Genomic DNA, 144,179 nt, shown 5'->3' on the forward strand with positions numbered 1-144,179 from the left:
GTTGGTTGATGGGGAGTTGGAATATGTTTTTGAAAAGATTTTGGATTCCCGTTTTTCGAGGCGGAAGCTTCAGTACCTGGTCAAATGGAAGGGTTATGGCCAGGAGGATAATTCTTGGGTTTTTGCCTCTGATGTCCATGCTGCTGATTTGGCCCGTGCCTTTCATCTGGCTCATTCTGATCGTCCTGGGGGCCCTGGTGAGGGTTCGGTGACCCCTCCTCAAGGGGGGGGGGGTACTGTTGTGAATTCTGCTCTTGGGCTCCCTCCAGTGGTTGTAGGTGGGAATGCAGTTGTCTCTGAGTCGCAGTCCTGGCCAGATGTATCTGCTGATTGCAATGCTGACTGGGATATTTAGGTGTTCAGGATTCATTAGCCCTTGCCAGTTGTCAATGTTCCTTGTGAAGTGTTGGATCACTTTCTGGCTTCTCCTGCTTGCTGCCAAATTCAGCAAAGATAAGTGTTTGGTTTTTGTATCTGTGGCACACTGCTGTGTGCTTGTTTTTGTTTGTATTCCTGCTCTGATTGTAGGATTCACTGGAGTTGCAGATATACGCTCCTACATCTTTAGCTAGATGTAGGAAGTTTTTGTATATTCTGCTGTGGATATTTTTGAAGGGTTTTAATACTGACCACACAGAACTCTGTCCTATCCTGTCGTATCTAGCTAGAGTGGCCTCCTGTGCTAAATCCTGTTTTTCTGCCTGTGTATGTTTTTTCCTCTCTGACTCACCACCAATATTTGTGGGCGGCTGTCTATCCTTTGGGGATCTGCTCTGAGGCAAATAGTATTCCTATTTCCATTTTTAGGGGTATTTAGTCCTCCGGCTGTGACGAGGTGTCTAGGTGTGTTAGATACACTCCACGGCTACTTCTAGTTGTGGTGTTAAGTTCAGGATTGCGGTCAGTATAGTGACCACCTTCTCCAGTGAAAGTTCTCATGCTGCTCCAAGGTCACCGGATCATAACATAGTAGGCCTTAAACACAAAAGTTGGCTCAATGCAGTTTAAAAAAGGTTACAGGGGTACACGGGCAGCATTGGTGTGGTCAGCGGAGGACGATTGCAAGGAAGGACCGCAGACAGACTTAGTAGGCCTAAAATAAAAAAAGTAGGCTTGATGCAGGTTTAAATAGGTTACCGGGGTATACAGGCAACATTGGTGTGGTCAGCGGAGGACAATTGAAAGGAGGGACGGCAGACAGACTTACTAAGCCTAAAATAAAAAAGTAGGCTTGATGAAGGTTTAAATAGGTTCCAGGGGTACACAGGCAGCATTGGTGTGGTCAGCGGAGGACAATTGGAAGGAGGGACCGCAGACAGACTTACTAGGCCTAAAATAAAAAAAGAATGCTCGATGCAGGTTTAAATAGGTTCCAGGGGTACACAGGCAGCATTGGTGTGGTCAGCGGAGGACAATTGGAAGGAGTGTCTGACACAGTTAGTAGTCCAAAATAATAAATTGATGTTAATGTCTGGCAAAAAAAAATTAACAAACAGGTGGCATACCTAGGTACAGGGGTGGGCTCCTCTGCTGACTTGCAGACAGTGGTATTTGGCGCAAAGTATTAACTGGTGTAAATGTAGGACAGGGCCACCGTATATTTTTAGTAGCATCATACATGTCAGCAAATTGGTATTGGCAGTGCCATTGAAGGATTAAACCGCATAGACTAAACAGTGGTGGAGCAGTGAGAGATAATTTTGCAAGTGGTAGAGCACTGTTTGAGCTGGGGGGGAACACTCTCTCGTGGCCGGTGGTACTGGCCCAGGGCCCCTCATGTTACAACGGTGTGTCTGACGTTGGGTGCGCATCACCACCGCCAGAGACACTTCATTGTACTATGAGGGACCCTGTGCCAGTGCCGTTGCCCAAAAGTGGGCACACCCTCCTCTTCAGCCAAACGGTACTCGCACGGGTGCTTGCGCCAAGTGGTGACCACGGCCCCTTGGGGGGAATCAGCCCATTTAGGGAGGTGAAAAAATGGCGTATGCTGGACATACAGCAGCTGCAAATGGAGAAATTGGAACAGTCAGTAAGACCAGTCCAAAAGCAAGACCTTTTTACTGGAAAGCTAGGTGTCAGCCAGGAAAGGTGGGGCAAAATAATTAGAAATCCATGATTGGTTCATTTTAATGAAGGTTAGATCATCAACATTTTGGGTAGCCAGACGACTGCCATCCAACTGCCTGCCCGTGTATGTGTATCCTCCCACAAGTACATAACAGCACGCCTCTGTTCGTACAGCCTCTGAAGCATGTGCAGTGTGGAGTTCCTCCTTGTTGCAACGTCAATTATTAGGCGGTGCTGGGGAAGATTCAAAGATCGCTGATGGTTCTGCATATGGCTGGAGTGTACCGGCGAACGGCGGATGTGTGGTAGCAAAGTCTTCGCACCTTCAGGAGCAGGGCGGGTAACACCGGATAACTTTTCAGGAAGCACTGCACCACCAGGTTCAAGGTGTGAGCCAGACAAGGAATGTGTTTCAGTTGTGAAAGGGCTATGGCAGCCATAAAATTCCTTCCGTTATCACTGACTACCTTGCCTGCCTCAAGATGTACACTGCCCAGCCATGACTTAGTTTCTTGCTGTATAATGTGTACATATGAATATGCTATGTGTATATATCTATTCTAACCTGTCAGTGTGATTTTACTGTACACCGTGCTGAATTACTGGCTTTTCAAAAGACACTGGTGCGTAAAAATCAGACAGCAATACAAATGTCATACGGATGTTGCGATAAAAAAAATCGCATGACACTTGCATGACACTTGCATGACACTCGCATGACAATCGCATGATTTACCTCCATTTTTCGGTCTGTAAATCAGACCGTTTTTTTTTCTCTCAAGTGGAAATGAGCCCTTAAGGTGAGCATACGTTGATTTTTTTTTTTTACATTTCTTATAGGAGACAAGAGCATCAGGGATTTGGTGTTAGGTGAGTATAATGTGTTTTTATTTTTGTTTGAATATGTATTTAACTCATTTACATGTTTGTTTTTTACTTTGCGCACCGGTGCCAGCTGACAAGAGATTACTTCTCCCATCAGCAGCTCTTGCTATTTCTGTTATCAGTGACAGCAGACATAAGGTACCTTCACACTCAGCGACGCTGCAGCGATACCGACAACGATGTCAATCGCTGCAGCGTTGCTGTTTGGTCGCTGGAGAGCTGTCACACAGACAGCTCTCCAGCGACCAACGATCCTGAAGTCCCGGGTAACCAGGGTAAACATCGGGTTACTAAGCGCAGGGCCGTGCTTAGTAACCCGATGTTTACCCTAGTTACCGTTGTAAATGTAAAAAAACAAACACTACATACTTACATTCCCGGTGTCTGGTCAGGTCCCTCGTCTTCAGCTTCCAGCACTGACTGAGCGCCGGCCGGAAAGTACAGCGGTGACGTCACCGCTGTACTTTACGGCCGGCCGGCACTCACCAGTCAGTGCACTGCGGGAAGCTGAAGGCGAGGGACATGACCAGACACCGGGAATGTAAGTATGTAGTGTTTGTTTTTTTACATTTACAACAGTAACCAGGGTAAACATCGGGTTACTAAGCGCGGCCCTGCGCTTAGTAACCCGATGTTTACCCTGGTTACCAGTAACGATATCGCTGAATCAGCGTCACACACGCCGATTCAGCGATGTCTGCGGGAGATCCAGCGACAAAATAAAGTGGTGGACTTTCCCCAGCGACCAACGATCTCCCAGCAGGGGCCTGATCGTTGGTCGCTGTCATACATAACGATTTAGTTAATAATATCGTTGCTACGTCACAAAACGCAACGATATCGTTAACAATATCGTTATGTGTGACGGTACCCATAGCCTGATGGGAGGAATAGGGAGGGGTCACCACTGCGGGTCACATCATGTCTGCGGGTTCATGCTGACATCTGACATTACATTGGATAGAAATTAATGGATGCTGTGTTGCGATTGGCTGCTGTGAGCAGAGAAGATTTTCTTAACTCAGATTTCAAAGAATATGATGGTGTCCATTGCATCCAATCATAGCATATATTTAATTTTACTTCAGCAGTATCAGAAATGAAAGCTGTGCTGTGATTCATTGTTATGGACAGTAAAGACAGATTTTTTTTAGTCACAGTTCATTATAGTGTAGTGGTTTCCACAGCAAGCAATCAGAGCACAGCTTTCATTTTACCTCAGCAGTATAAGAACTGAAAGCTGTACTGCGATTGGTTGCTATGGGGAGCAAAAGAAGATTTTTTTGGACAAAGTTCGTAAGAGTGTGGTGGTGAGCTTACGATTTAATGATTGTGGTCAAGTAATCTACATAGTAACATAGTAACATAGTTAGTAAGGCCGAAAAAAGACATTTGTCCATCCAGTTCAGCCTATATTCCATTATAATAAATACCCAGATCTAAGTCCTTCTACAGAACCTAATAATTGTATGATACAATATTGTTCTGCTCCAGGAAGACATCCAGGCCTCTCTTGAACCCCTCGACTGAGTTCGCCATCACCACCTCCTCAGGCAAGCAATTCCAGATTCTCACTGCCCTAACAGTAAAGAATCCTCTTCTATGTTGGTGGAAAAACCTTCTCTCCTCCAGACGCAAAGAATGCCCCCTTGTGCCCGTCACCTTCCTTGGTATAAACAGATCCTCAGCGAGATATTTGTATTGTCCCCTTATATACTTATACATGGTTATTAGATCACCCCTCAGTCGTCTTTTTTCTAGACTAAATAATCCTAATTTCGCTAATCTATCTGGGTATTGTAGTTCTCCCATCCCCTTTATTAATTTTGTTGCCCTCCTTTGTACTCTCTCTAGTTCCATTATATCCTTCCTGAGCACCGGTGCCCAAAACTGGACACAGTACTCCATGTGCGGTCTAACTAGGGATTTGTACAGAGGCAGTATAATGCTCTCATCATGTGTATCCAGACCTCTTTTAATGCACCCCATGATCCTGTTTGCCTTGGCAGCTGCTGCCTGGCACTGGCTGCTCCAGGTAAGTTTATCATTAACTAGGATCCCCAAGTCCTTCTCCCTGTCAGATTTACCCAGTGGTTTCCCGTTCAGTGTGTAATGGTGATATTGATTCCCTCTTCCCATGTGTATAACCTTACATTTATCATTGTTAAACCTCATCTGCCACCTTTCAGCCCAAGTTTCCAACTTATCCAGATCCATCTGTAGCAGAATACTATCTTCTCTTGTATTAACTGCTTTACATAGTTTTGTATCATCTGCAAATATCGATATTTTACTGTGTAAACCTTCTACCAGATCATTAATGAATATGTTGAAGAGAACAGGTCCCAATACTGACCCCTGCGGTACCCCACTGGTCACAGCGACCCAGTTAGAGACTATACCATTTATAACCACCCTCTGCTTTCTATCACTAAGCCAGTTACTAACCCATTTGCACACATTTTCCCCCAGACCAAGCATTCTCATTTTGTGTACCAACCTCTTGTGCGGCACGGTATCAAACGCTTTGGAAAAATCGAGATATACCACGTCCAATGACTCACCGTGGTCCAGCCTATAGCTTACCTCTTCATAAAAACTGATTAGATTGGTTTGACAGGAGCGATTTCTCATAAACCCATGCTGATATGGAGTTAAACAGTTATTCTCATTGAGATAATCCAGAATAACATCCCTCAGAAACCCTTCAAATATTTTACCAACAATAGAGGTTAGACTTACTGGCCTATAATTTCCAGGGTCACTTTTAGAGCCCTTTTTGAATATTGGCACCACATTTGCTATGCGCCAGTCCTGCGGAACAGACCCTGTCGCTATAGAGTCACTAAAAATAAGAAATAATGGTTTATCTATTACATTACTTAGTTCTCTTAGTACTCGTGGGTGTATGCCATCCGGACCCGGAGATTTATCTATTTTAATCTTATTTAGCCGGTTTCGCACCTCTTCTTGGGTTAGATTGGTGACCCTTAATATAGGGTTTTCATTGTTTCTTGGGATTTCACCTAGCATTTCATTTTCCACCGTGAATACCGTGGAGAAGAAGGTGTTTAATATGTTAGCTTTTTCCTCGTCATCTACAACCATTCTTTCCTCACTATTTTTTAAGGGGCCTACATTTTCAGTTTTTATTCTTTTACTATTGATATAGTTGAAGAACAGTTTGGGATTAGTTTTACTCTCCTTAGCAATGTGCTTCTCTGTTTCCTTTTTGGCAGCTTTTTTGTTTCTATTAACATGATCAAAATGGCTATAAGTGGATGTCGTAATTCACCTGACAACTTTTGCTATATTTGCTGCTAGTTTGCAGTGAAGAAACAAAAAAGGCACATTTGGACTTTGTTAGAAAAGTTTATGTGCACTTTGGTGTAAAACTAAGTGATCAGGACAAGTCATGGGCTCCAAGTGCAGCATGTTTTTTTTAAAGGGAAGCAAGAGAGCTTTCATCTTGGCTTGCCAATGATCTGGAATGAATTGCAAAATTACAGTGATGACTAGTGTTGAGCATTCCAATATTGCATGTATCGGGTATCGGCTGATATTTGCTGTATCGGAATTCCGATACCGAGTTCCGATAATTTTGTGATATCGGAAATCGGAATCGGAAGTTCCCAGTCATCTTCGGCGTGTGCAGTGCTTATGGTTCCCAGGGTCTGGAGGAGAGGAAACTCTCCTTCAGGCCCTGGGATCCATATTCATGTAAAAAATAAAGAATAAAAATAAAAAAACATGGATATACTCACCCATCTGGCGAACATGGCTGTCACCGCTGCAAGCGTCTCCCTCCGTTCCTGAGAATGCAGAGTGAAGGACCTTCGATGACGTCGCGGTCAGGTGACCGGTCACGTGAGCGGTCAGGTGACCGGTCACCTGATCGCGACGTCATTGAAGGTTCTTCACTCACAGCATTCTTAAGGACGGAGGCAGACGCTCGCAGCAGTGACAGCCAGGGTTCTTGGGGGGGGGGGGGGGTGAGTATATCCATATGTTTTATTTTTATTCTTTATTTTTTACATGAATATAGATCCCAGGGCCTGAAGGAGAGTTTCCTCTCCTTCAGACCCTGGGAACCATCCAGGATACATTCCGATATTTGTGTCCCATTGACTTGCATTGGTATCGTGTATCGGTATCGGCGAGATCCGATATTTTGCCGGTATCGGCCGATACCATCCGATACCGATACTTTCAAATATTGGAAGGTATCGCTCAACACTAGTGATGACTGCTACTTTTGTACATGCCAAAAGGAGGAATTTGACCTTAAAAAGAAGAAGGAAATTATATACACAGCTCCCGTCAGCAATTCACCCTGTGCCTCACAGTTCAGGAATACCTTTCCATTCACCTCTCGAGAAAGTTGAAGATCCACCAGATTCTGATGAATTTGAAGTTACATTTTTTACATTCCCATTTGGACTAGTTTCCTAAAAACTTCAGTGCTGTTAGTGAATAGCAAGGTGAAAGATTTCATAAGGATGTCCAGTAGAAGAAATATCAATACCAAGGTAGATGGAACAAGAACACGATGGGGGAACTGCTGGATGCTTTGAAGAGAAGATTCACAGGCCTTCTGCAAGAAAAAATTTATCAAGAGAAGCTTTAAAGATAAAAGGAAAAGGTGCAAGAATTAATTTCCAATGAAGATGCAGAATGAATGTTCAATAATTTTTTATATATAATAATGTGAACATTTTTGATTAAATAAACATTTTTCTTGTTCAGCTCGCTTGAATGTAATTTATCGTGCTTTTTATGCAAAATCCATCAGGGATGGTTAAAAATAGTTGTTTTTTTTAAATCAAGGCATAAAAAAAAAAAAAGAATCAGTCATTGGATTTAAAACAACTTTCATAAAGTTAAAGTTTGCATACTTGGGTTGTTAAAAATCATCATTTACTCATCTCTAAGACATGCCTTTGCTTTATTTTGTGTATATTGATAACTTGTCTGTTTCCCTTAATAATTTTATTTTTAGTGGAAATTATTTAATTTTTGCAATTTTGTGCACTCACATGCAACCTCGTGTGTGTTAATTACTTCTCTGCTGGAGTTCTATTGTTCTGAAAGACTAATAGAGCCCTGTACTTTATTTATAATTTGTTTTGACAGGAAATTAAGTCTTATTCATTTTACAAGGAAATTATCATGTTGACATGATGGCCCCACAGAGATTGCTGACACTGCGGACAGCAAGGTTAATGATAAGATAAATCTCATGGCAATTGTTTTAACTCTTGAACTTGGACTAAATGTGCATATTTATATCCACTCTTCCAATCTTGTTATATTGGTACATAATACTTCATTGCACTTGTAATGAGATACACACTTCAGGATCCCACTCACTTGCCTAGAATAATTAATCTTTTGTGCATTGTTTATAAACAGCTTAGGATTATAGGAGTTTGCATCATAACTTTATTTTATATTTATATATATACACTGCTCAAAAAAATAAAGGGAACACTTAAACAACAGAATATAACTCCAAGTAAATCAAATTTCTGTGAAATCAAACTGTCTACTTAGGAAGCAACACTGTTTGACAATCAATTTCACATGCTCATGTGCAAATGGAATGGACAACAGATGGAAATTATTGGCAATTATCAAGACAGACTCAATTATTGGAGTGGTTCTGCAGGTGGGGACCACAGACCACATCTCAGTACCAATGCTTCCTGGCTGATGTTTTGGTCACTTTTGAATGTTGGTTGTGCTTTCACACTCAAGGTAGCATGAGACGGACTCTACAACCCACACAAGTGGCTCAGGTAGTGCAGCTCATCCAAGATGGCACATCAATGCGAGCTGTGGCAAGAAGGTTTCCTGTGTCTGTCAGCATAGTGTCCAGAGGCTGGAGGCGCTACCAGGAGACAGGCCAGTACACCAGGAGACGTGGAGGGGGTCATAGGAGGGCAACAACCCAGCAGCAAAATTCCAAACTTTGTTAAAAAAAATAAAAAAAAATTGTTCCAATTCTGATACCCGTAGCGTCTCCATTTTTCATGATCTTGGGTTGGGTGAGGGCTTATTTTTTGTGTGCCAAGCTGATGTCTTTAATGATACCATTTTGATCGAATATATTTGCAAGTATTCAGTACTCGGCAAGTAATGCAGTACTCGTGGTACTCGGAATATAGCGAGTATTTCACTACTCGCCACGCAATATTTGGATCTCCTGCCCAGTCAATGGGTGTGACAAAAAATCACACAGCACTCGCACCATGCGAGTGCTGTCTGATTTTTACATACCTGTGCCCTTTGAAAAGCCAGCAATACATATGAGGCTACAGCAAAATCACTCTGACAGGTTAGAATAGAATAGAAATATATACATTGCTGCGAGTGGCAGCTTCAGTGATTAGCGGTGCGGTCACTGATGCTGCGCTGCCTCACGCCTGAAATGGGATGATGTCTGGAGCATGGGAAAATGCCTGTTAGGCAGCACAGCATCAGTGATGTCAGCACTAGTCACTGATGCTGCGCCTGCAGCTTTTCATTCATTCATCAGTGGTATACAGCTGGGGCGGTCGCATTAGCACCGCTCCTGGTTGTAAAATATATATCCTCCTGATATGGATTACGGCATGGGACTGAACACCGGACAGGTATGGGTATATTAGAGAAAACACCAAGAAAAAAACAGGCAGAGATGCTTACCTGTCTAGGCCTCAAATCAAATGCAATATCTTGGTGCAGCGGGCCCAAGTAAAGATGGCGACTACACAGGTGCGGTAATACCAAATGAGACAGCAAGCCTGCAATCAGGGATTGGCCATTTGAAACACCAGTGCAAACAGATAATCTGCATGTGGTGGTGAACAGAGAGAATGCAAAGCATCTGGATCACAGTCTATTAGTAATCACCCTGTGGGGGGCTGCCCAGTGCTAACTGTGCTGCATCCTGTGCGAACAGAGGCCACAATTTAAAAAGCCATCTGGGCCCAACTGCACCTCAAAAAGTGAAACTAAATAAAGTGTGCAAGGACATATCAAAATATGTAAGGTGTTAGTTAATATTATGGCCACAATACGTAAGCTGGCAACCCACGTCAAGGGTTCTCATACTTGCCAGTCCTACTCTAACAGCAAAAACCACAAAGGAGGAAAAAAGAGGAAAAATCTCCACTATTCTAGAGAAAACACCAAAAAAAACATGCAAAGGTGCTTTCCTGTCTAGGCCTCAAATCAAATGCACTATCATGGTGCAGCGTGCCCTAGTAAAGATGGCGACTATACAGGTGCGGTAATATCAAATGAGACAGCCAGCCTACAATCAGTGATTGGCCGTTTGGCACACCAGTGCAAACAGATAATCTGTATGCAGCAGTGTTCACACAGAGAATGCAAAGCATCTGGATCTGGAGCCTATTAATAATTGCCCTGTGGTGGGCTGCCCAGTGCTAACTGTACTGCATCCTGTGCGAACAGAGGCCACAATTTACAAAGCTATCTGGGCCCAACTGCACCTCAAAAAGTAAAAATAAATTAAGTGCACAAGAACATCTCAAAATATGTAAAAATGGTCAAACTGTGTTTAGTGTTTTATTTCATTAAAATACTTTTTTCTGGCTGTGTCTTTTTTTAACCCATTAACAACTATAAGATTAGTAATGGATAGGTGTCTTATTGACACCTCCCCATCACTAAGTTGGCTTGATGTCACCTTAAAATACCAATTTGACATTAACCCCCTATTACTCCACTACAGAGCAGTGGGAAGAGAGAGGCTAAGTGCCGGAATTGGCACATCTTACAGATGCACCATTTCTGGTGCGGCTGTGAGCTGGTGTTTGTAGCCAGGGGGCAATAACCATGGTCCCTTCCTAGGCTATGAATATCAGCTCGCAGCTGTCTGCATAGCCTTTTATTGCTATTAATTATAGGGGGACCCCAAGTCATTTTTTTGGGTCCCCTATTTTAATAGCCAGTGTTACCTCAGCTCCTGTTCTTGGTGCTCCGCCTGCTGCCGCCGGTTCCGGGTCGGTAGCTGTCCCCGCTGCGTCCTCCTCGCTCCGGGGCTTGGTGCTGACATCCCGGCGTGCGTCCTCCCTGCACTCGGTTGCGTGCTCCTGTGGGTTGCGCAGGAGCAGTAGGTTCTTACCACGCGCTCCCTTTGCTCTTTTCCTCCTGCGTGACCTGACCCGGCAGAACATCCTGGCCAATCGGTGACTGGCATCAGGTATCTCAGGCCCTCCTCCCTTAGTGAAGGGATTATTGTGTTTTCCCTGCCATAGTTAAACTGCCTTCTTGCCTTGTGCTTCACCAATCTTGTTTGTTGTTTAACCCCTTGTTTTCCTTCCTCTCTTCCAGTACCTGCTCCCGTGTTCCTCGGTTCCAGTGTTCTCCTTTCCTCAGTCCAGTTCTCATCTCCTCATCAGTCTCTACCTTCAGTTTCTGGCTTCCGTTTTCCTTGTCCTCAGCTCCTTTACTTCTCCTCCAGGTTTCCTCCGTCTCCACCTTCCTGTTTTCCTTGCCTGGCTCACCTCCATTCCTTCCCTCTTAGTTCTTCTCCCCAGTTCTCCCTGTTGTTTTTCTTTGAGCGGATCCCTGGTCCCTGGCCCCCGTGATACTAGAGAACCCTGTGCTTGCCTCCTAACAGTCCCAGTATAGGGGTTGGTTCCACTCTGGAGTGCTCGCTCGGGGGAGGTTTGGTTCCATGGTACTTTGTACCCGTCGCCTTCGGTGTAACAGAATGATCAGGCCATTGAACCTGATGGGGCCTGAAAGAGTTGGTTTTCTTGCGAGAAAACCAGACTCGTATCATGTATTTTATGAAGACAATGGATTCCCGGTTGTCTGCATTACAAACTGCAGATCCCGGGAATGCTGCTCAGTTGGCCAGTCTCCAGCAAGAGCTGGTTCAGCAGCATGATACTCAGGCACACATCCTGTCTTATATAGCTTCCATCAATGATCGCTTGCTTTCCTTGCAGTTGGCTTCTTCACAAGGTTCTTCCCGGCTCTCAGATTCTACCACAGCGCCTTCGCTTCATTTGGGTAAACTGCCTCGCTATAGCTGCGACCCCAAACTGTGTCGGGGTGTTCTCAACAAGTGTCGCTTACACTTCAAGTTGTTGCCCCAGCAGTACCCTACCGACCGGGCTAAGGTCGCCTTTATCGTTTCTCATTTAGAGGGTGAGGCTCTTTCCTGGGTGAATCCTCTCTGGGAATGAGACAACCCTATTGTGACCAGTATAGCCACCTTTTTGGACACTTTCAGAAGGGTTTTGATGAGCCTGGAAGGCTCGCTTCCACTTCTGAGGCTCTTTTTAACCTTCATCAGGGTACCTTCTCTGTGGGGCAATATGCCATATTCTTTCGTACCCTGTCCTCAGAACTAGGGTGAAACAACGAGGCGTTGGTATATGCTTTTTGGCGTGGATTTTCGGGAAAGATTAAAGATGAGCTTGCAGGATGAGATACTCCTACTACCTTGGAGGAGCTCATTTCACTTGCTACACGCATTGATTTGCGCTTCCAAGAGCGCTCTCAAGAGGCTGCCAGGGAGAGGAGGACTATTCGCCATACCTCTTCTTGTGTTCATAGTTTTCTCACTCCTCGGTCTTCGGTTCCTTCCGGCAGTGCAGCACCTGAACCCATGCAGGTAGATCAGGTCAATATGGTGGATCTACGCAGAAGAGAGAGGCTGGCACAAGGTCTCTGCTTATACTGCAGTGGCGCAACTCATTTCCTGCGCTCATGTCCAGAGAGGCCGGGAAATACGTCTACCTAGGTCAGGTAAGAGAGGCCTCCCTAGGTGTGTGTGAACCCTCTCCACGGTGGCGCAGTGGTTAGCACTACAGCCTTGCAGCGCTGGGGTCCTGGGTTCTAATCCCACCCAGGACAACATCTGCAAAGAGTTTGTATGTTCTCTCCGTGTTTGCGTGGGTTTCCTCCGGGCACTCCGGTTTCCTCCCACATTCCAAAGACATACTGATAGGAATTCTAGATTGTGAGCCCAATCGGGGACAGTGATGATAATGTGTGCAAACTGTAAAGCGCTGCGGAATATGTTAGCGCTATATAAAAATAAAGATTATTATTATATTATTATTACTCTTTCTGCTTTGATAATTCAGGGTCAGAGACATGGCTCAGAACTAGCATATTTGGATACAGGTGTGGCAGTTAACTTTATTCGGCTCAAGGAGGTGAAGAAATATCAGATTCCAGTGGTCGCCCTGAGATGTCCTCGAATGATTGCTTCCGTAGATGGCAAGCCTCTGCAGGAGTCCATCTCTATGGTTACCGAGGAGGTAACTCTGCAAGTTGGAGCTCTACACCACGAGAGGATTGCTTTCTACGTTCTGCCCAACTTGTCTCATCCCCTTCTGCTCGGTCTTCCTTGGCTTCGGACTCACGAACCTGTCTAGGATGGGCATTCTTGTGAGATTCTTCGGTGGGGACATCCGTGCCAAGAGAGGGCTTGGCTTCAGTCCATCCGGTTACTGTTTCTCAATCTTCCTCTTGTCCTGTGGGCTTGCCTCCTGCCTATTGGTCTTTTTCTGACGTTTTCGACAAGAATGAAGCTGAGACTCTTCCGTCTCATCGGCCCTATGACTGCCATGTCGAATTATGTCCCGGGACCACGCCGCCCAGAGGCCGGATGTATCCTTTATCCCCTGCAGAGACGTCCGCCATGTCCGAGTACATCCAAGAGAACTTTGCAAGGGGTTTTATAAGAAAATCCTCCTTGCCTGCTGGTGCCGTTTTTTCTTTGTAAAAAAGAAAGATGGTTCTCTACGTCCCTGCATTGACTACCGAGGTCTGAATGAAATCACGGTAAAGAATAAGTACCCTCTGCCGTTAATTCCGAAGCTCTTTAATCGCTTGAGAGGGGCTCGGATTATCTTGAAGTTGGATCTACGTGGAGCCTACAATCTCGTACGTATTTGCTCAGGTGATGAGTGGAAGACTGCCTTTAACACTCGGGATGGACATTATGAGTATTTTGTCATGCCCTTTGGTTTTTGTAATGCTCCCGCAGTTTTTCAAGAATTTGTCAATGACAGTTTTCGGGATCTGCTTTACTCCTGCGTTGTGGTCTACCTTGACGATATTCTCATCTTCTCACTGGATTTGTCTTCCCACAGAAGAGCGTTCGTCTTGTCCTGCTGTGTCTCCGGGAGAATCGTCTTTATGCGAAGATGGAGAAGTGTCTCTTCGAGCGGTCATCTTTGCCCTAATAAGCCGTTCGTCCTGGAAGTGGGCGCCCCTTCCTCCGGAGCTGGTGCAGTGTTATCCCAGAGGTCCTCTTCCTGTCGAATGGTTTCCTGCGGATTCTTTTCTAAGGCCTTCTCTCCTGAGGAGTGCAATTATTCTATTGGGGATCGAGAGTTGCTAGCCATCGAGATGGCCCTTGAGGAGTGGCGCCATTTGCTGGAGGGAGCTGTTCATCCATTTATCATTTTCACTGACCATAAGAATCTGGCCTATATCCAGTCAGCCCAGAGGCTCAATCCTTGACAGGCCAGGTGGTCGTTGTTCTTCGCTCATTTCGATTTTGAATTACATTTTCGTCCTGGTCAGATGAATGTCAAAGCAGATGCCTTATCTCGGTCTCTTCAACCTCAAGACTTGGAGGAGGACTTCTCTCACATCATTGATCCGGTCAAGGTCATCTCTGTGGCTCCCATGAGGTTGATTACTCCACCGCCAAGGCAAGACCTTTGTTCCTGACACTAAAAGGATTCAAATGTTGCCGTTGGGCCACTCCTCCAAAATCTCTGGTCATGTCAGGGTTAAAAAGACTTTGGAACTCATCTCCCGATTTTAATGGTGGCCCTCTCTCCACCAAGATGTGGTTGACTTCTCTGCTTCTTGCTCCTCTTGCGCCAAGGTCAAAGTTCCCAGATGATTACCTTCTGAACTCTTGCTTCCATTACCTGTTCCCTCTACTCCTTGGCAGCACATTGTCTTGGATTTCATTATGGATCTGCCCTGTTCTTCCGGTTTCACTACCATCCTTTTAGTAGTAGATCACTTCTCCAAGATGGCACACTTTGATCCGTTACAGCGACTAACTTCTGCTCATGAATTGGCAAAAGTGTTTGTCCAGCATGTTTTCCAACTTCATGGATTCCGTTCACACATGGTGTCAGATTGAGGTGTGCAGTTTACTTCTCGATTCTGGAAGGCTCTGTGTGGACTTCTGGAGGTCAAGTTGAATTTCTCTTCCGTGTATCACCCTCAAACCAACGGTCAAGTGGAACATGTCAATTAGGTGTTGGCGTCCTATCTTCGCCATTTCTCTAATGCAAATCGCGATAATTGGTCAAGTCTTCTTCCATGGGCTGAGTTTGCCTACAATAAACATCCTAGCGAGTCTTCAAGCAAATCTCCATACTTTGTGGTCTTTGGCATGCATCCCAGGATTCGTTGCCCGTCTCAGCCACCACTGGGGTTCCAGCAGCAGACTCCGTGACCGTGGAATTCTCCAAGATCTGGCTGGAGACTAAGAAAGCCCTGGAGAGGACGGGTGAACGCATGTAGAGTGGAGGAGGTCAACTGTAATGAGTGGCGCAGACAGACTTAGTAGGCCGAAAATAAAAAAGTAGGCTAAATGCAGTTCAAAATTGGTAACAGGAGTACACAGGAAGCATTGCTTTGTTCAGTGGAGGACAACTGTAAGGAGAGGCTGACACAATTACTAGGCCCAAATAAGTAAGTAGGCTAAATGCAGTTCAAAATTGGTAACAGGAGTACACAGACGGCATTGCTTTTTTCAGTGCAGGACAACTGTAATAAGTGGCTCATACAGACTTAGAAGGCCTAAAATAAAAAAGTAGGCTAAATGCAGTTCAAAATTGGTGACAGGAGTACACAGGCGACATTGCTTTGTTCAGTTAAGGACAACTGTAATAAGTGGCTGAGACAGACTTAGTAGGCCTAAAATAAAAAGTAGGCTAAATGCAGTTCAAAATTGGTAAAAGGAGTACACAGGCAGCATTGCTTTGTTCAGTGGAGGACAACTGTTATAAGTGGCTCAGACAGACTTAGTAGGCATAAATAAAAAAGTAGGCTAAATGCAGTTCAAAATTGGTTACAGGAGTACACAGGCGGCATTGCTTTGTTCAGTGGAGGACAACTGTAATAAGTGGCTCAGACAGACTTAGTAGGCCTAAGATAAAAAAAGTAGGCTAAATGCAGTTCAAAATTTGTAACAGGAGTACACAGGTGGCATTGCTTTTTTCAGTGGAGGACAACTGTAAGGAGAGGCTGACACAGTTACTAGACCCAAATAAGTAAGTAGGCTAAAAGCAGTTAAAAAATGGTAACAGGATTACACAGGCAGCATTGCTTTGTTCAGTGGAGGACAACTGTAAGGAGAGGCTGACACAGTTACTAGACCCAAATAAGTAAGTAGGCTAAATGCATGTTAGGACTGGCAGAACGCACCAAGAAAGATGTAATAGATGCGTTCGCAGTCCGGGGTCCACCGTGCAGGTGAAAACCTGCTGCTAGTAAATGGGAGCGTAATATGGCGGTGGAAGCGAACCCGGTAAAGCCACAGGTCCGCAATACCGCACAAAAGAGTGCAAGCAAGGAGTCAGCGAACACAACCCCACGACTCAGGATTGAAGTTCGATTAGACCACTTGCTGACACAACACCGCAACTGGGTGTGTTAGGTAACTATTATAATTAGAGCACCGAAGTGCGAACTGTGCCGTGCTGGCAGACACCACTAAGCACCCAGACGTGGGTCAGGAAGCGCACTACTGGCGCGTGGCGCCGCACTGGCGGACACAGCAATAGACGCTGATACGTGTGTGACACGTTGAGTGGTTAGTCGGGCGCTAGATAGCAGCCATACTCCATACGCGAACAGTCATTCAATAGGGTAGGGGTATTTAATGAACGACTTGCACTCACAACAAACACACGTATACAATTGTACACTAGCGCATGGCCGTGCGGTCATGCGAAGCTTATATAGCTGTAGTACTTTCAGGACCTTACAATAAAGGACCAATGGGCAGCTGCCACAGAAGTTAGCCCTTTCAGAACCTGCCAGGAGGACCAATGGGAACCACTGCAGCATCTGAGCATGTGACCCTTGATCTCCAACGGGAGATCTCACCCTGGGCATGCTTAGAAGGGAAAAAGGAGGACTTAGTCCCAAAAGCGTCCACTCGCTGCTGCCCAGCACTGGCTTTAATGGCAAAAGCTGGAGAAGCAACAGCAAGCCTAAGCACAGAGTGAGGCTGAGCCAGACGCAAGGACCGACGTCTCCGCTGAGCAGGTTTACCTGCGGCAGGAGAAGAATGGGAGACCGCAACAGAAGCGGCCCGAGATTCCCCCTGTGCAGAAGCGGGAACTTGACCCCTAACATTATCCCCCCTCCTAGGGCCCCCCTCCTTGGGCCTCGCTACGTTCGAAGGCAGCAATGAGCTGCGGAACCCGAATGTGCTCAGCAGGCTCCCAGGATCTATCCTCAGGACCGTAACCCCTCCAGTCCACCAAATAAAATTTTTTGCCACGAACCACCTTGTACCCTAAGATAGCGTTCACCTCGTAATCGTCCGTAGACGAACCCGACGTCCCAGTAGATGACTCAGAAAACCGGGACATGTACACGGGCTTAAGGAGGGACACATGAAAGGTGTCGGTGATACCTAGGCGTGGAGGAAGGGCTAGACTGTAAACCACAGGATTAACCTGTTCGAGGACCTAAAAAGGACCTAAGTAGCGAGGTTCAAACTTGGTAGACTCAACTCGCAGCCTGATGTTACGGGCGGAGAGCCACACTAAGTCGCCAGGAGCAAAGGTTGGAGCGGGGCGCCGATGTGCGTCGGCAGAGGACCTCATTCTCTCCTTGGAAGCCCGAATGGCATCCTGAGTGCGATCCCAAATGTCCCGTGCCTCCACAGCCCAGTCTGCCACCCTGGAATCGGCGGAAGACACGGGCATGGGCACAGGTACCCGCGGATGCTGACCATAGTTAAGGAGGAATGGGGTCTGTCCAGTGGAGTCAGCTACAGCATTGTTAAGAGCAAACTCCGCCCACGGTAGCAAAGATGCCCAGTCATCTTGCCTAGCAGAGACAAAATGTCGCAGATATGTGACCAAGGTCTGGTTGGCTCTTTTCACCAACCCATTCGTCTCGGGATGATATGCCGAAGAGAGATTTAACTCAATACTGAGAAGATGACAAAGCTCTCTCCAGAACCGAGACGCAAACTGGGGACCCCGGTCACTGACAATTTTGTCTGGCATACCGTGAAGGCGGAAGATGTGTTTAATAAACAACGCTGCCAAGGCCCGTGCAGAAGGTAGCCGAGGAAGCGGCACCAAATGCACCATTTTAGAAAAATGGTCGGTGATTACCCAAATGATGGTACAGCCACGAGACTTGGGCAAACCCACCACAAAGTCCATCCCGACCATCTCCCAGGGCCTGTCTGCCACCGGCAGAGGGTATAACAAACCAGCTGGCCGTTGACGGAGAGACTTATTTTTGGCACAAGAGACACATGCCCGAACGTAGTCTCCGACATCACGAACCATATGTGGCCACCAGTACATTCTCGCCAGCAACTCAGATGTCCTCTTTGCCCCAAAGTGTTCACCCACTCTGGACGAATGAGCCCAAGAGAGTTCCCAAATTGATGGGAACAAAAGTCTTGCCCGGAGGCACAGACTCAAGCGAAACCGGAGCTACGGTTCTCAGACTCTCCGAAGGGACAATAAGCCGAGGCTCCTCCTCCTCCTCCTCAGTTGACACAAGGGAGCGAGAGAGAGCGTCAGCACGAATGTTCTTCTCCCCGGCGAGATAATGTAGAGTGAAGTGGAACCGGGAGAAAAACAAGGACCATCTGGCCTGACGAGAATTCAGCCGCTGGGCTGTACGCAAATAGACCAAATTTTTGTGGTCCGTGAAGACTTGGAACGGAAACCGAGCACCCTCCAAAAGATGTCTCCACTCCGAAAAGGCCAACTTCATTGCTAGCAACTCCTTATCCCCGATGGAGTAATTTCTCTCCGCTGGTGTGAAGGTCTTTGAGAAGAAGAAGCATGGATGCTTCCGACCTTGAGCATCCTTTTGATATAGAACTGCTCCAGCACCAACGGATGAGGCATCCACCTCCATAAGGAATGGCTTATCCACATCGGGATGATGTAAGATGGGAGCACTAGCAAAATGGGACTTTATAGAAGTGAAGGCCTTGGAGACCTCTTCCGACCACAATTTGGGATTCGCTCCCTTCTTGGTGAGGGATACCAAGGGAGCTACCAAATTGGAGAAGTGGGGGATGAACTGGCGATAGTAATTTATGAACCCTATAAAGCGCTGCACCGCTTTAAGAGAATGGGGCTCTTGCCAGTCCATCACAGCCTGTAGTTTGGCAGGATCCATAGCCAATCCCTGGGCCGAGATGATATAGCCCAGGAAAGGTAAAGACTCCTGCTCAAACACACACTTCTCCAACTTTGCATAAAGAGAATTTGCCCGTAAGAGTTCGAAGACTCTGCCAACATCTCTCCGGTGGGAGTCAATATCTGGAGAGAAGATGAGAATATCATCCAGATAGACTACAACCGAGGTGGAAAGCATATCCCGGAAGATATCATTGACAAAGTACTGAAAAACGGCTGGGGCATTAAAGAGCCCGAAGGGCATCACCAGGTACTCATAGTGCCCATCCCTGGTATTGAAAGCCGTTTTCCATTCGTCCCCCTCACGGATGCGAATCAGGTTGTAGGCACCCCGCAGATCTAGTTTGGTGAATATCTTAGCTCCCCTTAGCCTGTCAAAGAGCTCAGATATCAGGGGCAACGGGTACTTATTTTTAATGGTGATAGCATTGAGACCCCTGTAATCGATGCAAGGACGTAATTCCCCATTCTTCTTCTGTACGAAGAAGAATCCCGCCCCTGCAGGAGACACTGACTTCCTAATGAACCCTCTTGCCAAATTCTCCTGGATGTATTGAGACATAGCCTCCGTCTCAGGGAGAGAGAGGGGATATACCCTTCCCCGAGGAGGTTCAGCTCCAGGCAAGAGGTCAATAGGACAGTCATAGGGGCGATGAGGCGGTAGAGTCTCTGCTGCCTTTTTAGAGAATACATCTGCATAGCACCAATAGCACCTTGGAAGAGATGAAAGGTCTGCGGGTACCTCGGTAGTAGAGACCTGTACACACTCACTCACACACCTGCCCATACAAGACTTACTCCAACCCAATATTCTCCCTGAGGACCACTCAATATGTGGGGAGTGGTAACGGAGCCAGGGTATTCCCAGTAAAATCTCATCCATTCCCTCGGGAAGGACTAGAAGGGAAATAATCTCCTGGTGGGAAGGGGACATGGACAACGAGAATGGAACAGTCTGGTGTGTGATTTGTTGTTGAAGTGTCGACCCATTCACAACTCTAACAATTACAGGTTTGGCGAGCATAACAAGTGGTACAGTGTGGCGCAAAGCAAAAGCAGAGGACATGAAATTTCCCTCTGCTCCTGAGTCCACACAAAGCTCGACTGTTAGAGTGGATGAGTCAAACAGGATTGTCCCTTTAAAGGACAGTTTGGAGGAAAAAGCCGCTGTGTCTAGTGAACCTCCCCCTAAGGTTACTAGACGCGATCGTTTTCCCGACCGCCGTGGACATTTATTAGTGTAATGTCCTCGTTGGTGACAATTTTTACAAACCATGGGTACTCGAGCGGCCTGAGACTTAGGTCCCGCTTGAGAAACCTCCATGGCCTCATGGGAGTCAGACGCCAAAACGGAAGATTCAAGAGGTCTGGCGAAGGTGGGAGCCAGTCTAAACCTCTGCCTACACTGGGTCTGCTCTAACCTTCGTTCGTGAAAATGGAGGTCGATGCGGGTAGATAGAGAAATAAGCTCCTCCAGTGTGGCGGGTATCTCCCTGGTGGCTAAGGGGTCCTTCACGTGGTCTGCCAGTCCCCTCCAGAACACCGGAATTAGAACTTTATCCGACCACTCTAACTCCGAGGCTAGAGTCCGGAACTGGATGGCAAACTGGCTGACCACGGACGAGCCCTGAGTAATTGTCAATAACTGGAGCGCGGTATCGTGTGTAATACGGGGTCCCAAAAGACCTGCTTCAGAGCATCCAGAAAGAGTGGAGCACTCTGTAGCACACGGTCATCACGCTCCCAAAGTGGCGTTGCCCACTCCAACGCCCTGCCCGACAAGAGAGATAAAATAAATCCCACTTTTGCCCGTTCCGTAGGGAAACGCGCCGCCAGGAGCTCGAGATGTATGGAGCACTGGCTTACGAATCCGCGACATTGTTTACTGTCACCAGCAAACTTGTCAGAAAGCGGGAGACGGGATAAAGTCGGGGCAGAGGTGGCAGCGGACAAACTGGCTGCGGCTACACTTGCAGCCTGAACAGCGACAGCAGTGACATCCACAGCTGAGGGTGAACGCTCTAGAGCAGCCAACCTTCCCTCCAGCTGCTGGATGTACCGCTGTAAACGCTGATCGTCTGCCATTTACTAGCCAGACCCTGGCGCTAGTGTTCTGTTAGGACTGGCGGAACGCACCAAGAAAGATGTAATAGATGCGTTCGCAGTCCGGGGTCCACCATGCAGGTGAAAACCTGCTGCTAGTAAATGGCAGCGTAATATGGCGGTGAAAGCGAACCCGGTAAAGCCACAGGTCCGCAATACCGCACTAAAGAGTGCAAGCAAGGAGTCAGCGAACACAACCCCAAGACTCAGGATTGAAGTCCGATTAGACCACTTGCTGACACAACACCGCAACTGGGTGTGTTAGGTAACTATTATAATTAGAGCACCGAAGTGCGAACTGTGCCGTGCTGGCAGACACCACTAAGCACCCAGACGTGGGTCAGGAAGCGCACTACTGGCGTGTGGCGCCACACTGGCGGACACAGCAATAGACGCTGATACGTGTGTGACACGTTGACTGGTTAGTCGGGCGCTAGATAGCAGCCATACTCCATACGCGAACAGTCATACAATAGGGTAGGGGTATTTAATGAACGACTTGCACTCACAACAAACACACGTATACAATTGTACACTAGCGCATGGCCGTGCAGTCATGCGAAGCTTATATAGCTGTAGTACTTTCAGGACCTTCCAATAAAGGACCAATGGGCAGCTGCCACAGAAGTTAGCCCTTTCAGGACCTGCCAGGAAGACCAATGGGAACCACTGCAGCATCTGAGCATGTGACCCTTGATCTCCAACGGGAGATCTCACCCTGGGCATGCTCAGAAGGGAAAAAAGAGGACTTAGTCCCAAAAGCGTCCGCTCGCTGCTGCCCAGCACTGGCTTTAATGGCAAAAGCTGGAGAAGCAACAGCAAGCCTAAGCACAGAGTGAGACTGAGCCAGACGCAAGGACCGACGTCTCCACTGAGCAGGTTTACCTGCGGCAGGAGAAGAATGGGAGACCGCAGCAGAAGCGGCCCGAGATTCCCCCTGTGCAGAAGCGGGAACTCGACCCCTAACAATGCAGTTCAAAATTGGTAACAGGAGAACACAGGCGACATCGCTTTGTTCAGTGGAGGACAACTGTAACAAGTGGCTCAGACAGACTTAGCAGGCCTAAAATAAAAAAGTAGGTTAAATGCAGTTCAAAATTGGTAGCAGGAGTACACAGGCGGCATTGCTTTGTTCAGCGGAAGACAACTGTAATGAGAGGCTGTGTCAGTGAATAGGCCCAAAAAATTAAGTAGTCTAAAAGCAGTTCAAAATTAGTAACAGGACTAAACAGGCGGTATTGCTTTATTCAGTGGAGGACAACTGTAATGAGTGGCAGACACAGTTAGTAGGCCAAAATAATAAAGTGGGCTAAATGTCTGCCAAAAAATTGTTCATAAATAAACTGGTGGCATAGGTAGGTACAGGGGGTGGCTCCTCTGCTGAGTAGCAGACAGTGGTAGTTGTCACAAAGTATTAACTGGTCAAAATGGAGGTCAGGGCCCCTGAATATTTTTACTATCATCTATCATTTCAACAAATTTGTATTGGCAGTGCCATTGAAGGATTTAACAGCACAGACTACACAGTGGTGGAGCAGGGAGAGGTAAGTTTTGCAAGTGGTAGAGCACTGTTCGAGCTGGGGGGAACACTCTTTCATGGGCGTCGGTATTGGCACAGGGCCCCTCATATTACGACGGTGTGTCTGATGTTGGTTGTGCACCACCACCATCAGAGACACTTCATTGTACCATGAGGGACCCTGTGCCAGTGCCGTTGCCCAAGAGTGTGCACACCCACCTGTCCAGGCAAATGGCACTCGCACGGGTGCTTGCGCCAAGTGGTGACCATGGCCCTGTGGAGGGAGTCAGCCCAATAGGGAGGTATAAAAATGGCCTATGGTGGACATTCAACAGCTGCAAATGGAGGAATTGAAGTAGTCAGTGAGAGGAGGACAAAAGCAAGACATTTTTCAGGCAAGGTACGTGTCAGCAGGGGAAGGTGGGGCAAAATAATTTGAAGTCCATGATTGGTTCATGTTAATGAAGGTTAGATCATCAACATTTCTGGTAGCCAGACGTGTCCTTTTTTCAGTCAGTATTGAACCAGCAGCACTAAAGACTCTTTCTGATAGCACACTAGCACCTGGGCAAGCGAGCTCCTGTAATGCATATTCTGCCAATTCAGGCCAGGTGTCTATTTTAGATGCTCAGTAATCAAAGGGGAATGACTGAGGGAGAACATCGATAAGGGAGGAAAAATAGTGCGTAACCATACTGGACAAATGCTGTCTCCTGTCACTTTGAATCGATGCAGTAGTACCTGTCGTGTCTGCGGTCATTGCAAAATCACTCCACAACCTGGTCATAAAACCCCTCTGTCCAATGCCACTTAGGATTTGTGCACCTCTAACACCTCTGCCATGTTGCCCCCTACAGCTCGTGTGAGAACCATCACTGCCGCTGTGTGCTGGGAATGCCTGAACCAAACGGTCTACAAGAATTGCTTGTTTTGTAGCCAATATTTGCTCAAGGTTCTCATGTGGCATGATATTTTGTCATTTTCCTTTATATCGTGGATCCAGGAGGCAGGCCAACCAGTAATCATCATTGATCATCATTTTGATAATGCGGGGGTCCCTTTTTAGGATATGCAAGGCATACTCAGCCATGTTGGCCAATGTTCCAGGTGTCAATTCACTGCTTGTGCTGGGTTTAGGAGCACTTTCTTGCAAATCACCATCACTTGTGGCCTGCAAAAACCCTGTATCTGACCTTGCAACGCCACCAGTTTCTATTGCCCCGAGAAGCATCCTCCTCCCATAAATACTCATACCCATCATCCTCCTCCTCCTCCTCTTCATCCACCACCTCGTCCAGGAGAGTTCCCTGAGCAGACAATGGCTGACTGTCTACAAGTCTTCCCTCCTCCTCGGCTGCAGACGCCTGCTCCTTAATGTGCATCAAACTTTGCAACAGTAGACGCATTAGTGGGATGCTCATGCTTATGATGGCGTCTTCTGCACTTACCAGCCGTGTGCATTCCTCAAAACACTGAAGGACTTGACAGAGGTCTTGTAGCTTCGACCACTGCACAACAGACAACTCCATGTCTGCCATCCAACTGCCTACCCATGGATGTGTATCCTCCCACAAATAAATGACAGCACGCCTCTGTTCGAACAGCCTCTGAAGCATGCGCAGTGTGGAGTTCCACCTTGTTGCAATGTCAATTATTAGGCGGTGCTGGGGAAGATTCAGCGATTGCTGATGATTCAGCATACGGCTGGAGTGTACGGGCGACCGGCGGATGTGCGAGCAAAGTCTTCGCACCTTCAGGAGCAGGGCTGGTAACTCTGGATAATTTTTCAGGAAGCACTGCACCACCAGGTTCAAGGTGTGAGCCAGGCAAGGTATGGGTTTCAGTTCTGAAAGGGCTATGGCAGCCATAAAATTCCTTCCGTTATCATTGACTACCTTGCCTGCCTCAAGATGTACACTGCCCAGTCATGACTGAGCTTCTTGCAGCAAGTACTCGGCCAGTACTTCCGCGGTGTGTCTGTTGTCGCCCAAACACTTCATTTGTAGCACAGCCTGCTGACCCTTACCACTAGCTGTTCAATAATGCGACACCTCGTGTGTAACACTGGCAGCTGCGGATGTAGTGGTCGTGCGACTGCGCTCTGTGGACGATCTTTCACTTCTGGTGGAGGAGAATGAGGAGGAGTGGTGCCAACTGTTTTCTAGACCGTGGGCTAGGCAGAACTGTCCCACTATCGCTGTCCCCTGAGGACCCTGCATCCACCACATTAACCCAGTGCGCCGTGATGGACTTGTACCATCCCTGGCCATGCCTACTGGTCCATGCATCTGTTGTGAGGTGCACCTTTCTACTGACTGATTGCCTCAGTGCATGGACAATGCGGTCTTTGACATGCTGGTGGAGGGCTGGGATGGCTTTTCTCGCAAAGAAGTCTCGACTGGGTAGGTCATAGCATGGTACTGCGTAGGCCATTAGGGCTTTGAAAGCTTCACTTTCAACCAACCGGTAGGGCATCATCTCTAACGGGATTAATCTAGCAATGTGGGTGTTCAAACATTGTGTACGCAGATGAGAGGCTGAGTACTTTCTTTTCCTAATGAGAGTCTCTTGTAGGGTGAGCTGGACTGGAGAGGTGCATATGGTGGAAATAGCGGCGGTGGTGGTGGTGGTGGACATGGCGGATTGAGAGAGGGTTGGTGATGGTATTCTCGATGTTGGCCTACATACAGTGTATCCTACAAATAACCTTGTGATTCCCTGACTGCTTTGGCCTTGCGACAATACCTCCACATTTGCTGCTGGTGGTGTCCTAACCGGTGGGCTTACAGTGAGGGACTACCTTCATTCTGAGCAGGTGGACCAATGGTATGGGACGTTTGGTAGTTAGTCCAGGCTTTCAAGTGCATGCTGGTTAAATGTCTAAGCATGCACGCTGTGTTTAAATTTTGAAGATTCTTCCCTATGCTAAAGGTCTTTGAGCATTTCTTACAGATAACTTTTGACTGATCATTTGGATCTTGGTTAAATAATTGCCACATTGCACTCTTCCTACTATGGAATACCTTTTCAGGCATTGCACGCTGTGCTACTTTCACCGGATGGCCACGCTGTCCTAAAACTGTTTTTGGTTTTGACAAACAGTTTTGCCCAGATACGGGCCTGCCAGATGAAAGCTGTTGCAATGTAGATGGCTTCTGTGGATCATTCTCCTCCGCTTCGGAGCTATTGGCATCGGCACCCTTTTCCCCCAATGGCTGCCAATCTGGGCCAACAACTGGGTCATCTATCACCTCCTCTTCAATGTCATGTGCACCTTCCTCTGTGTCACCGTGTAAGGTGCTATAGCATTCGGGACGGGCACCATAGTCTCATCAGGGTCAGATATTGGCTCAGTACACTGTGAGGGCAATGTAGTGATCTGAGTCAATGGAACAGCATTATAACCTAGCTGTGGCTGTGCATCAGTGCACTCCATGTCCGATTCATCTTGTAATGGGCAGTTAACCATTTCCCGTTCTAACCCAGGCACGGTATGTGTAAAGAGCTCCATGGAGTAACCTGTAGTGTCGCCTGACGCATCCTTCACTTTTGGTTTGGGTAAAGGACAGAAGGAAACATCTTGTTCCTGACCGGGAGCATCCACTGATGACTCGCTGCTTTTATATTTGGAACTTTCTGAAGAGGAGGCAAAAGAGTTAGAGGTTGAGTCAGCAATGAAAGCCAAAACTTTTTCCTGCTGCTCCGGCTTTAAAAGCCGTTTTCCTACTCCCAGAAAAGGGAGCCTTCGAGGCCTTGTGTAGCCAGACGATGATGCTGGCTCAACACCTCCAGCCTTAGGTGCTATTGTGCTTTTGCCACTACCACCAGATGCACCACCACCACCATCAGTACCAGCTGGCAACCACCACCCACGGCCTCTTCAACGAGACTTCCTCATTTTTTGAAAAATCTAACCAAAATAACAACCATTATATGGTACTGTAAAACAAGGTAAAAGGTGTAGATAAACTTGTTGAGAATTTGAATCTCCCTTTTTTTTGGGAGACTGACCCAAAACTCAGGCCCAGTGTATAAAACAACGCAATCTAAGTGGCAGAAAGTGGCTGGCTGACATACACCAAACTAACAGGACTGCAGTAGATCCACTTTGTGAGAAATTGAAGCTCGCTCCGATTTTTGGGGGGAGACTGACCCAAAACGCAGGCCCAATGTATAAAACAATGCAATCTAATTGGCAGAAAGTGGCTGGCTGACATACACCAAACTAACAACACTGCAGTAAATCCACTTTTTGAAAATTTCAAACTCCCTTTTTTGGGGGGAAACTGACCCAAAACTCAGGCCCAGTGTATAAAACAAAGCAATGTAAGTGCTAGAAAGTGGCTGGCTGACATACACCAAACTAATAGGACTGAAGTAGATCCAGTTTGTGAGAAATTGAAGCTCGCTCCGTTTTTTGGGGGGAGACTGACCCAAAGCGCAGGCCCAGTGTATAAAACAATGCAATCTAAGTGGCAGAAAGTGGCTGGCTGACATACACCAAACTAACAGGACTGCAGTAGATCCACTTTGTGAGAAATTTAAACTTCGTTTTTTGGGGGGAGACTGACCCAAAACTCAGGCCCAGTGTATAAAACAACGCAATCTAAGTGGCAGAAAGTGGCTGGCTGACATACACCAAACTAACAAGACTGCAGTAGATCCACATTGTCAGAATTTCAAACTCCCTTTCTTGGGGGAGACTGACCCAAAACTCAGGCCCAGTGTATAAAACAATGCAATCTAAGTGGCAGAAAATGGCTGGTTGACATACACCAAACTAAAAGGACGGCAGTAGTTACACTTTGTGAGAGTTTGAAACTCCCTTTTTTGGGTGGAGTCTGACCCAAAACTCAGGCCCAGTGTATAAAGAACGCAATATAAGTGGCAGAAAGTGGCTGGCTGACATACACCAAACTAACAGGACTGCAGTAGATCCAGTTTGTGAGAAATTTAAACTCCCTTTTTTGGGGGGAGACTGACCCAAAACTCAGGCCCAGTGTATGAAACAACACAACGTAGATGGCAGAAAGTGGCTGGCTGACATACACCAAACTAACAGGACTGCAGTAGATCCACTTTGTGAGAAATTTAAACTCCCTTTTTGGGGGGGAGACTGACCAAAAACTCAGGCCCAGTGTATGAAACAACACAACGTAGATGGCAGAAAGTGGCTGGCTGACATACACCAAACTAACAGGACTGCAGTAGATCCACTTTGTGAGAATTTGAAACTCTGTTTTTTGGGGGGAGAGTGACCCAAAACTCAGGCCCAGTGTATAAAACAATGCAATCTAAGTGGCAGAAAGTGGCTGGATGACATACACCAAACTAACAAGACTGCAGTAGATCCACTTTGTGAGAATTTGAAACTCTGTTTTTTGGGGGGAGACTGACCCAAAACCCAGGCCCAGTGTATAAAACAATGCAATCTAAGTGGCAGAAAGTGGCTGGCTGACATACACCAAACTAACAGGACTGCAGTAGATCCCCTTTGTGAGAAATTGAAACTTCGTTTTTTGGGGGGAGACTGACCCCAAACTCAGGCTCAGTGTATAAAACAATGCAATTTAAGTGGCAGAAAGTGTCTGGCTGACATACACCAAACTAACAACACTGCAGTAGGTCCACTTTTTGAGAATTTCAAACTCCCTTTTTTGGGGGGAAACTGACCCAAAACTCAGGCCCAGTGTATAAAGCAAAGCAATGTAAGTGCCAGAAAGTGGCTGGCTGACATACACCAAACTAACAGGACTGCAGTAGATCCACTTTGTGAGAATTTGAAGCTCGCTCCGATTTTTAGAGGGATACTGACCCAAAATGCAGGCCCAGTGTATAAAACAATGCAATCTAAGTGGCAGAAAGTGGCTGGCTGACATACACCAAACTAACAAGACTGCAGTAGATCCACTTTGTGAGAATTTCAAACTCCCTTTTTTGGGGGAAGACTGGCCCAAAACGCAGGCCCAGTGTATAAAACAATGCAATCTAAGTGGCAGAAAGTGGCTGGCTGACATACACCAAACTAACAGGACTGCAGTAGATCCACTTTGTGAGAAATTGAAACTTCGTTTTTTGGGGGGAGACTGACCCAAAACTCAGGCCCAGTGTATAAAACAACACAACGTAGATGGCAGAAAGTGGCTGGCTGACATACACCAAACTAACAGGACTGCAGTAGACCCACTTTGTGAGAAATTGAAACTCCCATTTTTGGGGGGAGACTGACTCAAAACTCCGGCCCAGTGTATAAAACAACACAACGCAAGTGGCAGAAAGTGGCTGGCTGACATACACCAAACTAACAGGACTGCACTAGATACACTTTGTGAGAATTTGAAACTCCCTTTTTTGGGTCGGAGACTGACCCAAAACTCAGGCCCAGTGTATAAATCAATGCAATCTAAGTGGGCGAAAGAGGCTGGCTGACATACACCAAACTAACAGGACTGCAGTAGATCCACATTGTGAGACTTTGAATCTCCCCTTTTTGGGGGGAGACTGACCCAAAACTCAGGCCCAGTGTATAAAACAACGCAATCTAAGTGGCAGAAAGTGGCTGGCTGACATACACCAAACTAACAAGACTGCAGTAGATCCACATTGTCAGAATTTCAAACTCCCTTTCTTGGGGGAGACTGACCCAAAACTCAGGCCCAGTGTATAAAACAATGCAATCTAAGTGGCAGAAAATGGCTGGTTGACATACACCAAACTAAAAGGACGGCAGTAGTTACACTTTGTGAGAGTTTGAAACTCCCTTTTTTGGGTGGAGTCTGACCCAAAACTCAGGCCCAGTGTATAAAGAACGCAATATAAGTGGCAGAAAGTGGCTGGCTGACATACACCAAACTAACAGGACTGCAGTAGATCCAGTTTGTGAGAAATTTAAACTCCCTTTTTTGGGGGGAGACTGACCCAAAACTCAGGCCCAGTGTATGAAACAACACAACGTAGATGGCAGAAAGTGGCTGGCTGACATACACCAAACTAACAGGACTGCAGTAGATCCACTTTGTGAGAAATTTAAACTCCCTTTTTGGGGGGGAGACTGACCAAAAACTCAGGCCCAGTGTATGAAACAACACAACGTAGATGGCAGAAAGTGGCTGGCTGACATACACCAAACTAACAGGACTGCAGTAGATCCACTTTGTGAGAATTTGAAACTCTGTTTTTTGGGGGGAGAGTGACCCAAAACTCAGGCCCAGTGTATAAAACAATGCAATCTAAGTGGCAGAAAGTGGCTGGATGACATACACCAAACTAACAAGACTGCAGTAGATCCACTTTGTGAGAATTTGAAACTCTGTTTTTTTGGGGGAGACTGACCCAAAACCCAGGCCCAGTGTATAAAACAATGCAATCTAAGTGGCAGAAAGTGGCTGGCTGACATACACCAAACTAACAGGACTGCAGTAGATCCCCTTTGTGAGAAATTGAAACTTCGTTTTTTGGGGGGAGACTGACCCCAAACTCAGGCTCAGTGTATAAAACAATGCAATTTAAGTGGCAGAAAGTGTCTGGCTGACATACACCAAACTAACAACACTGCAGTAGGTCCACTTTTTGAGAATTTCAAACTCCCTTTTTTGGGGCGGAAACTGACCCAAAACTCAGGCCCAGTGTATAAAGCAAAGCAATGTAAGTGCCAGAAAGTGGCTGGCTGACATACACCAAACTAACAGGACTGCAGTAGATCCACTTTGTGAGAATTTGAAGCTCGCTCCGTTTTTTAGAGGGAGACTGACCCAAAATGCAGGCCCAGTGTATAAAACAATGCAATCTAAGTGGCAGAAAGTGGCTGGCTGACATACACCAAACTAACAGGACTGCAGTAGATCCACTTTGTGAGAAATTGAAACTTCGTTTTTTGGGGGGAGACTGACCCAAAACTCAGGCCCAGTGTATAAAACAACACAACGTAGATGGCAGAAAGTGGCTGGCTGACATACACCAAACTAACAGGACTGCAGTAGACCCACTTTGTGAGAAATTGAAACTCCCATTTTTGGGGGGAGACTGACTCAAAACTCCGGCCCAGTGTATAAAACAACACAACGCAAGTGGCAGAAAGTGGCTGGCTGACATACACCAAACTAACAGGACTGCACTAGATACACTTTGTGAGAATTTGAAACTCCCTTTTTTGGGTCGGAGACTGACCCAAAACTCAGGCCCAGTGTATAAATCAATGCAATCTAAGTGGGCGAAAGAGGCTGGCTGACATACACCAAACTAACAGGACTGCAGTAGATCCACATTGTGAGACTTTGAATCTCCCCTTTTTGGGGGGAGACTGACTCAAAACTCAGGCCCAGTGTATAAAACAACACAATCTAAGTGGCAGAAAGTGGCTGGAAGATATATGAAAAAATACAAGGACTGTACTACAATTTCAATCTCCCTACAATGATCTCAGGAAAAGTATGGCAGCAATAAAAAGGACTGCTGCACACAAAAGTGTGGACAAATAAACAAGATAACTGTGCAGAAAGGAGCAACATGATTTTTGCTTTTAAAAAAGCAGTTGGCTTGCACAGCAGTGTGCAAACAGCAATGCAGCTATCAGGGAACCTTATAAGGCAGCCTAATAAGCTACAGAGCTGATGCACAAAATTATAGCCTCCACTGTCCCTGCAAACAAATGGTGGTGTTGGATAGTGGAAATCGCTACAGCACAAGCAGTTTCGGGGGTTAATCCTCCCTCCCTAACTATATCCCTTCTTCTGATGAAGCTGCGGCAACCTCATCCTATGCTACGATCGGCAGAAGTAAGATGGCGGTCGGCGTGCATGCCTATTTATAGCCCCTGTGATGCCGCAGAAAGCAAGCCAATCACTGTCATGCCCTTCTTGAAGATGGTGGGGACCGAGACCTATGTCATCACGCTGCCCACACTCTGCTTCCTCCTTCATTGACTGAAAAATGGCGCTGAAAGTGTTATACGAAACGCGACTTTGGCGTGAAGATCGCCAACCTCATGGCCAATCCCACACTAGGATCAGGTCAGATTTCATGAAACCCGACATTGCCGAAAGTCGGCAATTTTTGAATTTATCCGATCCGTTTCGCTCAACCCTAGCCTAGCCCAGGAAAGGCAAGACTCCCACTCAAACACACACTTCTCCAACTTGGCATAGAGGGAATTTGCCCGTAGGAGGTCGAAGACTTTGCAAACATCTCTTTCGGTGGGAGTCTATATCTGGAGAGTGGATGAGAATATCATCCAGGTACACTATAACCGAGGTGGAGAGCACATTCCAGAAGATGTCATTCACAAAGTCTTGGAAAATGGCTGGGACAATACAGAGGTCGAAGGGCATCACCAGGTATTCATAGTGCCCATCCCTGATGTTAAAAGCCATCTTCCATTCGTCCCCCTCACGGATGCAAATCAGGTTGTAAGCACCCCGCAGATCTAGTATAGTAAACACCCTTGCTCTGCAAAGCCTATCAAAAAGCTCAGATATCAGGGGCAACGGGTACTTGTTCTTAACGGTGATGGCATTAATACCTCTGTAATCTATGCATGGATGTAATTCTCCATTCTTCTTCTGCATGAAGAAGAACCCAGCCCCTGCAGGTGACATTGACTTCCTAATGAATCCTCTTGCCAGATTCTCCCGGATGTACTGAGACATTGCCTTCATCTCCTGGAGTGACAATGGGTTGACTTGACCCCGGGGAGGCTCAGCACCAGGCAAGAGGTCAATAGGACAGTCATAGAGGCGGAGAGGTGGAAGGGTCTCCGCAGCTCTTTTGGAGAACACATCCTCATAGGGCCAATATTACTTGGGAAGAGAAGAAAGATCTGCAGGTACCTCAGTAGTAGCAACCTGAATGCATTCCCTCTGACATCTACCCCCACAACATTCACTCCATCCCAAAATTCTGCCTGTGGACCACTCAATATGAGGGGGGTGGTACCATAGCCAAGTTATCCCTAACAGGACCTCACCAATTCCCTCATAAATGACGTGCAGAGATGTAATCTCCTGATGCGATGGCAACAGAGAAAATGGGATGGTCTGGTGTGTTATCTGTGAGTGCAGTGTTGACCAATTCACAACTCGTACGGTCACTGGTTTGGTGAGCATCATCAGGGGTATTGCGTGTCGTTGGGCGAAGGCAGATGGCATAAAATTGCCCTCCGCCCCGGAATCCACGCAAAGCTCTACCGAGAAAGTGGATGAGCCTATGGTAATTGGCCCCTTAATGGTAATTGTCCCCTTATTACAGTTTAGAGGCAAATGTCACCATGTCTATTGTACCTCCACCTACTACCACTAGATGCTGACGTTTCCCCGACTGCTGGGAACATCTGGTGGCAAGATGTCCCGACTGCCAGCGGACATGACAGACTTTGAGTGCACGAGCAGTCCGGGACTTAGATCCTGAGATCCTGCTCGTGACTCCTCCATGGCCTCATGTGACTCGAGCGCCTGGACCAGAGATTCCAGAGGTTTGGCGAAGGTGGGAGCCAGCTGAAACCTCTGCCTATACTTGGCTCGCTCCAACCTTCAATCATTAAAATGAGGGTCTATGCGAGTTGATACTGCTATTAACTCCTCCAGTGTGGCGAGAATCTCCCTAGTGGCCAAAGCGTCTTTCACATGGTCAGCCAGCCCTCCCCAAAATACAGGGATGAGGGCTTTATCCAACCACTCCAGCTCAGATGCTAAGGTGCGGAAGTGGACGGCAAAATGGCTTACCAAGGACTAGCCCTGAGTCAATGAATGCCAACAGTTGGAGCGCCGTATCATAGGTGACTCAAGGTCCTAAAAAGACCTGTTTCAGAGTGCTCAGGAACAGCGGAGCACTCTGCACCACATGATCGCCACACTCCCACAGCGGCGAAGCCCACTCCAACACCCTGTCCGAAAGGAGAGACATAATGAATCCCGCCTTTGCCCGCTCTGAGGGGAAACGTGCAGCCAAGAGCTCGAGGTGTATAGAGCACTGGCTTACGAAACCCCTACAAGATCACCAGAATATTTATCTGGCAGCGGGAGGCGAGATAGGGTCGGAACAGGGGTGGCAGTGGACAAAGTTGTTGCAGCCACGCTAGCAGCCTGAACAGCTACTGCGGTAACATCCACAGCTGAGGTTGTGCGCTCAAGAGCCGCCAACCAGCCCTCCAGCTGCTGTATGTACCACAAGGGTTGCTGTTTGTCAGCCATTACTAGCCAGACTCTGGCGCTAGTATAATGTTAGGGCTAGCAGAACGCACCAAATAATAAAGAAATTGATACGAGGTGCGTTCGCGGCTCGGGGTCCACCGTGCAGAGATGGTACCTGCTGTTATGTAATGGCGGATGGACATTTAGCTCACACGTGGGTTAGACTTCACCCCGTGTAAAATGGTAGCAAGCTCTGTTGCTTCACAGAGTAACACAATATGCTGCACCCTGTTAGCAGTCACAAGGTGCAGCTACAAGACACTAGCGGGATCCCTAAGAATCACCCCCACTAATCGGGTGATTGAACTGGCTCTGACCCTCGGTGGCTTTTGAGCCGGCGCCGGAGGACGCCTGAGTCAGATGCTCAGTTCAAGCCGAAATTCCCACCCTATACTGACGGTTGTCAAGAAAGCGCATAGAGGGTGCACGGTGCCATAGAGACGGGCACTGCAATGTGTGCTTAGTGAGCAGATAGCATTGTCGTACGCTAGATAGCATGCATCCACCATTCGCGAGCAGTCAACAACACTAGGCAGGGGGATGATTAATGAGCGACAGTCACAGATCTACACACACGTTTTCAAGTACATACTAGCGCATGGCCGAACGGCCATGCGAACCTTTCATAGCAGCAGTGCTACGGGACCTTCCAGATGGTCCAATAGGAGCTGCAACAGGACCTGAGCATGTGACCCCCGCCCTCCAATGGGAGGTAGTCCCATGGGCATGCTCAGTATGGGAAAAGCAGGACTTAGTCCCAGAAAGACCTGCTTGCTGCTGATCAGTGCTGGCTACAAAGGCAGAGCCTGGAAGGGCAGCAGTAACCAATCACACAGTATCAGCTTGAGCCAGATGCTGGGACCGATGTCTCCACTGAGCAGGCTTTACTGTGGCTGGAGAAGAATGGGAGACCGCAGCGGAGATGGTTTGAGATTCCCCCTGTGCAGAGGCGGGAACTCAACACCAAACACACCTCTTCTCAACCACACATGGGTATATGCTTCCTGATTTTGTCATTTTGGTGTTATCCTCCTCCTTATCCTCACCCTCATCATCCACATCCACTATAACACCAGGGTGAATGTATTCCGTGATGCAAAAGTCACTCAATTTTTGTGAAAGGGTGTTTTTATAATGCCCGTTACTAATATGATACCAAAAATGTTTCACTCCCCTAAGGAGAAATGTTTGACACTAAGTGTATGGGCATTACAAGACTAGGAGACCAGCTCCAATTATTTAATGAGGCCTTCCTCCACATCTCATCATCCACCTCCACTAGATTACCAGGGGGAACGTGTTCTATGCTGCTACAGCCAGTCTATTTTTGGCAATGGTGTCTATGATCCCCATAAAATTTTTCTTAAAAATGTACCCCCCAAGGGGAAATGTTTGTCAGCCCTTATACTTACTGTATTGGCATTACGAGTCTAGGAGACCCACTCCTTTGTAATAGGACAGTTTTTTAATGAGACCCTTCTCCATGAATTTTCAAGGGGGATTGGGGTGCGTTCAAATTTGGGTCAAGGCTGCCCTTGCATTCAATACATAAGGAAACATTATTGAAGAATGCAAAGTGTATTTTCCTGTGGCCATCCAGTTCCCGGGTTCAAAGGCTTATAGGGGTGCACATGACTTGGTAGCAGGGCAGGCCTTGCAGTCAATGCATAAGAAAACATTATGGGAGTATAAAATGAATAATGTGAAGTGGATTTTCCTGTGGCCATCCAGTACCTGGGATCAAAGGATTCTTGGGGTGCATATGACTTAATAGCAGGTCAGGCTTTGCATTCAATGCAATATTTTTTCAGGAAGTCCTCCTGTACCTCTCGTGAAAGGGGTATTGGGGTGCATCATAATTCTTGGCAGCCAAGTTGCATAGGCAATTACAGCATAGGAGAACCACTGTTTAGTAGTTGCGCTTTAAGAATATTAATGCCGCTTGATGCCCCTCTAAAAATAGGCTTTGTGACTTTGAGTACCTCCTTGTGTCTCCAGCTGGGGTTGTTACATGTTGCAATGACATTTCCCAGTGAATGCATATATTTGTTGAAAGCAATGCTAAAGTTGAAAAATGCTTCAAAAACGCTGCATGTGAACATACCCCAAGTTGTGGAGGAACATTTTGGTCTGGGGTTAATTATTTTGCCTTATATACAAGTCATAACCCTGTAAAGTATGTACCTTAACATATTTCCCAGCAAAATCCTTTTTGGTTTTGTATGTTTTCTGATGCACCTGTAAAAATTGCGTCAAGCTCTGACAACATTGTTTACAGCTGTGACCTAGGAGTCAGACATGCTTCCATGGATGATCCCCATGATGTTTCCATGTTATTTGAGCAGTGTTTCCATCATTTTCAGAAGTTTTTAGACCTTAAAAGGACCCCCGGGGGATCGCGGTAAAAATGCTTGGGTTTCCCATAGACTTACATTGGTCTCAGTGCTACGGTCGAGTACTCGTGTCTTCCATTTTGCTCAACCTGAGCAACGAGCACCCGAGCATTTTAGTGCTCTCCCATCACTACTTATGAATAATCAAATATTAGAAATTATGCGTACTGATTTTCCCGAATCTGAATATTTCACTATTCAAACACCACTAGTTATTTTATTAGTTTTATCATGGGAGACCTGCTGGACATGTTAATTCTAGTGTGTCTATATTTTCCTTTTCCAGTAATCTTTTTAAATAGTGAAATCAGCGTTATGCATTTGCTCACTCATATTTGTGCAAATATCTTCTTTTATCAGAGATGTTCTACCAAGATTAGTAAATTATGCAAATTGATTACTTTTGTAACAGGCAGAGACCATAATACTATACAAATGTTATATTTGGACCCATTTGGGAAATACTCTGTGTATTTGAAGACTTTTTTTATCATAAACTGATAAAAAATGTGTTTGCACAGTTGATATTAGAATTGGCCTTTTTCTTTATTTGTTGCTCTTTTAAACGCCTTCAGGTAAAATGAGAAAAAGAATCAGCAAATAACAAATGAAATATGAATATTATTAGGATCCTGAAGCTACATTCTACTTATGCCTTATGCTATCTTCTGAAAAAAAAAACCTACAAAAATATAGAAACTAAAACATATGCTCTATTTTCTAACAGATGTACAGAACAGAAGGCCTTTAAAGATGTATGAGTTTTAGATATTTAAAAATGCTTTTAAACCATTGCAAAATGCTGGAATAAAAAGTAAGGTGTTTTGAAAAATAGGAGTCTGCTGTGTGACATTTATGCAATGATATATTTAATCAAAATAAATAATGACTTGACTAGATGTGTTTATCTTTATAACAGCCATGTTGGCAATGCAGACATTTACATTGCAACCTTCGTTGATACTTGGTAACAAGCCAATCACTATATTTTTTACCTGTGTTCCTCTGTGAAATTAAATGTTTAAGGAAAAGATCCAAAAGCTATATCCTAACATTTACAGAATATTCGGAGTAAGCATTCTGAGATGCAGGAAGATTTGAATGCTCAATTTATGGTATGACTTTTTATGCCCTCAAAAAGTTAACTCTTAGGCCGGTCACACTAGCGAGTTTTACGGACGTATGAGCGCATAAAATACGTCCGTAAAACTCGCCTAACAAACATCCCAATTATTCTCTATGCCCCTGCTCCTATCTGCTGTATTTTACTGATCAGTATTATACGGCTTTCTACGGCCGTAGAAAATCGCAGCATGCTGCGTTTGTCACCGTATTGCGCAAAAAAAAAAGCCAATGAAAGTCTATGGAAGACCCAAAAATACGGATTACACACGGACCAGCAGTGTCACTTGCGAGAAATACGCAGCGGTGTTAGAGAGAAAAGCCGGTAATTCAGCGCGGTGTACAGTGAAATCACACTGACAGCTTACAGTAGAATAGGTAGAATAAATGTGTACAAATAGAATAGGTATATATATATATATATATATATATATATGTATATATATATATATATATGTCAGTGAGACACATATATGTATATATATATTATTTCATACAGCGCTAGATAGCTTTAAAGCCGGTAATTCAATTACCGGCTTTTGCTATCTCCTTCCTAAACCCGACATGATATGAGACATGGTTTACATACAGTAAACCAACTCATATCCCCATTTTTTTTGCATATTCCACACTACTAATGTTAATAATGTGTATGTGCAAAATTTGGCCGTTCTAGCTATTAAATTAAAGGGTTAAATGGCGGAAGAAATTGGCGTGGGCTCCGGCGCAATTTTCTCCGCCAGAGTAGTAAAGCCAGTGACTGAGGGCAGATATTAATAGCCTGGAGAGGGTCCACGGTTATTGGCCCCCCCCTGGGTAAAAATATCTGCCCCCAGCCACCCCAGAAAAGGCATATCTGGAAGATGCGCCTATTCTGGCACTTGGCCACTCTCTTCCCATTCCCGTGTAGTGGTGGGATATGGGGTAATGAAGGGTTAATGCCACCTTGCTATTATAAGGTGACATTAAGCCAAATTAATAATGGAGAGGTGTCAATTATGACACCTATCCATTATTAATCCAATACTAGTAAAGGGTTAAAAAACACACACACATTAATAAAAATTATTTTAATGAAATAAAAACAAAGGTTGTTGTAATAATTTATTCTTTGTTCAATCCTTCTGAAGACCCTCGCTCTGTAACAAAGTAAAAATAATAAACCAACAATATATATACCTTCCGAAGATCTGTAACGTCCCACGATGTAAATCCATCTGAAGGGGTTAAATTATTTTGCAGCCAGGAGCTCTGCTAATACAGCTGCTCCTGGCTGCAAAACCCTGGGGAATGATAGTAATGTAGGTCAATGACCTATATTTACCTTCATTTGCGGTGAGGGCGCCCTCTGCTGGCTGTTCCTGGAGCGTGGGAACTTTCCTAGAAAGCTCCCAGGCCCGAGTTCATATGAGGACAACCAGCAGAGGGCGCCCTCATATGAACTCGAGCCTGGGAGCTTTCTAGGAAAGTTCCCATGCTCCAGGAGCAGCCAACAGAGGGCGCCTCACCGCAAATGAAAATCCAGGAAAAAGATGTGAACACTGTCACTAGGTTGGTGCAGGCATGAACAAAATAGTCCAAGTATAGGAAAAATCAGCCGCACTCAAATGGTTGAAAGTTCAGCAAACTGTGTAGTTTCTTTATTAACACAAACAATAAACATCACTAGGTGCTTTTTTAGGAGTTAAATGGGTGGCGGACTATTCAATTCGGGTAACGTTTCGACCCCAGCGGGTCTTTATCAAAACCTCACTGTAAAACAGATACAAACATATAAGTGAACTGTACATATATACATGTAATATATTAAAAAGAACCGAAAAAAATGGAAAACAAGAAAAACAATAACAAAAACAACAATAACATCAGGTCCAAAATTCATAATGGTACTAATTGACAGCTGTAACAACAGTACTCTGTCCCATACAATTACAAGAACATGCTGTGGAGACCCTATCATAGGGGTGGGGAGTCCCCCATTTTTTGCAGGTAGGAGCAAGGCTATTCCGGAGAAACAGTTACATAGAGCAGATATACAAGTCTAAAACAGGAAAACCAGGTGCAGCGATCAGGTCGCTGATGAAATGCACTGACCTTATGCCAAAGAGGTAGAGGAGAGGAGAAAGAGCCGAGTTCCCATAGGGCTAAGGGGAAGTAGAGAGAAGGGAGAGAAAACAACAGGGAATAAGCAAATGACCAGTAAAACAAGTAAGCCACTGTAAGCAAGAGGAGAGAGACTTAATAATTACCAGCTCTGGTGGAGTTGTGTGGAAGCGCGTCCGCCTGGTGGGTGATGTAGGAGCAAATGTGTAAGGCTGCGAGTATTTATGCACAGGACCCATATGGTCATATCCGGGTCTGCGCAGTGGCTCAGACTGGGAAAGAGGCTAGGAATGCTGTGTATTCAGACTGAGTCTACGCTGTGGCCACAGAGTAGATGCCAGCAGCGTGATAGTCCGTCGCCTGCGTAGTGTGCTCAGGGAGATATGCAGAGCCTCTGGCTAAAGCTACTGCAGGTTAGGGCGGAGTCCAAGTAACCAGTGTGGAGGGCTAAGGGATCTAACCGTGAGAGTCTCCCACGCTCCCAATTCCTGAGGGTCACCAACATTGTCTCTGATACAGACTTGGTTGGTTCACGGTTGGACGACATGGCCCAAAAATTCACACTTGAACGCCCTCCCTGCAGATCCCGCGTTTCTAAACCCGATCGGGTTCCTTTCATACATACACATCACCCCATCATGCCATTGATCTATAATACCATCAACAAGCATCCTTTCAGAAGCCTACCCACAAATAGCATCCTTCCAAACACCTGCACTGATGTGCAAACGCAGACCTAGGAACTACAAAGACTCCCTGGTCAGGGCCGACATTGGCAGTCTCACTAAACAACCTATACAACAATTCCTGAGCTCGCAGCGAATGGGTACATTCCCATGCTTGAATTGCGCATGTTGTGCCAATGTAATTCGATCCAGTGAATTCCTACATCCGCACACAGGCAAGAGATTTAAGATTAATTGCTTTTATACTTGTGAAACCAACTTTGTGGTGTACCTTATTAAATGCCCGTGTGGCCTCCTGTATATAGGGGAGACCACACAGCATGTGCGGGACAGAATTTCGAGCCATAAATCTACAATTAGACTGAAAAAAACTTGGCTCCCACTCCCACACCACTTTGCTCTGGCCAACCACTCCGTTTCCCAACTCCGTTACCAGGTGATAGAAAGGGTAGAAAAACCCAGACGTGGGGGTGATCACGTTAAACTTCTGAAGGAAAGAGAATCCTTTTGGATTTATACGCTACAGACTATGGCCCCCAAAGGCCTCAACAGGGAATTAGATTTGACCTTTTAGTTGAGTGGATTGTTCTATACGTAACTTTGATATGTTGTAACTATATCTGCCGCAGGTTCTCCAGGTTCTCCAGTCAAGGTCGCCCCCATTTCTAACCTATGTCATTCTTTTTGTCTCCACCCTTCCTTCCCACATTAGACCTCTTGAGCAAGCATTATAAGAAAAATATGTATTTGGTTTTCTTTTCCTCTATTCGGCTGATCTGGGTAAGTCCCCTTTATTTTCTCTTTTTAGTTTTTTCTTTTTTTAAAAAAAACTTTTTTCCACATTTTTCCTTTTTTCTCTTATTTATTATTTTTTATTTTTTATATTTTTTTACTTTTTATTTGCTTTTTTGACATCCCCTTTTTTCATTATTTGTGTACTTGTTTTTTTCTTTTCTTTTTTTCCTTTTTGTTTTTTCCTTGTAGCTCTCTTGTTTTTCCTCGTTTGTTATTTCTCATCTTTTTTCTTTTTTTCTTAGTAAATTCTTTCCAGTTTTGGTTTAGTCGTTTTTATTCCTTTATTCTTAGTTTCATTTTTTAAATTTTTTTATTTTTTATTTTTTTTCCATTTTTTTTATTTATTTATTTTTTTATTTTTTTATTTTTTAATTTTATTTTTTTTCATCTTTATTCTATTTTATTTTACTTTATTTTATTCTATTTTATTTTTTTAATTTTTTTTTTATTTATGTACAACTCTCTAATTTTTCCTCCCAACTAGAGGGAGTATATACCCCCATTTTAGCTTGCTTACCGAGATTAGGCATAACTCTGCTTGCTTTAAGCATACACAACTTCCTCTCTTCTCTTTTTCTTCATTACTATTTTTTATTATTTTTTTATTCATATCTTTTTATTTTTTCCTTTTTCATCTTCTTTTTCTTTCGCTGACTCTGTGACACTTCCATCTATACCTCCAATACACATACACCCAGTTCCCAGCCTCTTGCTCTCATGTTCTCTCTGTTTTCTCTTTATACACGCTCCCTAACTTCTCACTTTACATACGCTCCCTTAGCCCTCCACGCTGGTTACTTGGACTCCGCCCTGTTATGGACCTGGTGGTTAGGAGCACCAGGAACGACCTGATCGTTAAACTCACACAGGACAAGCTCTGGGAAGTGGGAGCTCTGCTGACCGCAACCCCTAATCCTATCACACAACTAGAAATTGCCGTGGAGCGTACCTAACATGACCTAGACGCCTCTTCACAGCCTAAGAGCTAACTAGCCCTAAAGATAGAAAATAAAGCCTACCTTGCCTCAGAGAAATTCCCCAAAGGAAAAGGCAGCCCCCCAAATATATTGACTGTGAGTTAAGATGAAAGTCACAAACACAGAAATGAAACAGGTTTTAGCAAACGGAGGCCAGACTTGCTAAACAGACTGAGGATAGGAAAGGTATCTTTGCGGTCAGCACCAAACCCTACAAAAAGACCACGCAGAGTGTGCAAAAAGACCTCCGCACCGACTCACGGTGCGGAGGTGCCACTCTGCATCCCAGAGCTTCCAGCTAGCAAGGCAAGATCATGATAACCAGCTGGAGAAGGAAACAATGAACAAATAATTTAACTAGCAGGGACTTAGCTTTTGCTGGAGTAGACAGGTTACCAGAAAGATCTAAGAGCGAACTGAACCAGAACAAGAACATTGACAGCTGGCATGGAGTAACGATCTGAGTGGAGTTAAATAGAACAGCCAGCCAAAGAATAAACTACGTCACCTGTGGAAGGAACCTCAGAAGCAGCAGCTCCACTCACAGCCACCAGAGGGAGTCCCTGGACAGAACTCGCCGAAGTACCATTCATGACCACAGGAGGGAGTTCGATAACAGAATTCACAACAGTACCCCCCCTTGAGGAGGGGTCACCGAACCCTCACCAGAGCCCCCAGGCCGATCAGGACGAGCCAAATGAAAGGCACGAACTAGATCGGCAGCATGAACATCAGAGGCAAAAACCCAGGAATTATCTTCCTGACCATAACCCTTCCACTTGACCAGGTACTGTAGTTTCCATCTCGAAATATGAGAATCCAAAATCTTCTCCACCACATACTCCAACTCCTCCTCGACCAACATCGGGGCAGGAGGATCAACGGAGGGAACCATAGGCGCCACGTATCTCCGCAATAACGACCTATGGAACACATTATGGATGGCAAAAGAAGCTGGAAGGGCCAAACGAAATGACACAGGATTGAGAACTTCAGAAATCCTATACGGACCAATGAAACAAGGCTTAAATTTAGGAGAGGAAACCTTCATAGGAACATGACGAGATGACAACCAAACCAAATCCCCAACACGAAGTCGGGGACCTACACAGTGCCGGCGGTTGGCAAAACGTTGAGCCTTCTCCTGGGACAATGTCAAATTGTCCACCACATGAGTCCAAATCTGCTACAACCTGTCCACCACAGTATCCACACCAGGACAGTCCGAAGGCTCAACCTGCCCTGAAGAGAAACGAGGATGGAAACCAAAATTACAGAAAAAAGGCGAAACCAAAGTAGCCGAGCTGGCCCGATTATCAAGGGCGAACTCAGCCAAAGGCAAGAAGGACACCCAATCATCCTGATCAGCAGAAACAAAGCATCTCAGATATGTCTCCAAAGTCTGATTAGTTCGTTCGGTTTGGCCATTTGTCTGAGGATGGAAAGCTGAAGAAAAAGACAAATCAATGCCCATCTTAGCACAAAAGGACCGCCAAAACCTCGAAACAAACTGGGAACCTCTGTCCGAGACGATGTTCTCCGGAATGCCATGCAAACGAACCACATGCTGGAAAAACAATGGCACCAAATCAGAGGAGGAGGGCAATTTAGACAAGGGTACCAAATGGACCATCTTAGAGAAGCGATCACAAACCACCCAAATGACCGACATCCTTTGAGAGACAGGGAGATCTGAAATAAAATCCATGGAAATATGCGTCCAGGGCCTCTTCGGGACTGGCAAGGGCAAAAGCAACCCACTGGCACGAGAACAGCAGGGCTTAGCCCGAGCACAAGTCCCACAGGACTGCACAAAAGAACGCACATCCCATGACAAAGAAGGCCACCAAAAGGATCTAGCCACCAAATCTCTGGTACCAAAGATTCCAGGATGACCCGCCAACACCGAACAATGAAGCTCAGAGGTAACTCTACTAGTCCATCTATCAGGGACAAACAGTTTCTCCGCTGGACAATGGTCAGGTCTATCAGCCTTAAACTTCTGCAGCACGCGCCGCAAATCAGGGGAGATGGCAGACATAATTACCCCCTCTTTGAGAATACCCGCCGGCTCAGGAACACCCGGAGAGTCAGGCACAAAACTCCTTGACAGGGCATCAGCCTTCACATTCTTAGAGCCCGGAAGGTACGAAACCACAAAATCAAAACGGGAGAAAAACAGTGACCATCGAGCCTGTCTAGGATTCAACCGTTTGGCAGACTCGAGATAAGTCAAATTCTTGTGATCCTTCAAGACCACCACGCGATGCTTTGCTCCTTCAAGCCAATGTCGCCACTCCTCGAATGCCCACTTCATGGCCAACAACTCTCGATTGCCAACATCATAATTGCGCTCAGCAGGCGAGAATTTTCTAGAAAAGAAGGCACATGGTTTCATCACCAAGCCATCAGAACTTCTTTGCGACAAAACAGCCCCTGCTCCAATCTCAGAAGCATCAACCTCGACCTGAAACGGGAGCGAAACATCTGGCTGGCACAACACAGGGGCAGAAGAAAAACGACGCTTCAACTCCTGAAAAGCGTCTACAGCTGCAGAGGACCAATTGACCACATCAGCACCTTTCTTGGTCAAATCCGTCAACGGTTTAGCAACACTAGAAAAATTAGCGATGAAGCGACGGTAAAAATTAGCAAAGCCCAGGAACTTCTGCAGGCTCTTCACAGATGTCGGCTGAGTCCAATCATAAATGGCCGGAACTTTAACAGGGTCCATCTCGATAGTAGAAGGGGAAAAAATTAAACCCAAAAATGAAACCTTCTGAACCCCAAAGAGACATTTCGACCCCTTCACAAACAAGGAATTCGCACGAAGGACCTGGAACACCATTCTGACCTGCTTCACATGAGACTCCCAATCATCCGAAAAGACCAAAATATCATCCAAATATACAATCATGAATCTATCTAGGTACTTTTGGAAGATGTCATGCATAAAGGACTGAAACACAGATGGAGCATTAGAAAGCCCGAATGGCATAACCAGGTACTCAAAATGGCCCTCGGGCGTATTAAATGCTGTTTTCCATTCATCGCCCTGTTTAATTCGCACAAGATTATACGCCCCTCGAAGATCTATCTTGGTGAACCAACTAGTCCCCTTAATCCGAGCAAACAAATCAGACAGCAGCAGCAAAGGGTACTGAAATTTGACTGTGATCTTATTAAGAAGGCGGTAATCAATACAAGGTCTCAAAGAACCATCCTTCTTGGCCACAAAATAGAACCCTGCTCCCAACGGTGATGACAACGGGCGAATATGACCTTTCTCCAAGTATTTCTTTATATAACTCCGCATAGCGGCGTGCTCTGGCACAGATAAATTAAACAGTCGGCCCTTAGGAAACTTACTACCAGGAATCAAATTAATAGCACAATCGCAATCCCTATGAGGAGGTAAGGCACCGGATTTGGGCTCTTCAAATACATCCCAGTAATCTGACAAAAACTCAGGGACTTCAGAAGGAGTGGAAGGCGAAACTGACAGCAATGGAACATCACCATGTACCCCCTGACAACCCCAGCTGGACACAGACATAGATTTCCAATCCAATACTGGATCATGGACCTGTAGCCATGGCAACCCCAAAACGACCACATCATGCAGATTATGCAACACCAAAAAGCGAATATCCTCCTGATGTGCAGGAGCCATGCACATGGTCAATTGAGTCCAGTACTGAGGCTTATTCTTGGCCAAAGGCGTAGCATCAATTCCTCTCAATGGAATAGGACACTGCAAGGGCTCCAAGAAAAAACCACAGCGCCTGGCAAACTCCAAGTCCATCAAATTCAGGGCAGCGCCTGAATCCACAAATGCCATAACAGAATAGGACGACAGAGAGCAAATCAGAGTAATGGACAAAAGAAATTTAGACTGTACCGTGCCAATAATGGCAGACCTAGCGAACCGCTTAGTGCGCTTAGGACTATCGGAGATAGCATGAGTGGAATCACCACAGTAAAAACACAGCCCATTCCGACATCTGTGTTCTTGCCGTTCAGCTCTGGTCAAAGTCCTATCACACTGCATAGGCTCAGGCCTATGCTCAGAGAATACCGCCAAATGGTGCACAGCTCTGCGCTCACGCAAGCGCCGATCGATCTGAATGGCCAAGGACATAGACTCATTCAGACCAGCAGGCATGAGAAATCCCACCATGACATCATTAAGGGCTTCAGAAAGATCCTTTCTGAAAATTGCCGCCAGGGCACACTCATTCCACTGAGTAAGCACAGACCACTTTCTAAACTTCTGACAGTACACCTCCGCTTCATCCTGACCCTGACACAAAGCCAGCAAGATTTTCTCTGCCTGATCCACTGAATTTGGTTCATCATAAAGCAATCCAAGCGCCAGAAAAAACGCATCTACATCACGCAATGCAGGATCTCCTGGCGCAAGGGAAAATGCCCAGTCTTGAGGGTCACCACGCAACAAAGAAATAATGATTTTTACTTGTTGAACGGGGTCACCAGAGGAGCGGGGTTTCAAAGCTACAAACAGTTTACAATTATTTTTGAAATTCAGGAACTTAGATCTATCCCCAGAAAACAAATCAGGAATTGGAATTCTAGGCTCTAACATCGGATTCTGAACCACAAAATCTTGAATGTTTTGTACCCTTGCAGTGAGATGATCCACACAAGAGGACAGACCTTGAATGTCCATATCTACACCTGTGTCCTGAACCACCCAGAGGTTTAGGGGAAAAGAAAGACAAAACACACTGCAGAGAAAAAAAATGGTCTCAGAACTTCTCTTATCCTTCTATTGAGATGCATTAATACTTTGGGCCAGCTGTACTGTTATGGACCTGGTGGTTAGGAGCACCCGGAACGACCTGATGGTTAAACTCACACAGGACAAGCTCTGGGAAGTGGGAGCTCTGCTGACCGCAACCCCTAATCCTATCACACAACTAGAAATAGCTGTGGAGCGTACCTAACACGACCTAGACGGCTCTTCACAGCCTAAGAGCTAACTAGCCCTAAAGATAGAAAATAAAGCCTACCTTGTCTCAGAGAAATTCCCCAAAGGAAAAGGCAGCCCCCCACATATATTGACTGTGAGTTAAGATGAAAGTCACAAACACAGAAATTAAACAGGTTTCAGCAAAGGGAGGCCAGACTTACTAAACAGACTGAGGATAGGAAAGGTATCTTTGTGGTCAGCACAAAACCCTACAAACAGACCACGCAGAGTGTGCAAAAAGACCTCCGCACCGACTCACGGTGCGGAGGTGCCACTCTGCATCCCAGAGCTTCCAGCTAGCAAGGCAAGATCATGATAACCAGCTGAAGAAGGAAACAATGAACAAATAATTTAACTAGCAGGGACTTAGCTTCTGCTGGAGTAGACAGGTCACCAGAAAGATCCAAGAGCGAACTGAACCAGTACAAGAACATTGACAGCTGGCATGGAGTAACGATCTGAGTGGAGTTAAATAGAACAGCCAGCCAAAGAATAAACTACGTCACCTGTGGAAGGAACCTCAGAAGCAGCAGCTCCACTCACAGCCACCAGAGGGAGTCCATGGACAGAACTCGCCGAAGTACCATTCATGACCACAGGATGGAGTTCGATAACAGAATTCACAACACCACACTAACCTGCAGTTGCTTTAGCCAGAGGATCTGCATATCTCCCTGAGCACACTATGCAGGCGCCGGACTATCACGCTGCTAGCATCTACTCTGTGGCCACAGCTTACCCAAAAATTAGACCAATAAATATATATGGTGTACCACCAAAAAGATTTACATATATCCGAAAGAAAGGGAAGTACCAACCAAAAACTAAAATATAAATATTTTATTGATATCAATTTAAAAAATATGATGCAAAGAAATACACTATATAATAAGGGAATAGGAACAAGGCAGAGTAACCCTCAAGCAATCCACGTAAGAATTAAGTAACTAAATATACATGTATCAAATGAATCATGTTAAATGATTAATAACAGTATACACATTAGCAGGTACAAATTCCATAATAATTAGTATAGTATTGTTACATAGAGGTCCATATATCTACGTATGTACATTGGTATTGCTCAAAAAAGGTGCATAAATCAATAGTCCCGTAGATAATAAGAGCCTCATAAAGTCAATAGAATGTGCTGAAGACAACACTAAAAGGCTACTAAAGTGTCAGTGCAAAAGGTGCCAATGCATGTGCAAATATAAGGCTAGTGCAGCGGAATGCGGGGCACCAAGGCAAGCTCCAGGTATAATGGGACATAGAGTGTAGCAGCATACATTTAACTAAAGTTAGTATAAGGTGCCAGTATATGTGCAATGTAAGACTAATGCAGCAGAATGCGGGGCACCGAAGCGAGCTCTAGATAAAGTGAGACACAGAATGTAGATACCTGCAGATGGAGGGATCGCTGGAGGGTGGGAAACCCCGACGCGCGTTTCGCACCGTAGCTTCTTCCTGGGGGTCGCGGTGATGAGGGGGACACAGTGCAGACCTTATATATGCGGCGGTTGTCTAGGCGCTGGCGTCCATAGAACACAGACCAGGAAGCGGCAGGTCCGGCGTCCCACGTCACCAAGTCCCGCCCAACTCCGACGCGTCAGAGGGGAGGGGAGCAGGGCGACGCTATGGGACACGTTACCGCGGCAACCCGAAGAGGTCGACGGGCGCAAGCGCACTACGCTGCAAATGGAAAGCACCGAGGGTTGGCTGATTAGAGATGTAGAAAAAACTATGAGACATATGCGCTGAGTACGTAGAGTGTGATGCGTTGCTGGGGAATATAGGGATGACCCTGGAGGGGAATACGTGTAGTGAGTCAGTGATAGAGTGGCGTGAATAAGTGTAGGGAAATAGTGAAGAGGGAGTGTTAGTCTGACCAATGATGGTCAGAGGAAAATAATGCTGGGCACACCGCAGATGATATTTAAATACAGGGGGGAGGAACCCTAACATATGTAAGGACAACGGTAATGTGCATATACACGAAAAGGTACATGTATCATGGCCAAAAAGAATTGGTAAAATAAGTCATAGTGGTATAATATAAAAGTGGCGTTAAAAAATGTAAGGGGATGTTAATCCGCCCATTGATGTTCAGAGAAAAATGCTGGGCACACCGCAGATGATAAATACAGGGAGGGGGGGGGAGAAAACCTGACACATATAAGGAAAACGGTAATGTGCATATATATAAAGGGGTACATGTATCATGGAAGAAAAATAGGTAGAGTAAATATCATAATAATACAATATATCAAGATTAGTGTACAATAACAATGAACAAGACTAATATCAAACTAAAAAAATATATTAAAAAATATATTAATATTTTGTAGGTGGCAGAAGTCTTCTCTTGTACATGACGGAGCCGGAACGGATGACATCACGTGAAGAAAGGGGATAAGGTGAGTAGCAGCAACTGGTCACATCACATTCGCATATATAGAGTATAAAATACTGTAAAAAAGGGGACAACACACGGTATTAGTACTACATATATAAAATGGACATAAGATATGGTTAAAAAAGAAATATATAAACATACACGTATGCATAAAATCATGCAAACGTCTATGTATAAAAGGATGAAAATAATACAAGAGTTAAAACAGCACTATGAAATAAATCTTTTAGAGAAAGGGAGCAAAGCTTATAACTTCATTGAGGCCTTTAGGTTGAACAGAGCCTATCCTCGAGATCCATTTGGTCTCGAGCTGAGCCAATCTGGTTTTAAAGTTTCCACCTCTGGAGTCCTTCAGTATTCTGTCAATGCCAATTACCCTCAATGCACTGGGATCGCAATTGTGAACTGCTCGGAAGTGTCGCGGTATTGGTTTTAGAAGTGTCAAGTCAGTCACTTCACGAGCATTAGTTATATCCCGGACATGTTCTCGAGTCCGTATTCTCAGTTGTCTGGAGGTCATGCCGATATATATAAGCTGACACGGACAAGTGGCATAATATATCACACATTCCGTGCCACATGTGATGTTGTGAGTGATGCGGAAAGTCCTACCCTGAGTATCTTTGAATTCCTGGGCTCGATCCATATTTCTGCAGGCCAAACATTTTTTACAGGGGAAGAAACCCCAACTTGGTCCTCTAGAATTGAAGGCATTACGGGTAGTAGTCCCCTTGTATTGGCTGTGGACCAACATGTCCTTGAGATTCTGCGATCTCCTGTATGTAATTGTTGGTACCTCAGGGACACTTTTCGCCAAAGACGGGTCACTCGTAATGATAGGCCAGAACTTCGAGAGGGCTTGCCTCATGGGTTTCCATTTCTCATTGTAGTCTGAGATGAATCTCACCAGGCTCGGTGTGTTCAAAGATTTTCTCGGTTTCTGTTGTAGCAACTCATTCCTCGATTTATTACTGGCTTTAGACCAGCCCCGATAGATTGTCCGATTCGAATATGCCCTCTGTGAGAATCGCTGTGCCAATTCAGAGGACTGAGTTTGAAATGAAGATTCCATAGAATCTTTGGCCACAGCGCAGACTCAGTCTGAATACACAGCGTTCCTAGCCTCTTTCCCAGTCTGAGCCACTGCGCAGACCCGGATATGACCATATGGGTCCTGTGCATAAATACTCGCAGCCTTACACATTTGCTCCTACATCACCCACCAGGCGGACGCGCTTCCACACAACTCCACCAGAGCTGGTAATTATTAAGTCTCTCTCCTCTTGCTTACAGTGGCTTACTTGTTTTACTGGTCATTTGCTTGTTCCCTGTTGTTTTCTCTCCCTTCTCTCTACTTCCCCTTAGCCCTATGGGAACTCGGCTCTTTCTCCTCTCCTCTACCTCTTTGGCATAAGGTCAGTGCATTTCATCAGCGACCTGATCGCTGCACCAGGTTTTCCTGTTTTAGACTTGTATATCTGCTCTATGTAACTGTTTCTCCGGAATAGCCTTGCTCCTACCTGCAAAAAATGGGGGACTCCCCACCCCTATGATAGGGTCTCCACAGCATGTTCTTGTAATTGTATGGGACAGAGTACTGTTGTTACAGCTGTCAGTTAGTACCATTATGAATTTTGGACCTGATGTTATTGTTGTTTTTGTTATTGTTTTTCTTGTTTTCCCTTTTTTTCGGTTCTTTTTAATATATTACATGTATATATGTACAGTTCACTTATATGTTTGTATCTGTTTTACAGTGAGGTTTTAATAAATACCCGCTGTTAGGGCTAGCGGAACGCACCAAACAATAAGACTGATAGTGTACGGTGCGTTCGTAGCCCGGGGTCCACCGTGCAGAGATGGAACCTGCTGCTGAGTAATGACGGACTATATGGCGGTACTCATAAGTATACTCGCGTGGGTTAAACTTCACCCAACGTGAAGGAAGCGATCCTGTTGCGTCACAGGGTCGCGGTACCGTACATAGAAGGCGAGCAAGCAGTCAGCGAACTTAACCCCAACTAGGATTGAAGTCCGATTAGACCCTTGCTGGCACAACACCGCAACAGGGTGTGTTAGGCAACTCTTATAATTAGAGCACCGAAGTGCGAACTGTGCCGTGCTGGCAGGCACCACTAAGCACCCAGACGTGGGTCAGGAAGCGCACTACTGGCGCGTGGCGTCGCACTGGCGGTCACAGCAATAGACGCTGATACGTGTGTGACACGTTGAGTGATTTGTCGGGCGCTAGATAGCAGCCATACTCCATACGCGAACAGTCATACAATAGGGTAGGGGTATTTAATGAACGACTTGCACTCACAACAAACACACATATTCAATTGTACACTAGCGCATGGCCGTGCGGTCATGCGCAGTTTATATAATTGCAGGACAGGAAGTGGCCACAGAAACTTTGCCCTTCCAAGACCTGCCAAGAGGACCAATGGAATGCGCTGCAGAGCCAGAGCACATGACCCTCGATCTCCAACGGGAGATCTTGCTCTGGGCATGCTCAGTGTGCGCAAACAAGGACTTAGTCTCAGGGAAGTCCGCTCGCCGCTGACCAGCACTGACTTTAATGGCAGGAGCTGAAGAAGCAGCAGTAACTCTCTGTACAGAGTGAGAGCGAGCAAGACACTGGGAGCGACGTCCCTGCTGAGCAGACTCCACTGCGGCTGGAGGAGAATGGGAGACCGCAGCGGAGACGGATCGAGATTCCCCCTGTGCAGCAGAGGAAACTCGACTCCTAACATTACCCCCCCTCCTAGGGCCCCCTCCTCCTTGGGCCTCGCTACGCTCGAAGGCAGCAATGAGCTGTGGGGCCCGAATGTTTTCAGCAGGCTCCCAAGACCTGTCCTCTGGACCATAACCCATCCAATCCACCAAATAAAACTTTTTGCCGCGTACCACCTTGCACCCCAAAATAGCATTCACCTCGTAATCGTCCGTAGACGAACCCGATGTCCCGGCAGATGACTCGGAAAACCGGGACATTTATACGGGTTTCAAGAGGGACACATGAAAGGTGTCGGTGATACCCAAGCGTGGAGGAAGAGACAGGTGGTAGACCACAGGATTAACCTGTTCGAGAACCTTGAAGGGACCCAAGTAGCGAGGAGCAAACTTAGTGGACTCAACTCGCAGCCTGATGTTACGGGCGGAGAGCCACACCAAGTCGCCAGGGGCAAAAGTCGGAGCGGGGCGCCGATGAACATCGGCGGAGGACCTCATTCTCTCCTTGGAGGCCAAAATGGCATCCTGCGTGCGATCCCAAATGTCCCGTGCCTCCACAGCCCAGTCTGCCACCCTGGGATCAGCGGAAGACACAGGCATGGGCACAGGAACACGCGGATGCTGGCCGTAATTTAAGAGGAATGGAGTCTGACCGGTGGAGTCGGCTACGGCATTGTTAAGTGCAAACTCTGACCACGGTAGCAAGGATGCCCAGTCATCCTGTCTGGCAGAAACAAAATGTCGCAGATATGTGACCAAGGTCTGGTTGGCCCTTTCTACCAACCCATTCGTCTCGGGATGATATGCCGAAGAGAGATTTAACTCAATACTGAGTAGACGACATAGCTCCCTCCAGAATCGAGACGCAAACTGGGGACCCCGGTCACTAACAATTTTGTCTGGCATACCGTGTAAGCGAAAGATATGCTTGATAAACAAGACAGCCAACGCCCGTGCAGATAGTAGCCGTGGAAGAGGCACCAAATGCACCATTTTGGAAAAATGATCGGTGATCACCCAGAAAATGGTGCAATTACGAGACTTGGGTAAGCCAACCACAAAGTCCATCCCGACCATCTCCCAGGGCCTGTCAGCCACGGGCAGAGGATAAAGCAAACCAGCTGGCCGTTGCCGAGGAGTTTTGTTCCTGGCGCAAGAGACACACGCCCGAACGTACTCCGCAACATCACGAGCCATATGCGGCCACCAGTATGTCCTCGCCAGTAACTCTGATGTCCTTTTAGTACCAAAATGTCCACCCACCCTGGACGAGTGCGCCCAAGAGAGAACCTCCGGTCGCAAACTAGATGGAACAAAAGTCTTGCCCGGGGGCACAGACTCCAGCGAAACCGGGGCCACGGTTCTCAAACTCTCGGTGGGGACAATAAGCCGAGGCTCCTCCTCCTCCGCAGATGACACAACGGAGCGAGAGAGAGCGTCGGCCCGAATGTTCTTCTCCCCAGAAAGGAAATGGAGGGTGAAATGAAACCGGGAGAAGAACAAGGACCATCTGGCCTGGTGAGAATTCAACCGCTGAGCTGTCTGCAGATACACCAAATTTTTGTGATCTGTGAAGACTTGGAAGGGAAAACGTGCTCCCTCCAAGAGATGTCTCCACTCCGAGAAAGCCAACTTCATGGCTAGCAACTCCCTGTCCCCGATGGAATAATTCCTCTCTGCTGGTGCGAAGGTCTTGGAGAAAAAGAAGCAAGGATGCTTCCGACCTTGAGCATCCTTTTGGAAGAGGACTGCTCCAGCACCAACAGAAGAGGCATCCACCTCCATGATAAATGGCTTATCAACATCGGGGCGATGAAGAATGGGAGCGCTAGCGAAGTGTGACTTTATAGAGATAAAGGCCTTGGAGAACTCCTCAGACCACAATTTGGGATTCGCCCCCTTCTTGGGGAGGGCAACCAAGGGAGCTATCAAAGTTGAGAAATGCGGGATGAACTGGCGATAATAATTGATGAACCCCATAAAGCGCTGCACCGCTTTAAGAGAATGGGGTTCCTGCCAGTCCATCACAGCCTGTAGTTTGGCAGGATCCATAGCCAATCCCTGGGCTGAGATGATGTAGCCTAGGAAAGGTAAGGACTCCTGCTCAAACATACACTTCTCCAACTTGGCATAGAGGGAGTTTGCCCGTAGGAGGTCGAAGACTTTGCAAACATCTCTCCGGTGGGAGTCAATATCTGGAGAGTAGATGAGAATATCATCCAGATAGACTACGACCGAGGTGGAAAGCATATCCCGGAAGATATCGTTCACAAAGTCTTGGAAAACGGCTGGGGCATTACAGAGCCCAAAGGGCATCACCAGATATTCATAGTGCCCATCCCTGGTGTTAAAAGCCGTCTTCCATTCGTCCCCCTCACGGATGCGAATCAGGTTGTAAGCACCCCGCAGATCTAATTTAGTAAATAGCCTTGCTCCCCAAGGCCTATCGAACAGTTCAGATATCAAAGGCAAAGGGTATTTATTCTTAACGGTGATGGCGTTAAGACCCCTGTAGTCTATGCATGGACGCAATTCCCCACTCTTCTTCTGCACGAAGAAGAACCCTGCCCCAGCAGGTGACACTGACTTCCTGATGAACCCTCTTGCTAGATTTTCCTGGATGTACTGTGACATTGCCTCCGTCTCCGGGAGAGATAGCGGATAGACTCGACCCCGGGGAGGCTCAGCACCAGGCAAGAGGTCAATAGGACAGTCATAGGGGTGATGGGGCGGAAGGATCTCCGCCGCCTTTTTGGAGAATACGTCTGCATACGACCAATACTGCTTGGGGAGAGAGGAAAGATCTGCGGGTACCTCAGTTGTAGCTACCTGAACGCACTCCCTCTGACACCTACCCCCACAAGATTCACCCCATCCCAGAATTCTGCCTGAGGACCACTCGATATGAGGAGAGTGGTACCGTAGCCAAGGTATTCCCAACAGGACCTCATCAATTCCCTCTGGAATGACGAGCAGAGAAATAATCTCCTGATGAGATGGCGACATGGACAGAGTAAAAGGGATGGTCTGGTGTGTTATCTGTGAGGGCAGAGTCGACCCACTCACCACTCGTACCGTTACAGGTTGAGCTAGCATAACCAGAGGTATTGCGTGGCGTTGGGCGAAGGCAGAAGACATAAAATTGCCCTCCGCTCCAGAATCCACGCAGAGCTCTACCGAGTGGGAGAATGAGCCTATAGTAATTGTCCCCTTAAAGGACAATTTAGAGGCAAACGTCGCCGTGTCTAGTGTACCTCCACCTACAACCACTAGACGCTGACGTTTCCTCGACCGCTGAGGACATCTGGTGGCTAAATGTCCAGACTGCTGGCAAACATGACAGACCCTGAGTGCACAAGTGGTCCGGGACTTATGTCCCGCTTGTGACACTTCCCTGGCCTCATGTGACTCAGGAACCAGGACCAGAGATTCCAGAGGTTTGGCGAAAGTAGGAGCCAGCCGAAACCTCTGCCTACACTGGGCTCGCTCTAACCTCCGCTCGTTAAAACGGAGGTCAATTCGAGTGGAGACTGTTATTAACTCCTCCAGTGTGGCAGGAATCTCCCTAGTGGCCACAGCGTCCTTTACATGGTCAGCCAAGCCCCTCCAAAATATGGGGATAAGAGCTTTATCCGACCATTCCAGCTCAGATGCTAAAGTGCGGAATTGGACGGCAAAATGACTGACCAAGAACTCACCCTGAGTTAATGCCAGCAGTTGGAGCGCAGTGTCATGGGTGACTTGAGGTCCTAAAAAGACCTGTTTTAAAGTGCTCAAAAACAGAGGAGCACTCTGCACCACATGATCACCACGCTCCCACAGCGGCGTAGCCCATTCCAACGCCCTGTCCGACAATAGAGACACAATAAATCCCACCTTAGCCCGCTCTGTGGGGAAACGTGCAGCCAGAAGCTCGAGATGAATAGAGCACTAACTCACGAATCCCCTACAAAATTTGCTATTACCAGAAAATTTTTCTGGCAGCGGGAGGCGAGAAAATGTCGGAACAGGGGTGGCAATGGACAAAGTTGCTGCAGCCACGCTGGCAGCCTGTACAGCAACTGCGGTAACATCCACAGCTGAGGTTGCGCTCTCGAGAGCCGCCAACCTACCCTCCAGCTGCTGTATATACCGCAGGGATTGCTGTTTGTCCGTCATCACTAGCCAGACCCTGGCGCTAGTGTAATGTTAGGGCTAGCGGAACGCACCAAACAATAAGACTGATAGTGTACGGTGCGTTCGTAGCCCGGGGTCCACCGTGCAGAGATGGAACCTGCTGCTGAGTAATGACGGACTATATGGCGGTACTCATAAGTATACTCGCGTGGGTTAAACTTCACCCAACGTGAAGGAAGCGATCCTGTTGCGTCACAGGGTCGCGGTACCGCACATAGAAGGCGAGCAAGCAGTCAGCGAACTTAACCCCAAGTAGGATTGAAGTCCGATTAGACCCTTGCTGGCACAACACTGCAACAGGGTGTGTTAGGCAACTCGCACCGAAGTGCGAACTGTGCCGTGCTGGCAGGCACCACTAAGCACCCAGACGTGGGTCAGGAAGCGCACTACTGGCGCGTGGCGTCGCACTGGCGGTCACAGCAATAGACGCTGATACGTGTGTGACACGTTGAGTGATTAGTCGGGCGCTAGGTAGCAGCCATACTCCATACGCGAACAGTCATACAATAGGGTAGGGGTATTTAATGAGCGACTTGCACTCACAACATACACACGTATTCAATTGTACACTAGCGCATGGCCGTGCGGTCATGCACAGTTTATATAATTGCAGGACAGGAAGTGGCCACAGAAACTTTGCCCTTCCAAGACCTGCCAAGAGGACCAATGGAATGCGCTGCAGAGCCAGAGCACATGACCCTCGATCTCCAACGGGAGATCTTGCTCTGGGCATGCTCAGTGTGCGCAAACAAGGACTTAGTCCCAGGGAAGTCCGCTCGCCGCTGACCAGCACTGACTTTAATGGCAGGAGCTGAAGAAGCAGCAGTAACTCTCTGTACAGAGTGAGAGCAAGCAAGACACTGGGAGCGATGTCCCTGCTGAGCAGATTCCACTGCGGCTGGAGGAGAATGGGAGACCGCAGCGGAGACGGATCGAGATTCCCCCTGTGCAGCAGAGGAAACTCGACTCCTAACACCCGCTGGGGTCGAAACGTTACCCGAATTGAATAGTCCGCCACCCATTTACCTCCTTAAAAAGCACCTGGTGATGTTTATTGTTTGTGTTAATAAAGAAACTACACAGTTTGCTGAACTTTCAACCATTTGAGTGCGGCTGATTTTTCACCGCAAATGAAGGTAAATATACAGGTCCTTCTCAAAAAATTAGCATATAGTGTTAAATTTCATTATTTACCATAATGTAATGATTACAATTAAACTTTCATATATTATAGATTCATTATCCACCAACTGAAATTTGTCAGGTCTTTTATTGTTTTAATACTGATGATTTTGGCATACAACTCCTGATAACCCAAAAAACCTGTCTCAATAAATTAGCATATCAAGAAAAGGTTCTCTAAACGACCTATTACCCTAATCTTCTGAATCAACTAATTAACTCTAAACACATGCAAAAGATACCTGAGGCTTTTATAAACTCCCTGCCTGGTTCATTACTCAAAACCCCCATCATGGGTAAGACTAGCGACCTGACAGATGTCAAGAAGGCCATCATTGACACCCTCAAGCAAGAGGGTAAGACCCAGAAAGAAATTTCTCAACAAATAGGCTGTTCCCAGAGTGCTGTATCAAGGCACCTCAATGGTAAGTCTGTTGGAAGGAAAGAATGTGGCAGAAAACGCTGTACAACGAGAAGAGGAGACCGGACCCTGAGGAAGATTGTGGAGAAGGACCGATTCCAGACCTTGGGGAACCTGAGGAAGCAGTGGACTGAGTCTGGTGTGGAAACATCCAGAGCCACCGTGCACAGGCGTGTGCAGGAAATGGGCTACAGGTGCCGCATTCCCCAGGTAAAGCCACTTTTGAACCATAAACAGCGGCAGAGGCGCCTGACCTGGGCTACAGAGAAGCAGCACTGGACTGTTGCTAAGTGGTCCCAAGTACTTTTTTCTGATGAAAGCAAATTTTGCATGTCATTCGGAAATCAAGGTGCCAGAGTCTGGAGGAAGACTGGGGAGAAGGAAACGCCAAAATGCCTGAAGTCCAGTGTCAAGTACCCACAGTCAGTGATGGTGTGGGGTGCCATGTCAGCTGCTGGTATTGGTCCACTGTGTTTCATCAAGGGCAGGGTCAATGCAGCTAGCTATCAGGAGATTTTGGAGCACTTCATGCTTCCATCGGCTGAAATGCTTTATGGAGATGAAGATTTCATTTTTCAGCACGACCTGGCACCTGCTCACAGTGCCAAAACCACTGGTAAATGGTTTACTGACCATGGTATTACTGTGCTCAATTGGCCTGCCAACTCTCCTGACCTGAACCCCATACAGAATCTGTGGGATATTGTGAAGAGAAAGTTGAGAGACGCAAGACCCAACACTCTGGATGAGCTTAAGGCCGCTATTGAAGCATCCTGGGCCTCCATAACATCTCAGCAGTGTCACAGGCTGATTGCCTCCATGCCACGCCGCATTGAAGCAGTCATTTCTGCCAAAGGATTCCCGACCAAGTATTGAGTGCATAACTGAACATTATTATTTGATGTTTTTTTTTGTTTGTTATTAAAAAACACTTTTATTTGATTGGATGGGTGAAATATGCTAATTTATTGAGACAGGTTTTTTGGGTTATCAGGAGTTGTATGCCAAAATCATCAGTATTAAAACAATAAAAGACCTGACAAATTTCAGTTGGTGGATAATGAATCTATAATATATGAAAGTTTAATTGTAATCATTACATTATGGTAAATAATGAAATTTAACACTATATGCTAATTTTTTGAGAAGGACCTGTAGGTCATTGACCTACTTTACCTTCATTCTCCGGGGTTTTGCAGCCAGGAGCAGCTGCATTATAGCAGAGCTCCTGGCTGCAAAATATTTTAACCCCTTCAGATGTATTTACACCGTGGGACCTTACAGATCTTCAGAAGGTATGTATATTGTTGGTTTATTATTTTTACTTTGTTACAGAGCGAGGGTCTTCAGAAGGATTGAGCGTAGAATAAATTATTACAACAACCTTTGTTTTTATTTCATTAAAATAATTTTTAATAATGTGTGTGTGTTTTTTTTAACCCTTTACTAGTATTGAATTAATAATGGATAGGTGTCATAATTGACGCCTCTCCATTATTAATTTGGCTTAATGTCACCTTACAATAGCAAGGTGGCATTAACCCTTCATTACCCCATATCCCACCGCTACACGGGAATGGAAGAGAGTGGCCAAGTGTCAGAATAGGCGCATCTTCCAGATGTGCCTTTTCTGGGGTGGCTGGGGGCAGATGTTTTTAGCCAGGGGGGGGCCAATAACCGTGGATTAATATCTGCCCTCAGTCACTGGCTTTACTAGTCTGGCGGAGAAAATTACGCGGGAGCCCACGCCAATTTTTTCCGCCATTTAACCCTTTAATTTAATAGCTAGAACGGCCAAATTTTGCATATACACACTAATAACATTAGTAGTGTGGAATATGCAAAAACAATGGGGATATGAGTTGGTTTACTGTATGTAAACCATGTCTCATATCATGTCGGGTTTAGGAAGGAGATAGCAAAAGCCGACAATTGAATTACCGGCTTTAAAGCTATCTAGCGCTGTATGAAGTAATAATATATATACATATATGTGTCTACTGACATATATATATATATATATATAGACAGTATATATGTTTTTTTTTTTTACACATAGATCCCTTGTATAGCCGTATGTCGGTTTTGCAAGCCTGCAAAAAATACGCAGTACGGATGCCATACGGATTACATATGGAGGATGCCATGCGCAAAATACGCTGACACACCCTGCCTACGGAGGAGCTACGGACCACTATTTTGGTGACTTTTCAGCATATTACGGCCGTAATATACGGACCGTATTGTCTTACGCCGAGTGTGACTCCAGCCTTAGAGTAGTTGTTCAGGTTTGGATTGAAAGGCTGCAGTCATTCTGTGGGACTATAATTTTGAATCTCCAGAGTGCCAGCATCGCATGCAATCAGGATTATCCACTGCCGGCGGTGAGTACAGGATGTCACGTCACTGCATGTATGAGATTTGCTTCGCTCAATTCACTTGTATTGTGCAAGGCCACGTACATTTTGTCAGAATTTTATAGGAAATATGCAAATCATATACTTGGGTCACGTGACCACTCGCTCTCATCACCAGCACCGGAGAATGCTAACAAAGTGCGATGTGCGCTCTAGGAGGATTCAGAAGTTTGCAATAGTGATGAGTGAATTTGTTTGGAAAACGATCACTAAGCATAAATTCGTTATGAATATGGCACATTCGGATTCATGATCAATCAATGAATAATTGCCTGACATGTACCTGGTGTGACTCAAAGTCAGGGGAATAAATTAATAAGTCATCCAGATAGATAACAATGAATCTGCCTACTAGGTGACTAAAGATGTCATATATAAAGTGTTGAAAGATGGCGGGTGCGTTATTGAACACAAAATACATCACCAAATCCTCATAGTGCACCTCAGGCTTATTGAACGCTGTTTTCCACTCATCCACCTTTGTAATGTGGATGAGATTATACGCCCTCCTAAGATTCATCTTAGAGAAGCATTTTGCCTCTACAATTTAGTTAAAGAGGGTTGGAATGAGAGGGAGCAGATAAGGATCATGTAGAGTGATCATGTTGAGTTCATGGAAATCCAGGCAAGGTTGTAACCACCCATCTTTTTTCTTTACAAAAAAGTACCCCACGGCAAAGGGGGATGAGGATGGTCTGATGTGATTCTTAGCCAGGGTTTCCGCGATGTAGTCCTTTATGGCCTGTCTCTCTGGACCAGAGATATTATGATTAGTGTTGAGCGATACCTTCCGATATCGGAAAGTATCGGTATCGGATAGGATCGGCCGATATTCAAAAAATATCGGATATCGCCGATACCGATACCTGATCCCAATGCAAGTCAATGGGACCAAAATATCGGAATTAAAATAAACCCTTTCTTGCCTTGTAGGTTCATTCTACATGAAGGAAAACAACAAGAATAATGCCGGATGTATTTGGGGAGGTGGCGGAGACATTAAAGTCATAGAGGTTTATCCCAATCAAATAGAATAGCATGTTTTTTGTTTTTTTTAAGACGTTCGGAGTGACAAAGATATTGACTATGTAAATTTTTTTTTTTATTTTGTCAGATATTGATGTTTAACTATTCCACGCCCTTCCCCTTCTTTTTTTTTTTTTTTTTTTTACTTTTCCCACACTTTCATCTTCATCATCATCATCAGCATCTTTGACATCAACTTCTTCTTCACCTTATTCATCTTCTTCTTTGTCCTTTACCTTTTTTTTTTTTTGATTACATTCTTCATATTCATTTTATTCAACTATTATTATTCTTCCTATTCTACATATTCTTTTTATTCCACTGTTATTATTCTTCCTATTCTACTTCTTCATCATATTCTCATTTGTGACAGGCATTCCCGTAGTTGTTATCTATAAAAGTTTGAAGATTACACCTTCCGTTCTGCCAGTCACAAAAGTTTGTCCGCGTTCAGTTTGGCCTGCAGCATCAGGCTTTATCCAGGGGCACCACGAAGAGGAACGGACTCACCCCCATACACTGCTTAGTCTTCTTCTGCATATAATTTAGATAATATCTTATGCTCTGATATTAAGTGTTATGCTTAATGTTCTTCTGCTCTTTGTTCTGCAGCCTCTTGTTCTTCTGCTTCTCGGTCTTCCATGTCGTCGTCTCCAGGGTCGTCGTCTCCAGGGTCGTCGTCTCCAGGGTCGTCGTCTACGCCATCGTCGTCTCCGCCGCCGTCGTCGTCTCCGCAGTCGTCGTCGTCATCGGGGTGGTCTTCCGGGTCGTCGACTTTAGGGTCTTCAACTTGGAAATGTAGCAGAAGGTACAAGAAGGCTGAGAAAATGCCAAGAACCAGCTGATGGAACTGGAACTCGGATGGCTACCCGAAGGTTCAAGAGCCTATGGAACTACCGAGGACCAGCTGACGTTACTGGAACCCGGTTACTAAGCAGGAGGTACCCGTGCCTGAAAGCACTACCAAGGACCACCTGACGTTGGTGGAACTTGGATACCCAGAAGGAGGCACCTAAGCCAAAGGCTCTGCCCGGAACCAGCTGACGGTACTGGAACCAGGATGGGGAGCAGAAGGTAGAAGAGCAAAAGACACTGCCGAGAACCAGCTGACGGTGCTGGAACCAGGTGTTGGACCTGAAGGCCCACAGGAGAGGAGAGAACAGCTAGGCCGCGAGGCAGCCGCAGTTACCAAACCCCAACAGTCCTACAGGGGGAGCTGGGCCTACTGGCACTACAGAACCAGCCTTGACTACCAGTTCACGCAGCCCACATAGGAAGCTCCTAAACTGGAGGCACCCTGGAGTTGGCTAACCCGACAGCACCACGACGGGGCAAGCATAGGCGTCTCAGTGAGCTTGACACAACCCGGAAACAGCTGACGGTGCTGAAACCAGGCTTGGCACGAGGGAGTACCTGTGTCAAAAACACTGCCGAGAACCAGCTGGCGTTGCTGGAACCCAGATGCGTTGCCCCAGTGTGCAAGAGCCAATGGCACGACCGAGGACCAGCTGGCGGTGCTGGAACCCGGTTACTAAGCTGTAGGTGCCCGCGCTTAAAAGCACTACCGAGGACCGCCTGGCGTTGGCGGAACTCGGATACCCAGGAGGAGGCACCTAAGCCAAAGGCTCGGCCCGGAACCAGCTGACGGTGCTGGAACCAGGAGGTGGACCCGAAGGCCCACAAGAGAGGAGAGAACAGCTAGGCCGCGAGGCAGCCGCAGTTACCGAACCCCAACAGTCCTACAGGGGGAGCTGGGCCTACTGGCACTACAGAACCAGCCTTGACTACCAGTTCACGCAGCCCACATAGGAAGCTCCTAAACTGGAGGCACCCTGGAGTTGGCTAACCCGACCGCACCACGACGGGGCAAGCATAGGCGTCTCAGTGAACTTGACACAACCCGGAAACAGCTGACGGTGCTGAAACCAGGCTTGGCACGAGGGAGTACCTGTGACAAGAACACTGCCGAGAACCAGCTGGCGGTGCTGGAACCCAGATGCGTTGCCCCAGTGTGCAAGAGCCAATGGCACCGAGGACCAGCTGGCGGTGCTGGAACCCGGTTACTAAGCTGTAGGTGCCCGCGCTTAAAAGCACTACCAAGGACCGCCTGGCATTGGCGGAACTCGGATACCCAGGAGGAGGCACCTAAGCCAAAGGCTCGGCCTGGAACCAGCTGACGGTGCTGGAACCAGGAGGTGGACCCGAAGGCCCACAGGAGAGGAGAGAACAGCTAGGCCGCGAGGCAGCCGCAGTTACCGAACCCCAAAAGTCCTACAGGGGGAGCTGGGCCTACTGGCACTACAGAACCAGCCTTGACTACCAGTTCACGCAGCCCACATAGGAAGCTCCTAAACTGGAGGCACCCTGGAGTTGGCTAACCCGACAGCACCACGACGGGGCAAGCATAGGCGCACAGTGAGCTTGACACAACCCGGAAACAGCTGACGGTGCTGAAACCAGGCTTGGCACGAGGGAGTACCTGTGACAAGAACACTGCCGAGAACCAGCTGGCGGTGCTGGAACCCAGATGCGTTGCCCCAGTGTGCAAGAGCCAATGGCACCGAGGACCAGCTGGCGGTGCTGGAACCCGGTTACTAAGCTGTAGGTGCCCACGCTTAAAAGCACTACCAAGGACCGCCTGGCGTTGGCGGAACTCGGATACCCAGGAGGAGGCACCTAAGCCAAAGGCTCGGCCTGGAACCAGCTGACGGTGCTGGAACCAGGAGGTGGACCCGAAGGCCCACAGGAGAGGAGAGAACAGCTAGGCCGCGAGGCAGCCGCAGTTACCAAACCCCAACAGTCCTACAGGGGGAGCTGGGCCTACTGGCACTACAGAACCAGCCTTGACTACCAGTTCACGCAGCCCACATAGGAAGCTCCTAAACTGGAGGCACCCTGGAGTTGGCTAACCCGACCGCACCACGACGGGGCAAGCATAGGCGTCTCAGTGAACTTGACACAACCCGGAAACAGCTGACGGTGCTGAAACCAGGCTTGGCACGAGGGAGTACCTGTAACAAGAACACTGCGGAGAACCAGCTGGCGGTGCTGGAACCCAGATGCGTTGCACCAGTGTGCAAGAGCCAATGGCACCGAGGACCAGCTGGCGGTGCTGGAACCCGGTTACTAATCTGTAGGTGCCCGCGCTTAAAAGCACTACCAAGGACCGCCTGGCGTTGGCGGAACTCGGATACCCAGGAGGAGGCACCTAAGCCAAAGGCTCGGCCTGGAACCAGCTGACGGTGCTGGAACCAGGAGGTGGACCCGAAGGCCCACAGGAGAGGAGAGAACAGCTAGGCCGCGAGGCAGCCGCAGTTACCGAACCCCAACAGTCCTACAGGGGGAGCTGGGCCTACTGGCACTACAGAACCAGCCTTGACTACCAGTTCACGCAGCCCACATAGGAAGCTCCTAAACTGGAGGCACCCTGGAGTTGGCTAACCCGACAGCACCACGACGGGGCAAGCATAGGCGTCTCAGTGAGCTTGACACAACCCGGAAACAGCTGACGGTGCTGAAACCAGGCTTGGCACGAGGGAGTACCTGTGTCAAAAACACTGCCGAGAACCAGCTGGCGGTGCTGGAACCCAGATGCGTTGCCCCAGTGTGCAAGAGCCAATGGCACCGAGGACCAGCTGGCGGTGCTGGAACCCGGTTACTAAGCTGTAGTTGCCCGCGCTTAAAAGCACTACCAAGGACCGCCTGGCGTTGGCAGAACTCGGATACCCAGGAGGAGGCACCTAAGCCAAAGGCTCGGCCTGGAACCAGCTGATGGTGCTGGAACCAGGAGGTGGACCCGAAGGCCCACAGGAGAGGAGAGAACAGCTAGGCCGCGAGGCAGCCGCAGTTACCGAACCCCAACAGTCCTACAGGGGGAGCTGGGCCTACTGGCACTACAGAACCAGCCTTGACTACCAGTTCACGCAGCCCACATAGGAAGCTCCTAAACTGGAGGCACCCTGGAGTTGGCTAACCCGACCGCACCACGACGGGGCAAGCATAGGCGTCTCAGTGAACTTGACACAACCCGGAAACAGCTGACGGTGCTGAAACCAGGCTTGGCACGAGGGAGTACCTGTGACAAGAACACTGCCGAGAACCAGCTGGCGGTGCTGGAAACCAGATGCGTTGCCCCAGTGTGCAAGAGCCAATGGCACCGAGGACCAGCTGGCGGTGCTGGAACCCGGTTACTAAGCTGTAGGTGCCCGCGCTTAAAATCACTACCAAGGACCGTCTGGCGTTGGCGGAACTCGGATACCCAGGAGGAGGCACCTAAGCCAAAGGCTCGGCCTGGAACCAGCTGACGGTGCTGGAACCAGGAGGTGGACCCGAAGGCCCACAGGAGAGGAGAGAACAGCTAGGCCGCGAGGCAGCCGCAGTTACCGAACCCCAACAGTCCTACAGGGGGAGCTGGGCCTACTGGCACTACAGAACCAGCCTTGACTACCAGTTCACGCAGCCCACATAGGAAGCTCCTAAACTGGAGGCACCCTGGAGTTGGCTAACCCGACAGCACCACGACGGGGCAAGCATAGGCGTCTCAGTGAGCTTGACACAACCCGGAAACAGCTGACGGTGCTGAAACCAGGCTTGGCACGAGGGAGTACCTGTGTCAAAAACACTGCCGAGAACCAGCTGGCGGTGCTGGAACCCAGATGCGTTGCCCCAGTGTGCAAGAGCCAATGGCACCGAGGACCAGCTGGCGGTGCTGGAACACGGTTACTAAGCTGTAGGTGCCCGCGCTTAAAAGCACTACCAAGGACCGCCTGGCGTTGGCGGAACTCGGATACCCAGGAGGAGGCACCTAAGCCAAAGGCTCGGCCTGGAACCAGCTGACGGTGCTGGAACCAGGAGGTGGACCCGAAGGCCCACAGGAGAGGAGAGAACAGCTAGGCCGCGAGGCAGCCGCAGTTACCGAACCCCAACAGTCCTACAGGGGGAGCTGGGCCTACTGGCACTACAGAACCAGCCTTGACTACCAGTTCACGCAGCCCATATAGGAAGCTCCTAAACTGGAGGCACCCTGGAGTTGGCTAACCCGACCGCACCACGACGGGGCAAGCATAGGCGTCTCAGTGAACTTGACACAACCCGGAAACAGCTGACGGTGCTGAAACCAGGCTTGGCACGAGGGAGTACCTGTGACAAGAACACTGCCGAGAACCAGCTGGCGGTGCTGGAACCCAGATGCGTTGCCCCAGTGTGCAAGAGCCAATGGCACCGAGGACCAGCTGGCGGTGCTGGAACCCGGTTACTAAGCTGTAGGTGCCCGCGCTTAAAATCACTACCAAGGACCGTCTGGCGTTGGCGGAACTCGGATACCCAGGAGGAGGCACCTAAGCCAAAGGCTCGGCCTGGAACCAGCTGACGGTGCTGGAACCAGGAGGTGGACCCGAAGGCCCACAGGAGAGGAGAGAACAGCTAGGCCGCGAGGCAGCCGCAGTTACCGAACCCCAACAGTCCTACAGGGGGAGCTGGGCCTACTGGCACTACAGAACCAGCCTTGACTACCAGTTCACGCAGCCCACATAGGAAGCTCCTAAACTGGAGGCACCCTGGAGTTGGCTAACCCGACAGCACCACGACGGGGCAAGCATAGGCGTCTCAGTGAGCTTGACACAACCCGGAAACAGCTGACGGTGCTGAAACCAGGCTTGGCACGAGGGAGTACCTGTGTCAAAAACACTGCCGAGAACCAGCTGGCGGTGCTGGAACCCAGATGCGTTGCCCCAGTGTGCAAGAGCCAATGGCACCGAGGACCAGCTGGCGGTGCTGGAACACGGTTACTAAGCTGTAGGTGCCCGCGCTTAAAAGCACTACCAAGGACCGCCTGGCGTTGGCGGAACTCGGATACCCAGGAGGAGGCACCTAAGCCAAAGGCTCGGCCTGGAACCAGCTGACGGTGCTGGAACCAGGAGGTGGACCCGAAGGCCCACAGGAGAGGAGAGAACAGCTAGGCCGCGAGGCAGCCGCAGTTACCGAACCCCAACAGTCCTACAGGGGGAGCTGGGCCTACTGGCACTACAGAACCAGCCTTGACTACCAGTTCACGCAGCCCATATAGGAAGCTCCTAAACTGGAGGCACCCTGGAGTTGGCTAACCCGACCGCACCACGACGGGGCAAGCATAGGCGTCTCAGTGAACTTGACACAACCCGGAAACAGCTGACGGTGCTGAAACCAGGCTTGGCACGAGGGAGTACCTGTGACAAGAACACTGCCGAGAACCAGCTGGCGGTGCTGGAACCCAGATGCGTTGCCCCAGTGTGCAAGAGCCAATGGCACCGAGGACCAGCTGGCGGTGCTGGAACCCGGTTACTAAGCTGTAGGTGCCCGCGCTTAAAATCACTACCAAGGACCGTCTGGCGTTGGCGGAACTCGGATACCCAGGAGGAGGCACCTAAGCCAAAGGCTCGGCCTGGAACCAGCTGACGGTGCTGGAACCAGGAGGTGGACCCGAAGGCCCACAGGAGAGGAGAGAACAGCTAGGCCGCGAGGCAGCCGCAGTTACCGAACCCCAACAGTCCTACAGGGGGAGCTGGGCCTACTGGCACTACAGAACCAGCCTTGACTACCAGTTCACGCAGCCCACATAGGAAGCTCCTAAACTGGAGGCACCCTGGAGTTGGCTAACCCGACAGCACCACAACGGGGCAAGCATAGGCGTCTCAGTGAGCTTGACACAACCCGGAAACAGCTGACGGTGCTGAAACCAGGCTTGGCACGAGGGAGTACCTGTGTCAAAAACACTGCCGAGAACCAGATGGCATTGCTGGAACCCAGATGCGTTGCCCCAGTTTGCAAGAGCCAATGGCACCGAGGACCAGCTGGCGGTGCTGGAACCCGGTTACTAAGCTGTAGGTGCCCGCGCTTAAAAGCACTACCAAGGACCGCCTGGCGTTGGCGGAACTCGGATACCCAGGAGGAGGCACCTAAGCCAAAGGCTCGGCCTGGAACCAGCTGACGGTGCTGGAACCAGGAGGTGGACCCGAAGGCCCACAGGAGAGGAGAGAACAGCTAGGCCGCGAGGCAGCCGCAGTTACCGAACCCCAACAGTCCTACAGGGGGAGCTGGGCCTACTGGCACTACAGAACCAGCCTTGACTACCAGTTCACGCAGCCCACATAGGAAGCTCCTAAACTGGAGGCACCCTGGAGTTGGCTAACCCGACAGCACCACGACGGGGCAAGCATAGGCGTCTCAGTGAGCTTGACACAACCCGGAAACAGCTGACGGTGCTGAAACCAGGCTTGGCACGAGGGAGTACCTGTGTCAAAAACACTGCCGAGAACCAGCTGGCGTTGCTGGAACCCAGATGCGTTGCCCCAGTGTGCAAGAGCCAATGGCACGACCGAGGACTAGCTGACGGTGCTGGAACCCGGTTACTAAGCTGTAGGTGCCCGCGCTTAAAAGCACTACCAAGGACCGCCTGACGTTGGCGGAACTCGGATACCCAGGAGGAGGCACCTAAGCCAAAGGCTCGGCCCGGAACCAGCTGACGGTGCTGGAACCAGGAGGTGGACCCGAAGGCCCACAGGAGAGGAGAGAACAGCTAGGCCGCGAGGCAGCCGCAGTTACCGAACCCCAACAGTCCTACAGGGGGAGCTGGGCCTACTGGCACTACAGAACCAGCCTTGACTACCAGTTCACGCAGCCCACATAGGAAGCTCCTAAACTGGAGGCACCCTGGAGTTGGCTAACCCGACAGCACCACGACGGGGCAAGCATAGGCGTCTCAGTGAACTTGACACAACCCGGAAACAGCTGACGGTGCTGAAACCAGGTTTGGCACGAGGGAGTACCTGTGACAAAAACACTGCCGAGAACCAGCTGGCGGTGCTGGAACCCGGATGCTTTGCCTATCAAACATTGTCTTCCTACAGCCCCAACTAGCGGTGTTGGAGCAAAGGGTAAGCAGGGGGAGCAGAGTGTAGGCCGAAGCCTGCACTGGAGTCAGCTTTGTGTCTGCGTTGCGTTTGCAGGACACTTTGCCGGCTACACAGTGGGGGAACAGCAGGCGGTGCTGAACCCCACTAACACATTGGCTGGTGTTTTTCTCTGTGCAGCTAGCACTTCCGGGCAAAAACTAGCGTTGTTACAGCCCAGGGTCAGCAGGAGGAGGAGAGGAGCAGAGTGTAGGCCGAAGCCTAGTTGAACCAATTTCAAAGGTAACCTTTAACCCCCCCTCAGGTGTTACAAAGTACAAGAGCCACACCTTGTGCAGCATTAATGCTGCACAAGAAAAGGTTGCTCTATTAATTTGTCTACTTGCACACGCTGAATGCAACACGTACACAATTTAGCCCATTCTACAGTCAAACTGTAGTTGAGGCGTGACTTGTATTTTTAAGGAGACGCAGCATAGGTGTCCCAAATACCGCCTTTGTGCTAGGCGCTGCTTCCTGAGCGTTGTTTTTTGCTGTACAGGTGTCTGCACTCTTGTGTTATCCCTTGGCAATGCCCTGTTAGCGCTGCCCGTCTTATGACCTCATTTCATGTTGGCCGCTGCGGTTAACGATGGCCATAAATCCCAGACCCACACTGCCTTTTCATAAAGTCACACTACGGTGCTGGGATTCGTGGCCTTGAGCAGTAAATATTTTCGACGCTCACACACGTCCTTACACCTGCTTCAGACTGGGCGGCCTCTGCTGATCCCTTTTCGCATGCCGCGGCCATGAGGCCGCACAGTCTGAAGAAGGCGGAAGGAGATGAGTGACGACAGGCGAACATATGCACTGCTCGTGCCCATAAACCACACCCTCGCTGACAAAATAAATAAGACAACGAGGGGCGTTGTTTCACGCAGGGCGGATGCACAGGCGCAGCCAGCTAACCATGATGTCAAAAGACGGGAAGCGCTACCAAGGGGGGTGCTGCGTATCATTAAAAAGGAAAGTCACACCTCAGGGACATTGTAATGGTCTGTAATGAGACATATTTTATGCAGCAGTACTGCTGAACAAGGTGGCTGCTATACATAGAAACACCTGGGGGTGGGGGGCAGGCTCCCTTCAATTTCAGTTCATGTGCCTGCATGGCATTTGCAGGTCACGTTGCCGGCTACACAGCTGGGGAACAGCTGGCGGTGCTGAACCCCACTGACACATTGGCTGGTGTTTTTCTCTGTGCAGCTAGCAATTCCGGGCAAAAACTAGCGTTGTTAGAGCCCAGGGTCAGCAGGAGGAGGAGAGGAGCAGAGTGTAGGCCGAAGCCTGCACTGGTGGCAGCTTTTGATCAGTTGTGCCAGCGTGGCTTGTGCTGGACACGATGCCGGCTACACAGCAGGGGAACAGCTGGCGGTGCTGAACCCCACTAACACATTGGCTGGTGTTTTTCTCTGTGCAGCTCGCATGTCCGGGCAAAAACTGGCGGTGTTAGAGCCCAGGGTCAGCAGGAGGAGGAAAGGAGCAAAGTGTAGGCCGAAGCCTAGTTGAACCAATTTCAAAGGTAACCTTTAACCCCCTTCAGGTGTTGCAAGGTACAAGAGCCACACCTCGTGCAGCATTAATGCTGCACAAGTAAAAGGTTGCTCTCTTAATTTTTCTCCTTGCACACGCTGAATAAAACACGTACACTATTTAGCCCATTATACTGTCAAACAGTAGTGGAGGCGTGACTTGTCTTTTTAAGGAGATGCAGCACAGGTGTCAAAATTTACACCTAGGTGCTGGGCGCAGATTCCTGAGCGTTGTTATTTGCTGTACAGGAGTCTGCGTTCTTGTTATCCCTTGGCCATGCGCTGTGAGCGATGCCTGGCTTCTCACCTCATTTCATGTTGGCCGGTGCGGTTAGCGATGGCCATGAAACCCAGACCCGCAGTGTCTTTTAATAAAGTCACACTGCAGAGCTGGGATTCGTGACCTTGCGCAGTAAATTTTGTCGCCTGTCCCTCATGTCCTTACACCTGCATCAGACTGGGCGGCCTCATCTGATACCTTCTCGCATGCCGCGGCCATGAGGCCGCACATTCTGAAGAAGGCGGAAGGAGATGAGTAAAGACAGGCGAAGATATCCACTGCTCGTGCCCATCAATCACACCCTCGCAGTCAAAATAAGTAAGACAACGAGGAGCGTGGTTTCAGGCAGGGCGGACGCACAGCCGCAGCCAGCCAACCAAAGATGTCAGAAGACGGGCAGCGCTAACAAGGGGGGTGCTGCGTGTCATTAAAAAGGAAAGTCACACCTCAGGGACATTGTAATGGTCTGTAATGAGACACATTTTTTACGTGTTTAATTAAACGTGGGCAAGTAGACAAAGTCAGCCACCTTGTACAAATGCAGCAGTACTGCTGTACAAGGTGGCTGTTATACATAGAAACACCTTGGGGTGGGTGGCAGGGTCCCTGTAATTTCAGTTCATGTGCCTGCGTGGCGTTTGCAGGTCACGTTGCCGGCTACACAGCAGGGGAACAGCTGGCGTTGCTGAACCCCACTAACACATTGGCTGGTGTTTTTCTCTGTGCAGCTAGCACTTCCAGGCTAAAACTGGCGGTGTTATGAGCCCAGGGTCAGCAGGAGGAGGAGAGGAGCAGAGTGTAGGCCAAAGCCTGCACTGGTGGCAGCTTTTGTTCTGTTGTGCCTGCGTGGCGTTTGCAGGTCACGTTGCCGGCTACACAGCTGGGGAACAGCTGGCGGTGCTGAACCCCACTAACACATTGGCTGGTGTTTTTCTCTGTGCAGCTAGCACTTCCGGGCAAAAACTAGCGGTGTTTAAGCCCAGGATCAGCAGGAGGAGGAGAGGAGCACAAGTAAAAGGTTGCTCTCTTAATTTTTCTCCTTGCACACGCTGAATAAAACACGTACACTATTTAGCCCATTCTACTGTAAAACAGTCGTGGAGGCGTGACTTGTCTTTTTAAAGAAAAGCAGCCCAGGTGTCGAAAATAACACCTTGGTGCATGGGCGCAGCTTCCTGAGCGTTGTTATTTGCTGTACAGGAGTCTGCGCTCTTGTTATCCCTTGGCCATGCGCTGTGAGCGCTTCCTGTCTTCTGACCTCATTTCATGTCGGCCGTTGCGGTTAGCGATGGAAATGAATCCCAGACCCACAGTGTGTTTTCAAAAAATCACACTGCGTGGCTGGGATTCGTGGCCTTGTGCAGTAAATATGTTTGCCGCTCACACATGTCCTTACACCTGCTTCAGACTGGGCGGCCTCATCTGATCCCTTATCGCATGCCGCGGCCATGAGGCCGCATAGTCTGAAGAAGGCAGAAGGAGATGAGTTAAGACAGGCGAACATATGCACTGCACATGCCCATCAATAACACCCTCGCAGCCAAAATATATGAGACAACGAGGGGCGTTGTGTTGGGCAGGGCGGACGCACAGGCACAGGCAGCCAACCAATGATGTCAGAAGACGGGCAGCGCTACCAAGGGTGGTGCTGCTTATCATTAGAAAGGAAAGTCACACCTCAGGGACAGTTGAATGGTCTCAATGAGACACATTTTGTACGTGATGAGTTCCACGTGGGCAAGGAGAAAAAGTCAGCCACCTTGTACAAATGCAGCAGTACTGCTGTACAAGGTGGCTATTATACATAGAAACACCTGGGGGTGGGGGGCAAGCTCCCTTCAATTTCAGTTCATGTGCCTGCGTGGCGTTTGCAGGTCACGTTGCAAGCTACACAGCAGGGGAACAGCTGGCGGTGCTGAACCCCACTAACACATTGGCTGGTGTTTTTCTCTGTGCAGCTAGCAATTCCGGGCAAAAACTAGCGGTGTTAGAGCCCAGGGTCAGCAGGAGGAGGAGATGAGCAGAGTGTAGGCCGAAGCCTCCACTGGTGGCAGATTTTGGTCAGTTGTGCCAGCGTGGCTTGTGCTGGACACGATGCCGGCTACACAGCAGGGGAACAGCTGGCGGTGCTGAACCCCACTAACACATTGGCTGGTGTTTTTCTCTGTGCAGCTAGCAATTCCGGGCAAAAACTAGCGGTGTTAGAGCCCAGGGTCAGCAGGAGGAGGAGATGAGCAGAGTGTAGGCCGAAGCCTCCACTGGTGGCAGCTTTTGGTCGGTTGTGCCAGCGTGGCTTGTGCTGGACACGATGCCGGCTACACAGCAGGGGAACAGCTGGCGGTGCTGAATCCCACTGACACATCACCTAGTGTTTTTTCTGTGTAGACAACACTTCCAGGTGGCAACTGACAGTGTTGAAACCCAGGGAATCAAAGAGGAGCAGAGTGTAGGCCGAAGCCTGCAGTGGAGCAAGTTGAAAGGGAACCTTTAACCCCCCCCACCCCCAGGCATTTGTTGCTGAAAGAGCCATCTTGTACAGCAGTAATACTGCACATGGAAAATGGTGGCTCCGAAAATTATGCTCCTTGCAAACGCTGAAGTACACACTCATATAATGTGTCCCCTCACACCGTCAAACCATCCCGGAAGTGGGACTTTCCTTTGTAATGTGACACAGCACAGCCGTCATTGCAACCCCCTTGGTGCCGGGCGCCACCTCCTCAACGTTGTTTGGTTCTGTCACGGAGCCCGCGCTGTAATGTTATCCCTTGGCCATGCACAGTTAGCGGTGCCCGTCTTCTGACATCATGTAGGTGTCAGGCTGGCAGTGCCTGTGCGTCCAAGCTGCCCGAGATCCAACCTTGCAGTGTAATCTAATGTAGTCCCACTGCGGGCCAGGGATCCATGGGCATGCGCAGTGCATATCATCGCCTCTCACTCACCTCCTTCCTGCTTCTTCAGACTGTGCGGCGTCATGGCCGTGGCATGCTATTAGGGATCAGCTGACGCCGCCTAGTCTGAAGAAGCGTGAAGAAGGGGAGTGAGAGGCTAGTATATGCACTGCGCATGGCCATGGATACCAGGCCCACTGTGGGATCACATTAGACGACACTGCGAGGTGTGATTTCGGGCAGCGTGGACGCACAGGCGCAGCCAGGACGACAACAAATGATGTCAGAGGACGGGCAGCGCAAACTGTGCATGGCCAAGGGATAACATAACAGCGCAGGGTCCATAACGGAATCAAACAACGCTAAGGAGGCAGCGCACGGTGCCAAGGGGGTAGCAATGACGGCTGTGCTGCGTCACATTACAAAGGAAAGTCCCACCTCCGGGACGGTTGGACGGTGTGAGGGGACACATTACATGAGTGTGTAGTTCAGCGTTTGCAAGGAGCATAATTTCAAGAGCGACCTTTCCCTTGTGCAGTATTAGTGCTGCACATGGTGGCTCTTTCAGTAACAAACGCCTAGGGGGGGGGGGGACAGGTCCCCTTACATTTTAGTTGTGCCAGCGTGGCGGTCGCATGACACGTTGCCGGATACACAGCTGGGGATCAGCTGATGTTACTGAACCCCAATAACAGAGGAGCGACTGTTGACTGTGCACACAGCACTTCCAGGCACCAACTGGCGGTGTTAGAGCCCAGGGACAGCAGGAGGAGCAGATTGGAGGTATTGCCGCACACACAGCTGGGGATCAGCTGACGTTACTGAACCCCAATAACAGAGGAGCGACTGTTGACTGTGCACACAGCACTTCCAGGCACCAACTGGCGGTGTTAGAGCCCAGGGACAGCAGGAGGAGCAGATTGGAGGTATTGCCGCACACACAGCTGGGGATCAGCTGACGTTACTGAACCCCAATAACAGAGGAGCGACTGTTGACTGTGCACACAGCACTTCCAGGCACCAACTGGCGGTGTTAGAGCCCAGGGACAGCAGGAGGAGCAGAGGAACAGAGTGTAGGCCGAAGCCTGATTGGAGCAAGTTGAAAGGGAACCTTTAACCCCCCCCCAAGACGTTTGTAGCTGAAAGAGCCATCTTGTGCAGCACTAAGGATGCAAAAGGAAAAGGTGGTTCTTTTAATTATGCTCCTTGCAAACACCGAAGTAAACACTAAGAATGTGTCCCCTTATACCGTTAAACCGTCCCGGAGGTGCGAATTTCCTTCGTAATGGGACACAGCACAGCTGTCATTCCTATCCCCTTGGTGCCGTGCGCTGCCTCCTCAGCGTTGTTTTAAGCTGTCATGGAGCCTGCGCTGTTCTGTTAGCCCTTGGCCATGCCCAATTAGCGCTGCCTGTCTTCTGACATAATTTGGTGTCAGGCTGTCAGTGCCTGTGCGTCCACGCTGCTCCAGATCCCACCTCGCAGTCTCGTCTAACGTAATCCCACTGCGGGCCTTGGAACCATGGGCATGCACAGTGCATATCCTCGACTCTCACTCCCCTCCTTCCCTCTTCTTCAGACTGTGCGGTGTCACGGCCGTGGCATGCTATTAGGGATCAGCTGATGGCGCACAGTCTAAAGAAGGCGGAGGGAAATGAGTGAGACCCCGAGGGGAAGATATGCACTGCGCATGCCTATGGATCCCAGGCCCGCAGTGTGACTCAATCAGAAGACACTGCGAGGCGGGATCTCGGGCAGCGCGGCCGCACAGGCGCAGCCAGCCTGACACCAAATTATGTCAGAAGACAGGCAGCGCAAATAGGGCATGCCCAAGGGATAACAGAACAGCGCAGGCTCCGTGACAGCTTAAAACAACGCTGAGGAGGCAGCGCATGGCACCAAGGGGGTAGGAATGACGGCTGTGCTGCGTCACATTACGAAGGAAAGTCCCAGCTCCGGGACAGTATAACGGTATCAGTGAACACATTTTACAAGTGTTAAGTTCTGCGTTTACAAGGAGCTAAAAAAAAAGAGCTACCTTTTCCTTGTGCAGCATTACTGCTGCACAAGATGGCTCTTTCAGTAACAAACGACGGGGGGGGGGGGACAGGTTCCCTTACATTTAGGTTGTTGTTCCAGCGTGGCGGTCGCAGGACACATTGCCGGCTACACAGCTGGGGATCAGCTGACGTTACTGAAACCCAATAACACTGGGTCGTATGTTTATACTGTGCAGCCTGCACTTCTGAGCCGCAACTGGCGTTGTTGGAGCCCAGGAATAGCAGTTCAGGTGGTAGAAAGATGAACACAGCAGGAGACCTGGATGACACCCAATTACTTAATCAGGCAGAGGAGTGGCAAATTCCTGCGAGATCCAGGCCTGGTTCATTTTCAGGAAAGTAAGCCGGTCAACGTTATCGGAGGATAGTCGCATGCGACGGTCTGTTAGTACACCACCTGCGGCACTAAAGACACGTTCCGATAAGACACTAGCCGCAGGGCAAGCCAGCACCTCCAATGCATACTGGCTTAGCTCTGGCCATGTATCCAGCTTAGAGACCCAAAACTTGAACGGGGAAGAGCCGTCAGGGAGTACAGTAAGAGGGCAAGCCATGTAGTCTGTCACCATCTGACGGAACCGTTGCCTCCTGCTGACTGGAGCCGCCGGTGATGGTGTAGACATTTGGGGCGGGCACACAAAAGTGTGCCAGAGTTGTGCCATACTGGGCTTGCCTTGGGCAGAGGCACTGCTTCTGCTCCCTCTTTGGGCAGAGCCTCCCCCACTGCCTCGACGCACTGAGCTGCTTTGTAAAGCACTAGCAGCACTCCTCTCAGTTGGACAGGAGAAGATGATGGAATTCACCAGTGTGTCGTGGTACTCCCGCAATTTACGCTCCCGGGTCAACGCAGGGATGAGGTTTTGGACGTTGTCCCGGTAGCGAGGATCGAGGAGGGTGAACACCCAATAATCAGGCATGTTGAGAATGTGGTCGATGCGGCGGTCGTTTCTCAGGCACTGCAGCATGAAATCCACCATGTGCTGCAGAGTGCCAACTGGCCCAGAAACGCTGTCCCCTGCTTGAGACATGATCTCTGCCCGCTCGTCATCACCCCACCCTCGCTGTACACACTGACCACTGGACAATTGTGTCGCTCCCTCCTCTGGACGGAGCTCTTCCTCCTCCATTGACTCCTCCTCATCCTCCTCACAAATTGGCCCCTGCGTACCCCTTTGTGAGGAACCACGTGGCGCTGACTCTCCAGAAGCTGATGGAAAAGGTGACTCCTCATCCTCCACCTCTTCCACAACATCATCCCTTAACCCTTGCAAAGTTTGCTGAAGCAGGCAGATAAGGGGGACAGTCATGCTGACTAGTGCATCATCTGCACTTGCCATCCGCGTGGAATAATCAAAAGGACGCAAAACCTGGCAGATGTCCTTCATAGTGGCCCACTCTGTGGTTGTGAAGTCTGATCGGCGCTGACTGCGACTTCTTTGCGCCTGATGCAGCTGGTACTCCATAACTGCTTGCTGCTGCTCACACAACCGCTCCAACATATGTAACGTGGAATTCCACAGGGTAGGTAGGTCACATATGATGCGGTGTTCCGGAAGGCGGAATCGGCGCTGCAGAGCAGCAATGCGGGATCTGGCCAAGCTGGAACGCCGCAAGTGAGCACACTCTAGGCGGACCTTGTGCAGCAGGGCATCAAGATCCGGATAGTCCCTCAGAAAACTCTGCACAACCAAATTGAGCACATGTGCCAGACATGGGATGTGAGTGAGGTTGCCAAGGGCCAAAGCTGCCACCAGATTTCGGCCATTGTCACACACTACCATGCCTGGCTGGAGATTCGCTGGCAGTAACCACACATCGCTCTCCTGCTTGATGGCATTCCAGAGCTCCTGCGCTGTGTGGCTTCGATGCCCCAATGAAACTAGTTTCAAGACGGCCTGCTGACGTTTGGCCACGGCTGTGCTCATGTCGGTCATAGGTAAACGTTCACGGGTCCATGTGGAGGTGGACTGTGACGGATCCTGCAGAGAGGAATCTGAGGAACTGGTGTAAGAGGAGGAGTCGATGCGTACAGACTGGATTCCTGCAATCCTTGGAGTGGGCAGGACACGTCCTGCGCCACTCGCACGATCTGTACCTGGCTCAACAACATTAACCCAATGGGCAGTGAGGGAAACATATCGCCCCTGTCCATGCTGACTGGTCCACGCATCGGTGGTGAGGTGGACCTTGCTACTGACGGCGTTCAGTAGCGCATGTTTTATGTTTGCCTCAACATGCCTGTGCAGGGCAGGGACAGCCTGCCTGCTGAAGTAAAAGCGGCTGGGCACCTTGTACTGTGGGACTGCCAATGCCATCAAGTCACGGAAGCTGTCAGTCTCCACCAGCCTGAACGAGAGCATTTCCAGGGACAACAGTTTGGCAATGCCTGCATTCAGAGCCTGTGCTCGGGGGTGGTTGGCCGAGAATGCCCGCCTTTTCTCCCATGCCTGTACTACCGATGGCTGTAGAGTAGACTGGGAGTGTGAGGATGACTGGGAAGGTGGTACTGTGGGTGGAATTACACTAGGTCTCTGGACAACAGTGGAGGAAGAGGCAACACGAGATGAAGAGGTGGTAGCTGCCGCTGTTGGTTGGCCTACGTCTTCACTGTGTTTCTGTAACTCCACCGCGTGCCTGGTCCGCACATGTTTCCACATATTTGTGGTATTGAGGTTGCTGACATTTTTCCCTCTTTTTACTTTCTGATGACACAGCTTGCATTTGACAAAACAAATGTCATCTGCAACTGTGTCAAAAAAGGACCAGGCACTGCAAGTCTTGGGAGCGCCCTTTTTGGCTTTGGAAAGAGACAGGCTCCTAACGGGTGCCAAAGTGGAGGCTACAGGCTCCGCAGTCTTCCCCCTCCCTCTCCCTCTTTGGCCCGTAAGGGGAAGCTCTTCCTCAGAGCTGCTCCCACCACCTTCCTGTTCCTCACGCCACGATGGGTCAAGGACCTCATCATCTCCACTACCCTCTGCCACCAACTGCTCCTCCTGGGTAGTCTCGGCAGCACAGTACGCATCAGAAAGCGGCACCTGAGTTTCATCATCAGATGCGTACTGCGCTGTGGTCACCGGAGGCACTGGCCCACCTGCCTCTTCAGAGTCAGAGAGAAAAAGCTGTTGGGCATCACTGCATACTGCCTCTTCTTCCATTTCTCCAATGCTGCTTGGCTGGCCCCCTGTTTCCAAGCCAAGAGATTCAGAGAACAGAAGTAGAGACGGCTCCTGTCCTGGGCTCTTTGACTGCCTGGCCAATTTGGCAGGTGGTGAAGAGACAGATGGCTGCTCTCCAGTGCTCTGTGCCTGAGAGGATGTGGCACTAACTGAAGTCGATGCCGAGGCGTTAGCTGCCATCCACCCGACAACGGCTTCAATTTGGTCTTCACGCAGCAGCGGTGCACGGCGCTCTCCGACAAAGCTGCGCATGAAGGACTGTTCCCTGCTGAAACTGAGTGACGGCAGCAGGCACAGAATCACCACGTCCTCTCCCTGCTCCTCTCCCTGCTCCGTGCCCACGCCCACGTGCCTTACTCCCTGCCCTCTTCATCTTGGTTGACAGATAAAGATAAGCAGAAAAGTACTAAGGCCTTAGTGTGCTTATTCCTGAAATGCTCCTCCTAACAGGTGTAAGAAACACTAATGTTGTAAAGTGTGGACTAAACTTTATTATTTTTCAAATGTGGCCTACACAAGTGTTAAGTTGTGTTTGGTGAACTTAACTTTTTTTTTTGTGCAGATCGGGCTACAGAGCTAGTTTAAATCACACGGAGACCTTGCAGACAGCCGTAAACGGCGCTGCAAGGCCAAAAAACCCTCCTCTAGGTTATCCTATGTAGTGTTTTTCCACTATTTAGCTGGAGACGGGTGGAAAGACACTAATAGGAATTTTTTTAAAAAAATTTTAAACAGGCTGCACTATTTGAAAAAAAGGAAATTGTTTTTCAAGGTATGAGGCAGTAACGCACCCTGAGCTGAATCCAACCGGCTATGGCTGCACACAGACTACAGGGCGAGCTGCGCTCACACAGAGACCGTGCAGACAGCCGTAAACGGCGCTGCAAGGCCCAAAAAAACCCCTCTAGGTTATCCTATGTAGTGTTTTTCCACTATTTAGCTGGAGACGGGTGGAAAAACACTAATAGGGAATTTTTTTTTAAATTTTTAAACAGGCTGCACTTTTTGAAAAAAAGGAAAATTTTTCTCAAGGTATGAGGCAGTAACGAACCCTGAGCTGAATCCAACCGGCTATGGCTGCACACAGACTACAGGGCGAGCTGGGCTCACACGGAGACCGTGCAGACAGCCGTAAACGGCGCTGCAAGGCCCAAAAACCCCCCTCTAGGTTATCCTATGTAGTGTTTTTCCACAATTTAGCTGGAGACGGGTGGAAAAACACTAATAGGGATTTTTGTTTTAAATTTTTAAACAGGCTGCACTATTTGAAAAAAAGGAAAATTTTTCTCAAGGTATGAGCCAGTAACGAACCCTGAGCTGAATCCAACCGGCTATGGCTGCACACAGACTACAGGGCGAGCTGGGCTCACACGGAGACCGTGCAGACAGCTGTAAACGGCGCTGCGAGGCCCAAAAACCCCCCTCTAGGTTATCCTATGTAGTGTTTTTCCACAATTTAGCTGGAGACGGGTGGAAAAACACTAATAGGGAATTTTTTTTAAAATTTATAAACAGGCTGCACTATTTGAAAGAAAGGAAAATTTTTCTCAAGGTATGAGCCAGTAACGAACCCTGAGCTGAATACAACCGGCTATGGCTGCACACAGACTACAGGGCGAGCTGGGCTCACACGGAGACCGTGCAGACAGCCGTAAACGGCGCTGCAAGGCCCAAAAACCCCCCTCTAGGTTATCCTATGTAGTGTTTTTCCACTATTTAGCTGGAGACGGGTGGAAAAACACTAATAGGGAATTTTTTTTTAAATTTATAAACAGGCTGCACTATTTGAAAGAAAGGAATATTTTTCTCAAGGTATGAGCCAGTAACGAACCCTGAGCTGAATCCAACCGGCTATGGCTGCACACAGACTACAGGGCGAGCTGGGCTCACACGGAGACCGTGCAGACAGCCGTAAACGGCGCTGCAAGGCCCAAAAACCCCCCTCTAGGTTATCCTATGTAGTGTTTTTCCACAATTTAGCTGGAGACGGGTGGAAAAACACTAATAGGAAATTTGAGAAAAAATGTGCAGCAGGCTGCACTATGAGCAAAAAAGGACAACTGTGTGAGGCAGTGTGAACCCCCCCTGAGCTGAATACAACCGGGTATATGGCTGCACACAGACTACAGAGTGAGCTGCACACACACACACACAGAGACCTTGCAGAACGCTGTTAAAACAGCGCTGCAAGGCAAGAGCAAGGTGAACAGTGAAGAACACACAGCGTTTTGCTAAATTAGCCTTTGGAAAGGAAAATAAAGCAATTAGCTAGCTCAACTGGCCCTCAGTTAGAACACAGCGTCCTGTCCCTAAGTGAAATCACAGCAGAGTGAGCGCAAAATGGCGGCAGCGTTATTTATAGTGCAGAGTGACATCATTTCAGCAGCCAATCACAGCCTTGCCAGTACTTACATGCCCACCATGCTAAACAGGATGTGCCCACACTTCCAATCATTCCTCATTGGCTGCTGCGTTCAGTTTGAATTCTGGGAACTTCCGATTCCGGTATCCGATACGCGGGAAGTATCGGAATTCGGTATCGGAATTCCGATACCGCAAATATCGGCCGATACCTGATACTTGCGGTATCGGAATGCTCAACACTAATTATGATATTATAGAGTCTGTTCTTGGGCATCTTGGCACCAGGAACGAAATTAATGGCTCAGTCATAAGAACAATGGGGAGGGAGGTCTTGGCACCCCTGCTCCGAGAACATATCTCCAAAATCCAACAGGTAACTAGGCACAGACTGGGTATCCACCCTAGCAAAACAGGAACCCAAGCGGTGTACTTGACAATACCCACTCCATTTTACTACTTCCTGAGTCTTCCAATCTACTACAGGATAGTGCAGAGCAAGCCAAGGAAGTACCAATAATACAGGCGAGGGCACATAACAGTCTAACACCTCAGTCTGCATGGCCCCTACCTGAAGCTGTAAGTCTCGGACAACTTGAATGCCCCTGTCTCAAGGGGGCGGAGGCGATGGCAATCATGGGTATAGGTCTGGACAGAGTATGTGGGATGAGACCTTGGACCTTGACGAACTTAGCATCAATCAAATTAATCCCTGCCCCACCATCGAGAAATGCAGACACGTCCACCTTAAACCCACCCAGATGGACTACAGCTGGTAGGAATAATTGTGTCCTACCCACGGAGGTGATGAGGACACCTGGGTTTCTAACTACCTTGCAACCCGAGCCACCAATTTTTCCTCACAGTTGTTTACCATGTGATTAGGAGGGACACGTGCCCACAAAATGGCCCTTTGTGCCACATTTCAAACACACATGCCCCTTACACCAGCCAAAAGGTAGTTTACCCGAGTGAGGCGTCATGCCCACCTGCATGGATTCCTCAATAGGCTCAGTGCTGACCTTACTTCACCCCGGACCTCCCACACACAGAGGTGACTTCCTATGTCTCTGGCGAAGATGGCAATCAACCCAGATCACCAGGGACATGGCTGCCTTAATGGAGTCAAGAGTCTCATGAAGAGCTAATACATCCTTCACCATTACTGTGAGCCCCTCACAGAACTGACAACAGAGTGCAGGGTCATTCTACTTGGTGTCCATGGCCCACCTCCGGAACTCAGCGCAATATTCCTCCAGCGGCCAGTCTCCTTGCTGAAGTTGGCACTCAGCTAAGGAGGCGCATTTGGGGTCATCATATATAAGACGTCATGCTAGAAAAAAATCCCTGCACAGTCTGAAGTGACTGAGAGTCAGACGGGAGAGAAACGCTATGATTGGGAGTCCCCTGGAAGAGCGAAATTACTATCCCCACCTGTTGCTCCTCTGAACCTGAGGAAACAGGACGTAACCTGAAATACAATTTACAGGCCTCCCGGAACACAACAAACTTGCCACACACACCCCCAAGAGAACCTGTCAGGCAAAGCGAATTTGGGATTTACTATCGTTTTTTGGCGAGTTGGGAGTCTCAGGCCAGATGTGTCAGGGTGCTGCAAAACCACCATATGTAAATCAGCCACCTCCAGACTGAGCTGCTGCAGTTGCTTTGTCAGAGAAGCAATTGGATCCAAAATGGATCAGAAAAAATGGTTACGGTCAGAGCTATTGTCACGGCACAGCTGTTGGGTGACCTGGGACCAGGGGCTCCTTCCCTGTCCCTATCACTAGGGGGCACCCTAGCTTGCCCTGCTTCTTCGGATACTTCAGATGGTGAAAATGCCAGGGCCTCTGCACTTGCATCATCTCCTGAGTTAGCCCTCCATCTGTTCTCTTCCCCCACCCAGAGGATAGGGGGTACTACTGTGCAGCGTAGTATTCGGACCCGACAAACATGGCAACACAAACAAGGGTTATAAAATTGACATAACAAAGAATATAGACGGCACCAGGCTCAAAATGCACCCAATCTTTGACGCAAAGCAGCACAATGTCTGCGCAGGATTCGTGTAGCAAGCACAGATAAAGCAGACTACGGCGGTGCTCCACATAGAAAAATCAAGTCCATTCCATATAGTAAAAAAGAAGAATATGTGGCACTCACCCAGAAAAGCTGCTGAATTAAAGTCCTTTATTCATGATGCGATAAAACGGAACACTTTTGGAGAGGCGGCTGGGATCGGGAGATGGTGCTAGGAGGAGGAGAGGTGGACGACGATCGTTTCGCGCAGATGCGCTTCAACGGGTCCCGTTGGGGACCCGTTGAAGCGCATCTGCGCGAAACGATCGTCGTCCACCTCTCCTCCTCCTAGCACCATCTCCCGATCCCAGCCGCCTCTCCAAAAGTGTTCCGTTTTATCGCATCATGAATAAAGGACTTTAATTCAGCAGCTTTTCTGGGTGAGTGCCACATATTCTTCTTTTTTACTATATGGAACAAACAAGGGTTAACAGAAAACTCCAAACATACAAAATATTTACTCTCATATAGCAGATGAATGCATCGGGGTGTGAATGTAGGGGAATAAACCAAAACAGAGAAGGATAAGGAATTACTACAAATACATAGCAAGCAACAGTCACTAATAACTCCTTCAACTGTCCTTCTCCCATGTACTCCTCTCCCACAGTTAGCCATGCAGCAAATGCTTGCTCTGGCAAAGGATTAGTAACAGAGCCCGGGAGCTCTGGTCTCCTCCTTTTAATTTTGGCGCTTTTTAGAGTGCCAATCAGCATGCAGCGATTGTCTGCCATGCACTGTAATACTGCAGCCATCTTTGTTGCAGTATTACAGCGATTGGCTGGCCGCACAGCGTCATCAGGTGTATAAGAGACCTGGCACCGACCTGCTCACCGCATTCTGCTCCGGACTCAGCTAGTGTAGGGAGAGCTGCTGCTGAGATTCTTACTTTTATTAGTTAGTAAGGGTCTAATAGTGTTCAATCCCCAAATCCTGATAAACCATAAGTCCTTTTAAGGGCTAATTCAGGGGTACATAGATTGCAGCGCTAGGGAGGCAGGGGAGTCTATGTGCACATATCCACATCAGTGCTGGTTATTTATTTTAATGTACACATATTGAAAAGTATGTTATCTCCGTCAGATGCACAGTGGATCTCTGGTGTCCAATTCCTCCCTTTGCAGGCATGCATTGTTTTTTTTGTCTGCTAGCCTTAGTCTATACAGTATTTTGTGGTTAAAAAATTTTTAAAACAAAAAACGGCCACATATTGAAATAGTCTGTTTACTCCATCAGGCGCTTTGCAGGCATGCTGTCATGTAGCTGCAGTGCAGTACAGCACAACCTCCACCACGAGGAGCTTGATAGGAAAGCGAGACTGCACACACTGAGCAACAGAACAGATGCCACCAAGTGGCGAGAGAGTGGTCAGAAAAGCCGAGTCAGAGCACGAGATAGCACGACAGCATAAAAGGATTTAGACAGAATGGATAGTCAGGACGTAGCAAGAGATCAGTAAACAAGGATGGACAAAATATGGTACAATAGGGACAAACTGAAATGGAGTCAACAGCCAAGCCAGGAGGTCAGAACCGGAGAATCAAGCAGATCAACAGACAAACGCAGGGAAAGGGCAGAAAGAAGGACATAACAGACACAGGACAAGTCAGGGTTCACACCAGGACAAATCAAGGGCTTCCAAAGTCAGGTTCACACACCGAAGGCAGAACTATAGCTGACACCACTCTCAGAATTCCTGGGAGCTAAATAGCAAACCTAAGCCCAGAATGAGGCAGAGCAAAGTTAACCCTTGACATGATCCGCCCAGAGAAAGAGCAGATAACTAAACTCTGGAATGGATCATGACAGTAACCTTCTCTCAAGGGGGACCATTGGTTTTCCAGGATAACGTGCATGAAATGCCCAGACCAGTCGATCAGCATGGACAGATCACGCCGGGACATAAGATCGATCCTCAGGACCATAATCCCTCCAATGGACCAAATACTGAAGTGAACTACGGACCATGCGAGAATCCACAATCTGCTCCACTTCATACTCAGTCTGACCATCCACAGAGACAGGAGGCAGAGGGGATGGAGGCCCATCAGAGGATGGTACAAATGACTTAAGAAGGGACTTATAGAACACATTGGGAATCCGAAGTGACGGAGGAAGCCGTAAGCGAAAGGCAACTGGATTTACCACCTCAATGATCTCATAAGAACCAATAAACCTTGGACCTAGCTTAGCAGAAGGAACCTTAAGACGAATGTTCCTGGTAGACAACAAAACTTTATTCCCTTCCAGGAATATAGCTCCCACAGGCCGTCGCTTATCCGCAAAAAGTTTATGTTTGCCCTGAGCCTCCCCAATGTTCATCTGGATATTTCTCAACACCTACTCCAATCGTTGCCATGCCGTATCAGCCCCTGGACATCCTGAATCCAGCCTAGAAAATTCTCCAAAAATGGGGGTGCAAACCATAGTTACAGAAGAATGGTGAGGTGCCCGTGGACTGGTTAATCCGATTGTTAAATGCAAACTCAGGCACGCGCAATGAAGAACACCAATCATCCTGCCAAGATGTAGCAAGACACCTCAAAATCTGTTCAAGAGACTGATTGGTCCTCTCTGACCGTTAGTCTCAGGATGGTAAGCAGAGTACAAGGTCAAACAAATACCTAATCTTTTAGAAAAAGAACTCCAAATTTGGACACAAATTGTACCCCTCTATCAGAAACCATGTTCAAAGGCACACCATACAACCATACAACATGCTCAGTAAACAGCTTAGATAATGTTTCATCATTAGGCAATCCAGCCAGAGGTACAAAATGTGCCTGTTTACTGAATCTGTCAACCACTACCCAAATTACAGTTTTGCCATTAGAAGGAGGGAGGTCAGTGATAAAATCCATGGACAAATGAGTCCAAGATTTATCCGGAATTGGCAACGGCATCAATTCCCCAGTCCGACGGTTATGGGAGCTCTTAGCATGGGCACAGCTATCACAAGCAGACACAAACACAGTAATATCAGAGGTCATGGAGGTCCACCAAAACAGCCTAGCAATGGCTTTCCAAGTGGCAGTGCTCCGTGGGTGTCCACTGAGAGCAGAATCATGGAACTCCCAGAAAACCCTCAATCGGTACTCAACTGGGACAAAAAGCTTATTGTCAGGCAAAGTGGGAGAAGCAAGAGTCTGAGCCTTTTGTATCTCCTGCTCCAATTCAGAGGATACCCTCGCTACAACCACCCCATGCTGAAGAATGGAGGAAGGAAGTTCAGGGTGATATCAGATCAAAACTGTGAGATAAGGCATCAGCCTTGACATTCTTGGAACCAGGCTGAAAAGTGATTGAAAAATGAAAACGAGAGAGAAAAAAAGTGACCACTTAGCCTGTCTAGGAGTTAATCATTTGGCAGTTTCAATATAAGACAAGTTCTTGTGGTCCGTAATCACCATGATCCGATGAACCACCCTAAAAAATGTCTCCGTTCTTCAAAAGCCAATTTTATGGCCAATAACTCCCGGTTCCCAACATCATAGTTCCTCTCTGCAGAAGAAAACTTCTGGGAGAAAAAGGCACATGGTCTTAAACTGGTCAAAGTAACTGGTCCCTGAGACAACAACGTCCCTACTCCCACCTCTGATGAGTTCATCTCTACAATGAATGGTTCAGATGGATCAGGCTGAACTAATACAGGAGCAGACATAAAACACTTTTTTAATGTAATAAATGCTTCAACTGCCAAAGATGACCAAAATTTGAGATCAGCCCCTTTGCAAGTGAGATCAGTGAGTGGCTTGACTACCTGAGAAAACCCCTTAATGAATTTCCGATAATAATTGACGAAACCCAGAAAACGTTGCAACCACTTGAGGTCTCTGGGTTGCACCCAATCAACAATGGCCTGTACCTTTCCGGGATCCATCCAAAACCCATTGGCAGAAAGGATGATCCCCAGAAATGAAAGCTCCTGGACTTACAAAATGAACATTTCTCGGGTTTAGCGAACAGAGACTTTCCCCGTAACCTGTGAAGAACAACATGTAAATGACCAATGTGGGATTCCTTGTCAGGCAAGAAAACAAGGATATCATCCAGGTATACAACCATAAAGCGCCCAATAAAAATCAGAAAATACATCATTCATGAAGTTCTGAAATGCCGCGGGCATGTTAGTGAGACTGAAGGGCATGGCCAAATTTTCAAACAGACCCTCGGAGGTGAGAAATGCCATTTTCCACTCATCCCCTGTTAGGGCTGGCGGAACGCACCGAGTAAATACGTTAGTAAAAAGCTCATTCACAGCCCGGGGTCCACCGTGCAGGAGTGAAAACTGCTGCTAGATAATGGCGGCACTCTATGGTGGTACTACGGCAGAAAAGACACGGGTTCCGTCATCCGATATGTACAGAAAGAGACTCTGTTGCTTCACAGAGTCGCAGGGAGTCAAGAAAACACGGTGCCCTGTTAGCAGTTACAGGGTGCAGCAAATGAATACTAGTGGGAACCTTGCAATTCACCCCCACTATGCTGGAGATTAATCCATCTCTGATCCTCGGTGGCTTTTGAGCCCACGCCTGAGGGCGCCCTGAGTCAGATGCAGAGATCGAGCGGGAATTCCCACCCTACACTGACCCGTAGTCAGGAGAAATAGAAGATAGCCACACAGAGTGCATAAAGCGCCGCACTGGCGATAACTGCTGGTTTGACCCAGTACAGATCGTGCTCTAGTGTATAGATTAGCCCTGTCAGGCCCTAGTTAACTCCAACATTCGCGAGCATTCAACATCACAAGGAATGGGAATGATTAAGGAGCAATCACCAGAACAGGCATACAACCACACACACACAATAATAGGTTTATACTAGCGCATGGCTGTGTGGCCATGCGAACTTTTTATAGCTGTAGCTTACCAGGACCTTCCTAGTGAACCAATAGGAGCTGCTACAGGGCCCGAGCGTGTGACCGCCGACCTCCAATGAGAGGTCTTCCCTTGGGCATGCTCAGAAGGAGAAAAGCAGGACTTAGTCCCCGGAGCACCTGTTCGCCGCTGAACAGTACAGGTTAAAATGGCTGAACCTGGAAGGGCAGCAGTAACCAAACACACAGTATCTCTATGAGCCAGGCGTTGGGACCGACATCTGTGCTGAGCAGGCTCCACTGCGGCTGGAGGAGAATGAGAGACCGCTGCAGAGGTGGTTTGAGATTCCCCCTATGCAGCAGCGGAAACTCAACACTTAACATCCCCTTCCTGAATACGGATAAGCTTATATGCTCCCCCAAGTTCAAGTTTTTCATGGCAGTACATTCCTTGCCAGAAAGATTGTACAAACGGGCTTTGGGCAATTTAGAACCCGGAATAAGATTGATAGTACAATCATAAGGACGATCGGGTGGTAAGACCTCTGCCTCTTTTTGGGGGACACATCCCCAAAGTCCTTTAGGTACTCCGGAATACCCTCTGGACTAATGGAAGACACAAACACAGCAGAATGGCAACCATTGGAACAATTAGGACCCCATTTAACAATATCACGAGATCCCCAGTCTTTAACAGAAATATGCCTCTGCAAACAGGGAAACCCCAACACTAGGGTTGAGCGAAACGGGTCGTTCATTTTCAAAAGTCGCTGACTTTTGGCAAAGTCGGGTTTCATGAAACCCGATCCGACCCCTGTGCGGGGTCGGCCATGACTTTTGCGCCAAAGTCGCGTTTCAATGACGCGAAAAGCGCCATTTCTCAGCCAATGAAGGTAAACGCAGAGTGTGGGCAGCGTGATGACATAGGTCCTGGTCCCCACCATCTTAAAGAAGGGCATTGCAGTGATTGGCTTGCTGTCTGCGGCGTCACAGGGGCTATGAAGGGGCGTTCCCGCCGACCGCCATGTTACTGCTGCTGATCTGAGCTTAGGGAGAGGTTGCTGCCGCTTCGTCAGAAGCAGGGATAGCGTTAGGCAGGGTCCATTAACCACCAAACCGCTTGTGCTGTAGCGATTTCCACTGCCCAACACCACCTTCGGTGTGCAGGGACAGTGGAAGCTACATTTTTTTTTTTTCCCCTCAGCGCTGTAGCTCATTGGGCTGCCCTAGAAGGCTCCCTGATAGCTGCATTGCTGTGTGTACGCCGCTGTGCAAACCAACTGCTTTTTTCAAAGCACAAATCCTCTTGTTCCTTCCTTTCTGCACAGCTATCTTTTTTGTTTGTCCACACTTTTTATTTAATTTGTGCATCAGTCCACTCCTTATTGCTGCCTGCCATACCTGGCTGAGATTACTGCAGGGAGATAGTAGTTGTTGGACACTCCCTGTTTTTTTTTTTTTTTTTTTTTTTGTGGGAGATTAAGATTGACATTTCTGCTAGAGTGCCATCCCTGTGTGTGCCATCTCTCACTCAGTGGGCCATAGAAAGCCTATTTATTTTTTTGCTTGATTTGGGTTATAAAATCTACCTGAAAAAATCACTACATCAATCAGTGGGAGAAAAATATTGGCCTCAGGGCTTGTGTGCCACTCTTGACTCCTGTGTGTGCCATCTCTCAGTCAGTGGGCCATAGAAAGCCTATTTATTTTTTTGCTTGATTTGGGTTCTAAAATCTACCTGAAAAAATCACTACATCAATCAGTGGGAGAAAAATATTGGCCTCAGGGCTTGTGTGCCACTCCTGACTCCTGTGTGTGCCATCTCTCAGTCAGTGGGCCATAGAAAGCCTATTTATTTTTTTGCTTGATTTGGGTTCTAAATTCAACCTGAAAAAATCAATAAATCAATCAGTGGGAGATTAATATTGGCCTTTGGGCTTGTGTGCCAGTCCTAAGCGTGCCATCTCTCTCTCTCAGATAGTGGGCCATAGAAAGCCTATTTATTATTTTTTTTATTGGGTTTATAAATTTTCCCTGGAACATAAAAAAAAAAAGTGGGAGATTAATATTGGCCTCTGGGCTTGTGTGCCAGTCCTGAGCGTGCCATCTCTCTCACAAATAGTGGGCCATAGAAAGCCTATTTATTTTTTTGCTTGATTTGGGTTCTAAAATCTACCTGAAAAAATCACTACATCAATCAGTGGGAGAAAAATATTGGCCTCAGGGCTTGTGTGCCACTCCTGACTCCTGTGTGCATCATCACTCACTCAGTGGGCCATAGAAAGCCCTTTTTTTTTTTTTTGCTTTATTTGGGTTCTAAATTCTACCTGAAAAAATCAATAAATCAATCAGTGGGAGATTAATATTGGCCTTTGGGCTTGTGTGCCAGTCCTGAGCGTGCCATCTCTCTCACAAATAGTGGGCCATAGAAAGCCTATTTATTTTTTTTTTTTTGGTTTTATAAATTCTCCCTGAAAAAAAAAGGGAGATTAATATTGGCATTTGGGCTTGTGTGCCAGTCCTAAGCGTGCCATCTCTCTCTCTCAGAAAGTGGGCCATAGAAAGCCTATTTATTTTTTTTTTTATTGGGTTTATAAATTTTCCCTGGAACAAAAAAAAAAAAGTGGGAGATTAATATTGGCCTCTGGGCTTGTGTGCCAGTCCTGAGCGTGCCATCTCTCTCACAAATAGTGGGCCATAGAAAGCCTATTTATTTATTTTTTTTGGTTTTATAAATTCTCCCTGAAAAAAAAAAGGGAGATTAATATTGGCCTTTGGGCTTGTGTGCCAGTCCTAAGCGTGCCATCTCTCTCTCTCAGATAGTGGGCCATAGAAAGCCTATTTATTTATTTTTTTATTGGGTTTATAAATTTTCCCTGAAAAAAAATAAAAAGTGGGAGATTAATATTGGCCTCTGGGCTTGTGTGCCAGTCCTGAGCGTGCCATCTCTCTCACAAATAGTGGGCCATAGAAAGCCTATTTATGTTTTTGGTTGATTTGGGTTCTAAATTCTACCTGAAAAAATCACTACATCAATCAGTGGGAGATAAATATTGGCCTCTGGGCTTGTGTGCCACTCCTGACTCCTGTGTGCGTCATCTCTCACTCAGTGGGCCATAGAAAGCCTTTTTTTGTTTTATTTGTTTTCTAAATTCTCCCTGAAAAAATCATTTTATTTTATTTGGTTTCTAAATTCTTCCTGAAAAAATCATTTTATTCTATTATTTTTTTTTCCTAAAGTCTCCCTGAAAAAAAAAAAAAAAACAAATCAGTGGGAGATTAATATTGCTCTTTCTGCTTGTGTGCCAGTCTTGACTCCTGGGTGTGCCATCTCTCTCTCTCTCTCTCCAATTGTGGGCCATAGAAAGCCTATTATTTTTTTAGCTTGATTTGGGTTCCAAAATCTACCTGAAAAAATCACTACATCAATCAGTGGGAGATAAATATTGGCCTCTGGGCTTGTGTGCCACTCCTGACTCCTGTGTGCGTCATCTCTCACTCAGTGGGCCATAGAAAGCCTTTTTTTGTTTTATTTGTTTTCTAAATTCTCCCTGAAAAAATCATTTTATTTTATTTGGTTTCTAAATTCTTCCTGAAAAAATCATTTTATTCTTTTTTTTTTCCTAAAGTCTCCCTGAAAAAAAAAAACAAAACAAATCAGTGGGAGATTAATATTGCTCTTTCTGCTTGTGTGCCAGTCTTGACTCCTGGGTGTGCCATCTCTCTCTCTCTCTCTCCAATTGTGGGCCATAGAAAGCCTATTATTTTTTTAGCTTGATTTGGGTTCCAAAATCTACCTGAAAAAATCACTACATCAATCAGTGGGAGATAAATATTGGCCTCTGGGCTTGTGTGCCACTCCTGACTCCTGTGTGCGTCATCTCTCACTCAGTGGGCCACAGAAAGCCTTTTTTTGTTTTATTTGTTTTCTAAATTCTCCCTGAAAAAATCATTTTATTTTATTTGGTTTCTAAATTCTTCCTGAAAAAATCATTTTATTCTTTTTTTTTTTCCTAAAGTCTCCCTGAAAAAAAAAAACAAAACAAATCAGTGGGAGATTAATATTGCCCTTTCTGCTTGTGTGCCAGTCTTGACTCCTGGGTGTGCCATCTCTCTCTCTCTCTCTCTCTCCAATTGTGGGCCATAGAAAGCCTATTATTTTTTTAGCTTGATTTGGGTTCCAAAATCTACCTGAAAAAATCACTACATCAATCAGTGGGAGATAAATATTGGCCTCTGGGCTTGTGTGCCACTCCTGACTCCTGTGTGCGTCATCTCTCACTCAGTGGGCCATAGAAAGCCTTTTTTTGTTTTATTTGTTTTCTAAATTCTCCCTGAAAAAATCATTTTATTTTATTTGGTTTCTAAATTCTTCCTGAAAAAATCATTTTATTCTATTTTTTTTTTCCTAAAGTCTCCCTGAAAAAAAAAAACAAAACAAATCAGTGGGAGATTAATATTGTCCTTTCTGCTTGTGTGCCAGTCTTGACTCCTGGGTGTGCCATCTCTCTCTCCAATTGTGGGCCATAGAAAGCCTATTATTTTTTTAGCTTGATTTGGGTTCCAAAATCTACCTGAAAAAATCACTACATCAATCAGTGGGAGATAAATATTGGCCTCTGGGCTTGTGTGCCACTCCTGACTCCTGTGTGCGTCATCTCTCACTCAGTGGGCCATAGAAAGCCTTTTTTTGTTTTATTTGTTTTCTAAATTCTCCCTGAAAAAATCATTTTATTTTATTTGGTTTCTAAATTCTTCCTGAAAAAATCATTTTATTCTATTATTTTTTTTTCCTATAGTCTCCCTGAAAAAAAAAAATCAAATCAGTGGGAGATTAATATTTACATTTGTGCTTCAGTGACAGTCCTGCGTGTGTGGCATCTCTCTCATTTGTTGCCACCAACAACAGAGTGTGTAACATTGTGCCTGATTTTCGTTGTGGTCTCACTCACCTGTAAAGGGGTAGCTAAATCATACTGAAGTTATAGCTCACCGTGTAAGTTGTGTGACAGCAACAAATACCGTTAGTTTGTTTACGTTTTTAAAACAATGAGGAAGTCTGGTGGAAGAGGTCGTGGCCGGGGGCGTTCATTGTCAGCTGGTAATGAGGGTAGTGGTAGTGGTGGAGCATCAGCTGGTCGTGGGAAAAAAAATATTGCACCTAAGTCTGGAGCTGTGGAGCCAGGTTCGTCGTCTGGCTACACAAGGCCTCGAACGCTCCCTTTTCTGGGAGTAGGAAAACCGCTTTTAAAGCCGGAGCAGCAAGAGCAAGTTTTGGCTTATCTTGCTGACTCAGCCTCTAGCTCTTTTGCCTCCTCTCGTGAAACTGGTAAATGTCAAAGCAGCGCGTCGTTAGTGGATGTTCACGGTCAGGGACAAGTCGCTTCCTTGTCCTCTTCAGCAAAAACAACAACAGAGAAGAATGCAGCAGGCGACACAACGGGTTACTCCATGGAGCTCTTTACACATACCGTCCCTGGCTTAGAAAGTGAAGCAGTTAACAGTCCATGCCCATTACAAGTTGAATCTGACATGGAGTGCACTGATGCACAGCCACAGCCAGACTACTATGCTGGTCCTTTGACTCAGACCACAACATTGCCCTCGCAGGGTAATGATCAAGAATCAGACCCTGATGAGACTATGTTGCCCCATCACGAACGCTATACCACCGACCGACACGGTGACACAGACGAAGTTGCACACGAGCTACAAGAAGAGGTAATAGATGACCCAGTTCTTGACCCCGATTGGCAGCCATTGGGGGAACAGGGTGCAGGCGGCAGCAGTTCTGAAGCGGAGGAGGAGGGGCCGCAGCAGGCATCAACATCGCAACAGGTTCCATCTGCCGGGCCCGTATCTTGCCCAAAACGCGTGGCAAAGCCAAAACCTGTTGGAGGACAGCGTGGCCATCCGGTTAAAGCTCAGTCTGCAATGCCTGAAAAGGTATCCGATGCTAGAAAGAGTGCAGTCTGGCATTTTTTTAAACAACATCCAATTGATCAGCGCAAAGTCATCTGTCAAAAATGTTCAACTACCTTAAGCAGAGGACAGAATCTGAAAAGTCTCAATACAAGTTGCATGCATAGACATTTAACCACCATGCATTTGCAAGCCTGGACTAACTACCAAACGTCCCTTAAGGTTGTAGCACCCTCGGCCAATGAAGCTAGTCAGCAACGCAACATCCCTTCCGGCAGTGTAGGGCCACCATTTTCCGCACCACCTGCAGTATCTGTGCAGGTTTCTTTGCCAGGCCAAAGCAGTCAGGGTCAGGGAATCACCAGTTTCGTAGTAGGAAACACTGCATCTAGGGCACCGGCGGCAACAATACCATCTCCCACCGTCTCTCAGTCTGCCATGTCCACCGGCACCCCCGCTAGTTCCACGATCTCCAGCTCTCCAGTCCAGCTCACCCTACATGAGACTATGGTTAGAAAAAGGAAGTACTTAGCCTCGCATCCGCGTACACAGGGTTTGAACGCCCACATAGCTAGACTAATCTCGTTAGAGATGATGCCCTACCGGTTAGTTGAAAGCGAAGCTTTCAAAGCCCTGATGGACTACGCTGTACCACGCTATGAGCTACACAGTCGACACTTTTTTTCAGAAAAGCCATCCCAGCCCTCCACCAGCATGTTAAAGAGCGCATCGTCCATTCACTCAGGCAATCTGTGAGCACAAAGGTGCACCTGACAACAGATGCATGGACCAGTAGGCATGGCCAGGGACGTTACGTGTCCATCACGGCACACTGGGTGAATGTTGTGGATGCAGGGTCCACAGGGGACAGCAAGTTTGGGACAGTTCTGCCTAGCCCACGGTCTAGGAAACAGTTGGCTGTAGCCGTTCGCACCCCCTCCTCCTCCTCTTCGTCCTCCTGCAGAAGCGAGAGCTCGTCCACAGACCGCAGTCGCACAACCACTCCATCCGCAGCTGCCACTGTTGCACACCAGGTCTCCCATTATGGGGCAGCTACTGGCAAACGTCAGCAGGCTGTATTGGCTATAAAGTGTTTGGGCGACAACAGACACACCGCGGAAGTTCTGTCCGAGTTCTTGCAGAAAGAAACGCAGTCGTGGCTGGGCACTGTAGATCTTGAGGCAGGCAAGGTAGTGAGTGATAACGGAAGGAATTTCATGGCTGCCATCTCCCTTTCCCAACTGAAACACATTCCTTGCCTGGCTCACACCTTAAACCTGGTGGTGCAGTGCTTCCTGAAAAGTTATCCGGGGTTATCCGACCTGCTCCTCAAAGTGCGTGGACTTTGCTCACATATCCGCCGTTCGCCCGTACACTCCAGCCGTATGCAGACCCATCAGCGTTCTTTGAACCTTCCCCAGCATCGCCTAATCATAGACATTTCAACAAGGTGAAACTCAACACTGCACATGCTTCAGAGACTGTGCGAACAGAGGCGGGCTGTTATGTTTTTGTGGGAGGATACACATACACGGGCAGGCAGTAGGATGGTAGACATGGAGTTGTCAGGTGTGCAATGGTCGAAGATTCAAGACATGTGTCAAGTCCTTCAGTGTTTTGAGGAATGCACACGGCTGGTTAGTGCAGACAACGCCATAATAAGCATGAGCATCCCCCTAATGCGTCTGCTAATGCAAAGTTTGATGCACATAAAGGATCAGGCGTCTGCAGCTGAGGAAGAGGAAAGCCTTGATGACAGTCAGCCATTGTCTGGCCAGGGCAGTGTACAGGACGAGTTAGCGGGCAAAGAGGAGGAGGAGGACGAGGAGGATGATGGGGATGATTATATTTTTAATGAGGAAGCTTTTCCGGGGCCACTGGAAATTGGTGGCGCGGCAAGGCCGGGTTCTGGTTTTTGGAGGGACACAAGTGACGTGGATTTGCCTGAAACTGCCCCTCAACCAAGCACAACCGCAGATTTGAGAACTGGAACTTTGGCCCACATGGCGGATTATGCCTTACGTATCCTCAAAAGGGACACACGCATAACTAAAATGATGAACGATGACGATTACTGGTTGGCCTGCCTCCTTGATCCTCGCTATAAAGGCAAATTGCAAAATATAATGCCACATGAGAACTTGGAACTAATATTAGCAACCAAACAATCAACTCTTGTTGACCGTTTGCTTCTGGCATTCCCTGCACACAGTGCCCGTGATCATTCTCACACGAGCTGCAGGGGCCAGCAGACCAGAGGAGTTAGAGGGGCAGAAATCAGAAGTGGCGTTGGCCAGAGGGGTTTTCTGACCAGGTTGTGGAGTGATTTTGCTATGACCGCAGACAGGACAGGTACTGCAGCATCAATTCAAAGTGACAGGAGACAACATTTGTCCAGTATGGTTACAAACTATTTTTCATCCCTTATCGATGTTCTCATCAACCGTCATTCCCATTTAATTACTGGGCATCAAAATTAGACACCTTGCCAGAATTGGCAGAATATGCATTGCAGGAGCTTGCTTGCCCGGCAGCTAGTGTCCTATCAGAAAGAGTATTCAGTGCTGCAGGTTCAATACTAACAGAAAAAAGGACTCGTCTGGCTACCCAAAATGTAGATGATCTAACCTTCATTAAAATGAACCACAACTGGATTTCGAAATCTTTTGCCCCACCTTGCCCGGCTGACACCTAGCTTTCCTATGAAAAGGTCTTGCCTGTGGACTATTCTGAATGCCTTTTCCAATCTCGTAATTTTCTGCACCTGATTGTCCAGCATACGACATGTTTACACCTCACTAAATGGCCAAACTCCCCACACGGGGCCGTGGTATCGACACTTGGCGACAGCACCCGTGAGAGTGCTGTTTGTCTGAAGAGGTGGGTGTGCCCACTTTTGGTCGACGGCACTGCCACTGGGTCCCTCCTAGTACAATAAAGTGTCTCTGGCGGTGGTGCGCACCCAACGTCAGACACACCGTTGTAATATGAGGGGCCCTGGGCCTGTACCGCCGGCCACAAGACAGTTCCCCCCCCCCAGCTCAAACAGTGCTCTACCACTTGCAAAATTATCTCACAGCTCCACCAATGTTTAGTCTATGCGCTGACATCCTTCAATGCCTGCCACTGACAGTACCATTGTATTGACATTTTTGTTATGTTAGGCCTTCGAAGCCTGTCTGCGGTCACTCCTGTACCCCTGGAACCAATTTAAAATTGCCTACAGCCAGCCCAATTTTTTTACTTTAGGCCTTCGATGCCTGTCTGCGGTCACTCCTTCCACTAGGCCTCCACTGACCACACCACTGCTGCCCGTGTACCCCTGGAACCAATCTAAAATTGCCTACAGCCATGTGTTATTATTTTAGGCCTTCGATGCCTGTCTGCGGTCACTCCTTACAATATGCCTCCACTGACCACACCACTGCTGCCCGTGTACCCCTGGAACCAATTTAAAATTGCCTACAGCCAGCCCAATTTTTTTACTTTAGGCCTTCGATGCCTGTCTGCGGTCACTCCTTCCACTAGGCCTCCACTAACCACACCACTGCTGCCCGTGTACCCCTGGAACCAATTTAAAATTGCCTACAGCCAGCCCAATTTTTTTATTTTAGGCCTTCGATGCCTGTCTGCGGTCCGTTCTTTCTACTACTACTACACTGACCAGGCCACTGCTGCCCGTGTTCCCCTGGAACCAATTTAAAATTGCCAACAGCAATGTGTTATTATGTTAGGGCTTCGATGCCTGTTTGCGGTCACTCCTTCCAATAGTTCTCCACTGACCAGACCAATGCTGGCCGTGTACCCCTGGAACCCAGCTGAAAGTGCATGTAGCCTCCTTTTTTTCTTTGTTTTATATTTAGAAAGCCCAGATGAACTATGCTGTGCAACGGTTCAAGCTACCCAGTCGACATTTCTTTTGCGAGAAAAGCCATCCCAGCCCTCCACCGGCATGAAAAAGTCTGCATTGTCATAGCACTCAGGCAATCAAACAGTAGAAAGGTGCACCTGACAAGAGACGCATGGACCAGTAGGCATGTCCACAAAAAGTTACGTGTCCATTACGGCGCACTGGGTTAATGTGTTGGATGCATGGTCCACAGGGGACAGCCTACAAAGTCTGTCTGCAGTCCCTAATTCCAATTTTCCTCCGCTGACCACACCACTGCTGCCCGTGTACCCCTGGAACCAATTTTACAGTGTCTACAGCCTAATTTTGTTATGTTAGGCCTACTACGCCTGTCTGCGGTCCCTCCTTCCAATACTCGTCCACTGACCACACCACTGCTGCCCGTGGACCCCTGGAACCTATTTTTAATTGCATAGAGCATCCTTTTTTTAATAGTAGGCGTACAAAGTCTGTCTGCGGTCCACTATTGAAATTGTCCTCCACTGCCCAGAGCACTGCTGCTTGTGTACCCCTGTAACTTTTTTAAGCTGCAGTGAGCCACATTTTTGGGTTAAGTCCTACTACCTGTGTCTGTCTGCGCCACTCAATTCAGCTGTGTTCCTTTGAAAAAAGCTGAGCGTCAATAGTCTTGTTTTCAGCCTCTAGGAATTTTAAAACTGCATTGGGGGTACAACTTTGGTAGGGCCTACTAACGGTGTCTGCCTCCCCAAGGTGTGCCCCAGGTTTCCTCGCCATTGCTTCGATCTTAATGCTCTCGTTTAGTAGTTGTTGGAAACTACACTGCATTAGGCCTACAAATTGGGTATGGGGTGTAGAGAGACGGTGTGTTACACTCCAAGGTGTTCCCCAGGTTTCGTCCACATTGCTTCGATCTTCCTACTCTCGTTTAGTAGTTGTTGCAAACTACAATGCATTAGGCCTACAAATTGGGTATGGGGTGTAGAGAGATGGTGTGTTCCACTCCAATGTGTTCTCCAGGTTGCCTTTCCTGAGCTTCAATCTTCCGGCTCTCGTTTAGTAGTTCTTGGAAACTACACTGCATTAGGCCTACACATTTGGTATGGGGTGTAGAGACGGTGTGTTCCACTCCAAGGTGTTCTCCAGGTTGCCTTTCCTGAGCTTCGATCTTCCGGCTCTCGTTTAGTAGTTCTTGGAAACTACACTGCATTAGGCTTACAAATTGGGTATGGGGTGTAGAGAGATGGTGTGTTCCACTCCAAGGTGTTCTCCAGGTTGCCTTTCCTGAGCTTCGATCTTCCGGCTCTCGTTTAGTAGTTCTTGGAAACTACACTGCATTAGGCCTACAAATTGGGTATGGGGTGTAGAGAGATGGTGTGTTCCACTCCAAGGTGTTCTCCAGGTTGCCTTTCCTGAGCTTCGATCTTCCGGCTCTCGTTTAGTAGTTCTTGGAAACTACACTGCATTAGGCCTACAAATTGGGTATGGGGTGTAGAGAGATGGTGTGTTCCACTCCAAGGTGTTCTCCAGGTTTCCTCGCCAATGCTTCGATCTTCATGCTCTCGTTTAGTAGTTGTTGGAAACTACACTGCATTAGGCCTACAAATTGGGTATGGGGTGTAGAGAGATGGTGTGTTCCACTCCAAGGTGTTCTCCAGGTTGCCTTTCCTGAGCTTCGATCTTCCGGCTCTCGTTTAGTAGTTCTTGGAAACTACACTGCATTAACCCTACAAATTGGGTATGGGGTGTAGAGAGATGGTGTGTTCCACTCCAAGGTGTTCTCCAGGTTGCCTTTCCTGAGCTTCGATCTTCCGGCTCTCGTTTAGTAGTTCTTGGAAACTACACTGCATTAGGCCTACACATTTGGTATGGGGTGTAGAGACGGTGTGTTCCACTCCAAGGTGTTCTCCAGGTTGCCTTTCCTGAGCTTCGATCTTCCGGCTCTCGTTTAGTAGTTGTTGGAAACTACGCTGCATTAGGCCTACAAATTGGGTATGGGGTGTAGAGAGATGGTGTGTTCCACTCCAAGGTGTTCCCCAGGTTTCCTCGCCAATGCTTCGATCTTCATGCTCTCGTTTAGTAGTTGTTGGAAACTACACTGCATTAGGCCTACAAATTGGGTATGGGGTGTAGAGAGATGGTGTGTTCCACTCCAAGGTGTTCTCCAGGTTGCCTTTCCTGAGCTTCGATCTTCCGGCTCTCGTTTAGTAGTTGTTGGAAACTACGCTGCATTAGGCCTACAAATTGGGTATGGGGTGTAGAGAGATGGTGTGTTACACTCCAAGGTGTTCTCCAGGTTGCCTTTCCTGAACTTCTATCTTCAGGCTCTCATTAAATTGTGGTTAAACGGAACAACTGCATTTGGCGTACTAGTTGGTTTGGGGCCTACTATCGGTGTCTGCCACTCCTTGCTGTTCTCCTGGTTTCCTGTCCTGAAATTCCATTTTCAGGCTCTCGTTAAGTAGTTGTTAATGTTAGACTGCATTTGGCCTACTAGTTGGGTTGGGGCCTACTATCGGTGTCTGCCACTCCTTGCTGTTCTCCTCCACTGAACAAAGCTGTGCCGCCTGTTTACTACGGTTGCCAATTTTGAACTGCATTTCGACTACTTACTGATTTGGGCCTACTCTCTGTGTCAGCCTCTCATTCCAGTTGTCCTCCACTGCAATGCCCCCTGGTTAGTCCTGTGTTACCAATTTTGAACTGCATTTAGCCCACTTTATTCTTTGGGCCTATATCTGTGTTTCCTCCTCATCCTGCCCATTGCCCAGCCAGTGATAGATGAGTCTGCTGGTACATTGACCCATAACGCAAAATTCCCCGTGCATGCTACACAGCAAGATTGTGACCCTGCTGAAAGTCAGGTTCCTCTTCCCGCATACCATACCACCTTACACGGGGACAAAGAGGAAGGTGCAGATGAAAGTGCAGGTTCCTTCATCAGGTGGGGGGAGGAATACTAGTTGGCGACGTCACTTGCACAGGGCCTCTCATAGTACGCAAAAGTGTTGCTGCCGGTGGGAGGCGCCCCCGCCATGCAAACACACCGCTGTACTTTGAGGGGCCCTGTGCCAGTGCCAATGCCAACGAGTGGGCCCCCCCTGCTTGCTCAGGATCACAGCACTTGCAAAGTTGAAATACTTACCTCTCCCTGCTCCACTGCCGTGACATGGTCCAGATTTACTGGGCCCACTAATTGCTTGAACCAGCCCTACCCCCCACAACTTTAGCCAAATGACCCCCAATTTCAAATGCCTTCCAATTATTATAAGGTAAATTACGATTGACAAGCTTCTTTAACAAGAATGGATGTTTTTGCCATTAAAATGGGCAGTGTAGGTGTTTTCCTGGCCTCCACTCACTGCCAACTATGCTCCCCCATTGACTTGCATTGGGTTTCGTATTTCGGGCGATACCCGACTTTTCGCGATAATCGGCCGATTCCACTCGACTCGACTTCTAAGATAGTCGGGTTTCGCGAAACACGGCTGGACTCTAAAAAGGTCAAGGTCGCTCAACCCTACCCAACACCAGTCCCACAGGAAGATTATTCATAACATAACATTAAATTCGTTCCTGGTGCAAGGAACCCACCATGAGGAGGAACTCTTCAGAGATAAATTTAAGAACATTTTGAGCCAACGGTGTCTTATCAAAGGCTAGAGACTGCCATTCATATTGTTGCCAAACTGTCCCTAACTTGAATTTGGACACCAGACTAGAGTCAATGAGGTTCATGGAAGATCCACAGTAAAGAAACACTGAGGTGGATGCAAATCCACCTCCATAACATAGTTCCACCTCTAACAAAACTTTTTGAAATGACGAATATGGTACCTGAGAGTCTGGATGACTTCCTAGACCATCACCCAGACTCCGCAGAGAAAGCCCATGACTGAGGTCCCTCCCGCAGAAAGGAAATGACTCTCCCCACCCGCTGACTCTCATCTCCAGAAGATCGGGGTCTAAGAGAAAAAAAAGCTTACAACTCTCCTTAAAAGTATGAAATCTCTCCCTCTCCCCAGATAAGGTATCTGGGAGCTTAACTGTAGGTTTAGGAGAGTGCAAAGAGACATAAACAGTGTGAGAGTGCTTACAGTCAGTCTGCAACAATTTAACTGTGTCAGAAAGCTCCCTTTGCAGGTGGTTATGAGACAAGTACAAGGCCCTCTGTTCCATAAACATGTCTGGATGACTTCCTAGACCATCACCCAGACTCCGCAGAGAAAGCCCATGACTGAGGTCCCTCCCGCAGAAAGGAAATGACTCTCCCCACCCGCTGACTCTCATCTCCAGAAGATCGGGGTCTAAGAGAAAAAAAAGCTTACAACTCTCCTTAAAAGTATGAAATCTCTCCCTCTCCCCAGATAAGGTATCTGGGAGCTTAACTGTAGGTTTAGGAGAGTGCAAAGAGACATAAACAGTGTGAGAGTACTTACAGTCAGTCTGCAACAATTTAACTGTGTCAGAAAGCTCCCTTTGCAGGTGGTTATGAGACAAGTACAAGGTCCTCTGTTCCATAAACATGTCTTGTATCATAACTGTCAATCTGTCCATTTGATCTGCCAAGGTATGGAGTGGATCCATAGCAAACAAAGCAGAGAAAAAAAAATGCAGAAATCCCTTTAAATGTAAGATCAGCTATAACGTCATGCAGCTCCAGTGCAGTACAGCACAACCTCCACCAGGGGGAGCTTGATAGAGAAGCGAGACTGCACACACTGAGCAACAAAACAGACGCTGTTGTGAATTCTGTGGCAGAGCTCCCTCCTGTGGTCACAAGTGGTACTTCGGCTGATTCTCTCTGGGAGCTTCCGTTTGTGGAGGAAACTGGTACTGCTGCTTCTGAGTTTCCTCCCTCAGGTGATCTGGTGAGGTCGTTAGGTGCTTCTCTACTTAACCCCACCTAATGCTTTGATTCATGCTTCCTGTCAATGTTCCAGTGTTGGACTTGTGTTTCTCTGGATCATTCCTGTGGCCTGCTGCTCTGCATAGCTAAGTGCTTCTTTGCTATTTGTTGCTATTTTTTCTGTCCAGCTTGTCTATTTGTTTTGCTGGAAGCTCTGGGACGCAAAGGGTGTACCTCCGTGCCGTTAGTTCGGTACGGAGGGTCTTTTTGCCCCTTTGCGTGGTTTTCTTTAGGGTTTTGTGTAGACCGCAAAGTTATCTTTCCTATCCTCGTTCTGTCTAGAATATCGGGCCTCACTTTGCTGAATCTATTTCATCCCTACGTTTGTCTTTTCATCTTACTCACAGTCATTATATGTGGGGGGCTGCCTTTTCCTTTGGGGTATTTCTCTGAGGCAAGGTAGGCTTATTTTTTCTATCTTCAGGCTAGTTAGTTTCTCAGGCTGTGCCGAGTTGCATAGGTAGCGTTAGGCGCAATCCACGGCTGCCTCTAGTTGTGTTTGGAGAGGATCAGGGATCGCGGACTGCAGAGTTCCCACGTCTCAGAGCTCGTTCTATTATTTTGGGTTATTGTCAGATCACTGTATGTGCTCTGACCTCCATGTCCATTGTGATACTGAATTGCCTTTCATAACAGTACAGGAAGCCAAAAGTACTAATGATTCTCAATAGAGGGAAAAAAGAAGTTCTGAGACCATTTTTTTTTCTTTGCACTTTGTTTTGCCTTTTTTTTCCCCTAGACATTTGGGTGGTTCAGTACACAGGTGTAGCGATGGACATTAGAAGTCTGTCTTCATTTGTGGATCAGCTCTCGGCAAGAGTACAAAAGATTCAAGACACTATTGATCAGAAATCTATGTTACAACCAAGAATTCCTATTCCTGATTTGTTTTTTGAAGATAGAATTAAGTTTCTGAGTTTCAAAAATAATTGTAAGTTATTTCTGGCCTTGAAACCTCGTTCCTCTAGTGATCCAGTTCAACAGGTTTTGATTATTATTTCTTTTTTGCGCGGCGACCCTCAGGACTGGGCATTTTCTCTTGCGCCAGGAGATCCTGCATTGAGTAATATCAATGCGTTTTTCCTGGCACTCGGATTGCTGTACGATGAGCCTAATTCAGTGGATCAGGCAGAAAAGAATTTGCTGGCTCTTTGCCAGGGTCAGGATGAGATAGAGGTATATTGCCAGAAATTTAGAAAATGGTCAGTGCTCACTCAATGGAATGAATCTGCGCTGGCAGCTATGTTCAGAAAGGGTCTCTCTGAAGCCCTTAAGGATGTCATGGTGGGATTTCCTATGCCTGCTGGTTTGAATGAGTCTATGTCTTTGGCTATTCAGATCGGTCGACGCTTGCGTGAGCGTAAATCTGTGCACCATTTGGCGGTATTACCTGAGCTTAAATCTGAGCCTATGCAGTGCGATAGGACTTTGACCAGAGTTGAACGGCAAGAACACAGACGTTTGAAGGGGCTGTGTTTCTACTGTGGTGATTCCACTCATGCCATCTCTGATTGTCCTAAGCGCACTAAGCGGTTCGCTAGGTCTGCCACCATTGGTACGGTACAGTCAAAATTTCTTCTGTCCGTTACCTTGATCTGCTCTTTGTCATCATATTCTGTCATGGCGTTTGTGGATTCAGGCGCTGCTCTGAATTTGATGGACTTGGAATATGCTAAGCGTTGTGGGTTTTTCTTGGAGCCCTTGCAGTGTCCTATTCCATTGAGAGGTATTGATGCTACGCCTTTGGCCAAGAATAAGCCTCAATTCTGGACCCAGCTGACCATGTGCATGGCTCCTGCACATCAGGAGGATATTCGCTTTCTGGTGTTGCATAATCTGCATGATGTGGTCGTGTTGGGGTTGCCATGGCTACAAGCCCATAATCCAGTATTGGAGTGGAAATCCATGTCGGTGTCCAGCTGGGATTGTCAGGGGGTACATGGTGATGTTCCATTTTTGTCAATTTCGTCATCCACCCCTTCTGAGGTTCCAGAGTTCTTGTCTGATTACCGGGATGTATTTGATGAGCCCAAGTCCGATGCCCTACCTCCGCATAGGGATTGTGATTGTGCTATCAATTTGATTCCTGGTGGTAAATGCCCAAAAGGTCGACTGTTTAATTTATCCGTGCCTGAGCACACCGCTATGCGCAGTTATGTGAAGGAATCCCTGGAGAAGGGGCATATTCGCCCGTCATCGTCGCCATTAGGAGCAGGGTTCTTTTTTGTAGCCAAAAAGGATGGTTCGCTGAGACCTTGTATAGATTATCGCCTTCTTAATAAGATCACTGTTAAATTTCAGTACCCCTTGCCTTTGTTATCTGATTTGTTTGCTCGGATTAAGGGGGCTAGTTGGTTCACCAAGATTGATCTTCGTGGTGCGTATAATCTGGTGCGAATCAGGCGAGGCGATGAATGGAAAACTGCATTTAATACGCCCGAGGGTCATTTTGATTATCTAGTGATGCCATTCGGACTTGCCAATGCTCCATCAGTGTTTCAGTCCTTTATGCATGACATCTTCCGAGAGTACCTGGATAAATTCCTGATTGTGTACTTGGATGACATTTTGATCTTCTCGGATGATTGGGAGTCTCATGTGAAACAGGTCAGAACGGTTTTTCAGGGCCTGCGTGCTAACTCTTTGTTTGTGAAGGGATCAAAGTGTCTCTTTGGTGTGCAGAAGGTTTCATTTTTGGGGTTCATCTTTTCCCCTTCTACTATCGAGATGGATTCTGTTAAGGTCCAAGCCATCCATGATTGGACTCAGCCGACATCTCTGAAAAGTCTGCAAAAGTTCCTGGGCTTTGCTAATTTTTATCGTCGCTTCATCTGCAATTTTTCTAGTATTGCCAAACCATTGACCGATTTGACCAAGAAGGGTGCTGATTTGGTCAATTGGTCTTCTGCTGCTGTGGAAGCTTTTCAAGAGTTGAAGCGTCGTTTTTCTTCTGCCCCTGTGTTGTGTCAACCTGATGTTTCTCTTCCGTTCCAGGTCGAGGTTGATGCTTCTGAGATTGGAGCAGGGGCTGTTTTGTCGCAGAGAGGTTCTGATTGTTCAGTGATGAAACCATGCGCTTTTTTTTCCAGGAAGTTTTCGCCTGCTGAGCGGAATTATGATGTGGGCAACCGAGAGTTGCTGGCCATGAAGTGGGCATTCGAGGAGTGGCGTCATTGGCTTGAAGGAGCTAAGCATCGCGTGGTGGTATTGACTGATCATAAGAACCTGACTTATCTCGAGTCTGCTAAGCGTTTGAATCCTAGACAGGCTCGTTGGTCGCTGTTTTTCGCCCGTTTTGACTTTGTGATTTCGTACCTTCCGGGCTCTAAAAATGTGAAGGTGGATGCTCTGTCTAGGAGTTTTGTGCCCGACTCTCCGGGTTTAACTGAGCCGGCGGGTATCCTCAAGGAAGGAGTAATTGTGTCTGCCATCTCCCCTGATTTGCGGCGGGTGCTGCAAAAATTTCAGGCTAATAAACCTGATCGTTGTCCAGCGGAGAAACTGTTTGTCCCGGATAGGTGGACAAATAAAGTGATCTCTGAGGTTCATTGTTCGGTGTTGGCTGGTCATCCTGGAATCTTTGGTACCAGAGAGTTAGTGGCTAGATCCTTTTGGTGGCCGTCTCTGTCGCGGGATGTGCGTTCTTATGTGCAGTCCTGTGAGATTTGTGCTCGGGCTAAGCCCTGCTGTTCTCGTGCCAGTGGGTTGCTTTTGCCCTTGCCGGTCCCGAAGAGACCTTGGACACATATCTCTATGGATTTTATTTCAGACCTTCCCGTGTCTCAAAAGATGTCAGTCATTTGGGTGGTCTGTGATCGCTTTTCTAAGATGGTCCATCTGGTACCCTTGTCCAAGTTGCCTTCCTCTTCTGATTTGGTGCCATTGTTCTTCCAGCATGTGGTTCGTTTGCATGGCATTCCAGAGAATATCGTTTCTGACAGAGGTTCCCAGTTTGTTTCGAGGTTTTGGCGAGCCTTTTGTGGTAGGATGGGCATTGACTTGTCTTTTTCCTTGGCTTTTCATCCTCAGACTAATGGCCAGACCGAACGAACCAATCAGACCTTGGAAACCTATCTGAGATGCTTTGTTTCTGCTGATCAGGATGACTGGGTGTCCTTTTTGCCTTTGGCTGAGTTCGCCCTTAATAATCGGGCCAGCTCGGCTATCTTGGTTTCGCCGTTTTTCTGCAATTCTGGGTTCCATCCTCGTTTCTCTTCAGGACAGGTTGAGTCTTCGGACTGTCCTGGTGTGGATACTGTGGTGGACAGGTTGCAGCAGATTTGGACTCATGTAGTGGACAATTTGACCTTGTCCCAGGAGAAGGCTCAACGTTTCGCTAATCGCAGACGTCATGTGGGTCCCCGACTTCGTGTTGGGGATCTGGTTTGGTTATCTTCTCGTCATATTCCTATGAAGGTTTCCTCTCCGAAGTTTAAACCTCATTTCATTGGTCCATATAGGATTTCTGAGGTTATTAATCCTGTGTCTTTTCGTCTGACCCTCCCAGATTCTTTTTTCATACATAACGTCTTCCATAGGTCATTGTTGCGGAGATACGTGGCACCTATGGTTCCATCTGTTGACCCTCCTGCCCCGGTTTTGGTGGAGGGGGAATTGGAGTATATTGTGGAGAAGATTTTGGATTCTCGTGTTTCAAGACGGAAACTCCAGTATCTGGTTAAATGGAAGGGTTATGCTCAGGAGGATAATTCCTGGGTTTTTGCCTCTGATGTCCATGCTCCCGATCTTGTTCGTGCCTTTCATGTGGCTCATCCTGGTCGGCCTGGGGGCTCTGGTGAGGGTTCGGTGACCCCTCCTCAAGGGGGGGGTACTGTTGTGAATTCTGTGGCAGAGCTCCCTCTTGTGGTCACAAGTGGTACTTCGGCTGATTCTCTCTGGGAGCTTCCGTTTGTGGAGGAAACTGGTACTGCTGCTTCTGAGTTTCCTCCCTCAGGTGATCTGGTGAGGTCGTTAGGTGCTTCTCTACTTAACCCCACCTAATGCTTTGATTCATGCTTCCTGTCAATGTTCCAGTGTTGGACTTGTGTTTCTCTGGATCATTCCTGTGGCCTGCTGCTCTGCATAGCTAAGTGCTTCTTTGCTATTTGTTGCTATTTTTTCTGTCCAGCTTGTCTATTTGTTTTGCTGGAAGCTCTGGGACGCAAAGGGTGTACCTCCGTGCCGTTAGTTCGGTACGGAGGGTCTTTTTGCCCCTTTGCGTGGTTTTCTTTAGGGTTTTGTGTAGACCGCAAAGTTATCTTTCCTATCCTCGTTCTGTCTAGAATATCGGGCCTCACTTTGCTGAATCTATTTCATCCCTACGTTTGTCTTTTCATCTTACTCACAGTCATTATATGTGGGGGGCTGCCTTTTCCTTTGGGGTATTTCTCTGAGGCAAGGTAGGCTTATTTTTTCTATCTTCAGGCTAGTTAGTTTCTCAGGCTGTGCCGAGTTGCATAGGTAGCGTTAGGCGCAATCCACGGCTGCCTCTAGTTGTGTTTGGAGAGGATCATGGATTGCGGACTGCAGAGTTCCCACGTCTCAGAGCTCGTACTATTATTTTGGGTTATTGTCAGATCACTGTATGTGCTCTGACCTCCATGTCCATTGTGATACTGAATTGCCTTTCAAAACAAGACGCCACCAAGTGGCAAGAGAGTGGTCAGAAAAGCCGAGTCAGAGCACGAGATAGCACGACAGCATAAAATGATTTAGACAGAATGGATAGTCAGGATGTAGCAAAAGATCAGTAAACCAGGACGGACAAAATACGGTACAATAGAGACAAACCGAAACAGAGTCAATAGCCAACCAGGAGGTCATTACCGGAGAATCAAGCAGATCAACGGACAAACGCTGGAAAAGGTCAGACAGAAGGAGATAACAGACACAGGACAAGTCAGGGTTCACAGCAGGACAAATCAAGGGCTTCCAGAGTCAAGTTCACACGCTGAAGGCAGAACTATAGCTGACACCACCCTCAGGATACCTGGGAACTAAATAGCAAACCTGAGCCCAGAATGAGGCAAGCAAAATTAACCCTTGACATATTCCGCTCGGAGAAAGAGCAGACAGGACAAAACTCTGGAATGGATCATGATGACACATGCATTGTATTTTTTTGGTCTACTAGCCTTGGTCTATACAGCATTTTGTGGTTAATTTTTATTTATTTTTTTAAAAGGCAACATATTTAAACAGTATTTTATCTCGGTTAGACACCTGGTGTATCTCTGGTGTCAAAATCCTTGCTTTGCAGGCATACATTGCATTTTTTGGTCTGCTAGCCTTGGTCTATACAGTATTTTGTGGCCTAAATTTTTAAAAATAAAAAGGCCACATATTGAAACAGTCTGTTATCTCCAACAGACGCCTGATGTATCTTTGGTGTCCAAATCCTCACTTTGCAGGCATGCATTGTAGTTTTTTGTCTGCCAGCCTTGGTTTATACAGTATTTTGTGGTTAAAAATATTTTAAAACAAAAAAACAGGCAACATAATGAAACAGTCGGTTATCTCCGTCACACGCCTGGTGTATCTGTGATGTCAAAATCCACGCTTTGCAGGCATGCATTGTATTTTTTAGATGTGCTAGCCTTGGTCTACACAGTATTTTGTGGCTTAATTTTATTTAAAAGGCCACATATTTAAACAGTCTGTTATCTCTGTCAGACCCACAGTGTATCTGTGGTGTCGAAATCATCGCATTGCATTTTTTTGTATGATAGCCTTGGCCTAAACAGTATTTTGTGGGTAATTTTTTTTTTAAAAAGGCCACATTGAAAAAGTCTGTTCTCTGTGATGCAATTAAAAGATTGCAAACGGATGCTCACGTTAAAAAATGTGTAAGTCCCAGTGACTATGGATGCTCAGTACCAGTGAGATTGGACAATCGGAAAAACAAATCAATCAAATACCTGAAGAAAGGCACCAAAACCGACCATAAAGTCCACTAAAATATACTTTTATTATTTAGAGAAAAGTAATTTAGGTACAAGAGTTAAGGGAAAACGTACAGGATGAAATAAAAAATTAGGGACTAGAGTTGAGCGACCTTGACCTTTTTAGAGTCGAGCCGGGTTTTGCGAAACCCGACTATGTCCAAAGTCGGGTCGAGTGAAATCGGCCGATTATGACGTAAAGTCGGGATCGACCGAAACACGAAACCCAATGCAAGTCAATGGGGCAGCATAGTCGGCAGTGAGTGGGGGCCAGGAAAACACCTAGAGTGGCCATTTTAATGTCAAAACCATCCATTCTTCTTAATGAAGCTTGTCAAGCGTAATTTACCTTATAATAATTGGAAGGCATTTGAAATTGGGGGTCATTTGGCTAAAGTTGTGGGGGGTAGGGCTGGTTCAAGTAATTAGTGGGCCCAGGAAATCTGGACCACGTCACGGCAGTGGAGCAGGGAGAGGTAAGTATTTCAACTTTGCAAGTGCTGTGAACCTGAGCAAGCAGGGGGGGCCCACTCGTTGGCATTGGCACTGGCACAGGGCCCCTCAAAGTACAGCGGTGTGTTTGCACGGCGGGGGCGCCTCCCACCGGCAGCAACACTTTTGCGTACTATGAGAGGCCCTGTGCCAGTGACGTCGCCAACTAGTATTCCTCCCCCCACCTGATGAAGGAACCTGCACTTTCATCTGCACCTTCCTCTTTGTCCCCGTGTAAGGTGGTATGGTATGCGGGAAGAGCAACCTGACTTTCAGCAGGGTCACAATGTTGTTGTGTAGCGTGCACGGGGAATGTTGCGTTATGGGTCAATGTACCAGCAGACTCATCTATCACTGGCTGGGCAATGGGCACGATGAAGTGGAAACACAGATATAGGCCCAAAGAAGAAAGTGGGCTAAATGCAGTTCAAAATTGGTAACACAGGAATAACCAGGGGGCATTGCAGTGGAGGACAACTGGAATGAGAGGCTGACACAGAGAGTAGGGCCAAATCAGTAAGTAGTCGAAATGCAGTTCAAAATTGGCAACCGTAGTAAACAGGCGGCACAGCTTTGTTCAGTGGAGGAGAACAGCAAGGAGTGGCAGACACCGATAGTAGGCCCCAAACCAACTAGTACGCCAAATGCAGTTGTTCCATTTAACCACAATTTAATGAGAGCCTGAAGATAGAAGCTCAGGAAAGGCAACCTGGGGAACACCTTGGAGTGTAACACACCATCTCTCTCCACCCCATACCCATTTTGTATGGCCTAATGCAGTGTACTTTTCTACAACTACTAAACGAGAGTCGGAAGACCGAAGCAATGGCAAGGAAACCTGGGGAACACCTTAGAGTGTAACACACCCTCTCTCTACACCCCATACCCAATTTGAAGGCCTAATGCAGTGTAGTTTCCAAGAACTACTAAACGAGAGCCGGAAGATCGAAGCTCAGGAAAGGCAACCTGGGGAACACCTTGGAGTGTAACACACCCTCTCGCTACACCCCATACCCAATTTGAAGGCCTAATGCAGCGTAGTTTCCAACAACTACTAAACGAGAGCCGGAAGATCGAAGCTCAGGAAAGGCAACCTGGGGAACACCTTGGAGTGTAACAAACCCTCTCTCTACACCCCATACCCAATTTGTAGGCCTAATGCAGCGTAGTTTCCGACAACTACTAAACGAGAGCATGAAGATCGAAGCTCAGGAAAGGCAACCTGGGGAACACCTTGGAGTGTAACACACCCTCTCTCTACACCCCATACCCAATTTGTAGGCCTAATGCAGCGTAGTTTCCGACAACTACTAAACGAGAGCCGGAATATCGAAGCTCAGGAAAGGCAACCTGGGGAACACCTTGGAGTGTAACACACCCTCTCTCTACGCCCCATACCCAATTTGTAGGCCTAATGCAGCGTAGTTTCCGACAACTACTAAACGAGAGCCGGAATATCGAAGCTCAGGAAAGGCAACCTGGGGAACACCTTGGAGTGTAACACACCCTCTCTCTACACCCCATACCCAATTTGAAGGCCTAATGCAGTGTAGTTTCCAAGAACTACTAAACGAGAGCCGGAAGATCGAAGCTCAGGAAAGGCAACCTGGGGAACACCTTGGAGTGTAACACACCCTCTCGCTACACCCCATACCCAATTTGAAGGCCTAATGCAGCGTAGTTTCCAACAACTACTAAACGAGAGCCGGAAGATCGAAGCTCAGGAAAGGCAACCTGGGGAACACCTTGGAGTGGAACACACCATCTCTCTACACCCCATACCCAATTTGAAGGCCTAATGCAGAGTAGTTTCCAAGAACTACTAAACGAGAGCCGGAAGATCGAAGCTCAGGAAAGGCAACCTGGGGAACACCTTGGAGTGTAACACAACGTCTCTCTACACGACGGAAGGGCTGATTCTTAGGAAGGAAGGCTGTTGGAAATAAGCATTGCGCGTCCGAGGGTGATTATATTCTTATTAGGTATATACTCACCCTCGGACGCGCCCTGCTTCTTTATTTGGAATGAATGTTTATTTGCAATGTGGTGTTGACTTTCTCTATTATTTTGGTAATTAATGATTTTATTATTTTCATTATTTTGCATCTTCTCGGCAATAATATAAAGAAGACGCGACAGGACAACACTCGGTGGATGCCATATGTGTGTTTTCAATTTAAAAAAACTTTCAGTTAACTACTTGCAGGAGAAAGTAATTGTAGCTGGTGGCCATTTTTAGTACTGTACCAGATTAGAGTTGTGTGTTTGTTTTTAATGTTAAAATGTCTGCATTTGATATCTCACCAGTATTTTCTTTTTTATAAGCAAAATACTTATTTTTATATTTTCTGATGTTGGTTCCAGGGGTACACGGCCAGCAGTGCCCTGGTCAGTGTAGTAGTAGTTGAAAGAATGGACCGCAGACAGGCATCGAAGGCCTAAAATAATAACACATGGCTGTAGGCAATTTTAAATTGGTTCCAGGGGTACACGGACAGCAGTGGTGTGGTCAGTGGAGGCCTAGTGGAAGGAGTGACCGCAGACAGGCATCGAAGGCCTAAAATAATAACACATGGCTGTAGGCAATTTTAAATTGGTTCCAGGGGTACACGGGCAGCAGTGACCTGGTCAGTGTAGTAGTAGTTGAAAGAATGGACCGCAGACAGGCATCGAAGGCCTAAAATAAAAAAATTGGGCTGGCTGTAGGCAATTTTAAATTGGTTCCAGGGGTACACGGACAGCAGTGGTGTGGTCAGTGGAGGCCTAGTGGAAGGAGTGACCGCAGACAGGCATCGAAGGCCTAAAATAATAACACATGGCTGTAGGCAATTTTAAATTGGTTCCAGGGGTACACGGACAGCAGTGACCTGGTCAGTGTAGTAGTAGTTGAAAGAATGGACCGCAGACAGGCATCGAAGGCCTAAAATAAAAAAATTGGGCTGGCTGTAGGCAATTTTAAATTGGTTCCAGGGGTACACGGGCAGCAGTGGTGTGGTCAGTGGAGGCCTAGTGGAAGGAGTGACCGCAGACAGGCATCGAAGGCCTAAAATAATAACACATGGCTGTAGGCAATTTTAAATTGGTTCCAGGGGTACACGGACAGCAGTGGTGTGGTCAGTGGAGGCCTAGTGGAAGGAGTGACCGCAGACAGGCATCGAAGGCCTAAAATAATAACACATGGCTGTAGGCAATTTTAAATTGGTTCCAGGGGTACACGGACAGCAGTGACCTGGTCAGTGTAGTAGTAGTTGAAAGAATGGACCGCAGACAGGCATCGAAGGCCTAAAATAAAAAAATTGGGCTGGCTGTAGGCAATTTTAAATTGGTTCCAGGGGTACACGGACAGCAGTGGTGTGGTCAGTGGAGGCCTAGTGGAAGGAGTGACCGCAGACAGGCATCGAAGGCCTAAAATAATAACACATGGCTGTAGGCAATTTTAAATTGGTTCCAGGGGTACACGGACAGCAGTGGTGTGGTCAGTGGAGGCCTAGTGGAAGGAGTGACCGCAGACAGGCATCGAAGGCCTAAAATAATAACACATGGCTGTAGGCAATTTTAAATTGGTTCCAGGGGTACACGGACAGCAGTGACCTGGTCAGTGTAGTAGTAGTTGAAAGAATGGACCGCAGACAGGCATCGAAGGCCTAAAATAAAAAAATTGGGCTGGCTGTAGGCAATTTTAAATTGGTTCCAGGGGTACACGGGCAGCAGTGGTGTGGTCAGTGGAGGCCTAGTGGAAGGAGTGACCGCAGACAGGCATCGAAGGCCTAAAATAATAACACATGGCTGTAGGCAATTTTAAATTGGTTCCAGGGGTACACGGGCAGCAGTGACCTGGTCAGTGTAGTAGTAGTTGAAAAAATGGACCGCAGACAGGCATCGAATGCCTAAAATAATAACACATGGCTGTAGGCAATTTTAAATTGGTTACAGGGGTACACGGACAGCAGTGACCTGGTCAGTGTAGTAGTAGTTGAAAGAATGGACCGCAGACAGGCATCGAAGGCCTAAAATAAAAAAATTGGGCTGGCTGTAGGCAATTTTAAATTGGTTCCAGGGGTACACGGACAGCAGTGGTGTGGTCAGTGGAGGCCTAGTGGAAGGAGTGACCGCAGACAGGCATCGAAGGCCTAAAATAATAACACATGGCTGTAGGCAATTTTAAATTGGTTCCAGGGGTACACGGACAGCAGTGACCTGGTCAGTGTAGTAGTAGTTGAAAGAATGGACCGCAGACAGGCATCGAAGGCCTAAAATAAAAAAATTGGGCTGGCTGTAGGCAATTTTAAATTGGTTCCAGGGGTACACGGGCAGCAGTGACCTGGTCAGTGTAGTAGTAGTTGAAAGAATGGACCGCAGACAGGCTTAGAAGGCCTAACATAACAAACTTGGGCTGGCTGTAGGCACTTTTAAATTGGTTCCAGGGGTACACGGGCAGCAGTGGTCTGGTCAGTGGAAGTCTAGTGGAAGGAGTGACCGCAGACAGGCTTCCAAGGCCTAACATAACAAACTTGGGCTGGCTGTAGGCACTTTTAAATTGGTTCCAGGGGTACACGGGCAGCAGTGGTCTGGTCAGTGGAAGTCTAGTGGAAGGAGTGACCGCAGACAGGCTTCCAAGGCCTAACATAACAAACTTGGGCTGGCTGTAGGCACTTTTAAATTGGTTCCAGGGGTACACGGGCAGCAGTGGTCTGGTCAGTGGAAGTCTAGTGGAAGGAGTGACCGCAGACAGGCTTCCAAGGCCTAACATAACAAACTTGGGCTGGCTGTAGGCACTTTTAAATTGGTTCCAGGGGTACACGGGCAGCAGTGGTCTGGTCAGTGGAAGTCTAGTGGAAGGAGTGACCGCAGACAGGCTTCCAAGGCCTAACATAACAAACTTGGGCTGGCTGTAGGCACTTTTAAATTGGTTCCAGGGGTACACGGGCAGCAGTGGTCTGGTCAGTGGAAGTCTAGTGGAAGGAGTGACCGCAGACAGGCTTCGAAGGCCTAACATAACAAAATTGGGCTGGCTGTAGGCACTTTAAATTGGTTCCAGGGGTACATGGGCAGCAGTGTATGGTCAGTGGAAGTCTAGTGGAAGGAGTGACGGCAGACAGTCTTCGAAGGCCTAACATAACAAAATTGGGCTGACTGTAGGCACTTTTAAATTGGTTCCAGGGTAACACGGCCAGCAGTGGCCTGGTCAGTGTAGTAGTTGTAGAAAGAAGGGACCGCAGACAGGCTTCGAAGGCCTAACATAACAAAAATGTCAAAACAATGGTATTGTCAGTGCCAGGCATTGAAGGATGTCAGCGGCTAGACTACACATTGGTGAAGCTGTGAGAGATAATTTTGCTAGTGGTAGAGCACTGTTTGAGCTGGGGGGGGGAACTGTCTTGTGGCCGGCGGTACAGGCACAGGGCCCCTCATATTACAACGGTGTGTCTGACGTTGGGTGCGCACCACCACCGCCAGAGACACTTTATTGTACTATGAGGGACCCAGTGGCAGTGCCGTCGACCAAAAGCGGCCACACCCACCTCTTCAGACAAACAGCACTCTCAAGGGTCCAAGCGCAAAGTGGCGATAGCACGGCCCCGTGTGGGGAGTTTGGCCATTTCGTGAGGTGGAAACATGTCGTATGCTGGACAATCAGGTGAAGAAAATTACGAGATTGGAAAAGTCATTCAGAATAGTCCACAGGCAAGACCTTTTCATAGGAAAGCTAGGTGTCAGCCGGGCAGGGTGGGGCAAAAGATTTTGAAATCCAGTTGTGGTTCATTTTAATGAAGGTTAGATCATCTACATTTTGGGTAGCCAGACGAGTCCTTTTTTCTGTTAGTATTGAACCTGCAGCACTGAATACTCTTTCTGATAGGACACTAGCTGCCGGGCAAGCAAGCTCCTGCAATGCATATTCTGCCAATTCTGGCCAGGTGTCTAATTTGGATGCCCAGTAATCAAATGGGAATGACGGTTGAGGGAGAACGTCGATAAGGGATGAAAAATAGTTTGTAACCATACTGGACAAATGTTGTCTCCTGTCACTTTGAATTGATGCTGCAGTACCTGTCCTGTCTGCGGTCATAGAAAAATCACTCCACAACCTGGTCAGAAAACCCCTCTGTCCAACGCCACTTCTGATTTCTGCCCCTCTAACACCTCTGGTCTGCTGGCCCCTGGAGCTCGTGTGAGAACGATCACGGGCGCTGTGTGCAGGGAATGCCAGAAGCAAACGGTCAACAAGAGTTGATTGTTTTGTTGCTAATATTAGTTCCAAGTTCTCATGTGGCATAATATTTTGCAATTTGCCTTTATAGCGAGGATCAAGGAGGCAGGCCAACCAGTAATCGTCATCGTTCATCATTTTTGTAATGCGTGTGTCCCTTTTGAGGATACGCAAGGCATAATCCGCCATGTGGGCCAAAGTTCCCGTTGTCAAATCTGCGGTTGTGCTTGGTTGAGGGGCAGTTGCAGGCAAATCTACGTCACTTGTGTCCCTCAAAAAACCAGAACCCGGCCTTGCCACGCCACCAATTTCCCGTGCCCCCGGGAAAGCTTCCTCATTAAAAATATACTCATCCCCATCATCCTCCTCATCCTCCACCTCCTCTTCGCCCGGTACCTCGTCATGTACACTGCCCTGACCAGACAATCGCTGACTGTCATCAAGGCTTTCCTCTTCCTCTGGTGCAGACGCCTGATCCTTTATGTGCGTCAAACTTTGCATCAGCAGACGCATTAGGGGGATGCTCATGCTTATTATGGCGTTGTCTGCACTAATCAGCCGTGTGCATTCCTCAAAACACTGAAGGACTTGACACATGTCTTGAATCTTCGACCACTGCACACCTGACAACTCCATGTCTGCCATCCTACTGCCTGCCCGTGTATGTGTATCCTCCCACAAAAACATAACAGCCCGCCTCTGTTCGCACAGTCTCTGAAGCATGTGCAGTGTTGAGTTCCACCTTGTTGCAACGTCTATGATTAGGCGATGCTGGGGAAGGTTCAAAGAACGCTGATAGGTCTGCATACGGCTGGAGTGTACAGGCGAACGGCGGATATGTGCGCAAAGTCCACGCACTTTGAGGAGCAGGTCGGATAACCCCGGATAACTTTTCAGGAAGCACTGCACCACCAGGTTTAAGGTGTGAGCCAGGCAAGGAATGTGTTTCAGTTGGGAAAGGGAGATGGCAGCCATGAAATTCCTTCCGTTATCACTCACTACCTTGCCTGCCTCAAGATCTACAGTGCCCAGCCACGACTGCGTTTCTTGCTGCAAGAACTCGGACAGAACTTCCGCGGTGTGTCTATTGTCGCCCAAACACTTCATAGCCAATACAGCCTGCTGACGTATGCCAGTAGCTGCCCCATAATGGGAGACCTGGTGTGCAACAGTGGCAGGTGCGGATGGAGTGTTTGTGCGACTGCGGTCTGTGGACGAGCTCTTGCTTCTGCAGGAGGACGAGGAGGAGGAGGAGGAGGGGGTGCGAACGGCTACAGACAACTGTTTACTAGACCGTGGGCTAGGCAGAACTGTCCCAAACTTGCTGTCCCCTGTGGACCCTGAATCCACCACATTTACCCAGTGTGCCGTGATGGACACGTAACGTCCCTGGCCATGCCTACTGGTCCATGCATCTGTTGTCAGGTGCACCTTTGTGCTCACAGATTGCCTGAGTGCATGGACGATGCGCTCTTTAACATGCTGGTGGAGGGCTGGGATGGCTTTTCTGGAAAAAAAGTGTCGACTGGGTAGCTCGTAGCGTGGTACAGCGTAGTCCATCAGGTCTTTGAAAGCTTCGCTTTCAACTAACCGGTAGGGCATCATCTCTAACGAGATTAGTCTAGCTATGTGGGCGTTCAAACCCTGTGTACGCGGATGCGAGGCTAAGTATTTCCTTTTTCTAACCATAGTCTCATGTAGGGTGAGCTGGACTGGAGAGCTGGAGATCGTGGAACTAGCGGGGGTGCCGGTGGACATGGCAGACTGAGAGACGGTGGGAGATGGTATTGTTGCCGCCGGTGCCCTAGATGCAGTGTTTCCTACTACGAAACTGGTGATTCCCTGACCCTGACTGCTTTGGCCTGGCAAAGATACCTGCACAGATACAGCAGGTGGTGCGCTAAATGGTGGTCCTACACTGCCGGAAGGGATGTTGCGTTGATGACTAGCTTCATTGGCCGAGGGTGCAACAACCTTAAGGGACGTTTGGTAGTTAGTCCAAGCTTTCAAATGCATGGTGGTTAAATGTCTATGCATGCAACTAGTATTGAGACTTTTCAGATTCTGACCTCTGCTTAAGGAAGTAGAACATTTTTGACAGATGACTTTGCGCTGATCAATTGGATGTTGTTTAAAAAAATGCCAGACTGCACTCTTTCTAGCATCGGATACCTTTTCAGGCATTGCAGACTGAGCTTTAACCGGATGGCCACGCTGTCCTCCACCAGGTTTTGGCTTTGCCACGCGTTTTGGGCAAGATACGGGCCCGGCAGATGGAACCTGTGGCGATGTTGATGCCTGCTGCGGCCCCTCCTCCTCCTCTGCTTCAGAACTGCTGCCGCCTGCACCCTGTTCCCCCAATGGCTGCCAATCGGGGTCAAGAACTGGGTCATCTAATAACTCTTCTTGTACCTCCTGCGCAACTTCGTCTGTGTCACCGTGTCGTTCGGTGGTATAGCGTTCGTGATGGGGCAACATAGTCTCATCAGGGTCTGATTCTTGATCAGCACCCTGCGAGGGCAATGTTGTGGTCTGAGTCAAAGGACCAGCATAGTAGTCTGGCTGTGGCTGTGCGTCAGTGCACTCCATGTCAGATTCAATTTGTAATGGGCATGGACTGTTAACTGCTTCACTTTCTAAGCCAGGGACGGTATGTGTAAAGAGCTCCATGGAGTAACCCGTTGTGTCGCCTGCTGCATTCTTCTCTGTTGTTGTTTTTGCTGAAGAGGACAAGGAAGTGACTTGTCCCTGACCGTGAACATCCACTAACGACGCGCTGCTTTTACTTTTACCAGTTTCACGAGATGAGGCAAAAGAGCTAGAGGCTGAGTCAGCAAGATAAGCCAAAACTTGCTCTTGCTGCTCCGGCTTTAAAAGCGGTTTTCCTAATCCCAGAAAAGGGAGCGTTCGAGGCCTTGTGTAGCCGGACGACGAACCTGGCTCCACAGCTCCAGACTTAGGTGCAATATTTTTTCCCCCACGACCACCTGATGCTCCACCACTACCACTACCCTCATTACCAGCTGACAATGAACGCCCCCGGCCACGACCTCTTCCACTAGACTTCCTCATTGTTTTAAAAACGTAACCAAACTAACGTTATTTGTTGCAGTCACACAACTTACACGGTGAGCTATAACTTCAGTATGATTTAGCTACCCCTTTACAGGTTGGTGAGACCACAGCGAAAATCAGGCCCAATGTTACACACTCTTTTTTTGGTGGCTGCAAATTAGAGAGATGCCCCACACGCAGGACTGTCACTGAAGCACAAATGTTAATATTAATGTCACACTATTATTTTTTTTATTTTTATTTTTTTCAGGAACACTTTAGAAACCCCCCAAAAAAAAAAAAATAGATTTTTGCAGGGAGAATTTAGAAAACAAATGTAACAAACTATATGCTTTCTATGGGCCACTGAGTGAGAGATGACGCACACAGGAATCAGGAGTGGCACACAAGCCCAGAGGCCAATATTTTTCTACCAATGATTGATGGAGTTATTTTCTCTGGTAGATTTTGGAACCCAAATCAAGGAAAAAAAATGTAGGCTTTCTATGGACCACAATTGGAGAGAGAGAGAGAGAGAGATGGCACACCCAGGAGTCAAGACTGGCACACAAGCAGAAAGGCCAATATTAATCTCCCACTGTTTTTTTTTTGTTTTTTTTGTTTTTTTTTTTTTTCAGGGAGACTTTAGAAAAAAAAATAATAAAAAAAATATGATTTTATCAGGAAGAATTTAGAAACCAAATAAAATAAAATGATTTTTTCAGGGAGAATTTATAAAACAAATAAAAACAAAAATAGGCGTTCTATGGCCCACTGACTGAGAGATGACGCACACAGGAGTCAGGAGTGGCACACAAACCCAGAGGCCAATATTTTTCTACCAATGATTGATGTAGTTATTTTCTCTGGTAGATTTTAGAACCCAAATCAAGGAAAAAAAATATAGGCTTTCTATGGACCACAATTGGAGAGAGAGAGAGAGAGAGAGAGAGAGAGAGAGAGAGAGAGAGAGAGATGGCACACCCAGGAGTCAAGACTGGCACACAAGCAGAAAGGCCAATATTAATCTCCCACTGTTTTTTTTGGTTGTTTTTTTTTTTTTTTTTTTCAGGGAGACTTTAGAAAAAAAAATAATAAAAAAAATATGATTTTATCAGGAAGAATTTAGAAACCAAATAAAATAAAATGATTTTTTCAGGGAGAATTTATAAAACAAATAAAACCAAAAATAGGCGTTCTATGGCCCACTGACTGAGAGATGACGCACCCAGGAGTCAAGACTGGCACACAAGCAGAAAGGCCAATATTAATCTCCCACTGTTTTTTTTGGTTGTTTTTTTTTTTTTTTTTTCAGGGAGACTTTAGAAAAAAAAATAATAAAAAAAATATGATTTTATCAGGAAGAATTTAGAAACCAAAAAAAATAAAATGATTTTTTCAGGGAGAATTTATAAAACAAATAAAACCAAAAATAGGCGTTCTATGGCCCACTGACTGAGAGATGACGCACCCAGGAGTCAAGACTGGCACACAAGCAGAAAGGCCAATATTAATCTCCCACTGTTTTTTTTTTTTTTTTTCAGGGAGACTTTAGAAAAAAAAATAATAAAAAAAATATGATTTTATCAGGAAGAATTTAGAAACCAAATAAAATAAAATGATTTTTTCAGGGAGAATTTAGAAAACAAATAAAACCAAAAATATGCGTTCTATGGCCCACTGACTGAGAGAGAGAGAGAGATGGAACGCTTAGTACTGGCACACAAGCCCAAAGGGCAATATTAATCTCCCTTTTTTTTTCCAGGGAGAATTTCTGAAACCCAAAAAAAAAATAAAATAGGCTTTCTATGGCCCACTATTTGTGAGAGAGATGGGACGCTCAGGACTGGCACAGATGGCACGCTCAGGACTGGCACAGAAGCCCAGAGGCCAATATTAATCTCCCTTTTTTTCTGGGAGAATTTATAAAACCAAAAAAATATTTAAATAGGCTTTCTATGGCCCACTATTTGTGAGAGAGATGGCACGCTCAGGACTGGCACAGATGGCACGCTCACAACTGGCACACAAGCCCAGAGGCCAATATTAATCTCCCTTTTTTCAGGGAGAATTTCTAAAACCCAAAAAAAAAATAAAATAGGCTTTCTATGGCCCACTATTTGTGAGAGAGATGGGACGCTCAGGACTGGCACAGATGGCACGCTCAGGACTGGCACAGAAGCCCAGAGGCCAATATTAATCTCCCTTTTTTTCTGGGAGAATTTATAAAACCAAAAAAATATTTAAATAGGCTTTCTATGGCCCACTATTTGTGAGAGAGATGGCACGCTCAGGACTGGCACAGATGGCACGCTCACAACTGGCACACAAGCCCAGAGGCCAATATTAATCTCCCTTTTTTCAGGGAGAATTTCTAAAACCCAAAAAAAAAATAAAATAGGCTTTCTATGGCCCACTATTTGTGAGAGAGATGGGACGCTCAGGACTGGCACAGATGGCACGCTCAGGACTGGCACAGAAGCCCAGAGGCCAATATTAATCTCCCTTTTTTTCTGGGAGAATTTATAAAACCAAAAAAATATTTAAATAGGCTTTCTATGGCCCACTATTTGTGAGAGAGATGGCACGCTCAGGACTGGCACAGATGGCACGCTCACAACTGGCACACAAGCCCAGAGGCCAATATTAATCTCCCTTTTTTCAGGGAAAATTGATAAAACAAAAAAAAAAATTAAATAGGCTTTCTATGGCCCACTATTTGTGAGAGAGATGGCACGCTCAGGGCTGGCTGGCACAGATGGCACGCTCAGGACTGGCACACAAGCCCAGAGGCCAATATTAATCTCCCTTTTTTTCTGGGAGAATTTATAAAACCAAAAAAATATTTAAATAGGCTTTCTATGGCCCACTATTTGTGAGAGAGATGGCACGCTCAGGACTGGCACAGATGGCACGCTCACAACTGGCACACAAGCCCAGAGGCCAATATTAATCTCCCTTTTTTCAGGGAAAATTGATAAAACAAAAAAAAAAATTAAATAGGCTTTCTATGGCCCACTATTTGTGAGAGAGATGGCACGCTCAGGGCTGGCTGGCACAGATGGCACGCTCAGGACTGGCACACAAGCCCAGAGGCCAATATTAATCTCCCTTTTTTTCTGGGAGAATTTATAAAACCAAAAAAATATTTAAATAGGCTTTCTATGGCCCACTATTTGTGAGAGAGATGGCACGCTCAGGACTGGCACAGATGGCACGCTCACAACTGGCACACAAGCCCAGAGGCCAATATTAATCTCCCTTTTTTCAGGGAAAATTGATAAAACAAAAAAAAAAATTAAATAGGCTTTCTATGGCCCACTATTTGTGAGAGAGATGGCACGCTCAGGGCTGGCTGGCACAGATGGCACGCTCAGGACTGGCACACAAGCCCAGAGGCCAATATTAATCTCCCTTTTTTTCTGGGAGAATTTATAAAACCAAAAAAATATTTAAATAGGCTTTCTATGGCCCACTATTTGTGAGAGAGATGGCACGCTCAGGACTGGCACAGATGGCACGCTCACAACTGGCACACAAGCCCAGAGGCCAATATTAATCTCCCTTTTTTCAGGGAAAATTTATAAAACAAAAAAAAAAATTAAATAGGCTTTCTATGGCCCACTATTTGTGAGAGAGATGGCACGCTCAGGGCTGGCACAGATGGCACGCTCAGGACTGGCACACAAGCCCAGAGGCCAATATTAATCTCCCTTTTTTTCAGGGAGAATTTATAAAACCAAAAAAAAAAATAAATAGGCTTTCTATGGCCCACTATTTGTGAGAGAGATGGCACACTCAGGACTGGCACACAAGCCCAAAGGCCAATATTAATCTCCCACTGTATTTTTATCAGGGAGAATTTATACACCCCACAAAAAAAAATACAGAAAAATGAAAAGGCTTTCTATGGCCCACTATGTGAGAGAGATGGCACACACAGGGATGGCACTCTAGCAGAAATGCCAAATTGCCAATCTTAATCTCCCACCAAAAAAAAAAAAAAAAAAAAAACAGGGAATGTCCTACAATTACTATCTCCCTGCCTGCAGTAATCTCAGCCAGGTATGGCAGGCAGCTACTATCTCCCTGCCTGCAGTAATCTCAGCCAGGTATGGCAGGCAGCAATAAGGAGTGGACTGATGCACAAATGAAATAAAAAGTGTGGACAAACAAAAAAGATAGCTGTGCAGAAAGGAAGGAACAAGAGGATTTGTGCTTTGAAAAAAGCAGTTGGTTTGCACAGCGGCGTACACACAGCAATGCAGCTATCAGGGAGCCTTCTAGGGCAGCCCAATGAGCTACAGCGCTGAGGGGAAAAAAAAAAAAAAAAAAACTTCCACTGTCCCTGCACACCGAGGGTGGTGTTGGACAGTGCAAATCGCTGCAGCACAAGCGGTTTTGTGGTTAATGGACCCTGCCTAACGCTATCCCTGCTTCTGACAAAGCGGCAGCAACCTCTCCCTAAGCTCAGATCAGCAGCAGTAAGATGGCGGTCGGCGGGAACGCCTCTTTATAGCCCCTGTGACGTCGCAGACAGCAAGCCAATCACTGCAATGCCCTTCTCTAAGATGGTGGGGACCAGGACCTATGTCATCACGCTGCCCACACTCTGCGTTTACCTTCATTGGCTGAGAAATGGCGCTTTTCGCGTCATTGAAACGCGACTTTGGCGCGAAAGTCGCGTACCGCATGGCCGACCCCGCACAGGGGTCGGATCGGGTTTCATGAAACCCCGACTTAGCCAAAAGTCGGCGACTTTTGAAAATGTTCGACCCGTTTCGCTCAACCCTATTAGGGACGTGTGTCCAGGAGATTACATATGTATCCTAATAAAAGCACAGCGGTTCATATACAGATAGCCTGTTTTTGCGTTAAGAACCCTTTAAAATCAACAGTGTAAAAAACGTAACAATAATATGTGCAGCTATATAAGGGAACTATAAACAACAAATAAATAAGTGTCCCCCCCAAAATGTGGCATTCAAAAAATATGTGTAACTACTAAAAGTGAAAAAATAACACTGTGAGAAAGGATTTTTTAAATGACATATGTGCATGAACTTGGGATGTGCAAGGAATAGTGAGAGTCAGTGGGTCAAAGAAAAATGATTACAAATGAGTATCTGTAGTGCAAAGCTACTTACAGTGTGTTTGTGGGACCCTGGATCCTGGGCAGCGTCCTCCCAAACGCGCGTTTCCCTGATGAAGGCAATAGCGCCGAAACGCGCGTTGGGGAGAATGCTACCCAGGAGCCAGGGTCCCGCACACACACTGTAAGTAGCTTTGCACTACAGATACTCATTTGCAAAAAATTTTCTCTGCAACATGCTATCTATATATGACCCGCTGTGTTTTTATTGGGATACATATGTAATCTCCTGGACACGCGTCCCTATTTTTTTTATATCATCCTGTACGTTTTCCCTTAACTCTTGTACCTAAATTATTGTTCTCTATATAATAAAAGTATATTTTAGTGAATTTTATGGTCGGTTTTGGTGCTTTTCTTCAGGTGTTTGATATCTCTGTGATACGCACGGTGTATCTGTGGTGTCCAAATCCTCGCTTAGCAGGCATACATTGCCTTTTTTTGTCTGCTAGCCTTGGTCTATATAGTATTTTGTGGTAAAAAAAAATTTAAAACAGGAAAAACAGGCCACATATTGAAACAGTCTGTTATATCCATCAGACGTCTGGTGTATCTGTGGTGTCTAAATCCTCGCTTGGCAAGCATACATTGCATTTTTTGGTCTGCTAGCCTTGGTCTATACAATATTTTGTGGTTTAAAAAAATTTTTCTAAGCAAAGGCCACATTTTGAAATCAGTCTGTTATCTCCATCGGAAGCATTGTCTATTAGGTGTCGAGTTCCTGCCGCTGCACAGGGGGAATCTCGAACCATGTCCTCTGCAGTCTCTCATTCTTCCCGAGCCACAGTGGAGTCTGCTCAACAGAGACATCGGTCCCTGCTTCTGGCTCAAGATGATACTGTGCGGATGGCTGCAGCTGCTGCCCCAGGTTCAGCCTTTTGTAACCAGCATTGATCAGCAGCGAGCAGACGTTCCTGGGACTAAGTCCTGCTTTTAATTTGCTGAGCATGCCCGTGGGACGACCTCTCATTGGAGGTCGAAGTTCACATGCTCAGGTCCTGTAGAGGCTCCGATTGGACCACTAGGAAGGTCCCGGAAGGCTACATCTATAAAAGGCTTGCATGGCCGCTTGGCCATGTGCTAGTATAGAACTGAAATCGTGTGTATGTGGATGTATGACTGAAACTGGTGAAAACTCCTTAATCATTCACATCCCTAGTGTTGTTGAAAGTAATTGGGTGATTGAGCTACCTAACGCCGGATTGTGCCATCCAGCACTAGACACAAATTACTGCGTCAATTAGCAGCCAATGCTAGTGCGGTGCCATGCGCAACCAGTGCGCTTTCCTAGCCCTAGTTAGGGTGGTTAGTGGCGTTTGCCAGAGCCGCGCTGTACGCACACTGTGTGGTAAATCTTTACTAAGTCAATTTACTTAACAATTGGTTAGTGTGAGGTGAGAACTTCCGCTTGGACTAAGCATCTGACTCAGGGCGTCCTCAGGCGCTGGCTCAAAAGCCACCGAGGGTCAGACCGATTCCAATCACCAGCATAGAGGGGGTGAATCATAGGGATTCCACCAGCATCCACCAGCTGCATCCTGTGACTATTAACAGGGCACAGCGTTCATTTAAGCGACTCTGTGAAACAACAGAGTTCACTAACATTCACACTGAGTGAGGTCTAACCCAAGTGTGAGCAAGTGTTCATCCGCCCTTACTCAGCAGCAGGTTCTATCTCGGCACTGTGGACCCCGGGCTGCAAACGCACCTCGTATTTCCTTTTATATTATTTGGTGTGTTCCGCTAGCCCCAACATTATACTAGCACCAGGGCCTGGCTAGTAATAGCGGACGAACAGCGACTACAGTGGTACATCCTGCAGCTGGAGGGCAGGTTGGCGGCTCTCAAGTGCACAACCACAGCTGTGGATGTTACTGCAGTTGCTGTTCAGGCTGCTAGCATAGCTGCATCTAGTTTGTCCAGTGCCACCCCTGTTCCGACATTATCCCGTCTCCCATTGCCAGACAAGTTTACTGGTGACAGTAAGATGTGCCAGGGATTCGTGAGCCAGTGTGCGATACACCTTTAGCTCCTGGCAGCACATTTTCCCATGTAGCGGGCTAAGGTGGGATTTATTATATCCCTCCTATCGGACAGGGGGTTGAAGTCGGCTACGCCACTGTTGGAGCGCGACAATCATGTGGTGCAGAGTGTTCTGCAGTTCTTGAGCACTCTGAAATAGGTCTTTTTGGGACCTCGTGTCACCCATGATACGGCGCTCCAACTGCTAGCATTGACACAGGGTTCATCCATGGTCAGCCATTTTGCTGTCCACTTCCGGACTTTGGCATCTGAGCTGGAGTGGCCGGATAAAGTCCTCATCCCTGTATTCTGGAAGGGACTAGCTGACCATGTGAAGGATGCCTTGGCCACAAGGGAGATTCCTGCCACTCTGGAGGAGCTAATAGCAATATCTACCCGCATTGACCTTCATTTTAACGAGCGAATAATGGAGCAAGCCCAGTGCAGGCAGAGGATTCAGCAGGCTCCCACCATCACCAAACCTCTGGAATCTCCTGTCCAGGCATCTGAGCCACATGAGCGGGGTCTAAGTCCCGGACCACTCGTGCACTCAAGGTCTGTCCTGTCTGCCAGCAGTTGGGACATTATGCTAGAAAATGTCCCCAGCAGTTGGGAAAAGGTCAGCGTCTAGTGGTTGTAGGAGGAGGTACACTAGACACTGCAATGTTTTCCTCCAAATTGTCCTTCAATGGGACAATTACCATAGGCCCATCCACTCATATGGGAGAGCTTGGATTCCAGGGTGGAGGGCAACTTCATGTCTTCTGACTTCACCGAATGACACACAATACCCAGGTAATGCTCGCCAAACCACAGACAGTACGAGTTGTGATTGGGTCAACACTGCCCTCACAGATAACACACCAGACCATCCCATTTACTCTTTCTATGTCACTATCACATCAGAAGATTATCTCTTTACTTGTAATTCCCGAGGGAATTGATGAGGTCCTGTTATGGATACCTTGGCTACGGTACCACTCCCCTCACAGGGAGAATTTTGGGATGTAGTGAATCTTGTGAGGGTAGATGTCAGAGAGAGTGCGTTCAGGTTGCAACTACTGAGGTACCCGCAGATCTTTCCTCTCTCCCCAAGCACTATTGGCCCTATGCTGATGTGTTCTCCAAGAGGGCTGCGGAGACCCTTCCGCCTAACCGCCCCTATGACTGTCCTGTTGACCTCTTGCCTGGTGCTGAGCCTCCCCGGGGTCGAGTCTACCTGTTATCTCTCCTGGAGATGGAGGCAATGTCTCAGTACATCCAGGAGAATCTGGCAAGAGGATTCATTAGGAAGTCAGTGTCATCTGCAGGGGCTGGGTTCATCTTTGTGCAGAAGAAGTAAGGAGAATTATGTCCCTGCATAAACTACAGGGGTCTTAACGCCATAACCGTTAAGAATAAGTACCCACTGCCACTTATATCTGAGCTCTTCGATAGGTTGCAGGGTCGAGGTTATTTACTATGCTTAATCTGAGGGGTGCTAACAACATGATTCACATCCGTGAGGGGGACGAATGGAAGATGGCATTTAACAGCAGGGTCGGGAACTAAGAATACCTGGTGATGCCCTTCGGGCTCTGTAATGCTCCTGCTGTTTTCCTAGACTTTCTGAATGATATCTTCCAGGATATGCTCACCTCCTCGGTCATAGCCTATCTTCTCTCCAGATATATACTCCCACCGGAGACATGTTTGCAAAGTCTTTGACCTCTTACAGGCAAACTCTCTCTATGCCAAGTTGGAGAAGTGTGTGTTTGAGCAGGAGTCCTTGCCTTTCCTGGGCTATATCATCTCCGCCCGGGGGTTGGCCATGGATCCTGCAAAGCTTCAGGCTGTGATGGACTGGCAGGATCCCCATTCTCTCAAAGCGGTGCAGCACTTTATGGGGTTCATTAACTATTATCGCCAGTTCACTCCCCACTTCTTATCCTTGGTAGCTCCCCTGGTTGCCCTCACCAAGAAGGGAGCTAATCCCAAATTGTGGTCGGAGGAGGTCTCCAAGGCCTTCCTCTCTATCAAGTCACACTTTGCTTGCACTCCCATTTTACATCGCCCTGATGTTGATAATCCATTTATCATGGAGGTGGATGCCTCTTCTGTCGCGCTGGAGCAGTCCTCTTCCAGAAGGATGCTCAAGGTCGGAAGCATCCTTGCTTCTTTTTCTCCAAGACCTTCTCACTGGCGAAGAGGAATTACTCCATCAGGGACAGAGAGTTGCTAGCCATGAAGTTGGCCTTTTCGGAGTGGAGACACCTGCTGGAGGGAGCTCGCTATCCCTTCAAAGTATTCACTGACCACAAAAATTTGGCTTATTTTCAATCCACCCAGTGGCTAAACTCTCGCCAGGCTAGATGGTCCCTGTTCTTCTCCTTGTTCCATTTCACCCTCCACTCTCCGGGGAGAAGAACACTCATGCTGACACTCTCTCCCGCTCCTTAGTGTCATCAGAGGAGGAGGAGCCCCGGCTTATTGTCCCTTCAGAGAGCCTGAGAACTGTGGCCCCGGTTTCGCTAGAATCTGTGCCTCCAAGCAAGACTTTTGTTCCACCTAATTTGCAACCGGAGGTTCTCTCTTGGGCCCTCTCCTCCAGAATGGGTGGACATTTTGGGACCAAGAGGACATCTGAGCTTCTGGTGAGGACATACTGGTGCCTGCATATGGCCCGTGATGTCGGAGACTATTTTCGGGCGTGTGTCTCCTGCGCCAAGAATCGGTCTCCTCGGCTATGGCCTGCTGGGCTACTGTACCCCCTGCCGGTGGCAGGCAGGCCCTGGGAAATGGTCGGGATGGACATTGTGGTGGGCTTACCCAAGTCTCGTAGCTGCATCATTATCTGGGTGGTCACCAACCATTTTTCCAAAATAGTGCACTTGGTGCCTCCTCCACGGCTACCTTCTGCACGGTCTTTGGCGGTGTTGTTTATTAAGCATGTTATATGTGGGCAGACTCCTGATGAAGTCCTGATGAAGGAGCGTGCTGCACTCTGAAACGCGTTGGTTAGAATCGGCCCTGCCAAGGCTCCATAGGCCAGTGATGTCACACGCTGCTTGTCAGCGTCGGCCATTTTTTTCCTCGTGCATCCAGGGATGCCTCCGGCCGGGACATCTCTTGCGCTGCATGTAGCTCCACTAGTCCCCGCCAATAGTACCCGCTACTACGGACGCCGGTATACACGCGCTCACCCTGAATGAGGGTATCCTCAGCCGCAGCGAGCACCACCGCATGTGGGTATCGCATCTCGGTCTCTAAAAGGAGACCAGCTGTATGGTACTCGACACACACCTCCACACGTTGGGCAGGTAAGCTAATCTATGACCAGCAGGCACTATCCACTGTTGTGGTATCATTGTATGATACAGCAAGTTATATTATTAGTGGGTGAAAAATATAGGCAAATATAGGAAGGTTGGAGTTTTTTCTTTTCCCTCACTTTAAATAGGGTAAGCACGAAGCGGGTTTGCAAAATCAACATTGTCTACTAGATGACGTTTGCAACCTTCGTGGACGGGAAGGTTTATTATGGTCTTATTTTTTATATAAACTACGGATTTGTTCTAGGTTTGGTCTTGGACACTTGTAGCGCGGTATCTCACACTGTTTAATTGTTTTTTATTCTATTGACAGATTGGGCATAGTAAGTATCAAATATAAATAGTAAAGCCGCACCCTATAATGGCAATGTCTCTATGGACAGCAGAGTGCACGTCCTCACCAGAGGATCCATCCCAGTAGGTAAATCCAGAAGCACATGAAGAAAAGGACAGCACCACAGCAATTGTGAAAAGACAGCTCCAAAGTTTATTCTGCCATCTGCAACGTTTCGGTCCGTGGACCTTTTTCAAGCATAGTGAAAAGACAATACAACCACCATTATATACCCTTAGGCCAAACCCATTAATTAACAAGCAACCAATGGTGTGGCTCCATATACCTGGAAAAAATACATCATAGTGCAACATACATATATACATATAAAAACAGTCCCACATTGCCAGCCCCCTATATATACTAGCCGCTAAAATAGTCCAACTACCTCTGATCGCTCGCCACTATTGTGTGACACTCGTAAATCCCCAATAAGTCCCCAAAGTCCACAATGTAAACAAATATCACTCGCACCAATCCGGGTACTGCATCCACGATCGTCATGGCATTGTGGGCGTGTTCAGAACAAGAGCAGTCCAATCAGCTCCTCAATCTTAAATCATGTGATCGACATATGCCCAGCATGCAGTGCTCTTCACCGCACTAGTTCATAGGCTGCTGGACCACATGTCAGTGGTAAACAAACACCGCCCACTTTTGTCCAATGGTGCACATTGTATTGTACATGTCCGTGACATTATCCCTGTCCGTAGCTCATATGCGCATGTCGCAGTCCCGGACTCCAGTACAAACAGCACACTGAGTCCATATAGTCAGCGACTGCGTATGACAGAGGAATTCTCCATAAATCTCTTCATGACAGATGGTTCCAGTGAGCGGTCCCATAGCGCTATAATGACGGAAACCAGCATAGTCAGCACACTGAGTCTATTTAATCGGCAACTGCAAAGTAATGCTCCATAGACTTCTTCATAATAGTTGACTCCAGTGAGCGGTCACATAGCGCTACAATCAGCGCGCAAAAGTACATCCAGGCTCATGGCTAGGTATAGTATTTTTTCACTCCAGGTCCATAGTATACAACGGTATACAATATGACATTTCCCCACTGGACACCTTATATATTTATCCCCAATATCGACTATTCATATATTATGTGATCCGTCATTTTAAATATTTACATCTATTCATACGGGCCTGTAATGAAAAACGACATATACCGAAAAAACAACCATCATAATAGCTTAAACTCAGTCCGTATAAAACTCCTTGCAAGGACATACATACATTACAAACACCTTTGGTACCAGGGATTCCCAGCCCATCTCCCATGTTGGTAATTGCCCAGCCTCAAGCTGCTTAGCATTTGCAATCTGACGAGAGCAGGCACATTAACTCCATAGACATCTATATTTTTTTATCCTGGAAAAACTACATCCAAGCATAAAAAGGAAAAAAGGAGGGGAAAAAAAACACAATATATAAAAAACGGATTAAGGTAGATATCAGGGATTCCCAGCCCGTCTCCCATGTTGGTAATTGCCCAGCCTCAAGCTGCTTAGCATTTGCGATCTGACAAGAGCAGGCACATTAGCTCCATAGACAACTATATTTTTTTATCCTGGAAAAACTACATCCAAGCATAAAAAGGGAAAAAGGAGGGGAAAAAAAACACAATATATAAAAAAACGGATTAAGGTAGATATCAGGCAAATATCCACACTCTCCTCAGATCAAATTGATCAAGAGGCTACATTTGTATATATAGGACAGATCTAAAAAGCAACTGTTAATGAGACCACCCCTAACAAAAATAAACAGTATATAATAGAATTAAAAACAATAGTACACCGATAAGGTACCACAAATGACCAAAAGGACCTTACAGGAGACAACTTTGTTGATAATCAATATTTAAGCCTTTTGGAGAGAGAGTATCAAGCTCATAGATCCATTTCAATTCTTTTCTCTTCAGAAGAGAGACCCGATCGCCACCCCGTCTTGGCATAGGTACATCATCAATGACTCGGTATCTGAGCTGATTAACCGAGTGCCCGAACTCATGGAAGTGCCTAGGTACTGGAATGTCAATCAAATTCGTTCTAATAGTACTCTTATGCTTTGAAATTCTCGCTTTGACCTCCATTGTGGTCTCCCCTACATAGTAGAGACCACACGGGCAGCTAAGGATGTAGACCACAAAACTACTTCTGTATGTATATCGTTTCCGTATCGTATACTTTTTTCCAGTGTGGGGATGTGTTATGGCTGGCAATCAGGCAACACAGCGTGCAGTAATCAGCGCACATACAGAGATCTGGCAATAACCAAAAACAATAGGACGAGCTCTGAGACGTGGAATCTCTGTAGACTGCAGTACCTGATCTATCCTCACACAACTATAAGCAGCAGTGGATTGCGCCTATCAACTACCTATGCAACTCGGCACTGCCTGAGGAGCTGACTAGCCTGAAGATAGAAATACAAGCCTGACTTACCTCAGAGAAATACCCCAAAGGAATAGGCAGCCCCCCACATATAATGACTGTTAGCAAGATGAAAAGACAAACGTAGGAATGAAATAGATTCAGCAAAGTGAGGCCCGATATTCTAGACAGAGCGAGGATAGCAAAGAGAACTATGCAGTCTACAAAAAACCCTAAAACGAAAACCACGCAAAGGGGCAAAAAGACCCACCGTGCCGAACTAACAGCACGGCGGTGCACCCCTTTGCTTCTCAGAGCTTCCAGCAAAAGTTAATAGCAAGCTGGACAGAAAAAACAGAAAACAAACTACAAGCACTTATCTAGCAGAGCAGCAGGCCCAAGGAAAGATGCAGTAGCTCAGATCCAACACTGGAACATTGACAAGGAGCAAGGAAGACAGACTCAGGTGGAGCTAAATAGCAAGGCAGCCAACGAGCTCACCAAAACACCTGAGGGAGGAAGCCCAGAGACTGCAATACCACTTGTGACCACAGAAGTGAACTCAGCCACAGAATTCACAACAGTACCCCCCCCTTGAGGAGGGGTCACCGAACCCTCACCAGAACCCCCAGGCCGACCAGGATGAGCCACATGAAAGGCACGAACAAGATCTGGGGCATGGACATCAGAGGCAAAAACCCAGGAATTATCTTCCTGAGCATAACCCTTCCATTTGACCAGATACTGGAGTTTCCGTCTAGAGACACGAGAATCCAAAATCTTCTCCACAATATACTCCAATTCCCCCTCCACCAAAACAGGGGCAGGAGGCTCCACAGATGGAACCATAGGTGCCACGTATCTCCTCAACAACGACCTATGGAATACATTATGTATGGAAAAGGAGTCTGGGAGGGTCAGACGAAAAGACACCGGATTGAGAATCTCAGAAATCCTATACGGACCAATAAAACGAGGTTTAAATTTAGGAGAGGAAACCTTCATAGGTATATGACGAGAAGATAACCAAACCAGATCCCCAACACGAAGTCGGGGTCCCACACGGCGTCTGCGATTAGCGAAAAGCTGAGCCTTCTCCTGGGACAAGGTCAAATTGTCCACTACCTGAGTCCAGATCTGCTGCAACCTGTCCACCACATAATCCACACCAGGACAGTCCGAAGACTCAACCTGTCCTGAAGAGAAACGAGGATGGAACCCAGAATTGCAGAAAAATGGAGAGACCAAGGTAGCCGAGCTGGCCCGATTATTAAGGGCGAACTCAGCCAACGGCAAAAATGACACCCAATCATCCTGGTCAGCGGAAACAAAACATCTCAGATATGTTTCCAAGGTCTGATTGGTTCGTTCGGTCTGGCCATTAGTCTGAGGATGGAAGGCCGAGGAAAAAGATAGGTCAATGCCCATCCTACCACAAAAGGCTCGCCAGAACCTCGAGACAAACTGGGAACCTCTGTCAGAAACAATATTCTCAGGAATGCCATGTAAACGAACCACATGCTGGAAGAACAAAGGCACCAAATCAGAGGAGGAAGGCAATTTAACCAAGGGCACCAGATGGACCATTTTAGAAAAGCGATCACAGACCACCCAAATGACCGACATTTTTTGAGAAACGGGAAGGTCAGAAATGAAATCCATCGAAATATGTGTCCAAGGCCTCTTCGGGACCGGCAAGGGCAAAAGCAACCCACTGGCACGTGAACAGCAGGGCTTAGCCCTAGCACAAATTCCACAGGACTGCACAAAAGCACGCACATCCCGTGACAGAGATGGCCACCAGAAGGATCTAGCAACCAACTCCCTGGTACCAAAGATTCCTGGATGACCGGCCAGCACCGAACAATGAAGTTCAGAGATAACTTTACTAGTCCACCTATCAGGGACGAACAGTTTCTCGGCCGGACAACGATCAGGTTTATTAGCCTGAAATTTCTGCAACACTCTCCGCAAATCAGGGGAGATGGCAGACACAATGACTCCTTCCTTGAGGATACTCGCCGGCTCAGATAACCCCGGAGAGTCGGGCACAAAACTCCTAGACAGAGCATCCGCCTTCACATTTTTAGAGCCCGGAAGGTATGAAATCACAAAATCAAAACGAGCAAAAAATAACGACCAACGGGCCTGTCTAGGATTCAAGCGCTTGGCAGACTCAAGATAAGTAAGGTTCTTATGATCAGTCAAAACCACCACGCGATGCTTAGCACCCTCAAGCCAATGACGCCACTCCTCGAATGCCCACTTCATGGCCAGCAACTCTCGGTTGCCCACATCATAATTACGCTCAGCAGCAGAAAATTTCCTGGAAAAGAAAGCACATGGTTTGAACACTGAGCAACCAGAACCTCTCTGTGACAAAACCGCCCCTGCACCAATCTCAGAAGCATCAACCTCGACCTGGAACGGAAGAGAAACATCAGGTTGACACAACACAGGGGCACAGCAAAAACGACGCTTCAACTCCTGAAAAGCTTCCACGGCAGCAGAAGACCAATTAACCAAATCAGCACCCTTCTTGGTCAAATCGGTCAATGGTCTGGCAATGCTAGAAAAATTACAGATGAAGCGACGATAAAAATTAGCAAAGCCCAGGAATTTCTGCAGACTTTTTAGAGATGTCGGCTGAGTCCAATCCTGGATGGCCTGAACCTTAACCGGATCCATCTCGATAGTAGAAGGGGAAAAGATGAACCCCAAAAATGAAACTTTCTGCACACCGAAGAGACACTTTGATCCCTTCACGAACAAGGAATTAGCACGCAGTACCTGGAAAACCATTCTGACTTGCTTCACATGAGACTCCCAATCATCTGAGAAGATCAAAATGTCATCCAAGTAAACAATCAAGAATTTATCCAGATACTCACGGAAAATGTCATGCATAAAAGACTGAAAAACAGATGGAGCATTGGCAAGTCCGAACGGCATCACCAGATACTCAAAATGACCCTCGGGCGTATTAAATGCCGTTTTCCATTCATCTCCCTGCCTGATTCTCACCAGATTATACGCACCACGAAGATCAATCTTAGTAAACCAACTAGCCCCCTTAATCCGAGCAAACAAGTCAGAAATCAATGGCAAGGGATACTGAAACTTAACAGTGATCTTATTAAGAAGGCGGTAATCAATACACGGTCTTAGCGAACCATCCTTCTTGGCTACAAAAAAGAACCCTGCTCCCAATGGTGACGACGATGGGCGAATATGTCCCTTCTCCAGGGACTCCTTCACATAACTGCGCATAGCGGTGTGTTCAGGTACGGACAAATTAAATAAACGACCCTTAGGGAATTTACTACCAGGAATCAAATCGATAGCACAATCACAATTCCTATGCGGAGGTAGGGCATCAGACTTGGACTCTTCAAATACATCCTGAAAGTCCGACAAGAACTCTGGGATGTCAGAAGGAATGGATGACGAAATAGACAAAAATGGAACATCACCATGTACTCCCTGACAACCCCAGCTGGTTACCGACATAGAGTTCCAATCCAATACTGGATTATGGGTTTGTAGCCATGGCAACCCCAACACGACCACATCATGCAAATTATGCAGTACCAAAAAGCGAATAACTTCCTGATGTGCAGGAGCCATGCACATGGTCAGCTGGGCCCAGTACTGAGGCTTATTCTTGGCCAAAGGTGTAGCATCAATTCCTCTCAACGGAATAGGACACCGCAAAGGCTCCAAGAAAAATCCACAACGTTTAGCATAATCCAAATCCATCAGATTCAGGGCAGTGCCTGAATCCACAAACGCCATGACAGAATATGATGACAAAGAGCACATTAAGGTAATGGACAAAAGGAATTTGTACTGTACAGTACCAATAACGGCAGAGCTATCGAACCGCCTAGTGCGTTTAGGACAATTAGAAATAGCATGAGTAGAATCACCACAATAGAAACACAGTCTGTTCAGACGTCTGTGTTCGTGCCGTTCTACTTTAGTCATAGTCCTGTCGCACTGCATAGGCTCAGGCTTACTCTCAGACAATACCGCCAGATGGTGCACAGATTTACGCTCGCGCAAGCGACGACCGATCTGAATGGCCAAGGACATAGACTCATTCAAACCAGCAGGCATAGGAAATCCCACCATTACATCCTTAAGAGCTTCAGAGAGACCCTTTCTGAACAAAGCCGCTAGTGCAGATTCATTCCACAGAGTGAGTACTGACCATTTCCTAAATTTCTGACAATATACTTCTACATCATCCTGACCCTGGCATAAAGCCAGCAGATTTTTCTCAGCTTGATCCACTGAATTAGGCTCATCGTAAAGCAATCCCAGCGCCTGGAAAAATGCATCAACATTACTCAATGCAGAATCTCCTGGTGCAAGAGAAAACGCCCAGTCCTGTGGGTCGCCGCGCAAAAAAGAAATAATAATCAAAACCTGTTGAATAGGATTACCAGAAGAATGAGGTTTCAAGGCCAAAAATAGCTTACAATTATTTCTGAAGCTCAGGAACTTAGTTCTGTCACCAAAAAACAAATCAGGAATCGGAATTCTTGGTTCTAGCATCGATTTCTGATCAATAGTATCTTGAATCTTTTGTACATTTACAACGAGATTATCCATTGAGGAGCACAGAGCCTGAATATCCATGTCCACAGCTGTGTCCTGAAGCACTCTAATGTCTAGGGGAAAAAAAAGACTGAAGACAGAGCTAAGAAAAAAAAATGATGTCAGGATTTCTTTTTTCCCTCTATTGGAAATCATTGAAGGGCTCCTTGTACTGTTATGGCTGGCAATCAGGCAACACAGCGTGCAGTAATCAGCGCACATACAGAGATCTGGCAATAACCAAAAACAATAGGACGAGCTCTGAGACGTGGAATCTCTGTAGACTGCAGTACCTGATCTATCCTCACACAACTATAAGCAGCAGTGGATTGCGCCTATCAACTACCTATGCAACTCGGCACTGCCTGAGGAGCTGACTAGCCTGAAGATAGAAATACAAGCCTGACTTACCTCAGAGAAATACCCCAAAGGAATAGGCAGCCCCCCACATATAATGACTGTTAGCAAGATGAAAAGACAAACGTAGGAATGAAATAGATTCAGCAAAGTGAGGCCCGATATTCTAGACAGAGCGAGGATAGCAAAGAGAACTATGCAGTCTACAAAAAACCCTAAAACGAAAACCACGCAAAGGGGCAAAAAGACCCACCGTGCCGAACTAACAGCACGGCGGTGCACCCCTTTGCTTCTCAGAGCTTCCAGCAAAAGTTAATAGCAAGCTGGACAGAAAAAACAGAAAACAAACTACAAGCACTTATCTAGCAGAGCAGCAGGCCCAAGGAAAGATGCAGTAGCTCAGATCCAACACTGGAACATTGACAAGGAGCAAGGAAGACAGACTCAGGTGGAGCTAAATAGCAAGGCAGCCAACGAGCTCACCAAAACACCTGAGGGAGGAAGCCCAGAGACTGCAATACCACTTGTGACCACAGAAGTGAACTCAGCCACAGAATTCACAACAGGGATGATAAAAACATGCCCCTTTGATTAAATTATTGCAGCTTGCACATCCGAGACAGGGAAAATTACCCAGGCTCGGACGGCTTAAAGTAGTCTGCGGATCCCTCCTTGAGCTGCCCACATCAGACACCACCAACTCGTCGTTCAGATTTCTATTTCTCCTATATGAGAATAATGGGGACGACTGAATCTCACTCACATTGTCATGTCCCCTCCCCAAAAGTGACCAGTGCCTTCGAATCACATCCGAGATCTGGCCACTCAAACCATTAAATGCTGTCACAAATGGTATCCTTTTATCAGATTCTATAGCAACCTTGGGAGTAAGGAGCTCATCTCTTCCTTTAGACAATGCTTTAGTTTTGAATGTATCCAAGTCCTCCTTAGGATATCCTCTCGCCAGAAATTTTTGGCACATCTCATTAAGCCTCAAATCTATAAGAGAGTCACTCGAGACAATCCTCCTGACTCTTAGGAGTTGGCTCCATGGGAGGGACTCCACCATTCTCCGTGGATGTACACTGGAAAAATGTAAAACATTATTCCTGTCTGTCTTTTTGACAAACAGGTCAGTATATAAAAAACCTTCACTCTTATAGACGCATGTATCCAGAAATTGCATCCTGGTCTGAGAGCACTCCATTGTGAAACCCAACCCAGGGTAGATATTATTCAAAAAAAGGTGGAATTGTACAAGCTCATCATAATCACCATCCCAAACCAGGAAGATGTCATCGATGTAGCGCCGCCAGCCCCTAACACGGCCCCAAAACTGCGACTTGTACACGTGTTCGCCCTCCAGGACAGCCATATAGATGTTAGCATACGTAGGGGCCACATTGGACCCCATGGCTGTCCCGCGGCGCTGCAGGAAGAAATCATCCCCAAAGAGAAAAAAATTCCTCTCGAGAATGAACTCCAGCAGCGCCAGGGCGAACCGTGCACAGTCCGGGGCCATGTCGGAGCCGGCCAGCGCCACACCGACAGCAGACAACCCCCTGGCATGCTCGATGGAAGTGTATAGAGATGTAACATCAAATGACACCAACCATGTGGTATCCCCGACCTGCACACCCTCCAAGGACCTAATGAAATCACTAGTATCCTTCACATAGGAAGGTGAAGTAACCGCAAATTTTCTCAGTAAATGATCCAAAAAGATTGCCACTTTATTACACAGAGACCCCCTGCCCGACACAATCGGGCAGCCAGGGGGCCTCTTAAGATCCTTATGAATTTTTGGGAGGGTGTACAGGACGGGAACCACTGGGTGTTCAACTGTAAGATATTTGGCCAACTTAGCATCAATTAGGCCACTATTCAATGCCTCCTCAATTATTGTATCCAATTCTGATTTAAACCTCTGGGTTGGGTTCACCTGTAGCCTCTCATAGACCTCTGTATCTGAAAGCTGCGACCTTATCTCATCCAAATACTGGGCCGTGTCCATCACCATCAAGGCTCCGCCTTTATCGGCTGCCTTGATGGTGATGGATTTATTACTTTTTAGAATCCCAATCTCCTTACGCTCTGCATATGTTAGATTCGAGCAACTCGATCTCTTCCCCTTTTGTTTCAATTTAGCCAAATCGGCCTTTACTAGTTTACAAAAGGTCTCCACAACAGGATCCTGTGTTGGAGGCACAAAATCACTTTTATTGTGGAGGCCAAACATATCAAGGGAGAGATGTGTCTGGGGATTCAAGGGTTCAGTCCTTTCTTTATCTGCAAAAAATACAGCCAACTTTAAACGTCTGAAAAACATGTACAAATCATTATCAATGTTAAACCAATTAGCTCTACTCGTAGGGCAAAAAGAAAGCCCTCTAGAGAGCACCTTAATTTGTAAGTCTGTGAGAGTTAATGAAGAGATATTTACCACCAAAGAGAGAATCTCACTTATTTCTTCCTCATTTTGGACCTCGTCACCGAGCCTTGGTCCCCTCTTCCTGTGTTTCCTGCCACCCCTGTGGCTCCTCCGCCTTCTTGGAATGTCACCGTCTCCTTGGCTAAAAAACGAGTTGTATCCAAAATCGTTACACCGCCTTCATCCGTAGAGTCAGACTCACCACCTGTAAAGCCAAAAGCCGCTTGCGCATTTGCCCCTCTCCGAGGCCTCCTCGTTCTTTTGGGGGCACTTCTAGGGCGTCCAGGCCCTGTTGTAGATCTATTCGGCGCAGGGTTCCTGAATTGCCAGCCGTAAATTCTGCCATTGCTATAATCGTCCATATCTCTAAACCATTTGGATCTTTTAACATCCTCCAGTAGGGTTGAGCGAAACGGGTCGTTCATTTTCAAAAGTCGCCGACTTTTGGCAAAGTCGGGTTTCATGAAACCCGATCCGACCCCTGTGCGGGATCGGCCATGCGGTACGCGACTTTCGCGCCAAAGTCACGCTTCAATGACGCGAAAAGCGCCATTTCTCAGCCAATGAAGGTAAACGCAGAGTGTGGGCAGCGTGATGACATAGGTCCTGGTCCCCACCATCTTAGAGAAGGGCATTGCAGTGATTGGCTTGCTGTCTGCGGCGTCACAGGGGCTATAAATGGGCGTTCCCGCCGACCGCCATCTTACTGCTGCTGATCTGAGCTTAGGGAGAGGTTGCTGCCGCTTCGTCAGAAGCAGGGATAGCGTTAGGCAGGGTCCATTAACCACCAAACCGCTTGTGCTGCACAGCTATCTTTTTTGTTTGTACACACTTTTTATTTAATTTGTGCATCAGTCCACTCCTTATTGCTGCCTGCCATACCTGGCTGAGATTACTGCAGGGAGATAGTAATTGAAGGACACTCCCTGTTTTTTTTTTTTTTTTGTGGGAGATTAAGATTGACATTTCTGCTAGAGTGCAATCCCTGTGTGTGCCATCTCTCAGTCAGTGGGCCATAGAAAGCCTATTAATTTTTTTGCTTGATTTGGGTTATAAAATCTACCTGAAAAAATCACTACATCAATCAGTGGGAGAAAAATATTGGCCTCAGGGCTTGTGTGCCACTCCTGACTCCTGTGTGCATCATCACTCACTCAGTGGGCCATAGAAAGCCCATTTGTTTTTTTTTTTGCTTTATTTGGGTTCTAAATTCTACCTGAAAAAATCAATAATCAATCAGTGGGAGATTAATATTGGCCTTTGGGCTTGTGTGCCAGTCCTAAGCGTGCCATCTCTCTCTCTCAGATAGTGGGCCATAGAAAGCCTATTTATTACTTTTTTATTGGGTTTATAAATTTTCCCTGGAACAAAAAAAAAAAAAGTGGGAGATTAATATTGGCCTCTGGGCTTGTGTGCCAGTCCTGAGCGTGCCATCTCTCTCACAAATAGTGGGCCATAGAAAGCCTATTTATTTTTTTGCTTGATTTGGGTTATAAAATCTACCTGAAAAAATCACTACATCAATCAGTGGGAGAAAAATATTGGCCTCAGGGCTTGTGTGCCACTCTTGACTCCTGTGTGTGCCATCTCTCAGTCAGTGGGCCATAGAAAGCCTATTTATTTTTTTGCTTGATTTTGGTTCTAAAATCTACCTGAAAAAATCACTACATCAATCAGTGGGAGAAAAATATTGGCCTCAGGGCTTGTGTGCCACTCCTGACTCCTGTGTGCATCATCACTCACTCAGTGGGCCATAGAAAGCCCATTTTTTTTTTTTTTGCTTTATTTGGGTTCTAAATTCTACCTGAAAAAATCAATAAATCAATCAGTGGGAGATTAATATTGGCCTTTGGGCTTGTGTGCCAGTCCTAAGCGTGCCATCTCTCTCTCTCAGATAGTGGGCCATAGAAAGCCTATTTATTATTTTTTTTATTGGGTTTATACATTTTCTATGGAACAAAAAAAAAAAAAGTGGGAGATTAATATTGGCCTCTGGGCTTGTGTGCCAGTCCTGAGCGTGCCATCTCTCTCACAAATAGTTGGCCATAGAAAGCCTATTTATTTTTTTGCTTGATTTGGGTTATAAAATCTACCTGAAAAAATCACTACATCAATCAGTGGGAGAAAAATATTGGCCTCAGGGCTTGTGTGCCACTCTTGACTCCTGTGTGTGCCATCTCTCAGTCAGTGGGCCATAGAAAGCCTATTTATTTTTTTGCTTGATTTTGGTTCTACAATCTACCTGAAAAAATCACTACATCAATCAGTGGGAGAAAAATATTGGCCTCAGGGCTTGTGTGCCACTCCTGACTCCTGTGTGCATCATCACTCACTCAGTGGGCCATAGAAAGCCCATTTTTTTTTTTTGATTTATTTGGGTTCTAAATTCTACCTGAAAAGATCAATAAATCAATCAGTGGGAGATTAATATTGGCCTTTGGGCTTGTGTGCCAGTCCTAAGCGTGCCATCTCTCTCTCAGATAGTGGGCCATAGAAAGCCTGTTTATTATTTTTTTTATTGGGTTTATAAATTTTCCCTGGAACAAAAAAAAAAAAAGTGGGAGATTAATATTGGCCTCTGGGCTTGTGTGCCAGTCCTGAGCGTGCCATCTCTCTCACAAATAGTGGGCCATAGAAAGCCTATTTATTTTTTTGCTTGATTTAGGTTATAAAATCTACCTGAAAAAATCACTACATCAATCAGTGGGAGAAAAATATTGGCCTCAGGGCTTGTGTGCCACTCTTGACTCCTGTGTGTGCCATCTCTCAGTCAGTGGGCCATAGAAAGCCTATTTATTTTTTTGCTTGATTTTGGTTCTAAAATCTACCTGAAAAAATCACTACATCAATCAGTGGGAGAAAAATATTGGCCTCAGGGCTTGTGTGCCACTCCTGACTCCTGTGTGCATCATCACTCACTCAGTGGGCCATAGAAAGCCCATTTTTTTTTTTTTTGCTTTATTTGGGTTCTAAATTCTACCTGAAAAAATCAATAAATCAATTAGTGGGAGATTGATATTGGCCTTTGGGCTTGTGTGCCAGTCCTAAGCGTGCCATCTCTCTCTCTCAGATAGTGGGCCATAGAAAGCCTATTTATTATTTTTTTTATTGGGTTTATAAATTTTCCCTGGAACAAAAAAAAAAAAGTGGGAGATTAATATTGGCCTCTGGGCTTGTGTGCCAGTCCTGAGCGTGCCATCTCTCTCACAAATAGTGGGCCATAGAAAGCCTATTTATTTTTTTGCTTGATTTGGGTTCTAAAATGTACCTGAAAAAATCACTACATCAATCAGTGGGAGAAAAATATTGGCCTCAGGGCTTGTGTGCCACTCCTGACTCCTGTGTGCATCATCACTCACTCAGTGGGCCATAGAAAGCACATTTTTTTTTTTTTTTTTTGCTTTAATTGGGTTCTAAATTCTACCTGAAAAAATCAATAAATCAATCAGTG

Source organism: Ranitomeya imitator, chromosome 1 (genome assembly GCF_032444005.1).
Source record: "Ranitomeya imitator isolate aRanImi1 chromosome 1, aRanImi1.pri, whole genome shotgun sequence".
Taxonomy (NCBI): Eukaryota; Metazoa; Chordata; class Amphibia; order Anura; family Dendrobatidae; genus Ranitomeya; species Ranitomeya imitator.